The 103,012-nt window shown below is 38.7% G+C and overlaps 1 protein-coding gene across 1 annotated transcript; it reads left to right on the top strand.

Annotated features, from left to right (window-relative positions):
• The first annotated feature begins 7,531 nt into the window (after positions 1–7,531).
• On the top strand, positions 7,532–64,044 carry MIB1 (MIB E3 ubiquitin protein ligase 1). The gene is made up of 21 exons (XM_060775157.2): positions 7,532–8,098; positions 14,324–14,495; positions 14,727–14,856; positions 18,312–18,416; positions 21,117–21,183; positions 23,634–23,838; positions 25,308–25,491; positions 27,380–27,524; positions 28,822–28,955; positions 30,436–30,543; positions 31,247–31,444; positions 33,454–33,605; positions 46,664–46,796; positions 47,895–47,981; positions 50,206–50,367; positions 51,794–51,975; positions 54,453–54,645; positions 56,445–56,523; positions 57,016–57,129; positions 58,587–58,687; positions 60,985–64,044. Exons 1-21 carry the CDS (start codon positions 7,870–7,872, stop codon positions 61,123–61,125), a joined length of 3,021 nt encoding a protein of 1,006 aa, XP_060631140.1. The 5' UTR covers positions 7,532–7,869; the 3' UTR covers positions 61,126–64,044.
• Positions 64,045–103,012: the final 38,968 nt, after the last annotated feature.

The raw sequence follows: 103,012 nt of genomic DNA, 5'->3' as shown, positions 1-103,012 counted from the left end.
ATGAAAATGGAAACAGGAATTAGGAACATGTTGCACAAAGAGTGCATTTGACATTATCAGGAAATGCATTGTATGCACACAGCTGGGAAAGCTAATATATGCCATGGCACCTTTGTGTCCAGTTAGCCTTTGAAGAGCCAGAAGGTCAGCTTGGTATTAAAACAATGAAATGCCCTAATTGATACTCCACACACACATTGTACAGCACTTTTGTGGGGAATCAATGAGGCATATAACCCGAAACAGACAACAGAGGGTGCCACCTGCAGTTTCCCTCTTTGGAATGACATTTCTACCATTTTGACATGGCTATACTCTGCCATCTACCGGGTGGAATCCAAATCTTCTTCAGTATTTATTGCCAGTGGTAAAAAGGAATAGGGTTTTCCAGACAGCTACCTCGTTTCTGATATGGAATGTAAAATCATTAGCAATCCAGCATTTTAGTTATTAAAAACTGAATACTGAATCTATATAAATAAAAATGTAATGTTCGTTTGTGGGATTAACATAACTCAAAAACCACTGGGTGAATTGACACCAAATTTGGACACAATACACTTATCAGGCCAACGAATGACCATCAGTCATAAAAACACTGCAAAACACAGCAGAAGAGACTTAAAAAGCAAAAAAAAATATTAAAAATTACAAGGCATGCGCAAAACCATATATATGCACAAATATATATACATACACATACACATATATACACATATAAAACACATATATGCAGACTGGGCCACAGCAATGCTGTGACTTATGACCATCACTCATAAACCCATCCCAAAATACAACAGAAAGGTCTTTAAAATCCCAAAAAGCTAAATGACAATACAGTGCATGCACAAAAACAACAGCTCCCAGCATCCCCTAGACCAGTCCTTTAGGGGAGGTTGTTGTTGTTTATTTGTTCAGTTGCTTCTGACTTGTCATGACCTCATGGATCAGCCCACGCCAGAACTCCCTGTCAGCCATCACCACTCCCAGCTCCTTCAGTCAAGCCAGTCACTTCAAGGGTACCATCCATTCAACTTGCCCGTGGTCGGCCCCTCTTCCTTTTTCCTTCCATTTTCCCCAGCATCATTATCTTCTCCAAGCTTACCTGTCTTCTCATTATGTGGCCTTCTCTCCAGTGAGCAGTCGGGCTTTATTTCCTGAAGTAAGGACAATGCTCCAAATGCATTGCTTCCAAGCTGCAAGCTTGCTTCTCCTTGGATTTGAGAGCATCCCAATCCTAAATACTTCCTATTTCCTATTCCTGGATTGCAACTCCCAGCAATCCTCCAGATAGATAAGATATATAGATTAGATAGAGATAGACAGTAGGTAGACAGATCGACCAGGAGGATTGCTGGGAGTTACAGTCCAAGAATAGGTAGAGAAGGAAGAAAGGAGAGAAAGAAAAAGGGAGGAGAAGGAAGGAAAGAGGTAGAGAAGGACGGGTAATAGGGTTCCTAACCCTAACCCAAAACTTACCCCAAACCTTATCCTAACCCTCCCCTCCTTTCGATCCTTCCACCAAATGCAACTACGAAGTATATTCCCACCCTCAGTGTGCCATTCCCCCCTTCCCTTATTCACAACCGTCTTTGTGGAATGTGCATAACGCTCGGAGCTTCCAGACCCAGCTATCATATTATCACCGAAGGACAGAAGGAAGGAGAGAAGGAAAGAAAAAAAGGGAAGGAAGGAAAGTATGAAAGAGGGAGGGAAGCATGGAGAGAAAGTATAAAGGAGAGAAAGAAGGAGGGAAAGTTGGCCACAGAACGCGTGGCGGATACAGCTAGTGTGAAAATAAAAAGTAGGAATTTTTGCTGTAATCTGACATAAGGACATGTCAAATTGAAGTCGATAGGAACTTTAAAAGGGTCTGCCCCAGGAGGAGAGACCCTGCGGCCCCACCAAAGAGGGATGGCTACGTTGGTGAGCAAAAAGAAGCCTAATTTTAAGTAATTTTATTTCCCCTAGTTTCCCAAAAAGAATCTCACCAATGTTGAAGAAAGCGACGATATGTTTATTAGTGATTCAGCTGAAAAGGATGCAAAGCAGCAATCATTCACCAAGCTAAACATGCATGTACATTTCCTGTGACTTCATAATCCATTCAAGAATGCATTGTATTCCTTCATCCCGCCTCCTCCTCTTCTGATTCGCTGGAACGCCAAGGTGGCAGGAGTCTCCTGATTGGCTCTGGCTCACCGCAGAAGCCCTCTGATTGGCTCAGACATGTGGGAGATGGCCAAGCCTCCTCCCAGCTGTTTTTGCGCCAGCCAATCACCTCCAAGCCGGGCAGGAGGCGGGGAGTGAGATTTGAAACACACAACTCTGTATTTTCTATAAAAATGGCATTTTATAGAAAATACAGAGTTGTGTGTTTCAAATCTCACTCCCCGCCTCCTGCCCGGCTTGGAGGTGATTGGCTGGCGCAAAAACAGCTGGGAGGAGGCTTGGCCATCTCCCACATGTCTGAGCCAATCAGAGGGCTTCTGCGGTGAGCCAGAGCCAATCAGGAGACTCCTGCCACCTTGGCGTTCCAGCGAATCAGAAGAGGAGGAGGCGGGATGAAGGAATACAATGCATTCTTGAATGGATTATGAAGTCACAGGAAATGTCCAGGGTGCTTATCGAGTCCGGAACGGCCTTCAAGAGAAGCCAATCTATTGTCTTGTGATGGGTCTGAGATAAGCATTAATCACTTAATCCGAGTTTTCCTTTTGCGGTCAGATAGGGGCACAAAGGGGGAGACTTTGGTGAATGTCTTTAATGGAAAGGCTTGAAAGAAAATGGGTCAGGAGGAAAAGGACTTTCTGAAGGTCTTTTTTCCGAACTATTGTAATGCGATTAAAAGTCTGCCAAGTGATTATCCCCTTGATGGTCTGCCTCTGAGGTCAAGGAGATAATTCTTTGTTATTTTCTCATGCAATAAATGTTATAAGATAAGGGTTTCCACAATCGCTAATTGTCCCTTCAGAGGCAGGGTAACTTCCTTATACATTTTTCCTCAAGGAGATGGGAAGGGGGCAAAAGGGTCAGGGATAGGTCAAATACATGAAGGGAAATATGGAAATACAGTAATCACGATAAAAATCATATCCAGGCATCCCCCCCCCCTCCCAATAGAGCAATTGATAACGCCTTGATCATGGCACAGTATGAATTCATAGTTCATTTTGGGAAGATTCATGGATGAAAACAGTTCATGAAGGGAAAAGAAGTCCAAAAATTGTGGCAGAAAGTCCAAAAGTCACAAAAAGGAGTCTGAGGATTTCCACTGAGCCAAAATATGGAGCCCTGCAGCGCTGAGGTCGAAACTTGTCCTTGGTCCTTTGAAAACTATAGTTCCTTCCAAAAGCTGGAGCCTGGAGACTGGTCTGCTCCCTGAAAGCCCCATGGGGTAACCGCATCAAGTCTCCAGGGCAGGGGGCTCCAGAAGGACGAAGAAGCAGCGATGGTAGCGTCAGCGCAGTAGCAGCGAGGCTCGGATTTTGACAATCAGCTGTTTTCCTTTAAAATATCTATATATATAATAAAGAAGAGTGTTTGTTTGTATAGGACAGAGGGCGGACAGAGGGCGGACAGAGGGCGGAAGGTGTATGTGGCAGCGTTCTGATTGGCTGCCGCTGTGGTGCTATTTGCATATGGTCTCTGATTGGGCAGCTTCAATAGGAGCCCCTGGTGGAGAAGAGGGTTCATGGCAGAAACGGGGCATGACAGAAGGAAATTTGCATATGGTCTCTGATTGGCCAGCCTCAAATGCAAGATTCTGAGATGAGAAAGAGAGGAAAGGAAAGGCCAAAGGGGGCTAGGTCAGAACACTCCCAATAGAGACCGAAATAGGCACACAGAGCCCCCATCACCCACTCGACATCCTACTGCAGTTTGGAGGAGGATGGACCATGGATGATGGGACTTGCAGTACCACCACTCACATTCCGAGACCGCTGTTAACCTTATCCAATGACTGATCAGGACCAAACTTCGCACAGAGACCTCTCATGACCCACTTTACGTCCTGGTGTGGTTTGGCCGGGGATGGACCGTGGATTATGGGACTTGCAGTACCATTGCTTAATTCTTGAGACCACTGCAACCCTCATCCAATTACCAATAAATACCAAAGTTGGCACACTGAGTCTCCATGACACACTCTACATCCAGGTGCAGTTTGAAGGAGGATGCACCATGGACGATGGGACTTGCAATACCTGCACTCCCTTCCTAACACCATTACAACTGCCAACGATGATGGATCAGGACCACAATTTACACAGAGAGCCTGCATAACTCACTCTACATCCTGGTACGGTTTGGAAGCATTTGACAATGGATGATGGGACTTGCAGTCATTTCACTCACTTCCTGAGACCACTGAGACCCTCGCCAATGACTCATCAAGCACATGGAGCTTCAATGACCCACTCACCCACTCTACATCCTGGAGCACTTTGGAGGACGACAGACCATGGATGATGGGACTTCAAGTACCTCCACTACCCAAGACTGCTGCAAAACTCATCTAATGACCAATCAAGACCAGCGTTGGCACACAGAGCCCCCATGACCCATTCTACATCCTGCTGCAGTTATGGAGAAGGGTGGACCATGGATGATGGAACTTCCAGTACCTTCACTCACATTCTGAGACCTCTGCAAACCTCATCCAATGACGGATCAAGACCAAACTTGGCACATAGACCTCTCATGACCCACTTTACGTCCTGGTGTTGTTTGGAAAAATTTGGAGATGGATGATGGGACTTGCAGTACCTTTGCTCACTTCCTGAGACCACTGAGACCCTCGCCAATGACTCATCAAGACTAAACTTGCCACATGGAGCTCCAATGACCCACTCTACATCCTGCTGCAGTTTGGAGGAGGACAGACCATGGATGATGGGACTTCAAGTACCTCCACTCCCTTCCAAAGATTGCTGCAACCCTCTTCTAATGACCAATCAAGACCACACTTGGCACACAGAGCCCCCATGATCCACTCTACATCCTGCTGCAGTTTCAAAGGGGATGGACTTTGGATGATGGGACTTGCAGTACCTTCACTCACTTACTGACACCACTGCCACCCTCATCTAATGACTGATAAAGACCAAACTTGGCACACAGAGCCCCCATGACCCACTCTATATCCTGCTGCTGTTTGTCGGAGGACGGCCCATGGATGATGGGACTTTGAAGTACCTTCACTCACTTCCTGAAAATAATGCTGCCATTATCCAAAGACCAATAAAGACCAAACTTGGCAAACAGAACCGCCATTACCCACTTTCTCTAATAACCCGGGCAACGCCGGGTCCCCAAGCTAGTTCTTAATAAACCAAAGGTTATTCCCCGAGCATAGGAGCCCAAAATGCAAAAATGCAAAAAGCGAGATAGCAGATAGGGTTAGAATTTGGCTAGGAAAAATATGGCACCAAAATGGAGTTGATCCGTCAACTCGTGGATACGAGCCCCCAAGGGGTTTCTGTATCCGCGGTTTGAAGGAACGCAGAGTTGGCCTCCCTGGGACGCCTGGAAGGCATCCCAGGCAGGCCTGCAGTCTCCTGTGGCCTGGAAAAAGTTATTTCATGTATTGAAACAGTTGAGTCAGGAAAGGGACACAAAGTATCATCCTGGAGAGGTAGAGGTTACAATTCAATTAGTCTTTATTTAGGTATTTGTTACATTGTTTGGGCTGGGGAAAGAAGTGAAAGGAGGGAGCATAAGGCTGTAAAAAGGCTGCTGCTGGGCCACATTTAATCAGTTTTGGCCCAACTGGGCATCCAGGAACTGCGGAATTCCCTGCGGCTGGTCAATTCAGCTTGAAGGCAGAGGTCTGGGATGCCCTCGATGACAAAACCCACTGGGGATCCATGATTGAAGTTCCTGGTGGGTTTTCATGCAGGTTTAAGTAATTCCACTGTACCCTACAACAAAGGATGCATCTACACCAGGGGTCCTCAAATGTTTTAAACAGAGGGCCAGGTCACAGTCTCTCAAACTGTTGGAGGGCCGGATTATAATTTGAAAAAAGCATGAGTGAATTCCTATGCACACTGTACATATCTTATTTGTAGTTCAAAAAACACTTAAAAGCAATACAATAATTAAAATGAAGAACAATTTTAAGAAATATAAACTTATTAGTATTTCAGTGGAAAGTGTGGGCCTGCTTTTGGCCTCTTCTTTTTTTGTCGTGTCAGGAGCAACTTGAGAAACTGCAAGTCGCTTCTGGTGTGAGAGAATTGGCCGTCTGCAAGGATGTTGCCCATGGGACGCCTGGATGATTTGATGTTTTTATTATCCTTGTGGGAGGCTTCACTCATGTCCCCGCATGAGGAGCTGAAGCTGATAGAGGGAGCTCATCCGCCTCTCCCTGGATTCGAACCTGTCACCTGTCAGTCTTTAGTCCTGCTGGCACAGGAGTTTAACCCACTGCGCCACCGGGCTGATGAGATAAGATTGTTGTTGTTGTGTGCTTTCAAGTCATTTCAGATTTTGATTGACCCTGAGCAAGGGCTGGGTAAATGACCTTGGAGGGCCGTATCCGGCCCCTGGGCCTTAGTTTGAGGACCTATTTATTTGTCATGTCAGGGCAACCAGTCGATTATACTACATTTCTAACAGAACAAAGCAAACAAACAGACAAAATACAAAATTTGTGAGTTTGGTAGTTGATTAAATGTCCTTTGACCAGTATCTGGCCACTTGGGGTGCCTCTGGTGTTGCTGCAAGAAGGTCCTCCATTGTGCATGTGGCAGGGCTCAGGTTGCATTGCAGCAGGTGGTCAGTGGTTTGCTCCTCTCCACACTCACATGTCGAGGATTTCACTTTGTAGCCCCATTTCTGAAGGTTGGCTCTGCATCTCGTGGTGCCAGAGCGCAGTCTGTTCAGCGCCTTCCAAGTCGCCCAGTCCTCTGTGTGCCCAGGGGGGAGTCTCTCATTTGGTATCAGCCATTGGTTGAGTTTCTCGGTTTGAGCCTGCCACTTTTGGACTCTCGCTTGCTGAGGTGTTCCAGCGAGTGTCTCTGTAGATCTTAGAAAACTATTTCTAGATTTAAGTCGTTGACGTGCTGGCTGATACCCAAACAGGGGATGAGCTGGGGATGTCTCTGCCTTGGTCCTTGGACCAAGTTTGAGGACCTGATCTACACCATAGAATGAATGCAGTTGGACACCATGTTAACTGCTACGACTCAATGTGATGGAATCCTGGGAGTTGTAATTTTGCAAGGTGTGTTTTGTATTAAATCAGTTGTTCTCAACCTGTGGGTCCCCAGGTGTTTTGGCCTACAACTCCCAGAAATCCCATCCAGTTTACTAGCTGTTAAGATTTCTGGGAGTTGAAGGCCACAACATCTGGGACCCACAGGTTGAGAACCACTGTATTAAATGCATTAGCATTTAAGATACTTTTTGCCGTGTCAGGTGCAATACCCATCCCGGCCCCCTAGGTGTCGCTACGGAACGTCGCTCTTTGTTCTGAATAGACCGCTCCCTCCGCTCTCCCCTCTCCATTCTCGGGTGAAATGACAGAATCGGAACATGCGCAGAAAGTTCCACGGCCCTTCCTCCACTCGAAAGGCGCCTGTCGCTGCGGGGCCCGGATGTAGCAGCAGACACTCTCCCCCCTCCCCCCGCATTTGGAATTTGGACGGCTCCGAGTAAGGGTCTCCCCAAGTAGGACGAGACCACTTGGGATTGCGGGAGAGGGGTGTCTCCGTGTGTGTGGGAGAGAAAGAAGCGCCGCGGTGTGCACGCGGAGGCCCCGGTTGTTCCCCACAAGTCGAGGAGACCGGCGGGCCCGGCTCCAACTCGAGCTCCTGGCCTTTGTTGCGCCGGCGTTTCCTTTCCCCGCCCGCCGCCCAGAGGATGAGCAACTCGCGGAACAACCGGGTGATGGTGGAGGGCGTCGGGGCCCGCGTGGTGAGGGGCCCCGACTGGAAGTGGGGCAAGCAGGACGGCGGCGAGGGGCACGTCGGCACCGTCCGCAGCTTCGAGAGCCCCGAGGAGGTGGTGGTGGTCTGGGACAACGGCACGGCCGCCAACTACCGCTGCTCGGGGGCCTACGACCTCCGCATCCTCGACAGCGCGCCCACCGGTGAGGCGGGGACCGGGACAGGCCGGGGAGGGTTTAGGGCGCTCCCATCGCGCGTTAACGCTCCTAGCGCCGCCCCTTGGATCTCCTCCCACGGCAAGCTAGGATTCTGTAGACACCTTATCACACTAAGAGCAGACATGAGCCAACTTGGGCCCTCCAAGTGTTTTGGACTTCAACTCCCACCATTCCTAACAGCCTCAGGCCCCTTCCTTTCCGGCTGAGGGGGGAAAGGAAAGGGCCTGAGGCTGTTAGGAATGATGGGAGTTGAAGTCCAAAACACCTGGAGGGCCCAAGTTGGCCCATGCTTAGTTTATATGCTGTAGGTTTTGAATTGTACATCGTATTGTTTTTACTGTTTTTTGCCACTTTATCTCCCCTTTTAAAGGAGGAAAGCATCATATAAATAAATATAATAATGATCATGATAACGGTGTGAGTGTTGGACTGTGGGTGTATCTACCCCAGTGGTTCCCAACCTTTTTTTGAACAGGGACCTCATTGACCAGGGACCTCTTTGACTTAGGGACCACTTTGACCAGGGATCTCATTGACCAGGGACCTCATTGACCAGGGACCTCTTTGACTAGGGACCTCTTTGACTTAGGGACCACTTTGACCAGGGACCTCTTTGACCAGGGACCTCTTTGACCAAGGACCTCTTTGACCGTGGGCCAATTTGACCAGTGACCTCTTTGACCATGGGCCACTTTGACCAGGGACCTCTTTGACCAGGGACCTCTTTGACCAGGGACCACTTTGACCAGGAACCTATTTGACCAGGGACCACTTGACTAGGAATCACTCTCCAACATTTCTACCAAAAGGGTTACAAATCGGTTTGTGGTCAATTTTAAATTTGGTTTGGTTATTTGGGGTGCTGATTCAGAAATTTGCATTGGATAGACCACATCAGCTCTAGTTTCTGATACAGAACATATGCCACTTTGTCCAGGGCCCCCTTTGACCGGGGACCAACTTTGACCAGGGACCAGCTTTGACCAAGGACCTATTTGACCAAGGACCACTTGACCAGGGATCACTCTCCAACATTTCTACCAAAAGGGTTACAAATCAGTTTGTGGTCAATTTTAAATTTGGTTATTTAGGGCGCTGATTCAGAAATTTGCATTGGATAGATGACATCAGCCCTAGTTTCTGATACAGAACATATGCCACTTAATATTTGCCATCTGCTTGCCCATACAAAACCATATTTAATAATCTAGAGCTGATGTAGGGGGGAGGGACAGAGTAGTAATATTTCGTGGGTCATCAGCCTCTCTCCTCCCAACATCTCTGTTGCCTCAGCATCATAAGAGGGTTTTGCGAGACCAGTCGCTCTTGTTGCTGTGTGGTCAATTTTAGATTTGATTTGGTTATTTGGGGTGCTGGTTCAGAAATTTGCATTGAGTAGACCACATCAGCTCTAGTTTCTGATGCAGAACATACGCCACTTAGTAGTCGCCATCTGCTTGCCCACACAAAACCATATTTAATAATCTAGAGCTGATGTGAGAAGGAGGGAGTAGTAATATTTCATGGGTCATCAGTCTCTTCCCTCCCAACATCTCTATTGCCTCAGCATCATAAGAAGGTTTTGCGAGATCAATCGCTCTTGTTGCTGTGTGGTTTTGAGGCAACGGTGTAGTAACAGTGAGGCCATGGACCATATTTTCGTTCTTGTGGACCACTGGTGGTCCATGGAACACAGGTTGGGAACCACTGATCTAACCTGTGGAATTTCTGCCACATGACACCTTCTATAGAATCATGGGAACTGTATCTTTCGCCTTCTCTACTAAAAATGTGCAGATGCCTCACCGAAACGCAACTCCCAGGAGTCCATAATATCAGCAGTCCCAAAGTTACAAGCATCTGACTTACATCTGACACCTAGTTAAGAATGGGTGTGACATAGCAGGAAGTGAGAGAAATATACCCCTCGGAAGAGAAATTCACTCCTGAAAGAAGATGTGTCTCCACTGAAGCTTTCTCGCTAATCCTTGTTTCCACAACAAGCCAAATTTTTCAATATCCAATTCTCACAGGGACAGAGCCTATCTCATTTGTAACTTGAGGGCTGCCTGTATTGGGACATGGCAGTTCAAGTGGTGTCAAACAGCATGAATTTTACAACCTTGATGCCCCCTGTGAATCTGCTCAGCCTTGGTTGACATTGGGCAAGTCCTATTTTCTTAGCCACAGAGAAGGGCAAGTGCAAAGCCTTTCTGGAAAATAATGTTGCCAAGAAAACCCCAAGGATTTCCCCTCTGGAGCTACTTGAAGGCACACAGTAACAACAATGGGCCCACTCCTGCATGGGGCTTTTTTCCCACTCCTATGATTGGTGTGGCATCTGGCTGGGCTCCTCTCCAGACAGCCAGGCGACTACAGGGCAATCCTCCTCGCCAAGGGCTTGCCCAGTTGCCCTGGGGGCCCCGTGTTGCTGTTCAGTGTTTCCCTGAGGCAGAGGTGTGAATATGGAAGCTGGGGACAGAGACAGGCCACAGAGAGGTCAGCAGAGAGGCGGGCCCATGAGAGCTGGAAGAAAAAGGAGATGATAGGGCAATAATCCAAAACATCCCTGCATGTAGAACTCATGCTGTTTGGCCCCAGTTTCATCAGCATGGGTCCATACAATGGAATCATGGGGTTTGTAGTTTGATTTTATAACCTCTTTAACATTATCTGCCATATAGTGCTGTTGTGTCACCAAACGGGAACACATGTGATTCCATAGCATTGAGCCACAGCAGTGTCATTCTGCATGAATTCCACAGTGTAGGTGCACCCTGAGCCTCGTTGAAATCAGCTCCCAGATAAGTGAGTTTGAATAAAATTGGAGCTTTGGAGGAATTTAGAAAATATCTACACTGATTACAGTTTCTGACCGGTGTTGAAGAAAGTGGTTCACTGTGTAGATGATTACATAGATAATCTTGGAACCAGTTTGAGGCCTGGGTGGCGATTACACAATTATAGAGCATGGATGCACGTTAAGGGCTTTGTTTCACATGCTTTTGTGTGGGTTTGTTGATTGACCACCATGGTTTGAAGCTAGCTTCAAACTGCATTAAATGGTCAGTGTAGATGCGGTGTTTGGCTTTAGTAGGGATGAGGGTGCATTATGCTATAAAATTAATGCAGTTTTATATTTCTTTGACTGTCTTGTTTCAATGCTATGGCATTATGAAAGTTATGGTTTTACATGTTTTTTAGCTTTCTTAGCCAAAAAGAGCTGGTATCTCCAAATACCAGGATTTTATAGCATTGAGCCATAGTAGTTAAAGTGGTATCAAACTGCATTCATTCTACATTGTAAATTCACCCTTAGTGTTTGTATTTTTAAAGAGAAATCACCTTGATATTTAGAGAAAGGTAGATATAAAAATCTAGCATTTGTAGAACATGTTTGTGGATAAATTGTTGGGGGCAGAACACTTCTTTCCTGGTATATTGGTGAATGTATTATGTGACTCTCCAAATGTTGTATTGCAGTTCCCAGCATTCTTCTTTATTGACTATGCTGGTCAGCAGTCCAGCAGCAACTGGAGGGCTGCATAATTGGGTTAATTTCTCCCGGATGCTATGAAGTCAAATCCAACCTCATGCAAAAGAAGACCCTCTTGGTATTCTATAGGGCTTTATGAGCATTGAATTGCAGCCTTGGACTGCATAAAATGCATTAAAATAAGTTTCCTGCTGTTACATTAATCTTTCCTGTAACTGTAGGAATGCTTTGGCTTAGTAAGAATGACTTGAGCAACTTTTGGAAATGTTTTACTACTTCAGAAAAAGAGGGTAGGATTTGAGAGCCTTTTTTCATTCTGGTGACTCATTGCATTACTTATTTGTGTTATTTTTAATTTCCTGGCCGTTTTGGAAAAATTATGCTTAAAGAAGGTGCATGTTACATTGTTTAAAACACCAAGTGATACAACACCTAATGTTGTCCTTCTAAAACCACAAGGAAATTTTGATGCCAAATACTCCTATTATAACAGAGAAATAATGATTGTAATATCTTTGTACTTACAGTGTAGTAAACAATTAATAAACTATAACAAAATCCAGATTCTATAGCATGCCTTTAAGTCAAATCTTGACTTATGGCAACCTCTTGTGTAGATGACACCTTATTGAGCCGATTAAAAGTTCCAGACTATATCACACTCATTTTCAAAGCTTTGTTGATTTCTCATTGTAAAAAAAATCATGCAGGAGAGAGTGAGACTGTCTACATTTAAAGTTGTGATGTGGTGTAACTATGGCTAAATCTGAGTCGAGGACCTCTAAATGGTCTTCCAGAGCAGCAGATGAAGGGACATTGGTAAGGAAGTCAGGGATGAGCATCAGGACCACAAATAACATAATTTATTTCTTTGTTTATTTTTGACAACATAAACAAATAAATAAATAAATAAATAAATATTTTTACAGGTTGAGCATCCCTTACGCATAAATCCAAAATTGTCGATATATGGATGTCTGAGATCATTAAATATACGGTGCCTTAAGATTTTTAATATAATTTTTATGGACGGCCTCAGTGGCCTGAGGCCCAAGGATTTTTTTGCAGAATATGTTGTATTTATTAACTTTGTTGTCTATGGCATATGTAATTGTGTTATGTGTTTATCAGTTATTGCATGTCACGTAATTTCTGTCGGTTTTGATTTGTTCGCCGCTTTGAGTCCCACCCATGGAAGAAAAGCGAGAGAAAAATTAGTAAATAATAATAAACAAATAATAATGACACTCTTGTTTTTTGATGCACAAAATAATTAAATATATTGTGTATAAAATTACAGTACCTTCAGTCCATGTGTATGCATGTGAAATAAATTGATTTCATGTTTAGACTTTGGGCCCATCTCCAAGATATTTCATTATGTTTATGCAAATATTCCAAAATTCAAAGGATTGCTAGTTCTAAGCACTTTGGATAATAGAGATCCAACTTAGAAATTCCCACTGAGCTAGTAAATTTTCTAAGACAATGTTCTTATGATTGGCTTTTAACACTGAGGAATATCAGTGTCAGTATCAGAATGTCCCCTTTATGGGATATTGCTAAACTCCATGATGCTCGTGTAAAATTGGAAAAACATACATCTATGCGTTCCTTTAAGGATCTTGATCCACACATGCTACCTAACATCATCAGCACTATGAGTGATTATGGTTAGTGGCAAACAAATATTTAAACAAAAGATTTATGTGAATATTTTATTTTACTATTTTATTTTACTATGCAGTATTTCTAAAACTGTATTCTTACATGAAATTAATTAGCAGTATAATTAATATTAATACTCAATCCGTGAGATTGGAAATTAAAAAAATTCTGAATATGCATACAACAGGATATTGATATTGCATATGTTAACGACCTTTATTTTATTCATAGTTTATCTTGTAAAAATCAAGAATTCAAAGAAAATTAATCTGTTGAATTATTATGTGTCCAAGTATAAGAAATAATGTCCAGATGCAGTTCTGTATAGTTTGGTGATTTTTCAAAGCAAAAAAATTGCAACTCTATTTAGGACTAAGCCCATTCGGTTCAGTGAACAGTGCTTTCATGTAGATGTGTGATTGAAGTCTAAATGTGCTGTACCAATAAAATATTTCAGTTTGGCTATTCAAAAAAGCTTCTAAGATATTTGTGTAGAACATAACCTGTTTTAGTTTTGTTGAGAAGAAATATGTGTTAAGTCTGTTGATATTGTTATAAGACTGGAAAATTGTAGTAAAGTCCCAACAAATTTGAATAATTATGGGGACTCTCATTGAGACTAATAATTGGATCTAGGTCAACAGTATTACCATTGAATTACTGTATCAATATTAATTGAAGCTGAATGGAGAACAGTGCATGAGACACCAGCTGGTAAGCATCTGCCTGCTTTGTCCATAGCTTTACAGTGGGTAATACTGAATTCCTATACTTTTTTACTGATTAAGTTCAGATGTATGACATTTGCCAAATTACTAACATTAGTAGATCTACCTATCCTTAAAAACATTGTATAGTTTATTGACTGAACTTGTATGTAGTACAAACAATGTGTCATAGTAGGAGAATGGGCATAAAGTAGTGCAAGTATCTGCTTCTAAAATGAATAGGATATTTGAGACATCACGTTATGCACATAAGTATTCCTTTTTTGTATATACATACAAATAAATATACCAAAGTACTAATAATACTCTTTTCCACAGGAATTAAGCATGATGGGACAATGTGTGATACTTGTCGCCAACAACCAATAATTGGCATCCGGTGGAAATGTGCAGAATGCACAAATTATGACTTGTGTACAGTATGTTATCATGGGGATAAACATCACCTGAGACATCGCTTTTATAGAATAACAACCCCAGGAAGTGAAAGGTAATTTTACATGCACACTGTAACAAAAAATGCCCGTGTCATCAGTTTTGTGAGTGGGAAACAAAGTCCTACCAAGAATCAAAATGCTAAGATGGTCAATAAATTGAGATGTAAGTGGCTTTTCAAAGAACTGTTAGAACAGTCTGTCTTAATTTTTGAAAATAAAATATCATGTTAAATTTATTTTGGATGTGGCCTTTAAAAACCTAAAAACATAATATTAAATTTTAGGGTACTACTGGAATCCCGCCGCAAATCAAAGAAAATCACTGCAAGGGGAATCTTCACTGGTGCCAGGGTGGTGCGAGGAGTTGATTGGCAGTGGGAAGACCAGGATGGTGGCAATGGACGTAGGGGAAAGGTAAGAGTAGGGCACCTATGTCTTTGATAAATAATTATTTGGTTAGGCATAAACTAAAGATGCTTGGATGATGAGAAGATTGGGTACGGTTGTTTTTTGTAATAATTGTGCATTGTAATTGCTTATTGGTAATTTATGGATAATGTGTTAAGTCAATTGTTATATGTTGTATGGAACCGCTGCTCTTTCTACTGTTTCTACTGTTTGTGAACCGCTGTGAGTCGCCTTCGGGCTTGAGATACAGCGGTATATAAGCAAAGTAAATAAATAAATAAATAAATCTGTATATATAATAAAGAGTGTTTGTTTGTATAGGACAGAGGGAGGACAGAGGGAGGACAGAGGAAGGAAAGAGGGCGGACAGAGGGCGGAAGGTGTATGTGCCAGCGTTCTGATTGGCTGCCGCTGTGATGCTATTTGCATATGGTCTCTGATTGGCCAGCTTCAATAGGAGCCCCTGGTGGAGAAGAGGGTTCATGGCAGAAACGGGGCATGACAGAAGGAAATTTGCATATGGTCTCTGATTGGCCAGCCTCAAATCCAACATTCTGAGATGAGAAAGAGAGGAAAGGAAAGGCCAAAGGGGGCTGGGTCAGAACACTCCCAATACAGACCGAAATAGGCACACAGAGCCCCCATCACCCACTCTACATCCTACTGCAGTTTGGAGGAGGATGAACCATGGATGATGGGACTTGCAGTACCACCACTCACATTCTGAGACCACTGTTAACCTTATCCAATGACTGATCAGGACCAAACTTCGCACAGAGACCTCTCATGACCCACTGTACGTCCTGGTGTGGTTTGGCCGGGGATGGACCATGGATTATGGGACTTGCAGTACCATTGCTCAATTCTTCATACCACTGCAACCCTCATCCAATTACCAATAAATACCAAACTTGGCACACTGAGTCTCCATGGTGCACTCTACATCCAGGTGCAGTTTGAAGGAGGATGCACCATGGGCGATGGGACTTGCAATACCTGCACTCCCTTCCTAAGACCATTATAACTGCCAACAATGATGGATCAGGACCACAATTTACACAGAGAGCCTGCATAACTCACTCTACATCCTGGTGCGGTTTGGAAGAATTTGACAATGGATGATGGGACTTGCAGTCACTTCACTCACTTCCTGAGACCACCGAGACCCTCGCCAATGACTCATCAAGACTAAACTTGGCACATGGAGCTTCAATGACCCACTCTACATCCTGGAGCAGTTTGGAGGACGACAGACCATGGATGATGGGACTTCAAGTACCTCCACTACCCAAGACTGCTGCAAAACTCATCTAATGACCAATCAAGACCAACGTTGGCACACAGAGCCCCCATGACCCACTCTACATCCTGCTGCAGTTTTGGAGAAGGGTGGACCATGGATGATGGAACTTCCAATACCTTCACTCACATTCTGAGACCTCTGCAAACCTCATCCAATGACGGATCAAGATCAAACTTGGTACATAGACCTCTCATGACCTACTTTACGACCTGGTGTTGTTTGGAAAAATTTGGGGATGGATGATGGGACTTGCAGTACCTTTGCTCACTTCCTGAGACCACTGAGACCCTCGCCAATGACTAATCAAGACTAAATTTGGCACATGGAGCTCCAATGACCCACTCTACATCCTGCTGCAGTTTGGAGGAGGACAGACCATGGATGATGGGACTTCAAGTACCTCCACTCCCTTCCAAAGATTGCTGCAACCCTCTTCTAATGACCAATCAAGACCACACTTGGCACACAGAGCCCCCATGATCCACTCTACATCCTGCTGCAGTTTGAAAGGGGATGGACTTTGGATGATGGGACTTGCAGTACCTTCACTCACTTACTGACACCACTGCCACCCTCATCTAATGACTGATAAAGACCAAACTTGGCACACAGAGCCCCCATGACCCACTCTATATCCTGCTGCTGTTTGTAGGAGGATGGCCCATGGATGATGGGACTTTGAAGTACCTTCACTCACTTCCTGAAAATAATGCTGCCATTATCCAAAGACCAATAAAGACCAAACTTGGCATACAGAACCACCATTACCCACTTTCTCTAATAACCCGGGCAACGCCGGGTCCCCAAGCTAGTAAATAAATAAAGATGATGGGTGAAAATACAGGTTTATTTTTTTAGTCCATCTTAAGTGGCTTATAGATACAGATGAATTCTGATATATGTAAGGGATTTACATTGATCTGCCATGGTCCTTGCATACCTCTGAAAGAAGGGCCATATTGGGATCCTTTGCTTTGATATGATTCATTTTTAGTATTGACTAGCACAACTATTATTACCTATCTCTTCCAGCAGGCCTACCTAGACAGTTTTAATTGTGAATTTTAAACTCCACTGTATGCCTTGTTTTTGTTTTGTGTTTTTTAATCTGTAATTTATTGAGATATGTTTTAATGTGTGTATTTTATGGAGTGTTTTAAAATTATGTGTTTGTTTATATTTTAGTAATGCTGTAACCTGCCTCGAGCCATAAGGAGAGGCAGACAAGAAATAAAACGTATTATTATAACTGAAAAAAGAAATTGGGACTGAGTATTTGGTAGTTCGCTTTTTGTTAACTTTCAGTACATTTATTCAAATTAAACTGCTTATATCAATACCCGCTTGTGTCATGTTTAGAGCAAAACAGAAAATGAATGTAATCAGTGTTCCATTTTGTGCTCTTAATAATTAATATATTTCAGCTTCTGCAGCTTGAGGATATGGAGCTACTGCTCCATGGTTGCTGGCCTCCTTAAAGCATTCTTGATTCTTACCCCTCAAAGTCAATTTTTTTTAGTGTATTTGAGTATTTCAGTCACAGAGATAGATATCCTAGGAAAGGCGTGGTCTGTTGGAATTATTAAAATTTCCAGATATGATTGACCTGTAATTCATCTTGTTGTAAAAGTGAAACTTATTTTAAAATTGCTTTGATTATAAATCAGAATACAATTCACACCAGATTTTCCATCATGCTGTCATTGGGACTAGAGGAGAAGCCTTTTGATGACTGCACCTTTTAAGTTCCTAACTCAGAACTATTATTATTATTATTTATTAACTTTATTTGTACCCCGCTAGCATCTCCCGAAGGACTCGATGCAGCTTACTGTTAAGAACTATCTGCTTAACTGCTAGCTGCAAGTCTCCTTTCTAAGGTGGCCTCCTTAGTTTATTAAAAGTTTAATGCAGTTTGTGTTAGCTTTTACTGTGCTTTTATGATTTGTGTGTGTTTGTGTTTTCTTTTACTGTTCTTGATTAGTGGCAGTGTTTTATTGTCTGTTCTATTTCTTTTTCATGTTAATTGCCTCAAACGTTTTGGAAAGGTATGCTATACATGGTGTCAACAAACAGTACATGTTAGTGTTCTTATCAGTATGCTGTGCATTAAGGTAAATTTCTTTTTGAAAACAATCCTCCTTCTTCACTTTTCTAGGTAACTGAAATCCAGGACTGGAGTGCATCAAGTCCGCACAGTGCAGCATATGTTTTGTGGGACAATGGGGCTAAAAACCTCTACAGAGTTGGCTTTGAGGGCATGGTAAGGAGTAAAGCAGTACAAAGAGTAAAACTGCATGTGCTGTGCCATTATCTTCTTTTGTGATATCCTTCTGTCAGTTTGCATGCTATTAGAAACTTCATTGTTCATACAGCTGTGGGGATAGCTCATGCATATGCAATAGTCTGGTCTCTGTTTATTAAACATACAGACAGAGTTGGCTTCAGTCTCAGTCTTAATCACAAGTACTTTTGTAAATAGCATATTTACTTTTGTAAACAATATGGATAGAAATGGTTAGATACAAAGATGGCTGAAAAGTATCTAATTCCAAATAAATGTAAATCTGTTCATTCTGTGTTTATTTACATACCATAAGGTAATCTGATGTTTTGGGGCTGCATGGTGTGCTAGTGTTGTGAAGACTTTGATTAAGTTGCAGTAAAATTTTCACGTTAATTTCTATAATCACTCAAAGTAGAAGTGAGCCAGATAATATTTCCTTTTTTCTTGGAGGTTTTGGAATATTTATCATTAAAATAATATATAACATGTTCAAGATTCAGTAAACAGTATGGAGATGCCTGGTATAAGATATAGTTACCAGCCCAATGTACTTCTTGGCATTTGTGAAATCATTATTTCTTTCTTTGGAACTTGTATTCAGTGGAATCCATTGTCCTTGGGTGAACAACAATATATTCTAATTGACTCCTCCTGCTTGAAAACAGAATGATTTGCTAGTGCAAAAAAATCTTCATACATTCCTTGCTTTCCTTTCTTACCTCATAGAATGTTTGATTTTGTATACATGAAAATGTGCATGCTTAGTGTCAGAATTGTGGTCGAATATGCTGTTTTTGAAGTTCTATTTTAATTCCTGTAATGTCAGTGTTGTATATATTTTTCTTCCACTAAATTATACAGAAAGGAGGATTACTTGTAAAGACATTGATCTGAATGCAGGGTGACTTCATTCATACTTTAATCCCTTTTAAAGGTTATTGTCTTACATGCCTAGGCAAAGGCATATCTTTAACTACAGGAACGCAGCTTCAGTACATTGTTGTTCAGACACATACTTTTGCTACTGCATACATGTTTTCTACCTCATATCTGTAGTATATTTCTGACTCCTGTCCTCCAGGAAGTTTTTGTTGATGATCTTTTATTTTAGTTTTTCCTCCAAAAAAAATAATAGTATTTTGGTGCATTACATAACTCAGTGGTCAAATTGTTATTCTTTCATCCTGCAATCTGCCAGCACCTCATATTTGCAGCTCTTTTTTTCCTCCAAGTAATAAAGAAACAGAGCTTTGCTGTAGCACATGGTTGGCCCATACACCACCTGTCCTTTTGTTTGCTTCCTCGGTTCCAGATGATATGAATAAAAGGATTCTTCTCTTCCTGTTCGCTTCACACTTTAGTGTAATATGTGCTGAACAACCTTTGTCCAATGGGAATTACTTCAAGATAGCACCAGATGGCTGCTATTTGGATTAGGCGTCGCAAGAACAACAGTTAGAGAAGGGGCAGCATAGTGGCAGTTGTTGCTAGGTGTGCTCAATAGATGTTACTTTTCAAAAAAATAGTTTGTGTATCCTGTAAAGGCAAAATATAGAATATTGTGTTATATTACTGTGGAATATTATAAAAACATTTTTATTAAGCTGCTTAATTGTTATGCATTGAAAGTTTTATTGTGACTTTTTACAGAGCAATAATTAATAAGTTACAATTTAAGAGTATTTGGGGAAGCAGTTCTGCAATTTAGAATTGTAACTAGAGCAGCAAAGGACGAGTGTATTTCTGAATCGGAGGCTTTTGTGAACTGAATATAATGGAAAAGGAATACCATGCTTTTTGTTGAGAAAGAAATGTCACCATTTACAGACTTCTCTATGTCAACTGGGCCAGTAATTTTCTTTGTACCGGATTCACTTTTTGGATACAAAATAAAAGTTTTAGTTTGGAGTTAAGGCATATATCATAAACAATATTTAAGAAAAAAGATAAGTGGTGCCTAAACCAAGCTACCCCCCCCCCCGGCCCCCCAAGGCAGTGGTGCTTGAGAAAGCCTGCTGTAAGCTTGAGGCACAGCACAACCAGTCAGGAAGACAAATCCTGTTTTCTAGTCACAGGTTGGAGGCAAAACTGTAATGGTATTTGCATTACACACACACACACACACACACACACACACACACACATTCTTTTTAAATTATAAACACTTTGGACTTCGCATTGTATATATAAAGCTGCTGGGAATATTTTTTAATAGACATGCATAGAATTGATCTTTACTTAGCTTGTCTAAAAGCTGTTGCACTAAAATTTGAATGGATGTGCTTAGAATTGAGCAATGCTCTTCATGTTTGGTGAGAAAATGTCCAATAAGTTAGGAATGTGTGCATGCATATGTGAACACAAATATGTATACAGAATTCACTAACTAAGACTTAATACCTCCCTTTGGATTAAGATTTTTTTGCATTCTTGGAAAAGGTTATTCGCATAGGATCTATGATAAAGCATAGTTATCTATCCTCTTAGTATCCATGTAAGGAATAAGGCAAAGTAAAGCTAAATAATTGAAGATATGGTTAAAAGGAACTCCAAATATCAGGCCGTCATAGATAACTGTTTGAAAAAGTCAATACAATGCAGATAGTAGTACACTGGGCAAATCAATCTGTGTTCAGATAGCTAATGCTAATGTCTGTGTGTTTTTGTTGCTTTTAGTCAGACCTTAAATGCGTCCAGGATGCAAAAGGAGGATCCTTCTACCGTGATCACTGTCCAGTGCTTGGTAAGTTAGGAGAATCATGAACTGATATTTTTACAAAATTATTGTGTATTTTCTGAAGGTTTACAAGATTTAGTTTAGAAAAATTGGTATAAATAGAAACTTGGCATAGACATATAAAGGTCTGCAGAGAGTGGAGAAGCAAAAAGGTTTGTGGGGGTTAGAGGTGTATGATCCCAGTGAAAGTGGAAAAATACTAATACAAATAAAATTATTTTTTACCTGAGAGAACACTCCTCAAGACCTAGAGACAACATATTTTTGATCATGCATAGGTCAGTGGGGAAACTGGCTGTATCCTCAAATGCTTAACCTGCAAATGTGGCGGGATTAAACTGTGAAATTCAGTGCTACAAAATGCCAGAGGACAATGGAATAGAGGGCATGCATCTCAAATTTGACACCAAATTGACACCAAATCGAGAGGAATACCCCAGGGGACAAAATCAGAATCCAAAATGACTAACAGATTGGGTTCTCAAACTTTTAAAGCTGCAGATCCCTTTTAGAAGGAAATTTCTCGTGGAGCCCAAAAAACTTTTGGACACAAGGGCCACATTGCATTTTTAAATTTGACAGATGAGCCAGGCCAGTGGCAGATGGATGGAGAATATTTGTGTGAACTAATTGGAAAAAAATGAACAAATTCCTATGCACACTGGACATACCTTGTTTGTAGTGCAAAAGAAAGAAAGAAAGAGCTATACAGTATTTTAAATTAAGAACAATTTTAACCTTAAACTTAACAGTATTTCAGTGGAAGACCCCAGGGGTCACCCAGTCCAACCTGTTTCTGCAGTAAAAGCACAAATCAAATCACTCCCAACAGATGACCATCCAGCCTTTGAAATAATAATAGTAGCAATAATATTAATAATAGGAGCAACTCTAGAGGCTACCCAGTCCAACTTGTTTCTGCCATTCATGAAAAGCACAGTCAAAGTGGCAGCAGTGGAAAGGCCCTGCAAGCCGTGCTGGCGGCAGCAGAACTCAACAGGCTGCATCCTTCCTTGGCAAGGGGAGGGGGGGGGGTGGTGGATGCGAAGCACAGTTTGAAAATCGCCAGACAGCTGAGTCAGAACTTAAAAAAGAGATTTCAACAGGGAGACATTTTTGGTACTACACAGACAATACAAATCAAATGCACAGATATAAGGTGGGTAACTGGAAAACAGCACATGTGGAAAGGATCTAGGAGTCTTAATAGACCACAAAATGAACATGAGTTAACAGTGATGTGGCTGCTGAAAAAGACAATGCGATTCAAGGCTGCATCAACAGTAGCCTAGTGTCTAGATTGAGGAAAGTCATAGTCCTACTCCATTCTGCTTTGGTCATACCTCATCTGGAATACTGTGTCCAGTTCTTGGCACTACAATTCAAGCAGTATATTGAAAAGCTAGAATGTTTCCAGAGAAATACAACCATAATGATCAAAGGTTTGGAAACCAAGCCCTATGAGGAATGGCTTGGGGATCTGGGTATATTTAGCTTGAAGAAAAGTAGGCTGAGACTTGAGACATGATAGCCATGTTTAAATATTTGAAAGGATGTCACTTTGAGGTGAAGGCAAGATTGTGTTCCGCTGCTCTAGATACTAAGACACAATGTAGCAGTGGATTTGCATTGCAGGAAAAAAGATTCCACCTAAATATTAGAACGAATTTCCTGATAGTAGGAGCTGTTTGACAGTGGGATATGCTGCCCTGGAGTGCGGTGGGAGTCTTTTTTCTCTGGAGGCTTTTAAACAGAGACTGGACAGCCATCTCTTGGGGGTTCTTTGATTGTATGTTCCTGCATAGCATGAGTCGGACTGCGCTGCTCTTGTGGTGTTTTCCAATTCTAGAATTCTATTAAAATGGAGCGCTGAGTTCCAAGTTGGATAATTTGAAAGATGATTGGATAGCTTTATGGAAGATGGGTCAATATGTGGCAGCTAGTCAGAATCATTGTATGTCACCTTCCACATCAGGAGCATTGAGCCTTTATATATCAGGAGTTGGGGTTTGTGCAACGAAGGTACATCTTTACTCATTCGCTGGCACACCTACCTAGGCAATTTATTAGATAAGTTGTGAACAGAACGTAGGTCATGATTGTCCAATTCAGCACGTATCTTCTTAGTTTTATATATTGCAAGATATATTGAAGTCTGAGAATTCGTCTGTATGGTTTGCAAGCCATACATTAGAGTAATTGTTATATTCTCTCTAGAGATTTCCAGTCCATATGACATATGTGTGTTAGATCTAAATTAAATACTTACTGGCTGCACGTGTAGCTACATTATTCTGATAAATAACTACACTACCTCACTGAACTCATAATTTGTTTGTCTGCATAAGCAAATTTGTAGTTTCTTTTTGTTATTTGTTGAGTTTATTGTTCCTTTATTATAAGGTATATTGGGTTATTTAAAATATCATATTTTACCTCCCCTTCCCCAACCTTAGGTGAACAAAATGGTAACAGGAATCCAGGTGGCCTGCAGATTGGTGATCTGGTAAACATTGATCTTGACTTAGAAATTGTCCAGTCTTTGCAGCATGGCCATGGAGGATGGACTGATGGAATGTTTGAAACCTTAACTACTACTGGCACAGTATGTGGCATAGATGAAGATCATGACATTGTTGTACAGTACCCAAGTGGCAATAGGTATGTTAAGTTCATGTATTTTGGAGGCATTTTTTTTTCTTAGAGTTTGGTTAGTGTTCAAAACTTTTCCTTGATTGTCAAAGGCTTTCATGGCTGGAATCACAGGGTTGCTATAAGTTTTTTGGGCTGTGTGGCCATGTTCCAGAAGCATTCTCTCCTGTCCTTTTGCCTGCATCTATGGCAGGCATCCTCAGAGGACCTCACAACCTCTGAGGATGCCTGCCATAGATGCAGGCGAAATATCAGGAGAGAATGCTTCTGAAACATAGCCATACAGCCTGAAAAACTTACAGCAACCCTTTTCCTTGGTTTCCTTTTGTATTCCAAAACAAGAAAGGTACTATAAACGTAGTAAAATTGGTTCTTTTAAACTTTAAATAGAATACAAGACAAGAAATTCTTTGTTTAAGTTGTATTTTGTACCAAAGTATTTCCTTTAGCCTCAATCAGAGATTCTCAGCCTTTGATCTTCTATCTGCATTTCAACTCAAAAAATTCTCTGCCAGCATGTGAAATTCTGGCATCTGAAGACCAAAAATTGGGAACCACTGGTCTAAACAAACGAATTGGAAATAAACAATAATGTTCTGGGTTATATTCAGTAGTGTTAATTTACTAGTGCAGAGCACCAGTTCAAATCTTTGAGTGGTCATTTTCTAATGTTTCATTATAAGAACTAGCTCTTAATTTCTAACTATGTTTCTTATTCTTTCATGAATTAGTCAGATTTTTAAAATGGGGTGAGCAAGGGATAATGACCCAGATATAAGTTGCCTGCAGTTCCTTTATTCCTATTTTTTTATTGGTGGATTTATATCACACATTTCTCCCAACATAGAACCCATAGCAGCTTACAGTATCAATATCCCAGGTACAACAGACTTTACCACTGATTATGCAGGCTTGAGCCGGTGAGGCAGGGACTTTGTCCTCTTATTACTGTTATCACTCAGGAATCAATGCGGTTCTGTTTATTTGGAATTTCAGAAAACTTTTGACAATAGCTTGCTGATCTTCCTTATTTATTTACATATTAACCCTCAGAAGACTCTAAAAGATTTCTGATACAGATCTTATTTTGATGAAAGCCCTACAGATTTTTTGGCATGATTTGTCCTTTTTGGAGTAGCTGAAGAAGTAGTCCACAACTAGTATGTTATTCCATTGTGCCAGATGATTCAAGCAGGAGTACCAAAACTCCAGTTCCTTTTAATGTATTTACTATTTTTTCAGAAATTACACTGCTCCGTCTGTTATTGTCTGGATCCCTAGATCCCAATTTTAAAATTGATGTTGAACCTGAATCTTCTTACTTTTCTTATAACATTCAATGTGAAATAACATAATAGCATGCGGGGGCAGGTGGGGGGGGGGATTGCCTGTCCGTAGTTCAGTTACATAGTACATACTGTTCATTAAAATACCAAACTTTACATTTCTTCACGTTTCATGTTACTCGTCTTTTCTAGGTGGACCTTTAACCCTGCTGTTCTGACCAAAGCAAATGTTGTCCGAAGTGGAGATGCTGCTCAAGGGGCTGAAGGCGGCACTTCACAATTTCAAGTGGGTGATCTTGTCCAAGTTTGTTATGACTTGGAAAGAATCAAGTTACTTCAAAGAGGACATGGTGAATGGGCTGAAGCAATGCTTCCTGTAAGTGTATAGATATACTTCTATTTATCTGATATAAAAATACTAAAAATGCCTCAGATTAATATATGATTAAATTAACTATAAAATTTCATGGATTAGATAATTTATATTTGTGGTAAGAGGAAGAGCTGACTTGATAACTTGATACATTTCTGCTATTTTACTGTTGTATTGGTTTGTGAACCACTCACAAATTGCCTCTATATTTATGTAAATAACATATAATTATTAAAAGTTGTCCTGCCTGTGAACTCATGTTAAAATGCTTTTCTAATGGTTTTGGTCTGGGACATCCTAGGATAAAGTTTTGTTCTAATTTATGAAGCTAGAAGACTGTTTTTCCAGTAATATGTGCTCAGAGAAGCTTGATGATCAAATGTTAGACTTGTTACTTCATCACATTGGTAAATAGAGAACCATGAAAGCATTTCAGGACTATTGGTTTTGATATTTTGTTTATTTATTAGTTGAATGAAATGCTGGAGAAGAATCATATTGATCTCTTTCAAAATTCAGTTTGGCAGTGCCAGGGCATTGAAGAGATTTCTCTTTCCATATAAATACAGGGCACAGTGAGAGAAAAATGTATTTATATCTTTGGGTGAGTGGGTGGGTTTTGCAATGTTTCCCCGTCTATTGCTATTATGATGAAAGTAATAAATGTAGTGTGAAAAGTTATTGAAAAATTAGGATTTCACTTTATTGCTGCAGTTTTACACAGACATTCTGTACTCTCCCCAACCTTTTGTATTCAATGTACTAAATCCATGTCTGGTTTTGATACCTACATGGTCTTACTATTTTTATTAGTTATTTCTATAGTGCCATCATTGTATATGAGTTTTTACAAATAAAAGAACAAAACAGTTACCTCCCTCAAGCTTACAGTGTAAGACATGACACAAAAGGAAAGGGAATGGCAGTGTGAGAGGACACTATTGTAGTACAGTTGGCCCTCCATCCACTAAGGTATAAGATCCCCGCAAATATGGAAAACCTGTGAATATCTTTAGGCTTCCCCAAATCATATTTATCACTCCCCCTCAAAAATGTTCCTGTATTGCGGGGTGGCTCGGCTCAACTGTATACATGTTGCCTCACTCACTAGGGTAGGAGGAAGGAAGTACATATGCAAGAGAATGCACATGCACACCCTTCTTCCTTGGTTGTTCTTGTCCATCTCATCTCCGCCCCTCAAGCAGGTGTTCCAGAGAATCCACAAGCCCAGCCCCCCTCCCCCCGCATGTTCTCCATCACCTACCCCCTGTCTGCACGAATGAGTATGTACACATGCACCCACCATCCTTGCATTTATCCCCCTTCAAGCATGAGGAACACACATCATCACCCTCTCTATTGTGCTCCTTTGCCTCATCCCCTTCCTATCTTGACTGCCTGAGAGTGAATGTGAGGGAACATACAAAGGATCCGTTTAAGCCACCCCATCAGATTTGCTGCTGATTTAAGATTTATAAAGACTGATACAGTTCTGATTTTCTCAAAACATCCTAATGTCATTTTTGCCAGAGAAATTCAACTGTGGATGGTTCATTAAAGGAAATGATCTGGGAAGTGAATCAGAATAATTTATGTAATGTCTGATATTATCAGAAAATAAATTGTATTTCCAAACAAATGAGTAATAGAAAAGCACATTTATTATAAAATTACACACAACACAGCTTTTTAGCTTTTACCTTGCTTTTAATTGTGAGCTACTTTGAGTCTCTGTATGAAGACAAAAAAGGGATATAAATAAATATAATGAATAAATAGCTTGACCAAACTGGAGAACCTGGCCAAACTAGAGAAAAAAGTGTCAACATTAGTGCAGATTAGTGTAGTTATCCAGCTTTTCAAAATCATATGTGTTGGAATCTGTCTTTAGACTTTAGGTAAAGTTGGAAGGGTCCAGCAGATCTATTCAGACAGTGATTTAAAGGTAGAGGTTTGTGGAACTTCTTGGACATATAATCCAGCAGCTGTGTCAAAAGTAGCATCAGCAGGCTCTGCTATAAGCAATGCATCTGGTGGTAAGTTAGAATCTTATTCCCTCTTTGTGACTTGAAATTTTTAAAATGTCTTTAAGATAATAACATGCAACAAAAAGTATCTTGTTAAACTTCCAGAAACTTTTCCTTAATGCAAAAAACAAAAACAAAACCCCAACCAAAAAACAACAAAATTCATTTTAAAAATTCAGTTCTTTGAATTAGTGAAAAGGTAGTTGCGTACTTCATACGTTGAGAAATTAATTGGAAGGAATTATTAGTATACGGATATTTCTAATTAATTTTGAAAGCTGCACATTTCAACTATTTTTTGTGTTATTGCAAGCTGCTTCAAAAGGGCAAAGACAGATTGTTAGTATATAATACAGTTTCTATATGTCAACCCATATTGTCACTAAACATTTCTGTTCACTTTTTTGGATTTTTAGTCTGAGACAGATAAAAACTTCTGGATAGTTTGAATATTATATAGTAGACTCCAGATTTACTGGGTTTGGGGCACAGAACCTCTGCAAAAGTTGAAAAGCCTTAAACCCTACAAAACTATTTTGTTTTACCTTCTAGATGTCCATATCCTTGGGGTGATATGGAGAGGAAAAGTTGCATTTTTTCTGTTATTAATTTTTCTAGAATTTTTACCTCTCTGATCAAGGTTATGTTTGAAATGTATTTGCATTGAGAAGGAACATGGAGAGAATGGTGATGGGATAGGAAGCATGTAATTCAGAACTCATTGAGTAATGACTGAAAGAACTACAGTGCTTTGATAGAGAGATTACCAGTATTTTCCTATACTCTCAGATCTTGACCCCTGATTTTTCAGTCTTCATCTACTTTTCTCTTGTATCCACTTCATGCCCCCTTGTCTTGCCCCTCTAGTTTCCTTGTTACTTGTTACTGCTTCCAATAGACAAATCCCGCTTACAGTTGAAGTGTTATATAGTCCTTACATCACTTCTGACACATTCCTCTATTTTGACCTTTTGCATTTTTCACAGATTTTCATATGTCTTCATTTTATCTCATATTTGTGCTCTCTTGTATGTATGTACTGGTGAACTTTTCTCATCTGCCCAAACTGCAAATTAGCAAAATAAAATAAAATAATCGTATTGTGAGAATCCTCCCCCACATCTCTTTATGTATTCTGTTTCCACGGTAGGAAAGTATTTCTACATTTCTGAACACAGTTATTACTTACACACTAATAACAAATCACAAATGATTTTCAAAACTGTTTGGAATATTGATTTCTTCATTCAAGTGCAATAACATTGATGTACACAAGTTCTGATAATATTTGTTTTGATAATCACAGAGAGATTGTCACAATTACTGAAGAAACTGTTTGAAACTCAAGAATCTGGGGATCTTAATGAAGAACTGGTTAAAGCAGCGGCTAATGGGGATGTAGCCAAAGTGGAAGACTTGCTTAAGAGACCAGATGTGGACGTGAGTATTTTATTTTCTAACTTATAACGCAAAATGAATTTGAGAGCTTCCAGCATTACTCAAGAGTTTTTGAAGAAACGAGACACATAATTGAGATCTAAGAGAGATCAGTATTTCAGATTTTTTCCTACCAGAACTGTGGCAACAAGTGAAAGGCAATGATGTGTTGTTGTTGTTGTTTTTTTGGGGGGGGGGGGAGGAGTAGAACTGGCATTAATTTTTGTGTGTTTTTGATTGAGCACTAGGGGTTGTTGATGCTTGTCTCCTTAGAAGAATAACAAGAATTGCTTATGCTGTATTCAGGACATCAAATAAGATTGATTCTGGTATAACAATCCAGATAGGGATAAATGTAGATAGAGATATATGTGTGTATATGTGTGCGTGTATATATCGTGTTAAAAAGTTGCACAAAATGGTGGGTTTCGATGGGGAAAATATTGTTTTGGAATATTGCATTGCATTGGAAAATTTTCCCTACTTTTCTTGTGAGGGGGTAGAAAGTTAATGACACTGAGTGGGAGAATCTGGATGGTTTTGGTATTCTACAGTTTATTTTTATTTTGTTGCTTATACACGATTTCCATTAGCTTTGAACATTACTGGTATTTGGCCAATGGGTGAATATGACTTAGAATTGGTATAATTAGTTCACTGTATAAGAATGTTTATGGTGGAATCCACAGTTAAGGCATGGAAAGGAGAGTTAAGGGACTATATTTTATCGATTTTAGTCAATTTGTCTTGCTCTGGATTATATCTTTTAGTCCAAATTGTAATGAACATTTATATTACAATAATAGGATATTGCTTTACTCAGATCTAATCATGTTCCCTCTGGGGAGAGTGGGTGGGTTATAAATAAAGTGTTTAATAATACTTTAGAATACTGAAGGATTTATTATTATTATTCATTCAGGGAAATTTCCACCGCCAAATTTTTAAATTCTTCCTAGATATTTAAAAGGAGCAATTATATTACTTAGCATAGTTAGTAAAGGAATAAGATATGAGAAAAGGAATCCTAATACATTTGTGGTAGAGAAATATTTGTAAAATGTATCATCAGCGCAATACAGGTTGAGTTTCTCTTATCTAAAATACTTGGGATCAGAAGTGTTTGGGATTTCAGATTATTTTTTTGGATTTTGGAATGTCTGTATATGCATATAAATACATGAAGAGATATTTTGGAGATGGGACCCATGTCTAAATATTTCGTATGCATACATAGCCTAAAGATAGTATTATACATAATTATTTTAAATAACTTTGTGCATGAGAAAAGTTTGTGTACATCGAACAGTTAGACAGCAAATGTGTTGCTATCTTTTTGGAGTATTTTAGATTTCAGAAATCTGGAAAGGGGATTCAGTAAGACTCGGTTTAACTGAATATATCCTTTAGAATATATGACAATGCAATTCTCATGATACACGTGTGTTTAAGCTTCATTGACTTGATTAACCATGTATTACAGGTGAATGGGCAGTGTGCAGGACACACAGCTATGCAAGCTGCTAGTCAGAATGGACATGTTGACATTTTGAAATTGCTTCTGAAACAAAATGTGGACGTAGAAGCAGAGGTATCTTAATGTTTATTTTCTAAATTTAATATTAATAGAAGTAACTTATTGTGGATTCAGCATTGGTAAACACAGTCACTTAAAGCGTGTAAAACATTTATTTAAAACTTGTGGACAAGGACAATCTTACCATCTCCCTATTTATTTTCATTTTCATAAGTGATACTGTTTAATTAGAATATTGAACAATTGAATTGACCTGGTTCCCTATTTTTAATCACCAGTGGCCTGATTGTCTTAAATGCAAACTTATTTATTTTCTCTGATGTCAGAATAATAAACCAAACATTTGATGTTATACATTTTATTTATGAAAATTAGCAACAATTATTTGTAATGTCAAATACACAAAAATGGGGGAGCATGTGATTTTATTGGTTGTGCTATTCCTATGCATTGGCTTTAAATTTGAGCAGACTGTTATGTATAATTGTAGAACATTATAACAGCAAAACAACTGGTTGCAATATTTAGGTATTACAAAAAAGGCACAGTCTTTACTGCAGATAAATTTCAAGTAAATTGTATTTGATATGTTTTCCATTTTCCAACATCCACATATATACTTATGAATATAGAAGTACTAGGGTGTTAATTACACTAATAATGTCGGAATGTAAGGCATTTTCCTATTTTTTAGAAGTTAAAACTATCGCTTAGAATAAAAGTAATGTGCTTAATTCTACTGAATATTAATTTCTAGGACAAAGACGGTGACAGGGCTGTTCATCATGCAGCTTTTGGAGATGAAGGAGCTGTGATAGAGGTTTTGCACAGAGGCAGTGCAGATCTCAATGCTCGCAATAAACGTAGACAGACACCTCTTCACATTGCTGTGAATAAGGGTCATCTCCAAGTGGTAAAGACACTACTAGACTTTGGTTGCCATCCTAGCCTCCAGGTAACTCCCATTGTTGTTTGCCATTGAATGTGTAAATGTGTTAAAATTACTTGATTGGACAATATCTCCCAGAATCCCCCAATCCTCATTGGCAGTAACTTTAACAACTGATGTATTGTCGAAGGCTTTCATGGCTGGAATCACTAGGTTCTTGTGGGTTTTTTCGGGTTATAGGGCCATGTTCTAGAGGCATTTCTCCTGACGTTTCGCCTGCATCTATGGCAAGCATCCTCAGAGGTAGTGAGGTCTGTTGGAATTAGGACAATGGGTTTATATATCTGTGGAATGGCTGGGGTGGGGCAAAGAGCTCTTCTCTGCTAGAGCTAGGTGTGAATGTTTCAGCTGACCACCTTCATTAGCATTTGAAAGCCTGCCTGAGCCTGGGAAAACCTTTTGTTGAGGGGTGTTAAGATGTGCCTGGTTGTTTCCTCTCTGCTGTTTTGCTGTTGTAATTTTAGAGTTTTTTAATACAGGTAGCCAGATTTTGTTCATTTTCATGGTCTCTTCCTTTCTGTTGAAATTGTCCACATGCTTGTGGATTTCAATGGCTTCTCTGTGTAGTCTGACATGGTAGTTGTTGGTGTGGTCCAGCATTTCTGTGTTCTCAAACAATATGCTATGTCCAGGCTGGTTCATCAGGTGCTCTGCTATGGCTGACTTCTCTGGTTGAAGTAGTCTGCAATGCCTTTCATGTTCCTTGATTCGTGTTTGGGTGCTGCGTTTAACAACTGAGGTTTAATTACTGAAGAATGTTTGGAAATGTGGTATATTTTAGTATGTGTATAACAAGAAAGTAATAAATAATGTCTGCCATTAAATATACTATTTTTGTATATGTCTTCAAGTAACCTGTGCGACTTATAGCAATCTCATGACTTTCTTAGGATTCTTCCTAGGCAAGTAATACTCAGGTGGTTTTGCCAGCTTGCTCAAATTTACTGTTTAATTGATAGTTGCAAGTAACATCCTGCTATGTGCATTTATATGAAATTGTAAGCATATAAAGCCATAACGTTGATCTCTTGCCAACATTTCTTGGGTTTGTCTTGATCTTGCTATTGTGAGTTCATTTGCCCCTTTGTTCAGTTTACATCACAGATGACACATTCTTTGTAATCTTAGGGACCTGTATTTTCTTGGTGGATTCAGTAGTAATGGAACACATTGGTATAGCATTTTGTATATGCACATATGAATTTGCAAGAATGTACCCAGGGTTTAGATAGTAATGTTAGTGTAGTGTTGTGTGGTTTCCGGGCTATATGGTTGTGTTCTAACAGCAATTTCTCCTGATGTTTCACATGCATCTGTGGATGGCATCTTCAAAGGATATGAGTTTCCTTGTCCAGACTTGAACTTTTTGATCTCAAACTCTTTCTATTATGTGTATGACAAAAATGTTGATGTTTTTACAGAATATTAACAGAATTAAATTTACAAGCCTCTGCACTAGGGAATTTCAGTAGAATTTTAGAATGCTGTTCGCATGTAGAAAGGACAATATTGTGTTTGCTTGCTATGTAGCTTTAAACTTGAGGCACCTATTAGAAAAAACAGGTGGCAGCTCTAACTTAGCTGCCAGGACTTCAGAGACTTTGAAAGAACTGAACTTTCAAAACACTGTTGTGATTTCTCCCATACTTTCAGTTTCAAAATCTTGACTTTTCTCCACTATGTTAATTGGTAATTTTGCACATTTTAAATGAGTCACATCAAAAGGAGAACCAGAGTAGACCTTCACCCATATCTGTTTCATTTCAGCAGGCACTTTCTGTGAAGACACAGTAGTTCACTATTTCGAATATACGTGCATTACAGTATTCTGTCAAAAGTCAAAATTTGTCTTGCTTTGATTGAATGAAACATGTGCTTTATGTTTTATAATAACGCTTACCCAAGGGTTTATCCAAGGGAATATATTTAACTTGAATGAAGAAACTTAGCCTTAAAAACGCAAATTGTTTTTCTGAGAATAAGTTTTAAAAATAATTAATTAATGCCTATTTCAGGACTCTGAGGGTGATACACCTCTTCATGATGCAATAAGCAAAAAGCGTGATGACATCTTGGCAGTACTTCTAGAAGCTGGAGCAGATGTTACTATTACAAACAACAATGGATTTAACGCTCTCCACCATGCAGCCCTGAGAGGGAATCCAAGGTATTGTACACATTTCTTCTTCCTGAGATTTGGTAAACGAAGTAGCTACTAGGAACAAAAACAATTATGGAGAAGACAACTCAAATATTGTAGTTTTTCTGTTCCTTGGTGTGTATTTAATATTAGCATCAAAGAATGTTGCATGTGGTGAATACTTTGGTTTAGAATTAGATAAATAATTGTAATAGGTAATGGCTTTTCATGCCATTATCATCCTTTCTCGGTGGGCTGTGTAGTGATGGCTATTATATGGCGCAATATTGGTATATCTTTCTTTGGCTGTAACATTTGTAAATTGTTTTGATAACAAATTTCTGTGTCTTAAGCTTCATATTTCTTTTCTTATTGATGCATTTCTTATTACTAGATTAAATAGTGAAAGATTATAGAGAGAATTACTATAATATGGTGAAAGATCTTCCATATGTAATTTTTTTTTTTTTGCAAAACAATGGCTACAATTATTACACAGCTGCACAAAGTGGCATTTCCTTGTAATGGTTAAGATATTGGGCTGTTGTTCAAGAGACCAGTGACATAACAAAGGCCATCCATAACATGGGGACCACTGAGATGTGTCAGACTATCTATCCCTCTCAGTGGGAATATAGATATAGAACCTAATCCACATAATACAGGTTGAGTATCCCTTATGCAGAAATCCAAAATACTCCACAATCCAAAATTGTCCATGTGAGTGTCTGAGATAGTGATACTGTTGCTTTCTGATATTTCAGTGTGCACAAACTTGACTGCATTTACAAAATTATTAAAAAATATTTTATAAAATTGCCATCAGGCTATATGTTTAAGATGTATATGAAACATAAATTAATTTCATATTTCAACTTGGTCTCATCTCCAAATATCTCATTATGTACATACTGTTTATGCAAATACGGGGATTCCAAAATCCAAAATAATTCTGAAGCCCAACACAGTTCTGGTCCCAAGTATTTTGGATAAAAGATGCTTAACTTGTACAGCTATTCTAATGTACTCCAATGCTACTGTTTGTTTTTTGTACGCTGTTGATTGACCAGAGCACTTAAGTGTGCCACTTACCAGTGTCCCTAGCTTATCATTCTTCTAGTGTTAACATGAAAGATTCATATTTCATATAGGCATTTTTGCATTACCAGTGCAGAAAGTCAGCTGTAGATGACTACTTCTGCTACACAACCAATTGCAGAGTCGGGACTGAATCTGAATCATACTGAATTTAGAGTATTGCTAAGAATGTGTCATTTATAGTTCGTTGGTAGACAGACAGAACCTTTTCGCCTGAAACGAATATACTGTTATCCCTGGAGCTGAACAAGCTGTATGCAGAATATGTATTTGAAATTTGGCCATAATTGGGGACAGTCAGTTTAAACATGGCAGCCAATTGATTAAAAAAATCAGTTATTATGTGATGTGATGCTGGATTGACAAACCAGATATTGCACTCAGCTGATGAATTATGAATCGCGCTTTCAGCTGAGATTGGATACCGCAGTCTGTCTGTGATTTGGTTGGTTCTCAAAATTAGCAAAAAAACAAAAACAAAACCCCAAAACCAAAAAAAACAAACCCCAAAACAAAACCAAAAAAACAAATGCCTTTTGTTTGTTATGTGTTTTAAAGTTATTTTTTATTTATAGTGGCCCTAAGGTGAACATCTCATGGGGTTTTCTTGGCAACCTTTGTTCAGAAGAAGTTGCCTTTGCCTTCTCCTGAGGCTAAAAGAGTATGACTTGCTCAAGGTTATTCAAGGGGGTTCCCTGACAGAGCAGGGATTTGAATCCTGTTCCTTGGAGCCATAGGCCAATGCTCACACCACTGCAAATACTGCACCATTTGTATTTGCACAAACCTCACAACCTCTAAGGATGCTTGCCACAGATGCAGACGAAACGTCTAGAGAGAATGCTTCTAGAACATGGCCATACAACCCGAAAACCTACAACAACCCACTGCACCATTTGTTCATTTACTCACTTATTTAATATATTTAGATCTACCCCCATCAGTTGAGGTCAGTAAATAAAAATAGTATAACAGCCCAATAAAAACAGTGGTAATAAAGGGTCAGTAAAAGCTGAAAAACTGAGTAAGAGCCAGGACTTAACTAGGCACCAAAATGATACCTAGTTAAAACTCAAGTATTCTTCATCTTTCTGGCAAGATCACACATTAACTCCTGAACTGTTTGATCATTCTTAACTCCCCCAAACCTTACTCAGCTCTTTTCCCTGTCTGATTGTCCTCTCTGTTACAATTTTTCCCTATCTCTATCTCTATGCCTCCTATCTGTCTAAAAATCTTTTCCTAGTCATCATAAACGCATTACTTGGTTTATCTTTTCTCACATCTGCACGAGAGCAATAGCATTGACTGGTGATTAATATCTAAGGATTCTATTTGATACTATTGATTTGCAATGAAGTCCTTATTCTCTTCAGACTGCCAGGTGTACTTTAGATAGTTGAGGAATGCTCTGGAACGGATTTAGGGTTGCATGAGAAGTATGTGTTAATAAATGCAGGTGCAAACTGGTCTGGTGGAGCCCAATATGCATATAGGTGTTGTTGTTTTTTTTACACAATTACCTTAAATGAGCAGTAACATCATGATGGCCTAAATATCCTGAAGGCTCACGAGATCCCATCTGATCTCAGAGGCAAGGTAGGATCCTAGTTAATACTTGGATGGGAGACTACCAGTGAATACCAAGTGCTGTAGGCTATATTTCAGAATAAAGAATTAGAAAAACCTCTGAGTATTCTTTACCTAAGTAAACCCAATGAGATTCATGGGGTACCACAGGTTTATAGGCAGATTGAAGGGCTGTTTGCCCACAATTATTATGGTAGTGATCCTACCAAAGTACCACTATCATTTTAACCTAATTCGGTGTAGTACTTTTTGCTGCTGGATGTTCTTCACAGTGATCTTCTGAAGAACTAGCACAATAATGGAATTATCCCATTTTGAACATTTATTTAATGTCACCAAATACTGTGTGAAATAATCTCGCATTTGTGGTGATGAAAACAATTTTGAGTTCAATACCTTGGTTGGCCAAAAAAGATTTTAGTGAATGCATGCTAATTTTAATCTTAATATGAGACAAGAAAAATATCATTGAAATAGCAGGATCAAACAGCATTTTAAGTACTTTGACTTTATTTCATGAAAGCTTTGATACAGTTAACTCCTTAAGCAAAAATAGCAACAACAACCCCAAACATGTTCAAGAAAGTGATAGAAAATAAACATAACCATTCTTTTTCAAATTCATATTTGCTGTACAACAATGGGAGAGGTGGAACAATTGTTAATATATTACTTTAGAAGTGAAATAACCACTCCTGGCTTGCCCAGAATAGGTCCTCATTTTTTTTAGTTTGTTCATAATTATGTTAACAGGTTTTAAAGAGCAGAGGGACTCCTTGGTCTTTTTTCATAACTTCTTTTTTTAAAAGAGAATCTTGCTGGTAAAAGTATTTGTCCAGTAGTGATCAATACATAGCTACAGCTGGTTGAAGGGGACCAAATCCATTTAACAGGTGATTTGGTTCCATTTTACCAGCTTTAGCAAAGCATTGGCGTTAAGGAAGCATAGAGCTGCGTACAAATGGTATTAATAACAGTTTATTATGTAAATAAATATTTGTTTACAAATTTTAATTTTTTGAGGGAAAGAAATTGTATAACTAAAATTGTTAGTTATCATCACTTCTTACAAAATACACAGTTTTGAATTTGAAATGGTTTCCCATAATGAGAGAATAGAACTTCAAATACTATCATACACCAAACATATAAGATGCAATATTTATTTATCCTTCACTTTCTATTTTTTATTCATAGATTTTAATGATACATTAATGCAACAATGTTCAATTAAGTTCCTTCCTTGACTTTTGAGTTTTACAATTGCAATCCTTTGTTTTGACTGAGCAATGTATTTATCACTCAGTGGGAACAGATTAGTGCAGCAATATATATATTTAATATATATTTAAACAGCTATTGCTCCTGATTATAATTCCTGCTGATAGAAAGATGATTATGGAAAGCTGGAGGAGCAAGGTTTGGCTTTTTAAAAAAGCTTACAATTTGTAATGTTTTCCTAGTTTACAGGTATAAGTTGCTTAATATTTCCATGTAGCAGTGTACATGTTGTATGCAGTTGTTTTTTTATAAATGAGAGTATATCAAATAGCTTTTAAAATCAGATAATGTGTGCATTTTGATTAATGAAAGATTGGTTCAAAATGACTGTAGATGTCATAAAACAGTATTATATTTGGAGGCCTTTCAATGTTGAGCAGTATTAAGAGGGGGCAGTATTAATTTAGGATATATATTAATAATGCATACATTAAATTTGTACCTTGCTTTGTTGCAAAATCTACTGCTGGTGGTAATGATGAGATTTCTCTAAGAATACTTTTATCATTTGTTTTTAATAGATACTGTGTGTGGTGTGTACTTGAGCACTTAAGGCAGCTATAAAACTGGTGTCTATTTTTATCAGTTATATGGAAACTGTTGTACTGGTCCAGCTGCTCAGACGTTCTCTTGGATGGCATTGGTTTTATGTACTGGCCATATCAGGGCAAAAAGTGACTGTGGAAAGACCATGGTAGCATTTGATAATGTCAGCATCTGTTATCCTTGTCAGTCAGATGGTTGAGATGTTTGAGTTACAACTCTGTCAGCAGATGTCCAGAGTTCAGCTTGTACTTAGCCAGACTTCAACAGCTGACCTCAGTAGCAGAGGTGATATTTTAGTGTCACTGACAATGTTTTGAGGCTATGAATTCTGACTCACTTTATGCAATATTTGATTTTTTAAAAATAGGATTCTTTAAAATTAGTCATTTTTAATTGTATGTTTTTGCTTAATATGTGCTGTTTCATAGAAATAGCCGGATTTCTAATACTACTTGTGAATTGTTAGTCTTCATAAATCTCCTCATTGTGGATCAAAATTAATTTTAGACACAATATAACAGATACTCTATGACCCATCCTCAAGTGTTTCTCAAAGGTTCAGTATAGTGTACTTTCAAGATAAAATTGAAAAGTACCTTTTTGAGTTTTGCTTTGTTTAGAAATATTCAAGTTTTAAATTTTGTCTGAAATTTAAAAAGTAAAATTTAACATAGATCCATTTCATCCATGTCAGATAATTACCATCATTTACAATGTGTCTTTATTTTAGGATACATTTAAGTATTGAAATATCCCATCTATATTTTGAGTGTTTGTTTAATGTTACTAGTCAGTATTTTGATTTTTCACATTATTTTTGCATTTCACAGTTAATAAGATGAATGCCTTATATTTATTATCCACCCCACAAAAAAAACAAAAACAAAACCTTGATTAAGCACTACCAATGCTTTACATTTTGAAACTACTTGAAAATGTCTTGTCCCTTATAATAATAAAGTTATTTAGGATATTTTACATGGTATTTAATTTTTTCCTTCCATTTTAGAAGCACATTTTAAAGACACGGTCACTGATTTATTTGATGCATTTTATGTTGTGGATAACACATTGTTTTCCCTCTTTTATGATCTTTGGAAGGAGGCAGCAGAATAAAGCTTTTCACACTCACTGAATAAGAACTTAAGAAATGCCTTCCTGTAATAAAGTGCTGTACATAATTTAGTGTGACCCAGAACCCATTCTGCCATAAATTGCTAATTCGTCTACCTACTTTGAATTTTCAGTTAGTACCCACTTGTAAACTTATTCACATATTTATATCATCTATATAGTTAGCAATATTTCATGGATGAATAAAAGTTTAAAATTGTTTTAAAATTATATTTTCTCTATTTTAAAGAATTTATACATTTTTTTCTTAAATAATAATTACATTAATCCCACTTTCCAAAGCAAGTGATTGTTCCAGCAGTTCTCCAGCTCCATCATTACGAAAAATATTTCAAGTTCTTTAGCAGTGCATGGCTTTTGGGTTTGGAGAGAGCCTGTACATGGGAATATTGTAATGATATTTCCTATACAGGCAGTCTGCATGTTGCAAATGACTCATGGTTACAAATGGGGATGAGACAACAGGAAGTGAGAAACATCTTCCCCTAGGAAGGGAAATTCACTCCTGTAAGAATTGTCATGGGGAAAGGTGTCTCCACTGAAGCTTTATCACTAATCCTTGTTTCTACAAGCCAGATTTTTCAAAATCCAACTGTCACAGGGACCAAAAGTGAGGTGAAACCTTCTGAAAGTGAGGGACACTGACAACAGAAAAATATAGTGGTGTTAACCCTTCCCTATACTATTCAACGCACACACACACACATATTGTTTGTAACTCAGCAAAAATGTACTGGTTGCAAAGGTGACACTTTCTAAATAATACTTTGGTTGTAAATTAACATGCTTTACTCTTCAGATCTGCATCTTTGTTGAGGAATATTTGATATGTCAATGAAAATTTATTTGACTGTTATATGTTGTATGTTGGTTTGTATCATATTAGATCAATCCAACACACAGCAAACACCAGCACTGTATTTTATTTTAGCAAGTGAACTGATTTAATATTGTTTTAGATCTTCTTCTGGACTAAGCCAATTGATCTGTTAACATTTTTGTCCAACTGGATAAATTAAACGTACTATTTGTTGTGCTTCAGCACTAATAGTGTATGCATGTATAGATTTTTGTGCATAGGCATATCTTGAAAACACAAAAGTGATCTACGGAAAGCAAGAACAATGAGTGGACCACATACATGGGATTCAGAGTACACGAGCAACATTCACATTACGTCATAAATAGATACAGGGCAAATGCAGGACGAGTGCCATTTGAGAAACTGCTAATCACAGTAAGGGTGCTAGTAAGTGGATAACTGCTTATAAGATTTCCGACTTGAAAAGTAAATGGAGATTAGGCAGGTAGAAGTTCAATTTTGCTAGTATGTTGAATTTATCACACACCAAATGTTCAAAAGACTATATTAAATTTGAATTCAATATTAAATATGAATCCTTTTAATGTACACAACATTTAGTGACCAGGAAAAGGCTTTTTTAATTGTCAAGGGAAATTATGTAGTAGTTCTAATCATCTGGCAAATAAATTACTATTGTTGCTTTAATCCTCTTAGAGATTGACCTGAAATAAAACGTGTGCATATATAGTATTGGCAGTACAAATATTGTACTGCAAAAGAATAGTGTAGTCAGCAAATTTTAAACAAATGCTACTGTCTCACAAATTGTAAAACGAAAAACAAATGTACCGTTTTCTATTATTGTACATGTTAATTTACATGTTAAAATATCAACATTTTTTCATTAGGAGTTTCTTTTCCTGGTAGTTTGTGCCTGTCAAAAATACATACTTCTTTACATTCCATAACATTGTATCTTCATATGGGTACATAAAGAAGTATGTGCTCTCAACAGGTTTAATAGCTGCAATCTGCTGAACAAAGCTGGAAATCGTTTTCCTCAATCTAAGGTGCAAGATATGTTTTATCAGTAAGTTAGAATAGCAGGATTTGGGTAAATACCATATATACTTGAGTATAAGCTGACCTGAATATAAGCTGAGGCACCTAATTTTACCACAAAAAAACTGGTAAAATGTATTGACTCGAGTATTAGCTGATGGTGGGAAATGCAGCAGCTACTGGTAAATTTCAAAATAAAAATAGATATCAATGAAATTACATTAATTGAAGCATCAGTAGGTTAAAATGTTTTTTTTAATATTTATATAAAACTGTAATTTAATATAAGACTGTCCAACTCTGATTAAACCATTATTCTAATCTTCTTCAATGTAAATGTGCTTATGTATCCTTCCAATAATAAGAGAGCAAAATAATAAATGTAATAAAAATAATAGTAGAATAAAATAATGGAAATGTAATAATAACAGTAATAATAAAATAAAATAATAAATGTAATAATAATAATAAATAGAGTAAAATAATAAATGTAATAAAATAATAATAACATAATAAAATAATAAATAATTTTGACTTGACTATAAGCCGAGGAGGGTTTTTTCAACCTAAAAAGGGCTGAAAAACTCAGCTTATACCCTCAAGTGTATACAGTAAGTCCTGTTGTTGGTAAAGCTGAATTCCACAATGCCATTTATGTGCATAGTAGTTAAAACATATTAAAACCATTATTTTTTCATGAAGATTTCAAGTAGTTAGCCACAATTTTGTTGCTTGTTACTATTTCTTAACTAACATATAAAGAACAGTATGAATTCATGGAAAGCCAGCCATACAAATGCTATCATGAAATTGTACATTATACTCCACCTTGTGCTTCTGTTTCCATTTGTCTTCATCAATACTTTATTATACTATTCTTTGTGAATTGTCCCAGCTCCAGGACTTTGCTGTAGTTTTCATTATGCCTTTTTAAATCTTGTTACTGGGTATATGTTGATTAAAATGCTGACACACTTCAAAGGGAGAAAAACCCTTATAATGCAAAGATTTGGCCTTTAAGATGTCCCACTTTTCACAATTTACACACTGATTCTCATTTCTGTAATAATTAACTTTGTGAAATAATTCATTTGTTCCATAGCAGTATTATTTGTAGACTTGCACACTATTTCAGATATATTACGATTTTTGACAGTCTTATCACTTCTCTCTCTGGCTGCTGAATCCATTAGCAGGGCAACAAAAGCATAATATGAGTTTGGAAGAGACAATTCAATTTTGTCGGATTAATTTTCTTTCAAAAATTGAACGATGTAGATTATAGTTTGCCAAGATTCCTACTTGTGTTTGCAAAATCAATTGATAATCCAAACAAGGAAATAGGTTTACATTTGATTATCAGTTAAGAAAAAAAAAACCTCAAGTGTAACAAGGGTCCTGTGAGAAGACGAAAACCATAAATGTCCTATTTCTGCAGCCCATGACAAAAAGGTAGTGCAGCTGGTGGAGAGCAAATCAGAGCCTAGCAAGTAGCTAAGTACAGTACTACAAGGAGAAACAGCAATGCAGCATACGAATTACAAGTTGCTTGTTTCAGACAAACTAGATTACAAGCAAAATAAAATACCTTTTGGTAATTTCTCTTTATAAAAGTACATTATAGTTACACAATGCATTTCAATCTGTTAATGGGATTTCTGCAAAATGTTAGCTAGATGTGATCCAAAAGGAAGAACAAGGCAGTGCATTCCTTAATACTTTTAGAAATGCTTAAACATCAATGGATGCAGTCAGAAAAATGCAAATAAAACAATATTGCTTGTCAAACAAGTAATTAGCTATGTTATTTCAGTTAAAGAGGATTTATCCAAATCTTCTATTTGCTGTAGAAATGCTTGATACTTAAGCACACTGGTTATAGATATTACTTGCACTAGAAATTACTGTACTGTAACAAAAATACAATCTAGTCAATGATACATGCAATGAAAATCTTTTGAACATGTGGAATAATTTAAGACTTTTAGGTATATTACCTGCAGCTTACCATGCAGCATTTGTGGTTGGAAGAAAGGTAATGACCTAGAGAGAGACATCAGCAGCAGCCATCTCTTCTTGGGTGTTCACTCTATTCGCTGATTCAGCTCTTCATTATGGAGGAGGGGGAGCGGTGTGGGGGGGGGGTGTGTGAAACTGAACATATATTTCACTTTCTAAAATAATTTAGCCCAAGCACATTGAATTGTATTAATAAGTCTTTTCTACTTTTTATCCAGATATTAAGGTGCAAATGTGAGAAAGTTTAGTTTTTTTGTACCTGCAAAGGCAACGTATCCAGGATGGCTGCTAGGAAACCGAAAGAAGGATAAACTCAATTTTGCCTTTCTGTTAAAGATGACCTTTTAAAAAGTTCACAAGACCTTAGAAATTCAGCATGCTTCCCCCCCCCTTCCCCCACCCTCACCCAGCAAGTATTCCTTCTTTCTCCTTCGAAGTTGTATATTCTTCCTGTTTCCAGACATCCATTGTCTGTCTTCTCTCTTCAGAGGTCAAACTGTTGTTCAAGTCAGGGCTCATACATGCATATTCCTTCTGCTGGATCCATTTGCCACTCAGAACACAAGCAAACCGGTTTCAGCTTTATAGGCTGCTAAGCAGTTTGGAGCTCCACTCCCAGGCTCTCTCGCCTCTCTCTTTCTCTTCCCTGACCATATTTAGTCAACCATTGCAAAAAATAGTCTCTCGGTTCTTAGTTGCTGTTCAAGTGCAGAGGGTGGCTCTATCTTTCTCTCTGCATATTGATTTCTAATCCTGCAGTCCCAAAAGTGTTCTGCTATTTGCGCTGGTTTGTTTTTAGCAGTCAAATAAAGTGAAGTCTTGTGTTTCAATTTTTCTAACCCTCCCCCTCCTAAAATTCAGAAGACTAGTGAAATCTCAGATACTGCAAGTATCTGTCATTGTTCTTGGAGACACTAAGATCAAAGTAAGGAGAAGGTAACAACCTCTAAAATCACTTCTGCTAGACATTATTTTGGTTTTAGAAATACTAAAAATAGATCCAGACTGCAGTGGGGAATCACAGCTAATTCTGTTAGTAATTAGGACGAAAGAAACCTATATTCTGCATTTTATATCAGACCCTTCTGCAACTGAAGGACAGTATGCTGTGTATTTTTTACTAATTTTTCTGTGTACTTTACAAATAGTAAGCTTGGTATTTAAAAAGCTATTATATATAAAAGCATTTTATTCATTGTAGTCTGTGCATCACATACATGGTTCTGTGACTTTCTGTGAACTTTCTGGATAGCTGAGATTTTTAAATTTCAACTTAAAGAAAAAGCCATAAATTACAGTTGAATTCCCATCAGATTAAAGTCTTCTTAGGATCACACCTCTCTGTTTCTGGGATACCTGATGACTGGAGGAAGTGTGTGGTCAGTAACAAGATCAATTCAGGGGGTGCTGTGGGTTTTAACTTTCAATTTGCATTAATGATTTTTAATTGGTATTTTTTATATTGAATCCTGTTTTAATGTTTGTGTATTTGTATATTTTAAATGGTTATGCTGATGCTTTTATGTTAAACCATTTTGAGTTTCCTTCCGGGGAGAGAAAACGGGGTATAAATAAATTATTAATAACTAGCTGTCCTCTGCCACGCGTTGCTGTGGCACAGTCTGTTGATCTGGAAAATAAAGTAATGAGAAAGTGTTGCTTTCTAATATATGTAATTTCTTTATGCTTCTGGGTAAACAGTATTTCTTGCTGTTTCTTTGTCAGTGTTGATGTGGAGAGTGTCTGGTTTGTCCACCCTGGAACATGCAACATGTCATTGTCCTTCTTTAAGGGTCCCTTTCAAATCTATGATACTATATCTGTGTGTGAATCATATCTATCTATATCTATGGCTGGATGGCTCTTTGTCAGGAGGGCTTTGATTACGTTTTCTTGCCCTGGTGAAGGGAGTTGGACTGCATGGCCTTGAGTATTTTCTGTTGGTCATGGGGGTTCAGTGTGGGAAGTCTGGCCCAATTCTGTCGTTGATGTGGTTCAGAACACTCTTTGATTGTAGGTAAACTATAAATCCGAGTAACTACAACTCCCAAATGCCAAGGTCTATTTCCCCCAAACTCCATCTGTGTTCATATTTGGGCATATAGAGTGCTTGTACCAAGTTTGGTCCAGATCCATCATTGTTTAAGTCCACAGTGCTCTCTGGATGTAGGTGAACTACAACTCCCACACTCAAGGTCAGTGCCCACCAAACCCTTCCAGTATTTTCTGTTGGTCATGGCAGTTCTGTGTGCCAAGTTTAGTTCAATTCCATCGTTGATGGAGTTCAGAATGCTCTTTGATTGTAGGTGAACTATAAATTCCAGCAACTACAACTCCCAAATGACAAAATCATAATTTTTTGAGTGATGGTCACTCCTTGTGTTGTGAGACGTTATGTTGCCAAATTTGATGTGATTTCGTTCATTGGTTCTTTCGTTTTTAAGGTACTCAATATGCATAGAGCATTTATATATATAGATAGCAAGGGATTCCCATATGCAGGCTATTGTTCATGAGAGATGGTGAAGAAAATTTGGTTGAACCTCCTGTTAAATATTTTAAAGTATTCTTTTAGTGAATTTGATTAATTTCTGAATGTTTTTGGATATCTCTTTTCCTCTTCCTTTCATATTTTTTATCATCTATAAACTGCCTTGGGAAAGCATGCTGTAGTATAAGTGTATTTAATCAAGTAATTTAATTAATGCAAACCACCCCCAGCCCTTGCTGCTGTTAAACTCAAATAGTATCTTGTGTTATAACCAAAGCATTGGACTACATGGCAAGATCTTGAAGAGGGCAAGGAAGCAGGGAAAGTTGCCGTTTAAAAGCGCTGTGACCACTTTAGATTTGTTTTAACTGGAGAAAACTGAGAATGTTGATATATTTTTCCAGTTAAATATCTCCATGTTTTTGCCATTGAACCTTGTACAATATTCCCTTCACATACAGTATATAGGAAGCAGGTATGCAATGTCAGTCTAGCAGATTGAAGTACACCAGGTGGTACATATACTGCATGAATGTCATTCCTGAACATGAAGTCATGATATTATGGACAAGACAGAATGAAGAGAATTAGAAATTGAAAGTGAGAACAATATTTAAATTAGAAACACTTTTTGTAATCATGATGTAATAATCCAAAATAATGTTGCTGCACGTGTACTTTAAAATTTATACTTAATTGTGATTGTTAAAAAAATTTCTAGCACTAAAAGTACCACATGAAAAGACACTAAAACAGTAGTTTGATTAGCAAATTATATGTAGAGAATTTCTGAAAACTGGCCCTGGCTTGTTAATTTCGGCAGTGAATTGTGGCTCTTTTTAGGCAATTCTTATAAAGTTAAAATGATGAAAGTTAATAAATCAATTTGGCATGTTTGGTTTAAAGTAAGTTTGGGACTGTTTCTACCATCATAAATATGAAAAAAAGATTTTTGGATACCTTAAAATCAGTGAGCTTGGTGTTTTGTACTTTGCTATTTGGTTTTGACTCTGTTGCAGAATAATATGAGACAGTAACACAACATATTATGTTTTTCAGTGCGATGCGAGTGTTACTTTCCAAGCTCCCAAGACCATGGATTGTGGATGAGAAAAAAGATGATGGCTATACTGCCTTACATTTGGCAGCACTTAATAATCATGTAGAAGTAGCAGAACTCTTGGTGCATCAGGTAAAAAGTTCTTGCTGATGTTTTCACATGTAAACAATTATTAGTTGTCTATTTGTTGTTCTAAACTGTTTTCACTAGCCATATGAACACAAACAGCTGTATTTATTTAGTATATCTAGCACAGTGGTTTCCCAAACTTTTGTTCCCCAGGGGGGAACAAAACTGCTCCCCTTCTGTCAAGACTGCTTTTCTGGGAATAGAAGTCCAAAACACCTTGAGGACTAAAGTTTGGGAACCACTGATCTAGCCCATTTTATCTAGTTTTGCAGTCACGCTTTAAAGAAGTCTGTGGTGTGTCTTTCTCCTTTCATACTCCCTGGTTTGTTTAGTTAAAGACTGCAGAGAGATTAGTGTATATTATTTGGTTTGTTAAGATTTGAATTCTGAATTTTCTTTGCTTTGTATACCCAGCAATTCTGAGATGATAGATTTTAATTTTGTGCATCATATTAGCATAATTAACACTAGCGCTGATTTAGAATTAGAAACCTCCCTTATATAATTATAAAATGATTTCAACGGTTACATCCATTATCACATGACTGAAATTGTAAAACAAATAAAAATTTGTTACAAGCACACATCCTCAGTCACTCCTTTTGAGCTGCTCTGTTGATTAGTTTTGCAAACATTTTTTTTAATTGTCAAGGTAGACAGAGGTCTAAATACCATTGCTATTTCCAAATTCAGTAGACACATTAAATCAGTGGAACATATTTACATGTTGACTTAGCAAGATCCTATTTCATTGATAGTTCTGTTTTATTTCCAAATGATAGTTGGATTTAGGTCTTAATCCTGTTTCTGAGTTTTTAAAAATTGAATTTTTTAGGAATTGAAGTTTGGTAGCATTCAGGCATTTCATGATTGCCCATTGCAATGTAAAATATGCAGTTGTAAATTTTTTGATTGTGTTAGTTTAGTTCAGTAAATTAAATTAAACTGCTTTCAGATAGTTTGGAGAAACATAGACAAATTGATCTCTTCTTTGTTTGTGTCTGCTACCTTTCCCCCATGGACACAGTGTTATATAGCTTGCTTTTGCAATAATGATAATGATGATGAAGACAACAGTAATAATAATGGTCTCTCTCTCAGGGAAATGCTAATCTGGATATTCAGAATGTAAACCAACAGACTGCGCTGCACCTTGCTGTTGAACGGCAGCATACCCAAATAGTGCGGGTAAGATGCCTATAATATAGAAGATGCTCGTTTTCGATTTTAGTTTGTAGCATATTCCTGAATGGATCATTAAATAAAAACATTTTTCCTTCATTTCCAAAAGCATGCCATTGTATATTATGGCCTTTTAAAGAAATAGGCATAGTCTTTTACCCAATATCATGCTTAAAATGTGTTCAATATACAGGGTTAGTCAAAATGAATAGGCCAATAAGAAAATTAATTGTACCCGAAGGCCTATTCATTTTGACTAACCCTGTATTCTCTTCATCTAGGTGTATATATGTATGTGTATGTGATTTTAAAGCAAATGCAAAAAGCATGCAGCACTTCTCACAGCTCTGATCTAGATGACCAAATGATAGTTAATTATTAATTATTATTTAAATGATTAATGAATAAAAATAGTTGTGTTAATTTTGTTTTAAACAGTTAAGAAAGGCAGAAGCAAAAATGTTTTGTTTATTAATGAACCATTACAGTCTGTTCATTAATCATTCTAATATATATATTGCATGTAGTATGATGTACTATTAAGAATGAAAGCCCATCTGTTTCATACCTTGGTCAGTTCTCTGATGCACAGTGGGGCAGGGGAGAGTAATAATTTGTAGATCTGTAGCAACCATATCATTTGCAGTAGTATAGTAACATTAAAAGGGAATTGTTCTGTGAAGTTACTGGATAGGGTACAGACTGGAGATTACAAAATGCTGGTTCTTTGGGAAAGTATGCAAAGAATGCGGAAGAAAGAATTATTAGTGGGAGCAATAAAAGAGGAAGAAAGATATAGTTAACAAAAGATTAGAGAGAACCAGCTATTTGGGGTGTTGTGTAGTTTCCAGGCTATATGGCTGTGTTCTAGCAGCATTTTCTCCTGACATTTCACCTGCATCTGTAGCTGGCAACTTCTGAGGATCTGACGGTAGTAAAACAAATGGAGCGTGTATATACCTGTGGACTGTCTAGGGTGGGAGAAAAGAACCACTGTCTGTTGAAGTGTAAAGGGTGCAGTTAGCAAACTAGATTTGTATGTGTTGAGTGGGATCTACTCAACTGTATGTGAGTAGTCATGAAAATAGCATAGTCAGTTAGTGAGGGCATCTGCATAGAAGTAGCCTGGCCTTTGTTCCATTTGTATTGTTTATTGCCTGGAGCCCTCCTGTGTCTGGGTGGTGTTCATTAGTCATTGTCTTGATTCTAGTATTTTTCAGTACTGGTAGCCAAATTTTGTTCATGTTCATGGTTTCTTCCTTTCTGTTGAAGTTGTCCATGTGCTTGTGAATTTTTATGGCTTTTTGTGTAGTGTGACATACTGGTTGTCAGAGTGGTCCAGAATTTCTGTGTTCTCAAATGATATTATGTACCCAGCTTGATTTTTGTCTGGATGGGCTTTCTGATGCATAGTGAGAAGCTAGTTTTCAATGTCCCCTAGAGGACTGTGAGCTATGTATATAATCAGTTGAGATATTCAGTATTCTGAAAGCGGGGGGGGGGGGGGGGGGGGGTCGATATGGTACAAGTATGGCTGCTACACTCAATCAAAATCTAGAAGGAGCAATCAGCCCAGCAAAGTTTGAGGATATTCAGTGAATACTGAAAACTTTCTTTACAGAGAGCTGGAAAGAGAGTTTGGTGAGTCCAAACTTAAAATGGCTAAAACTTTGAATAGACACTATCCAAACATTTCCTTTGCATCTTTGCTCCCTTCTACACTGCCATATAAAATCCAAATTATCTGCTTTGAACTGGATTATATGGCAGTGTGGACTCAGATAATCCAGTTCAAAGCAGACAATGTGGATTATCTGATTTGATAATTTGGATTATATGGCAGTACAGAATAGGCCTTTAGCTGTCTTTATACAATTTACTACTTAGCATATGGCTCACTTATCTACATCGTGTTTTAAACATTGTGACAGATCAGAGCGAAATCAGTCATGTGTGAAACTTTTGCATGTATTTAAACAGTTTCATAGAGTTGAGGCAGCTGCCGTTAGAACCCGTCAATATAATCTTGATAATTAATATATTAAAATGGTTCAAGTTCAAGGTGAAAAAGCTTGTACAACTTCTAAGATGAAAATAAGTGCAGTCATATAGTGGTCCTGTCTTGCAAAGCTTTGTGCTGTTTTTAAGTTTTAAAGTTTGGTTGTAACTTAATTATGACTTATGCAAAAAAGGAAATATTAAAACTGTTGGAATATTTATTTCTCCTCAGCTCTTGGTCCGTGCAGGTGCTAAACTGGATATTCAGGATAAAGATGGGGATACTCCCCTGCATGAAGCTCTCAGACATCACACTTTGTCACAACTTCGCCAGCTCCAAGATATGCAAGATGTGGGAAAAGTCGATACAGCTTGGGAGCCATCAAAGAACACGGTAAATAGATTAAATTTACTTATTTGTTTTCTACTGTTTGTCCATTTTGCAATGTTTCATTCTGAATTGGTTTCTATTTTCTGAAATTTAAAGTTAAAAAGATATACTTATCCAGCATAAATGCCTTTTGATTACTAACAGGGATATACAATCTAACAAAATCTTTAAAAGGCCCAAATGTTTCACTTGTAATTGATATTGTTAATGGTCATACATACGTTTAAAATGTATATTAAAAGTGTCAAAATGTACACAAAAGTATCACAAAAGTAGTACAGAACAAAGAGCAGCTACAACACTTATAATTTGCATAGCTAGTAGTGTTTTCATATAATGCTTTCTGTGAAACTGTACAAACCAGTAGTCCTGTGCATTGGTATAGAATCACAATCTGTTTCTGTTAGTTTCATTTGTAAGGCCCTGTTTTAGGTTTCAAGTGTCTCTCCCGAAAATGGGCGCCTTTCTGAATGAGCTTTTTTTGACTAAGGTAAAAAAAAAATTAGGCCCTGTGGCAGCAGTGGGCATGCTTCCCATGCTCCCCTTCCCCCCAGTTTTAGGGTTAGTGCTCAGTTCTTGGCTGCAGGTCCTGGCAGGCTCTGGCACTTTGGACCTGCTTGCCACACACTCTCTCTCCTTGGAAAGAGAGTGTGTTTGGTGAGCGGGGTCAGGGCCTGCACCTGCCAAGGACTACAGCCGAGCGCCAAAAAATCAGCTGACCTAATGGTTACCATTCCCACTTTCCTTTCGTTTCACTGATATTTTTGTACTGGAGGGGGTGTACCATTTCATGCCTTCCAAATGAACACAATGGCATGAAAACATGAATTAAACAGATGAAATGGTAACCGTCCAATGACTACAAACCAGTAAACTGTGCATATATACTCACATATTCTTGAGGAAGAGGCACAGAAGTACTTATTTTCTGTGGATAGTTTTATTTACCTTAGATGGCATTGCTTTGTCTTATTTAGTTTCAGGTAGAATAATTGGAAAAAATAATTGCAAAGAACATTTGCAGTATGACTGGGCTAGTAGTAACAGGAAAGAAGGTTAGATTTAGGATGCTGCTGAACTTTCAAATAGGAGTAATTCCAGAATTATTGCTTGATGAAAGTTATCCATGAAGTGTTGGTATATGGGGACAGAGCATGCGACTTTCAGCATGGTGAGTCATGTACTCCAAAACGACTTTCAGCATAATGAGTCATGTACTCCAAAGAGAAATAATGGTTTGCCCTGTTATATTTATTCTTTGAATGAAAGGAATTAACAGCATCATCTTTTTCAGTAGTATTTGCTATGATCTATTTACAACATTTCTATCTGTTCAGTTATATATGATCTGTTTCGTTGGTTCTTGAAGACATTATTTCTTGAGTTCATCAAGAAAAATTCAAGAGGTTGCATAATTACTCTCTTTCAGCTGATAATGGGACTGGGTACTCAGGGAGCAGAGAAGAAGAGTGCAGCATCTATCGCCTGCTTCCTGGCAGCCAATGGAGCTGATCTCGGTATTCGTAATAAGAAGGGTCAGTCACCGCTTGACCTGTGCCCTGACCCTAGCCTCTGTAAAGCATTGGCTAAGTGTCACAAAGAGAAAGCGAGGTTAGTATTGTAACAAAACACGTATTCGTGTTATTCTCTCCCCCCCCCCCCCCCATCTTATTAAAATAAAGTGAAACCATTTAGTTTAACATGAGCTAAAACAAATGTTGGTCCTCTTGCTTCACTTTTTTTAAATGTATGAAACCTTTGTCATTCATTGTTGCCACATTGGGTCACTAAGTTATAATGCATGTTTATATGTTGGGTTGTTTAAATTTTGTTAGTATGGATGTATTGTTGTATTCGGGCATTGAATGTTTGCTTTTTATGTTTGGAATACATCCTGAGTCCCTTCAGGGTGATAGAGCGAAATATATATATATATATATATATATATATATATATATATATATATATATATATATTCCTAGGTTTTGACAGTTTTTATGGCATGACTTTAGCTGTCTTGAGTAAGTAGCATTCAGAAATCTTTATAGTCATGTTAATTGATTGGGAAAGAATATGCTATAATACCTTTTTAGGGCTAGTTAAACAGCAACAGAAAGAAGTGCTTTAGTGAATTCAAAGTTTTGATCATCTAGAAGATTGGGCAGTATAGGATGAATGCTATGCTGGGTTAAGATGAATGGTCCCAATAGGTGCATTTATATGCCATCCTCTTGACAGCCATACCCTTATGCAGTCTACATTGGACAAACAGGATAGTTTCTACACAAAAGAAAAAATGAAAATTTGCTATTAAACATGACAACACTCCAAAACCAGTGGTAGGACACACTTTCATCTTCTGGTAGATAGAATCAGTGACTTTCAAGTAGGTATTCTGAAAAGAAAAAAAAGAATAAAAGAAGATTAGAAAGAAAAACTGCTAAATTGGGATATATTAACAAACTTCTATCTATTAGCATGAACAGAGATAATGATTTCTTGTCACAGTACATTTTTAACATACAGGCCCATGCAACTTCACATGTAGCCAAAGAATTGTTTTACTTTCAGTAACAACAAGATATTGCTTTAACAACTCAAACTTAAAAGCCCGGCTTGTTGACCAGTTTCTGTCATTGTGCTCTGCTCTTCAAAGTTTTATGAGCAGTTTCAGTTTGCGTATTTTGATATCCTGTAGTATTCTGATCTACATCCCCACATCCACATAGCTGCTAATATACCTGTAGCTTTCATACAGAGTTCATTGATTCATCCAAGGATGTAGATTGACATTCAAAAAGGTTATGCTAAAATAAATCAGTCTTACAAATGTTGCCTTATTCCCAGTGTCTCTTTCCCCACTTTTTCCTTTCTTTGCTGAAGTAGACTGATACATTTGTCTTTGAAAACTTGCATATTATGTGGTCTTTTATGTAATATTAATGAAGCTTTTGTTCTGGTATCGATTCTGACTTTTTACTACATGTCAACGCTAATAATAATAATAATAATAATAATAATAATAATAATAATAATAACAACAACAACAACAACAACAACAACTTTATTTTTGCACCCTGCCTCCATCTCCTCAAAGGGACTTGGTGCGACTTACATGGGGCTAAGCCCGAAAAACACAGTTAAAATATAACACTCTGAAATACAAAACAGCAATATAAAGCATAATAAAAACCAACAACATTATAATCATATATAAAATCAAGCATCAAAACCAACAACAGTAAACAATAAAATGAATTTCTCTGATGGGTGGGCAAACTGGTGCAAAAAAAAATGTAGAGGATAGGGTAGTGAATAAAGTACATAGGCCATATGGCAGTAGTAAGATAGAGAAGAGTGGAAAGTAGGTCATTATAGCTTTGGGTAAATTTAGAATTCCTGCGGAAAGATTGTGCCAATAGTAAAGTGCGGGGACGAGGTTTTGGGTCCTAGCTGGGGCCCGCTATCTAAGGAATTGTTTAATGAAAAGAACAGCGGAACATTCACGTCTTTAGATCTTTGCGAAAAGTGGATAGGGAGAGTGCTAGCCTAATATTCCTGTGGAGGGTGTTCCAGAGCTGGGCGGCCATGACTGAGAAGGCTCCCTACCAACCATGCCTGTGACAGAGGTGGAAGCCAGAGAAGAGCCTCCCTAGATGATACCTTAGAGATTGTGTGGGTTCGTAAGGGGAGATGCGGTCTCGAAGATAGGCAGGTCCCGAACCGTTTAGGCATTTATAGGTGATAATCTGCACCTTGAATTGGGACTGGAAACTTAATGGCAGAGTTTTGATTTTCAAAGAATACTGTCTGCTTTTGTTTTTCTTGCACTCGTCCAATATTAAGTTCTGTTAAGGCTCTGTAATGGTTTGATAGGATAGTAGCCATAGCTTCCCACTTGTCAAGGGCTTTCTGTTAGTTGACTGTGAAGGACTGTTTGGTTATTTCTATGACTTTGCAATACAAATGAATTAATGTTCACGCAACAGAATGAACTTTTATATTGCAGAGTGAGGTTATAAATAGCATTTTCTATGTATTTGAAATATATATTATAATTTAATGCCTGGATGGATGTTTGTTTTTAGTGGCCAGGTTGGCTCCCGAAGTCCTTCAATGATCAGCAATGATTCAGAAACTTTAGAAGAATGTATGGTATGTTCCGATATGAAGAGAGATACTTTATTTGGCCCATGCGGGCATATTGCTACCTGTTCGCTCTGTTCACCAAGAGTCAAGAAATGCCTCATCTGCAAAGAGCAAGTTCAGTCAAGAACAAAGGTTTGTATGCTTATATTTGGAATTCATTTCCATATGCAATCTCTTAAATCAGTTCATCTCAGGATGTCTGATCTAGGGAAGCCCCCCCTCCCCCAATATGTGTGTCCATGGGCTACATTTCTTCCTCCCTCCCTGCCTGCCTGCTTACCAAAGATCAACACTGGTCCACAAGCCATCATTTTGGTTAGCATAGTCATAAATGATGCTCCACATAGCATCAGCAGAGCAACTGTCCAGGGTCTGCACATACCTGTCACTAGATTTCTGAAGGTTGCCTATCACCATGTGCTTCCCCTCTAGTATTCATTCAGTCATTAATCTTTTGGATTATATAGAGGAGAAATGTACTAACCTATGGGTTTTCCTTACACCAACATTCCTCGGCAAGTGCTCAATATTCCTTTTCAGTTAAACTGAAGATTCATGTTTCCCTTGTTGTCTCTTGTGCCTTCTCAAGTATATGAGTATTATTGTGCTTCCATTTTTGTTTGTTTTAAACTTTGGTGAAGCCTTGTACCAAAAGTCTAAAACAAAGAAGTGAATTGGGAATCACTTGTAGTTTTCAAAAAGATCCTCCTGGAGCTGCAACCGCCCAAGGGGACACAGTGCATATGTTGAGTGGACAAAAGATGAAAAAATTGAGGTGGACTGTGGGGCCGCACCTTCCACACCTCTAAACATAAGCAGATAAAGATTTGATGTTCTGATTCTGCCTCTTATCTGTTTCTTAAAATATTAAGGTTTCCTTTTTTGGTCTTTGGTGAATATTTTCAAGCTGTGGTTGGTGGAATCCATGGATACAGAGAGCCACCTCTGTGTCCTCTCTAGGCATTTTCTAGGTCCTACCATGCCACTCGTATGGTATTCTTGGACCAGAAATCCATCATTTCAATAGGGTTCCCTATTATCTACAGTTTTTCATATTTTTACAAAGTCCAGGAATGTAATCCCCAGGGATCATACTGTAATTAACAGTCTGTAAAATCATATTTCTTTATTGTTTAATCCGTTTGAACAAGATATCTACCAAACCTTTGCTGCATTTAAGTCCTAATTACCACTTCTTCTTTTTTTTAGTACAGAGGGAAAATAGTATAAGCGTAATCCAGATAATATTTTTTTAGGATTGAACAAAAATGCTTGCAAAGTCCATTCCAAAGATATGATTTTGCAATTCTTCGTTTGTGGCTTACTTAAAGGTAGAAATTAAATCAGTATCTTTGTAAGATACTGATCTTTTGCAGAAAAAATACAATTGCTCCATCTTGAATGGATTTTATGTTAATCCTCATTAGGGTTTCTTCTGCTCTTCCTCCTCCTCCTCCTCCTCTTGTTTACATTTATACCCCACATTTCTTCAAAGGAGATCAAAGCAGCATTCACAAATTTCCTTCTTTCCACTTTATCCTCATAAGCAGTTTGTAACTAGTCAAAGACAAAGTCGATGAAGTCACAGCAAAGTAGGGAGAACCAGATGTAATTATTTCAGATTTTAACACATCTCAGGATTAATCTCTGATGAAATTAGAGTTACACTCAGTTCCATGCAATAACCCCTTGCTCTGGAATGCAGAGCTCAGTTACGTGCAGCATATTTAAATACTTTTGATTTTTTTTCTGATTGCAAGTCAGAGATAACAGCCAGGGAAGAATTTGCCAGAAGAATTTGCTTCATGATTTTTATCTTTATTCATTGTTTGTCAGTTTACCCTGAAAAAGGTTTATCCTAATTGAACTGTGATTGAGGAACTATATATTAATTTATGAAAAGTTGAAGGGTGATCATTATATCTTTGTAGATTGAAGAATGTGTGGTGTGCTCAGACAAAAAAGCTGCAGTATTGTTCCAGCCTTGTGGACACATGTGTGCTTGTGAAAGTAAGTGCTTTTGGTGGGTTACAGTTATTTCATGGGTTTGAAATTATTTATTTAATTTGACTGACTTTATGAATATTATTTGTAAGAAAAAAGTCTGGGTATTGCTTGTTTAAATTCATATGTCAGAGGTTTCCTCTTCAGTTTGGAAATTGGAGGATCTCGGTTGTGTATGGGTCTTGTTTCTGATTCTGATGGATCAGAATCCACTGATGGAGACCATATGCAAGGAATATGATATATTTTTAAGACCTATTGTTTTCCTTTCTTAAAGTGAAATTTTATTAAAGAGATTATTAAATTTGTTTAAGCCTCTGATGTCAAATTTTTGTGTCTCCAGATGTTTTGGACTTCAGCTTCCGGAATTCCTGACCATTGGACAAGCTAGCTAGGGCTTCTGGAAGTTGGAGGGCCAAACAAGTTGGAGGATCACAGATTTGACACCTCTGGTTTAAACCATAGCAGCAGTTATGATATCTTACATCTTTCTTGCAGATTGTGCCAGCCTAATGAAAAAATGTGTGCAGTGTCGGGCAGTGGTAGAGCGAAGAGTGCCTTTTATTATGTGCTGTGGTGGGAAAGGTCAAGAAGATGCTACAGATGATATCTGTGAGTTTTTTCTTTTGTTTAGCTCTGCCTTGCCTATGACTCATGACATTTCCCCATCTAAACCCTTTTCTTTTCTCTGCTACTCCAATTTTCCAATGACCTTATAGTTCACTTCATACTGGAGAAGGTGTAGAGATTACTATATTTCTTCCTAGTATAGTAGAGTCTCGCTTATCCAACCTTCATTCATCCAACATTCTGTATTATCCAACAGACTCTTTCTCCTGCCTAGATCCACAACTGTTTCAATACATTGTGATGTTTTGGTGCTAAATTTATAAATACAGTAATGACTACATAGCGTTACCGTGTACTGAACTGCTTTTTCTGTCCATTTGTTGTAAAACATGGTGTTTTGGTGCTTAATTAGTAAAAGCATAATATAATTTGATGTTTAATAGGCTTTTCCTTAATCTCTCCTTATTATCTAACATTTTTGCTTATCCAACTTTCTGCCAGCTTGTTTATGTTGGATAAGTGAGACTCTACTGTACTTCATGATCTGGGAAAGAGTAGTACTCTAGGGGCATCTCAAAGTATAACAGAGCTAGGAACCACAGCTGGAATGGTCCCACATCACTGCTAGGAACCACTGCTGGAATGGTCCCACACCAGTTTCCCAAATTATGCAATTATCAGGGATTTGTCTCCATGTCTTAAGGGGAAAGCTAGAGATGTGTTTGTTTTGTAGTGGGCAGTCAGGTTCTGTGAGAGTATAGTTAGAGCATTTAATGTTGGAAAGGTTAAAATACTATTCTCAGTTTTCTAGAAGAATGCTGTTGCCTGGCATCTTGAACTGCTTCTAAATGTGGCTGTAGAATCCTAGAAAATGCTGTAGTTCATTGTTCAGATATTAGAGGTCGAAGAGTACAAAATTATAAACACTTTTCAGTAGGATTCACTATTATCCGGGAATGTATCCATTGCGGATATGGGGGTCGTTCTGTATTATAAACTTTGTTGACTTGACCATATTTGTTTAGAGGGAGGTTACTATTGCTTTTCTAGGAGGCTGAGAGAGTGTCTCTTGCCCAAGGCCACCCACGGGCCAAATTCTGTGGCCAAGTAGGGATTATTTTAACTGGTCTCCCAGAGTCCCAAGTAAACCCTCAAACTACTGCACCACATTGGCTCTCTCCTGTATTTGAAAATAACATCTTATTAACAATAAAACTGTTTGCAATATTATTAATGAATAATTCCCAAGTTGTTTTCAGCAAGTGAAATCCTATATAGAAAAACAGTTTACAAGATTCATAGTCATGGCTGGAGTATCCTTATAAAACATATCATATTTGATAAGATTTTGTAGGGTTTTCAAGCAGACTTTAAAACTGTAATTGTGACATGGTTATGCATTTGATAGCTAGAAAGAACTTTGTATGTATGTTTCATTTTGTTGTTGTTTTTCTTCCCTGCAACCATTTCATGTCATCATTTTTCTCTGCATTGTGTAGCAAGTGGAAACATCCCTGTTCTGCAGAAAGACAAGGACAATACCAATGTCAATGCTGATGTACAGAAATTGCAGCAGCAATTGCAGGACATAAAAGAACAGGTAAAACAAATACACTTCTGAGATAAATACCAAAGGAATTCTGAAGCCATTGTATGAACATTCTCAAAATAAGTTTTATATGTATTAAAAAATAGGTGTATTTTCCACTGCATTTTTGTCATCAGCTGTAGAATACCTTAAAGGGTTATTTTACTTAAGATTGTACAATAAATTTGAAATTATGTAGTTAAAGCATGGAGAAAGATTCAGCTTACAATGTTATCTTTATATCTGTTTTCACATAAAAATCATGAATATAGACTACATTTCAGAAGAACAAGAGCTGGGCTACATCTCTTAAGAGAAAATCTTGCTTGCATTAAACAAATGAAAATGAGCAATAAAACAAATATGTTTTTCTTAACTATTTACTGTATTTATTTGTGATGTCAAAACACTTATTGATAGTGAAATCTTCAAATATAATTTTTTTAGAAACTTCAACTGGCTCAAAATGCTGACACTGTTTACTGAGGCTGGCTACAGGAAGCATATGACTTGGTACCAGAATTTTACTGGCTGCCAGCCTGTTTTCAGACACACCTTGAATTGTTAGCTTTAACCTACAAATCCGTGTATAACTTGGATATTGTCTATGAATAATCACACATTTTCCCATATGAGAAACAAGGAGATTCTTCCCTTAAAGTTCCAAATGAGAAGAGGCCACCTTCAACTCCTAAACACTCTCATAAGACATCAGGGAGGCCTTTTCTCTGGCTTCCCTGATATCCAGAGTGATTATGCTGTGGGCTCAGTATATTTTCACTAAGATTTAAATGCAAGTCCCTTCATAGATCACTTCTAAAAATCTATAAATCCTTAGCCTTCATAGCAAATACTACTAGAGACTCATTTCTCATCTTGCTCCATCTCTGCCTCTATAATAGCAAGTAGATCTGTTTGGCAGAAGCACTGAAATGCATACATACAATCTTGAGCAAATCTAGGCTCAATCTGCTGCACTAGTGCTTTGTGGGTTTTTGGGGAAGATGCTCTTAAAAACACCCTCATAGGAACCTAAGTTAAGGAGAAACTTTCTCTTCAAAAGAAGGAAGCAAAATGAAATTTTCAGCAACTTTTTCAGTCCTTTAATCTCTTTTGCCTTTCTCCTGCCCTAAAGATTTTAGCCTGCAAGATCTCCCATTCTCACACCATTCACAAGGGATAGTCCAGCTGACCTCCTCAACCTGGAGGTCCCCCACCAAGAAATGAAAACTCCTTGTGACTACCCAGCCCTTCAGATAAAAATAAGGCTATTCACTTTCATCAGTGCCCGGGTAGCCTGTGCTTCAGAACTGTGGGTGTTGTGGACTATAAGCAAAGTCTACTCCATACTGTTTTACCATACCCCTGAGTTCCCACTTTTTACAGCTTCCAACATCAAAATCTCACACAAAGGACCAAGCATTCAGCAGGTCATATCCCACCTCTTAGACTTTGGAAATGGTATTTCTCAAATATTATTCTACCCTTTTTGGCATATCCAAAAAGAGGAATGGAGTCTGTCCAGTTCCACATCTCAGATACATAAACTAGTAAAATACAGAAAACTCTGGATTGCAAGCTTCCATACCATTTAGGAGTTTCTCTTCCCATGGGATTTCCCTCTATCTGTTGCCCTTTCAGAATCTTACTGTCATGTGCCCATGCATGTTTTCTCAAAGTATTTTTGTTTCTGTTACTGCAGCACTCACTCTCAATTCAAAGCACTTTCCTTCAGGCTGAATATTGCCAAAATGTATGATAGCTCTTTAAGAAGTGTTGAGACTGCAGTACTTCTACTGTCTCCCTCTGAAATCAACCTCTCTTCAAAACGCCTCATCTGTGTTGTGCTAAAACAACACGGTTTTGCAGTCAAGAAGAGAAACCGTTATTTTCTTCCACCTTAGTGACTCATTCACCCCAGATTCCTCAGAGACACCAAGAAAGGACGCCTCTCCCTTTCTCCAGACAGAATCCAAAAGGTTTGCTTGCAGTATGGACAAGATTACATTCTCAACTACTTTGGTGGCTACTCAGACCTTTCAAAATATTAATCATCATACACAACAACACACACAGTTACATCTTTCCTAGGAGGTCAGGTGTTGCCTCCTATAATGGATGCACATACTGGGTGAAGTGCTTAGGATGTTCTAAAGCGTTGTAGCAAATAGAAGTTAAGCTATTCTAAACAGTACTCCAACCTGACATTTTTTTCTTAGAACGTATTTATATGGAATTTAACAAGATAATGAACTATTGTAATTGATCATTTTCTTCCAGTGCTCCATGTCTTTATTATTATTTTACAGACCATGTGCCCTGTGTGTTTGGATCGTCTGAAGAATATGATCTTTCTCTGCGGTCATGGAACATGTCAGCTTTGTGGTGACAGAATGAGCGAGTGTCCCATCTGCCGGAAGGCTATTGAACGAAGGATCTTGCTGTATTAAACTATAAAGTGTCTTCCTTTAGTCTGTCACATTTTTACTATATTTTGCTATTTGAATCTCCATTAGCTTTAGTGGTAGGTAAATATTTCATGAAAATGTAATACTATGGAGTTTGCTGCATTTTAAGTTTTGATAACCACAACACAAACCAGTATTTGAGTGGTCAGCCACTCTTTCCATCAAGGAAGCTAGCCCGGTTTAGGTTAACTAACAGCATACTTTGTTTTATATTGTTTGCCTTTCTCCTTTTCCCTGCCCCCTTTATGTTAAAGGGACAATCTTGATTTCCCCTATTGATATTTTATTTTATATATATGTATATGAACTCTTTATTTCAGCAGTGTCGATTTTTATACCGTTGGTTGTTTTTCATGTATAAATATTTTTAATTCTCTATAAATTGTATCCATTGTAAAGTTTTTTTTCCACAGTAGTATCATATTGAATTGCAGCAGCAAGCTAAGCCTTGAAGCTAATTGGAGGAATAAAAACAATGATATTTCAGTATTACATGTTGCCTCTAAAATCTGAAAGCCTGTAATTTTGTGTAGTCTTTTTTGTGCTCCAAGATAACTTGAAGGAGAACAAGAGTACAAATAATTCTGCTCCTAAGCAAAGGAGCTGTGAGGTCAATCACACATAATAGCCATTCCTTCTAGAACAGGTGGGCAACTGTGGCTATCCAGATGCTTTTGGGCTACATATTCTCCCAATAATGCCTGTGAAGGGCAGGACTGCTGGAAGGTGTAGTAAGAACATCTGGAAATTCACTGCCTACCCTTGTCTAGAATAAGACAGCTGATAAACTTCTAAAGCAGGGAGACTCGTAACATGAGGCTGAATGCAACACATACTGCCTCTGATAATAAAAAGCAACAGTATGCCAGGCAAATACTTCTGTATGCCCATAGAGCTTTTCGGATCTCAGCTATATGTCTTTCAAATGATAAATAAATCTAAATGAAGACACATAATGGACATATAATATTATTTAGATACTTAGAATCATTCTAGTTTAGGATTGGATCTATACTTAGTGGAGCCATTGCAGTCAGTGGAGTTGTCTTAGAACGGACTCTAGATCCACTGATGTAAATAGACATACTCTAAGTATGACTAAATATGTGTCCAATCCATGGGTCAGAATTACATTTGAGTGCTGTTCTGCAATAAGAGAATATATAGCAAGAGTTTTAAGAACTTGAACAATAGGCTTTCCTATAAGAGTATTCCTGTTTCTTGCAGACCGCACTTTATCCTTGAATTTTTTGGTCAATACTCTTGAAGTTCACTGGGACCATTTTGTTCATAATAGCTAAGACAGTCATTGACAAGTTGCTGAGATTTCTTTAAATTGTGCAAAATGAGATAAGAGTTGACTTCAAAGCTTAATGTAAGTGGACATGGGAGAGCAGTTTGCTCTAACAGTTCCATGGTAGATTGTAGATAGATTTTCATAAGTTAAAGCAGCTATTAGAAATGAATGCATGGCTGAAAAAAACTATTTTAATTTTTATATTTTCAATTGGCAGATACACCAGTTTTATATTTATTTCCTATTAAGTTCTTCTAAGCATTGTGACGGAACACACTACAATAGATAAATGAATTGCCTTTCCTCTAACTAATGGTTTATCCCTGTTTAAATTGACTTAATCAAGGGAATTGCTTGCAGGAACATTCTGTATTTGGTGTGTGTGATCTGTACCATAGAGAGTTGAGCTTTTTATTTTTATTAACTTTTTAATTTACAAATATCTGCAGATCTGGGACACATGTATTAGGAATATTACTTATAGATAGAAACAGGTGTAGAAGTATATGGTATTATAACGTAAATTGGCAGTATTTTTCAATATTGCAAATCTAGAATCTTGATTTCCTGGAGTGTCCAGATACTATCCAGTTGCTATAGCTAAATGACGAAGGTTGCAGTCCTATGCATACCTGGGAATAAATCACACTGTTCTTACTATGATTTTGTTCTGACAGGTTTGAACTATGATACCAAAGCACATTTTTCTATAATTTACGTCAAACATTATGGTTCTTAGAGTTAAGTTTTTTTTAATGATACAAGTGGTAAATGTGTATGAATGAAATATAAATATGTCAAATGAGTACGAACTCATTTATTCTTAGTCCAGTTTATAAAATGATAAAATGTGTAAAACAAGTCTTGTAATGATTCTGAAATTGCATACTGAATTGTATAGTTCCCTTTCAAAAGCAAACTAGCTGATTCCAATTTGATAAACTTTTTCCGCAGGTGTTTTCCTGGGGGGAAAGCCTTACATGCATAGGGTCAGAAATAACACTAGCATTTACAGTCAATCTGATTTTAAACACATAAGTTTTTTTTAGATAAGGAATCACACAGAAAAGTTAATGTTGTATATAATTGATGGAAATCTCCCTTGATAAAGGAGTGTGTGGTATACTGTGATAAACCACACAGACAAGAAAGCTGAGTGACAAACTTATTAAAATGTTTTGTATCCTCTGTCCCCTTCAATTTCTGCAATACTTTTTAAAGCATGTAGTTGTGTGAACAAATGACTAGGACTACACACTTACCTCAAAGTAATGCCCATTCAATTCAACGGAGATTATTTTTGCATAGGCATGTGTAGGTAACTTAATGTCTGAAAAGATGGATGAGAGGCGCCACTCTCAACCAGTATAAGAAAGTAGGACACTTGTTATATTAATCCCTATTAATTTTTTTTGTTCTGATAATATTTTATGCCATTTTGTTCACCATGTTTTTGTAACTTCTGTTAGCCAACATAAAATGCTACATTGGTTTTAATTTTTCTTAATTTATTTGATATGTATCTTGTTAAACTTTTATAGTATATGAAGTCAGATATGGAGACTTGAATTTATACCTTTATTAAAGTGTAAATACAAACCTGAGGTGGATGGCTTTGTCAAACTATGTTACAATACATCTCAGAAAGCTGTAATTGCAGTCCTTCTCCAGGAATCGTGTGAGATTCACCCTTATTGGAAACAGTAGTGTTATGGGCAGAGCAATTTGTCTGTCAAGGGCTGTTCAGCTGCCCAGGTAGCATTGCATTCCCTTCATGCTGTCTCTCCAGCATCTCAACTTTGGTTCCTTGCATTTTACTTGTGTTGCCTAAAAGCTGTAAGAACCAACAAAGGAAGAAGCTGTGGCTATAAGAAATTGAGTGGAATTGTTGGCACCAATTCACAGCTAATAGACCGGGCATCCTCAAACTGCAGCCCTCCAGCTGTTTTGGCCTTCAGCTCCCAGAATTCCAGAGCTTTGAACAAACTGGCTAGGGCTTCTGGGAGTTGGAAGCCCTAATAGCTGGAGGGCCGCAGTTTGAGGATGCCTGTTAGATGATAAGAAAAGCTGTGAAATGTAATGGCTAGATCCTTTATTTTGGTTCTTTTGATGCACAGCGGAAAGGATCAATTTTCGAAAATGATTGAGATATACACACTAGTGAGGAGAGAATGAGCTACAGTTACTGCTGGGTCTATGGACTATGCAGATCTTGGACAATAATGCCAGTGAGCTTTTTCTAAGTTCTGGGAGCCTGCTATTCCTTCATCTGGGTGGAGAACTGGACCTTTTTTTTTTTTTTTTTTTTTTGCAAAGCCCTGAAATTTAGCAAGTAGATCTTTCCCCCCTCTCTCTTTTAAAACTTGGGCTGGGTGTGGCACTGATATGCAAAGACTTCATGATTGTGTTAACTATTCCATGAAGTCAATATGACTACATTTTGAAAGATATATCCTCAGAAAAGAGGTTTAAAATCTTTTACAGTTTGATTGATGTAGACTCAGCTCTAGAACTGGAAAGATACCTTTTGCCTCCTTAAAACTTATAGGGAAAACTCTCCTCAACTTTGCACAGTTTAATAATGTACTTAAAACCAATCCTTTATGAACATATGCTCATATATTACTGAGAACTTTATTTTAGAATACATAGTCATAAATAACTATTAGAAATGTATTTTTAAATGTTTATATATAAAATGCAAATTTCCCCTCATACTGTGGCCCCCAAAACATAGATTCCAAATCCCATTTCCCCATTGGTGTTTGCATTGTAGTACTAAGTTCAAAACTGATGTGACAAGAAATGTGTAAACATATTTCTTTTTGGGTTGGGACCATAGTGCAAGCAAAATGAAAATCATCTTTTCCTCTTCCCTTCCTGTAAAAAATACTCTTTGCTTTGAGATTAAAACAGGTGCTTGTCATTTATATAGTTGTGCTTCCTTCTTGAACAAATGTAACCAGGTAAATGGCAAAGTGGAGGTATTGATTTCCTGATGTAGATTCTTGGAATGCTGAATTTTATAGAAGCTCAAAAACTGAAAATGGAATAATAGATTTTTGTTGCTTCTTCAGACAATGAATATAGTCTGGGTATGCAAGCAAAAACATCAATATGCGTAGTTACAGAATTATTTTTAATAATGTATTTGCTCTGTGCTAGTTTACAACATCTGGTTTTGAAACATGAGTGCACAGGCATAGGCTAGAAAAAACACATCAATTTATTAATTGTCAAAAAAGCTAAATTAATTCTAACTTGGTCCCAAATTGGAATCAAGTAAGATGTCAACAAAGTGTGCCTTCTCAATATAATCTCAGTGTGCATTATTGTTGGATGCTTGTCCAAATCTTAATAGGGATTTTGCTTGGAAAGATGTGGGTTATTTCGTAGAGTTGGTATGTGGATCAATGAGTGGATGGATGTATAACAATATTAATAATATTGGACAACTTGCATATTGTACTATTTCAGCAGTTTATAATAGGCATCCATATCATTCAGGGGCTTCCCTAGGCAGCTGATTGGAGAGACCTACTTGCCTCCTTTTTTCACATGTGGAGTGAAAGCACCCAATGAAATGAGGAACACTCAGATGGCTTTAAGCTCCATGTTCATATCAATCTGTTTGCAAATGTCAGAGTGGAGTCCAGCAAGGAGCCCTACTGTGCAGCCTCCATTTGCTTGATCTGCATTTGGAGATTGATACAAGCAGATTGAAATAGATGAGGATTATGCAGAAACATCAGTGGATAGGTTCTATCCTTTTTTAAAGAAGCCATTTCATTTTGATAGTAGTGTATTGCTTTATCTTTATAAAAAGATAAAGTGGCATGCTAACAGTCTATCCTTCTAGAGTATGATTGATCTCCTAGACATGTTTTAGGGGTCTAAAACTCTTATGCTAGGATTCTATGCTTAGTTTATTTTAGTTTTTAATTGGATATAGATTTCAATTTCTTTGTGTCCACCCTGTGGGTTAGACTGGTTTTTAACTCAAATTATTTTTTATCAATCCCTTATCCTTCATCAAAATACAAATCATACATATTACTACCTCCTGTATGGAACTATTGCATCTTGATCAAATTGTTAACTTTACAGTGAACGATGTTGGCCACATTTTACCATTTTTTGTTGTTGTTGTTGTTGTGTGTGTTATTTGGCAAGGAGAGGAGTAAAAGAAACAATAAATAATATGGCTAAAGTAACCTTACTTTGGGGGATGAGCACAATGATAGTAGTGAGAGCCATAATGCTCATATCTGCTACATTAGCAAATGATTTGCTGCCCTATGTATAGGTAATTCTCTCAGTTCTTCTCCAGTGCCTCAGTGCTATTGGACTGTTTGTGTCTTTTAGCTTAGCACTTATTACAAGATATTTTGGACCAAAACTTGCTTTTTAAATTTTCCTTTCTCTAAACTTTTCCTCCCTTCATTTTGCTAAGCTCTCTGCTTTCACACAGTCAAACTGCCTGCTCTGCAATTCAAGGTAGACACTGTCTGTGACTAAATTGCATAAAAGGCCCACCTCTGCACTATACCGAAACTTGATAAGGGAAAATGTCAGGTGCTGTAGCTTTCAGGTACCCCTCACGTCACCTTTTGACTATCCCAGTACATGGGGGTGATGTTAACTTTTCAATACTGTACACTCATGTTCTTTCCTTGAAATATATTTTTTAAAATATGTATTTTATTATTCCAAGATTCTAGTAGAGTTGTATTACAATCTTCATAGTTGTAAAATGGTTTGAAAGCTTTTCAGACATCTTGACTTTTACTCAAAAGGATCTTAAGATCGAAGCTCTGTCATCAGCATGGTTACTTGGAAGTAAGGCCTCCTGTATTCATTGGGGGCTCATCACCAATTGAGCATGCCCAGAGTTGCAGCCTTAATTCTTTGACAAAACTGTTTGTCAGCAGTCATACATTACATTCTTACAAAGAGCTTCCCATTGGCTTCTATTGGTAATGGCAATAATGAAACCTAGGCCAAGAAAGAGGTGATGTTCCTAGACTTTTCCCCACAGATACCAATGGCTGATGGCATGGCCAAATGGTCAACAGGCTGTCATGAGCCTGCTTATATGAAAAAGGGAAATCACCTGCCCTATAATAAGCAGTGAACCAAACATCTCAGCCCTACATAAGAATAATGGTGCATTGTGGAGCTTCACCTTGCTTAACTCTTTAACAGTGGTCTGTGTTGAGCAAGCCATCGTCAAGATGTAATTTCTGTTCCAGTCTAATATATCAGGCACGCAGGGATCCTTTAGTATAGGCAGGTCCTTGGTGACCAGAAGGCTCTGAGGAGCAGTGTGCACCTCAAGGCTCCTCTTCCACCATAGTGTTCCCTTCTTGTTAACTTATGGTGGTGTGCATTGGTCTCTGCTGCTACACTAAGGAAATGTTCCAGATTGACTCACACTTGATGTTGTACAGCAAACTGGTGCTGAACCACAGCAGCATGTGTGCAAAATAACTTGTACTTGGATAACTGCAAAAGGGACTGCAGCTTCAGGATAATTTCAACAAGGTTCACCATACAGCAAGGCTGTTTGATTTGGCATTTCCTGTATTCCAAAATGCACATCTGCCAAGGATTTCCCAAATGTTTCTATAGTTTGGTTAATGTAATCTATTTCATAGCACAATATGGGTTGTGTTCATACAACGTATCTTTGTTGTCCTTAAAAAGAGTGTTTCAGTTAATGTTACTTTGTCCGATTCATTTTGATTTATGTGGGTGCCATTAATTTTATGATAAAAAATGATTCTTCCATAATTATTTTGATAGGATGCATTATAAAGCTTATACATACCAATTAATGTACTGCATTAATAAAACATGAATGATCATTTTAGTGTGATTTCTTCCCTCAAATCTCAGAATGAATGAGCTTTTGGTTATGTGAATGTGACTCTCCTTCTTATAGAATGAATAAATGTGTTATTTGAATGTTTCATGTATCATATATGTTAAATACTTTTATTCTTCATGTTCTTCTCTATTAGTACCTACAACTACCAGTAGCTCTAGCCATCATAGCTAATGGAAAGGAATGCTTGGAGGAATTCACCTTACCCATTCCCCCATGCCCTGTTTTTGCACAAGTCTCAATCCGGCCCTTTTAATTTACCTAGGCCCATGAACAAGCTGGCTAAGGCTTCTGGAAGTTGGAGTCCCAAACACCAGGGGGGGCCAAGGGTTGTGCAGGCCAGCTTTAGACGATGTGTTGTCCTTGCAGTACCCTTTGAAATAAGTTAAATTGAAATATGCTATTGGGCCCGCAAACACCCAGTGGAGCTCGGTTTTGAACCTACATTTTTTGAGATTGTTCAGCAGTTTTTAACTGGCATCATTCTAGGTTTCTTAGAATAACATCAATATAGTCAGAGGTTCAGATACATATTTCCTCTCTTTTTTTCTTCACTTCAAATGACAAAAGTAGTGAACATTTATGGTATGGTTGAATATTGGACAGAGAACTGGGATATCAGGGTTTGGACCCCTGCTCAACTGTAGAAACACACTGGATGATCTTGAGCAAATCACACTTACTTTCTCAGTCTCAGAGGAAAACAAGGGCAAGAAATTCTTGCACAAAAGCTCAGTGATAGCTTCACCTTAGGGCAGGCATGGGCAAACTTTCTAATGTGGGGGCTGCATGGCAGGCTGGAGCAGGGTGGTGGGCCAGGAAGAAGGGTTTAACCCCAAGTCCCTTCCTTGCCCTTTCCTCCCCTACCTCTTCTCTTTCAGAAGCAGAAAGTGAAGGAAAGACGGGAAACATTTGGAACCCAAAAGGGTTGGACTTGGTCAGGATGAGATGGTGGACGGGAGAGGAAAAGTGTATCCATGAGACCCCGTATTGCCTACTCCTGATATAGAATCCTAGAACCTTAGAGCCGGAAGAGACCCCCAAGGGCCATCCAGTCCAACATGGTTCTCATGTTCACTCTCAACCATCTCTTCTCCCAACTAAACATTCCCCAGGAGAAAAGGAGGAAGGAAAAAGGGGAGGGAGGAAGAGAAGGATGGAAGAGTGGAAGGGAATGGGGGGAAGGAAGGGAGAAAAGGTTCTCTCTCTACCTTCTCTACTCCCAGCTAAACATACCACATGAGGAAAGGATGAAGGAAAAAAAAGAAGGGAGGAGGAGGATTGGAGGGAATGGAGGGAGGGATAGAGGAAAGAGATAGAAGAAAGGACAAAAGGGAAAGAAGGAAGAAACAAGAAAGAAAAAAGGAAGGTCGAAAGAGGGAAGGAAGGACGAAAGGGTGGAAGAGAGGAGGAAGGGAGAGAGGAGGGAATGAAGGGAGAGAAGGAGGAAGGAAACAGAGAAGGAAGGAGGGATAGGATAGTGAGAAAGAGGAGGGCCTTAGAAAAGAGCCCAAGGGGCTGCATCCGACCAGGGCCTGGGTTTGCCCATACCTGCCTTAGGGTCTCCCTAAGTCACAAATGACTTGAAAGCATGCAAAGACCACTGTTTGCTTCTCAAGGTTCTTTTCCTTTTTAAAAATAATCTGTAGGGGTTTTTAAAAACTTGTTCGAAGAGAGGCCAAAAGCTTTATTTTCTATGCTACCATTTTTTCAAAGCCGCTTCAAAATGTCAAAAAGTGAATTGAGGTGTTCTTTCTTAGTGATGATGTTGGCATGTGTTTAGAAGAGTAATTTAATGATGTCTAGGATAGTTGAAAATAAATGTATATACTTCAGCCCAAATGTTGTTAAGCTTTATTTTAAACCACTGTAAATTTTGACAGTGCAAGTACAGTTAAGCATAGCAGAGTGTTGTTTTCCCAAAAGATACTAATACCTGAATCTGTTCAATTAGACATGCATGACTACATCATATGATTGTTTCCTGAATCATCCACTAGGGGCCAGTCATGCATTACAATTGTAAAGAAGTTGGAGCAAAGCCAAGTATTTGGCTAAACTTTAAACCTTTTAAAAATCACCTTGTGTGAATTGAGACCTAGATAAGGTGGGAGTAATTATTTTCTGCTGGGTAATGTTTCAAAGATCATATTAAAAATCAATATGTTTCAAACATACAGGTCCATAACAGTTCTATTAGTAAAGGTAAAGGTTTCCTCTTGACATTAAGTCTAGTCTGACTCAGGGAGGTAGTACTTATCTCCATTTCTAAACCGAAGATCAACCTGAAGCCTTCAAGGTCATGTGGCCAGCATGACTGCATGAAGCGCCATTATCTTCCCTCCGGTACCTATTGATCTACTCACATTTGCATGTTTTCAAACTGCTAAGTTGGCAGAAGCTGGGCCTAACAGCAGGAGCTCACGCTGCTCCCTGGATTCGAACTGCCAATCTTTCAGTCAGCAAGTTCAGCAGCTCAGTGGTTTAACCTGCTGCTCCCAGGGATTCCCAGGTCTATTAGCATAGCAGAAATGTCAAAGGCTATGCCAGTGGTTCCCAACCCTTTTTTGCCCAAGGACCACTTGACCAAAGACCACTCTCCAACATTAGTATCAAATGCACAAATCAGTTTCTGGTCAACTTTAGATTTGGTTTGATTATTTGGAGTGCTGATTGACAAATTGCATTGGATAGACCATATCAGCTCTAGTTTCTGATACAGAACATATGCCACCCAGAAGTTGCCATCTGCTCGCCCACATAAAACCATATTTAATAATCTAGAGCTGATGTAGTAGTAGTCATCTTTTGTGGGTAGTCAGCCTCTCCCCATTGACTCGGCACTATAAGATGGTTTGGTGTAGTAATGGTGAGACCACAGACCATCTTTTCATTCTCGCGGACCACTGGTGGTCCTTCACACAGGATTTTCAAAATCACTTTTGCAGCACTCTCCCACCAGGAGCTGTGAAACTTGGTCAGGATGTGTCGTGCTCAGTTTTTTCTTTTCAGTCTACATATTTCAATATTATTTAAGTCAGAAATCAGGGTTAGGATCTTTTAATTCAGCATTTCTTAATCTGGGGGTTGGGACCCCTGGAGGGGGTGTCAGAGTGGTTGAAAACACTGTATTTTTTGTTGGTCATGGGGGTTCTCTGTAAAAGTTTGGCCCAATTCTTTCATTGGTGTGGTTCAGAATGCTCTTTGATTGCAGGTAAACTATAAATCCCAGCAACTACAATTCCCAAATGTCAAGGCCTGTTTTCCCCAAACTCAACCAGTTTTCACATTTGGGCACATTGGGTATTCATGCCAAGTTTGGTATAGATCCATCATTGTTTGAGTCCACAGTGCTCTCTAGATGTAGGTGAACTACAACTCCAAAACCCAAGATCAATTCCCACCAAACCCTTCCAGTATTTTCTGCTGGTCATGAGAGTTTTGTGTGCCAAGTTTGGTTCATTTCCATTGTTGGTGGAGCTCTGAATGTTCTTTAATTGTAGGCAATTAAACAACTCCCTAATGACAAAATCAATTACCCCAACCCCACCAGTGTTCAGATTTGGGCATATTGGGTATTTGTGTCAGGTTTAGTCCAGTGAATGAAAATAATCCTGCATATCAGATATTTATATGACGATTCATAACAGTAGCAAAATTACAGTTATGAATTAGCAACAAAAATAATGTTATGGTTGGGGGTCACCACAACACGAGGAACTGTATTAAGGGGTTGTGGCATTAGGAAGGTTGAGAAGCACTGTCTTAAAATTATCATTACAACTATTCACTTTTCTACCATTGGGTGTCATGGTGGGAACTTTGTTTAGGAAAACAGGAAAGCTGAACTATGTACACAGAGATATGTGTAGTGGGATATTGTTTTTTGAAGCCACTCACCAGCTCTAGATTCAGCAGGAGGAACTGTCAAATATTTTATAGAAAATTTGAAGTTTCATGGCTCTTTAATTCTGCCACAGCTTCCCATGGGTGAAGTGAACTGAAATATTGTGCCTGACAAATTCAGTTATCTCTGCCGCCTTTGTGTGAACAGTCATGGTGATGGTTAAGATGAGCTCTTTCGGCTTTTGCACGAGCCCTCCTGTGAAATTGTCTATATTTGCAGATCTAAGTGCTGAAGGTCATTCTGGCTCAATGCACCCTTCGCTCTCAGGTTATTCCCCTTTCCCAAAGCCAGACACGTGAAGAAAATGCCCTTTAAAACTGGTGCCACCAATATATACACACACACACACACACACACACATACCTCACATAAATGCGTGGACATCTTTCAGCTGCCCATAACCCTGCACAAAAAACATCCATGGAGGCTTTGAGCTGTTTATATGAGATACATTACACAATTGGATCTGCACTTTTCAAAGAGGCCTCTTCCACACAGGTCATTGCTAAGGCCCAAGCTGGCTCTGTGTGTGTTATCAGGAAGACGACAAGTTTAAACAGACCTTATCACTGTGTGTTCAATTGAAGTTTATGAGGGCTGATAACATTGCTTTGTGTGTTCATTAAAATGCTATTCCTTGGTAGACGCAATAGTGATGTTAATATTCACGACTTCCAGCTTGTCTCTGCTCACAGAGCAGAGAAGCAAGATATTGTGTTTGTTTTCATTTGCCTTACTCAGTACCTTCGCTCAGTCAACAGTCGTATTATCTTTTAATATCACAGCATATCATAACCGCTTATTCAGTGATTCAGTTACTTTCAAGTAGGTTTTCATGCAGCAATCAAATTATATTTGCTTTTCCAAGATGGTGTGCTGTAATAAGCACTGACATTAGTTGGAAGGAGTTCCACATATATTTGTGTTTGCTTGCTCTACGTGCTGTAAAGACACCAACATTCACAGAAATGTCTCTTTCCTTATTCTAAGCAAATGAGCACCACTTTAATCTGTAATTTTTATACATTACTGCTGCAGTGTATAAAAATTACATAAACCTTAGGGACAGAGCACATATTTTGCTTGTATACAGTTTCAGCTTTTGTCTCTAGCTTCTCCAGATAAGACTGGGAAAGACTCCTGAACTATTAAGAGCTGCTGCCAATATAGATGATAGTGTGATGCAGTCAGCCTTCCATATACACAGATTCTGCACCCATGAATTCCACCATGCATGACTGCTCAACTCTTCGTTTTAAACTTTTTTATTTTATTTCATGCCCTGTCTTTACCCTATTGTATTATTTCTTATTGTTTGTATTTTTGAGTTATTACCTGCTGTATGTATTTTATCTTGTTTTATTGTAATTGTTGGGCTTGGCTTCATGTTAGCTGCTCCAAGTCCCTGTGAGGAGATGGTGGCAGGGTATAAATAAAGATTATTATTATTATTATTATTATTATTATTATTATTATTATTTCAGTCCAAAAAGCACACTTTGATTTTGCCATTTTATATAAAGGACAAAATGTTATCGCAACAATATATATATGTGAATTGATTTTGGTATCCACTAAGGGTCCTGGAACCAAATCCCAGTTGATACTAAGGGCCCACTGCAGATGCATATGTGTGCATATATTATTTTTAATCTGTGATTAACATCATTCTGGCCATGATTCCACCCTTCTCTAACAGGCAGATAAGTGTAACCAATCCAAGCCAGTGCTGAATTGTGGAACAGGTATATCTCAGGTACATTTGAGTCCAGGAACAAATATACATGGTCCCAAATGTAATTAGATATTGAAAGAAAATATTAAAAATTATATTGAACATTCATGAAATTACATGTATTGTTGAAGGCTTTCATGGCCAGAATCACTGGGTTGTTGTAGGTTTTTCAGGCTGTATGGCTATGCTCTAGAAGCATTATTTCCTAATGTTTTGGTTGCTTCTGTGGCAGGAGTCCTCAGAGGTTGTGAGGTCTGTTGGAAACTAGGAAAACTGGGTTTATATATCTGTGGAAAGTCCAGGCTGAAAGAAAGAGCTCTTGTCTGTTGGAGGTAGGTGTGAAAGTTTCAATTGGTCACCTTGATTAGCATTTGATGGCCTGACAGTTTTTCGGTGTGGCTTGTTACTGCCTGGGGGAATCCTTTGTTGAGAGATGATTAGGTGTTCCTGGTTGTTTCTTGTCTGGAGTTTCTTGTTTGAGTTTTCTTCTTTATTTACTGTTATAATTTTAGAGTTTTTTTTTTTAATACTGGAAGCTAGATTTTGTTCATTTTCATGTTTTTTTTTCCTTTTTGTTGAAATTGTCCACCTGTTTGTGGATTTCAATTGCTTCTCTGTGTCGTATGACATGGTAGTTGTTAATCTAGCATTTCTGTGTTCTCAAATACTATGCTGTGTCCAGATTGGTTCATCAGGTGCTCTGCTATGGCTGACTTCTCTGGTTGAAGTAGTCTGCAGTGACTTTCATGTTCCTTGATTCGTGCTTAGGCAATGCTGCATTTGGTTGTCCCTATGTAGACTTGTCCACAGCTGTATGGTATTCCACAGATATATAAACCCAATTTCCTAGTTTCCAACAGACCACAAAACTTCTGAGGATGCTTACCACAGAAGCAGGTGAAACGTCAGGAGAGAATGCTTCTACAACATGGCCATACAGCCTGAAAAACCTACAACAACCCATGCAATTACAGTTTATCTCCATTAGTTCCAGCATTGCTACCACCCTGCATCACAGGGAGGGAGTCTTCACTTGAGTTGCTGTTCAAAGCCCTTGTCGCCATTGCCTGTACATTTTCAACTGTCCCAAAATAATGTCCTTTGAGGTTGGAGAGAGAAATCTCAAGGAGTCACATGAGGACTGCGTGGTAGGTGCAGAAATGTTCAGAACAGCCTTCACATGAACCACATTGCTGTCCATTCTTAAAACTGCTCCAGACTCCTCTGCATTTTTGCCAAGGCAAGACACAAAAATGACAGATCTGACTTCTACAAAGGCACAGACTCAACCAAGGAAGGCCAAATGGTGTGCCTGGGATCCTCCTCCCCCTGCCTCAACCCCCCCCCCCCAACCCTATCTTTTACTGGCCCTTTTGCACTGCACAAAATAAATCATACTCATTACTTTTCCTCTCCCACTCTCTTCCTTCTTCCTAGTTATATGGGTACCTCTATTACTGTCAAAATGGGACATTCATGATAGCCTGGAGCTTGGATGGAGCTCTGTGACTGATTGACAACACTGTCACAGAAGGTGAGGTGACAGTCCAGTGGGCTGATGGGGTCTTTGGACCATGTAGATGATTTGGTTTTGACATAGCTGGACCCTTAACACATCCCAGGTGGACTGAATAATATTCCCCAGTCCCTAGTTTTGTTACCTCTTGCTCTACTGTCACAGCCAAAGGTATTAACTGATTTTGTAACCAGTTGTGACATACTCACCAATATATGAAAGCACTAGACAAGAAATACACATCTTGATAACAAGCCATTTAGTGTAGAGCTATTAAATTCTTTTTTCTTTTTCTTTTTTTGGCAGAAGGAGGACTAAAAAAAAACCAAAGCAGAGAGACTTCAATATTATGGTAAACGTGTATTTCCCACAAACAACAAGCAGCCTAGCCTTATCTTTTTTTCTTCTGTCAGGAGCAACTTGAGAAACTGCAAGTTGCTTCTGGTGTGAGAGAATTGGCTGTCTGCAAGAACATTGCCCAAGAAATGCTTGGATGTTTTGATGTTTTACCATCCTTGTGGGAGGCTTCCCTCATGTCCTCACATGGGGGGCTAGAGCTGACAGAGGGAGCTCATCTGGGCTCTCCTCAGATTTGAACCTCTGACCTGTCGGTCTTCAGTCCTGCCAGCACAAGGGTTTAACCCATTGTGCCACCAGGGGTTCCTACTACATAAAATGAAAGCAGAAAACTAGTTAGATTCAGACTTTGACATGCTTGCAGTACACCTAAAATAATTTTATATCTATATAAAATTAAATTAAATAATTTTATTACTAATGTACCTTATTAATTTCAGCAGATCAGCTGAAAGCATAAAGACATCTGCATTTAATCAGCAATTAATCTTGTCTTTGATGTGGCTGGAACAAGAACTGACAATAAGAAGCTATGGAAAGAGTGATTAACAAGCTATTAATTTGTATAGTGAACTGGAAGGGTAGAATTTCCAAGAAGGAAACTTACAAATAAAGCTGCAGGAGCTTTTGGGGGGAAGGTTTTCCCAGAACTCTGCCTAGAACCTCAACCACGGTTTATTTTCAATCAACAAAGATCAGGTTTTGGGGAAGATAACATGTACAGAAGGCTTTGAAATTCAACCATTTGCCTATGCCTGGAGGAAAGTTCATGAAAGATGACAACTATAGCCTAAACTAAAGAAGCAATGAGAGCTTCGGGTTAGAAGGCAGGATCATCAAGTTTGCAGACGACACCAAATTGGGAGGGATAGCCAATACTCCAGAGGACAGGAGCAGGATTCAAAACGATCTTGACAGATTAGAGAGATGGGCCAAAACTAACAAAATGAAGTTCAACAGTGACAAATGCAAGATACTCCACTTTGGCAGGAAAAACGAAATGCAAAGATACAAAATGGGGGATGCCTGGCTCGAGAGCAGTACGTGTGAAAAAGATCTTGGAGTCCTCGTGGACAACAAGTTAAACATGAGCCAACAATGTGATGTGGCAGCAAAAAAAAGCCAATGGGATTTTGGCCTGCATCAATAGGAGCATAGTGTCTAGATCTAGGGAAGTAATGCTACCTCTTTATTCTGTTTTGGTTAGACCACACCTGGAATATTGTGTCCAATTCTGGGCACCACAATTCAAGAGAGATATTGACAAGCTGGAATGTGTCCAGAGGAGAGCGACAAAAATGATAAAAGGTCTGGAGAACAAGCCCTATGAGGAGCGGCTTAAGAAGCGGGACCTGTTTAGCCTGAAGAAGAGAAGGCCGAGAGAGGATATGATAGCCATGTATAAATATGTGAGAGGAAGCCACAGGGAGGAGGGAGCAAGCTTGTTTTCTGCTTCCTTGCAGACTAGGACGCGGAACAATGGCTTCAAACTGCAAGAGAGGAGATTCCATCTGAACATAAGAAAGAACTTCCTGACTGTGAGAGCCGTTCAGCAATGGAACTCTCTGCCCCGGAGTGTGGTGGAGGATCCTTCTTTGGAAGCTTTTAAACAGAGATTGGATGGCCATCTGTCAGGGGTGATTTGAATGCAATATTCCTGTTTCTTGGCAGGGGGTTGGACTGGATGGCCCATGAGGTCTCTTCCAACTCTTTGATTCTATGATTCTATGATTCTATGGATGGTCAAAAATTGTCCAACCTTATGTACAGTGGGAGGAACTCTGTCAATTATGAGTAATGAGTAGATCTCTGGCAACTTTGGGTAAACAGAGAACCCCCAATTATATCATCCTTCAAGAGCCCGCTTAAAAAACAGCAACACAAAAACACATTAATGGGTAAATGACAAGACAATGGAGGTCACCTAATTCATTTCATAAGTTTCGTCTTTTTTCGTAACTTTATATGGCAGCCACAATGGCTGCTTTGGGCTCACAATAGCTCCATTTATATATAATGTTTTACTTGTAAGCTGACATATAAGGGAGTGTAATGGGCTCAGGTGACCTGCCCACGCGGGAGTGGTTTTATTCTTTTCCTTTTTAATCCTCTCATTCTCCTGGATGCACACTGGGCAGCAGTTGTATTTGATCGCATGTGGAAAGTAGCACCATGGTGTTCTGCCAAATATTGGCCATGGTAGAGTTACTAGAAGGGGTGCAAGAACAATGAAACCAGTGTGTCTTCAGTTAGGAGTGTGTGTGTGTTGGGAGAGAGTTCAATATTTTAACCTAACTGTCTGCTACTAGAAACTACTCGGGGAAAGGAAGCAGGCAGAGATTCTGTACAACTACAAGGTGGAATCTGTCCTTTAGCAGTGATTCTTCCTTATGGGATCTTTAGTAGTAGAAAACAGTAGCATATCCTCCAACATTTCACATATGGCTGAGCTCCATTAGAGTGTATCCAAGCAGCAAGACCGAAAATTGTATGAATAAAGAAAACACAATACTAGAAAAACCAGAGGAACTATGACATTTATGTACAGAGTTTAGGAAGGTCGCTTCTCTCCCTTCTGAGTACAAAGTAAATCTGCACTTGGAACTCAGTTTGCAGCTATTAAAGTAAACTGAAGCGGGAGGAGAGGATAAGATCCTGGGACATTGTTAAAGTAGCTTAAGAAGTGGGACAGCAGAGTATTAATTAGGACTATCACTACCAAATTGGAACAATTAGAGGTCATGCTGTAAAAATAGTATCACTGTGTGTTTTAGATGTAAGAAAACTAAAATACAAGTGGATTAATGATGATGTTTCTAATTTAGCTATGTTATTAGTCACAGTGAAGAAGCCACCTCAGGTATTTTTATATAAGTATTTTCATATTCTCATTCAGTTACAATTATTTTTTAAAAAAAGTTTTAGCAAGTTTCATTTGATAATAGTTTCAAATAGATTACACACTTTCCTAGGATAGTTTACATACATTGTTCCTAAAAGAGCGAATCTTTTCTCCAGTTATGTCTCATTCATAAAGGTAAGGTAAAGGTTTTCCCCTGACATTAAGTCCAGTCATGTCCGACTTTGGGGGTTGGTGCTCATCTCCATTTCTAAGCCAAAGAGCCAGTAACAAATACACGGAACACCGTTACCTTCCTGACTGAGCGGTACTTCTTGATCTATTCACATTTGGATGTTTTTGAACTGCTAGGTTGGCAGAAGCTGGGGCTTATAGCAGGAGCTCATGCCACTCCCTGGAATCGAACCTGCGACCTTTTGGTTAGCAAGTTCAGCAGCTCAGCGGTTTGTTCCACTGCGCCACCGGGGACTCCCCTTTTAAAATAACCTGTTTCATCCGTAGTTTTATTTAATACACTTAAGTGCAAGGCTGGTCTAGGAGTCAATTGGAAAAAAATCCTGAAGTATCATTAAAAATAAGAAATATATAGTATATGCATTGCCTACCCATTAAAATAAGAATTTAAAAACAAAAGAATGAATTGTTGTAGGTTTTCTGGGCTATAAAAACCTACAACAACCCAGTGATTCCAGCCATGAAAGCCTTTGACAATACAAAAGAATGAATATATAGAAAAAAATATGCAACCCCCTGATGGCGCAGTGGGTTAAACTGCTGAGCTGCTGAACTTGCTGACTGAAAGGTTGGCAGTTTGAATCCGGGGAGTGGGGTGAGCTCCCACTGTTAGGCCCAACTTCTGACAACCTAGCAGTTCGAAAACATGCAAATATGAGTAGATCAATAGGTACTGCCTTGGTGGGAAGGTAATGGTGCTCCATTCAGTCATACCGGCCACATGACCTTGGAGGTGTCTCTGGACAACGCCGGCTCTTCAGCTTAGCAATGGAGATGAGTACAACCCCCTAGAGTCGGACATGACTAGACTTAATGTCAGGGGAAACCTTTACCCTTTTTATGTAACCCCATCATTTTGGATTATTAAGGTTCTTTTCATGAAGGCGTGTAATCTTGAATGAGATAACAATAATTATGTCTGGAAAAGGATCTGGCCGAGAAAATGATATGAGAGACAACAAGCTTAAATGAGATGCATTCATTGTCTACCTGCTGTCCTCATGTGCTGCTGGAAGGTGTCTGACTGAAGGAAAACTCATATCATTTTCTTCACACTGGGTACAAGGCAGCTCAGAATACACACACACACACACACACACACGGATCAAAACAGTATTAAATAGTAGAAATAAAGTCCATAAAGCTTAGAAAAAAAGTAGCCCAGTACTCCAAAACAGGGCTTCTTAAACTTTTTCCACTCGTGTCCCCTTTGCGCCTGATAATTTTTTACATGATATCTGGTATATAAGTATAAAAAATAGGTATAGAAATCAAACATTTGCTGATTTTAAACCAGCATTGGCAAGGCTTGCAAAACAGTCTGATTTTCCTTTTTGTGGGGTACAACTGAAGCATTTTCTACAGAGTCCACTGTAAACACTCCACATTGTTGCTAACTGATTTGTGTAAATGGATGGCATTCATAGAATCATAGACTCATAGACTCATTGAGTTGGAAGAGACTTCATGGGCCATCCAGTCCAACCCCCTGTCAAGAAGCTGGGAAATCACATTCAAAGTACCCCCCTCGTTACTGTTGTTACTGTAGACTGTTTGTTTTTTTGTGATCCCAACATTGCGTAAAGAGAACCCTATTTTGGGTCTGGACCCATACTTTAAGAAGCAAAAAGTTGTTTACATATAAAACAATTTGTATTCGAACATGTGCTGGAATTGAAAGATCTTCACTTGCTGGAGAAAGGAGAGCCAGAATCAAAGAATCATAGAATCATAGAATTGAAGATTTGGAAGAGACCTCATGGGCCATCCAGTCCAACCCCCTGCCAAGAAGCAGGAATTCAAATCACCCCTGACAGATGGCCATCCAGCCTCTTTTTAAAAGCTTCCAAAGAAGGAGCCTCCACCATGCTCCGGGGCAGAGAGTTCCACTGCTGAACGGCTCTCACAGTCAGGAAGTTCTTCCTCATGTTCAGATGGAATCTCCTCTTTTGTAGTTTGAAGCTATTGCTCCCTCCTCCCTGTGGCTTCCTCTCACATATTTATACATGGCTAGCATATCTCCTCTCAGCCTTCTTCAGGCTAAACATGCCCAGTTCCTTCAGCCATTCCTCATAGGGCTTGTTCTCCAGACCCTTGATCATTTTAGTCGCCCTCCTCTGGACACATTCCAGCTTGTCAATATCTCTCTTGAATTGTGGTGCCCAGAATTGGATACAATATTCCAGGTGTGGTCTAACCAAAGCGGAATGGAGGGGTAGCATTACTTCCCTAGATCTAGACACTATACTCCTATTGATGCAGGGGGTTTTTTTGCCACAGTGAGGGAAGGGAGTTCCAAAGTCTTGAAGCAACCGCAGATAAGGCCATCTCCCACTTTCCCACCAAATATACTTGCAAAGTGGGAAATTTCACTCTTGGCCCAACTTATCTGTCCGAATGAATCTCCTCTTATAAACCTGCAAGGACTTTAAGATAATCTGGAGAGGCCCTGTTCTCGGTCCCGCCATCATCACAAGTACGGTTGGAGGGAACAAGAGACAGGGCCTTCTCAGTGGTGGCCCCTCGGCTATGGAACGCCCTTCCTAGGGAGATTAGATCAGCTTCCTCGCTCCTGTCATTCCGGAAGAATCTTAAGACATGGCTGTTTGAGTGGGCATTTGAAAATACAGAGCAACAGATATATTAATGGAATAACTATGGCGGAACTGGACATTGTTTTATTTATTTGTTGTGTCAGGGCAACCAGTCAATTATATAACATTTCTAATAGAACAAAGCAAACAAACATACAAAATACAAAATTTGTGAGTTTGGTAGTTGATTAAACATTGTTTTAATGTTTATCGATTGAAGTATGTTTGATTTTATTGTTGCTGATGTTTTTATATTGTATATTGTAATCTGTGTCCTTGGTGGCATTGAATTCTTGCCTTGTAAACCGCCTCAAGTCGCTGGAAGGCTGAGAGGGGCGGTATAGAAATGTACTAAATAAAATAAAATAAATCTGCACATCGCAAACTGGGGAAGGGGCAATCTTATCTTCTCACTCAGGGAATTAAACATTTTAGCTAATATTTTCCTTACCTGCCCTTCAGTAAGGTTGGGATGTGGGCTCCCTAGTTATTCTTCAAAGAGAGTACCTGGGTGACACCAGAAGGATGTGTTTGCGAATTCCTCTGATTTTCAAGGGTCCTGGTGGTCCCATTAAACAGGTAACCAGGTAGCAGCAGCAGCAGCTTTGCTTTGAAGGCTTAGCAAAGCTGTTAAGAAGTCTGGAAATCAGTGGCCATGAATAATTACCCTGAGACTAGGCTGTATGTTAAACAGTCCTCACAGAGGTGAAGGACTGCTGGCAGCGATTTAATTGATCTGTCTGCCACGGCTGCAGACTTTTTGATTTGTTGGGTAGAGCTGTCCCACTTGGAATATTTGTCACAGCTCCTACAGCTGCTGCTTAATCCCTTCCTATTTTTCAAAAGATTCTGGGAATTGTCTTGGTTGTCTTGCAGAATCCTCATTAGAGCTTTTAATTAGTGCCATGGAATAGAATCAGGGAATTCCCAATTAAGACTGGATGCAGCACATTCATATAAGAATGCACTTGCAAATTTTGCTGAGTGTACAGCATACATTTTAGTTTTAAACAGCTCAAAACCTAAAAGATTGATAGATTTTAAAAACTGATTCTGGGAGTGAAGTATTGTTTTATACCTACAAGTCATTTTCAATCTATGGCAACCTTGAAGTGAACTTATCACAGGATTTTATTCATTTATTTCCCCTTATTTGTGTCCCTCCCTTCTCAGCCTAAAAGGGGGTCAGGGCAAGTTTTCATGGCCAAGCAGGGATTTGAACCCTAGTTTCCAAAGTCATAGTCAAACGCTCAATCCACTGCACGACACTGGCTTTCAACAACCTCTTTAAAAGACTCATTTTACTGGCTGGAGAACTTCAGATTTCTTCTCTGAGCTTTTCTGATGCTTTATTTTTTGCTGCGTGGGTGACAATTTGTGAGTTTTCATAACATGTGGCATCGTCACTACTGAACTCTCTCTATAATTGATGGGATGCAATTAGCTATGATCTAAAACTGGTAGGAACAGAAATCATTATGATGTGCACTGAAACTTTTTTGTGCAAGGAAGTGATTGTGTTGCCTCCATTTCCTCCAGCAGGTTTGCGTATCCTATACAAAGTCTTCTTTCTTTTCTTTCTCTGTTTCCATTACAACATGTACAATTCAATAGATTTGAGGAGAGAGAACGGAATATAAATAAAGGTATTATTATTATTATTATTATTATTATTATTATTATTATTATTATTTTACTAGATGCGCCTTGGAACTGATCCAGAAACATAGATAATACCAAGCATGTGTAATTGTTGGCCATGAAGAATGTTCTGGAAAGAAATGTAAATAGTATGCAGTAAACTTCTTACAGGTTATGGATATATTTTAGACACTTACTTTATATATTAGTTACATGTATGTCTTGTGTTTTCTTCCAAATGAGTTGAAGTCAGCATACATGACTCTATCACAGCATCATGACAACCAGGACATATCTATACTGTATTACTATAGCTGGTTGATCTTACTTTAACTGCCTCAGATCCCTCCTATTGGGGTTTGTAGTTTGGTTGGATATGCAGAGATCCCCACTATAATCTCCTGATGTCTAAGTTAAGCTACAGATCCCAGGATGCATAGGACAGAGCCATGGATAGAGCTATGGCAGCTAAAGTGGTATTAAAATGGTACAGTTGTGCAGTGAAGAAAATTCCTAGTCACCCATGCTTTTTATTAATGCTTATTATAATGTATTTGAACCAGCTCATCATTCTATTCATTACATCACGTTGGTTTTCTGTGCTAGACAGCAATCTACCAGATACAAGGGCAATATAAGCAATACTGAGGAAACCATGGGACTCAGCTAAAGTGTTCATGTTTCCTACAGACCCAGTGACAGAAAAAGATATGCAAATTGCCCTCTAAGGCTCAAGCAGTGTTTCTGGAACGTTTCCCTTCCAGTAGAAGAAGCAAACTGATTTAATACTCAGGATGGAAGCGTGTAAGAAAGAAGCCATTACTTCCAGAATAACTCAGCCAGAATGGTCACTAGTAAAAAAAACAAAACTTTTCTAAGTTCTGGAATAATAATATAGGTGACATTTCAAATCACATTTAGTAGTAGTTCTCGGTCTTTATTAAGGGTATGGATTCCTTTTTTGTCTATTATTTATTGAAATCTCAGAACCCTCCTTGATTTTTGAGAGAGGAATTTTGGAAAAAGCTGAGCCAAGCCCAGTGAAGCTGAAACCAGCCTTGAACTGTGGGAATGCTTTGGGTTGAAGAGGAAGGAAGAGGGCTTCCTGGGGAATAAAGAACTGTATTGATCTTAAAGCCTAACCTAAACAGCCAGGGTTGGCTCTATTGTCCAAGGAAGGCTTAATCCAGTGGAAGCTGAGAAGGGAAAATGAAATAAATATCAAGGAGAACTGTAATACAAACAACAAACAAACCACCACTCTTCATTGTAGCTTCTCCCCTGCTGAGAACAGACCCCCTATTGTGGAAGACTGATGAAGTAATACATTTAATCCTTATGGGTTCACATTCTAGTTGTTGCTGTGTGTGCCCAATTTGGTGGCTCATAGGTAAGTTCCTTCAAGGACATTAAGGACAGTTGTGTCCAATTCTGGGGGTTGGTGCTCATCTACATTTCTAAGCCAAAGAGCTGGTGTTGTCAGTAGATACTTCCAAGGTCATGTGGCCAGCATGAAAGCATGGAGTGCCATTACCTTCCCACCGGAGCAGTACCTATTGATCTCACATTTGCAAGTTTTCAAACTACTAGGTTGGCAGAAGCTGGGGCTAACAGTGGGAGCTCACCCCATTCCCTGGATTCGAACTGGCAACATTTTGGTCAGTAAGTTCAGCAGCTCAGCAGTTTAACCCACTGTGCCACTGGGGCTCCAGTAAGTCCCTTAAGGCTGCAGTTATTGGCTGAGAGTGCATCTCCTTGGATCTTATAGGTCTGACACCTGACATACAAAAGAGTCAAATATAAACGGTTGTGTTCCTTTTCTTGTCCAAAAACTTGTATATATTATATGATAATGTTTTAAACTATTTAGAAAATATCAATTTGATGTAAGAAGTTAGAGAATAATTTGAAACTCAAATCAAAATAGGGGGAGTTGTCAAGCTCTTTTCTTAAATCAAGCAACAGAAATGGGACTGGGGAATTATGGAGGCACACAATGCTTCCTCTATGGCAGCCATTATGTTTTCTCAATATTACATTCTTATATAGTATACTGGACACCCCACACTTGTTTATGTTTTTTTATCTTTACTAAAGAATGTATATATATATTGAACCAACTCCCAGAGCTCCCAGTCAAGTTGTCTATTGACTGGGAATTCTAGGAGCTAAAGTCCAAAACACTTAGAGGACCAAAGGTTCTGGCTAGTACTTGGATGGGAGACCAGCAGTAAAGCAATCTCTAAGTATTCCTTGTCAAAGAAAACCCTATGAAATGCATGGGGTCTCCATAAGTTGGCAGGTGACTTGAAGGTGCATACACAAACAGCATGGGCTTCTACTTATGGTTCAGCCCACTGAACCGTAATAGCTGCTCAAGCCATGGCTGAAGAACTGAAGGCTTTAATGTACTCTGAGGGCTACAAGTCAGAGTAAATCATGAAAGCCACTGCATACATGTCTAGTAGAGCTCTACAAATGGGCATGAAGTTCTCCAGGTTTCAAATTATATGTCAGATGGAAATAATCCAGGAATGGATCTATGATTTTCCATTTATTCATTTACCTCCTGGTTTCAGCAATGCAACCTTGGTGTACCGCCTTAAGAGGTCTATCATAGCAATTGTCATATAATTTGGTTACATAACGAATGGTTGCAACTCTTGGTTTTTCACTCCAGGTTTTATTTTCACCATCTGTATGTGGTTAGCTTGAGAATGTCTGTTCTGTCCTATGGGTACCAATTGAATGGGAAAGGGCATGTTGTTTGATGTATCTTCACTTTAATGTAAGGCACGCCATTACTAGGTTAATGATCACGGGTCATCATTCCAGTCACTTTGAAAAGGTGGCAGTGATGAATGGAGCCAGCAACTCTGAGGTAGGTTGATCACTGAGAGTGCACAGTGAAGTTTATTTAAGCTGAGCTTGATAATGGGCCTGTATTGAAGATTATTTGAGATGGGATGTTTCTACTCTCTATTTGGATAGCAGACATTCCCTGGCATGGTGTTTGCCCTCTTGCCTCCCCCCCCCCCCTAAACTCCCCAGGTATTTCACTGACAGAGGAAGAGTTGATATTGCTAGTCTCAACTTCAGCAGATCCATTGAATTCCTTGTTGTTGTTGCATGCCTTCAAGTCATATTGAATTTATGTGACACTACAGCAAACCTATCATCAGGTTTTATGGAGCTGAGAGTGTGTGACCCAATGGGTTTCCATGGCTGAGCGGGGAATTCAACTTTGGACTCCAGGATCCTAGTAAAACACTCAAACCACTACATCATGTTGGCTCTCATAGAATCCCTAGTGTTTATTTAACTGTTAGTTTAACGTACAGGAATGGATTTGGCGAGTGTAGTTTACTTGGTACTAGCAATTGGTTTTAGGATATGATCTCCAAGTGTGCGCAGTTTCATAGAGGGCTATGTATTTAATTTATTGAGTGAGAGAGAAAAGACTCCTAATCGGAGGTAGAGATAACAGAGAGATAGCAGTGTGGTTGTAAGAGGAGGGGTGTGTAGTTGAAAGGTTTTAGGAGGTCTCTGGAAACTTTATGTCACTGACCAATGTGACTATCGGGCAAGAGTAGAAGCTAAAAGCGACTTTCTTTGTGCAGCCGGCTGCCAGTATTTAAGATGTTATTGGCAAGTGGCTGCCCATGGGACCCTGGGAGTTTATAGACTGGGAATGTTGGTGCTTTTGGGTTCAGAGCACTGAGGACCCAAGATAAACAAAGCTGTCGGTGAGAGTGACTAGTGTTAGGTCAGGCTATGGGTCACTGAAAGGTCAAGCTGCCTCCAATCTGGATAGTTTGGTTGCCTATTTACCTACAGGAAAAAGGTAGGGGGTGCTGAAACACTCTCTGATCCCAAGATTCCCGGTTGCAAAAACAGTCCTGTCATGCAGGAGATCTCTGGGAGATCTTGTTTCTTGGGAAATCTCCCCAAAAGTAGAGTCAGGATTCCTAGTGTTCTGCAATAGGTTATCAACATTGCTGGATCTATGGGCCCCTTTCCAGCCAAAAAGGACTGTATGGAAAGCCAACCCTCCCTCCCCAAATCATCATAAACTGCCATCAAGTTGACTTCAATTTATGGTGACCCTATGAGTAAGAGATCCCCAAGTCACCCTGTCGTCAACATCCCTGCTCAGGTTTTGTTGAGCTTCCTTGACCGAATCTGTCTACCTGTCATAGGGTCTTACACTTTACCTACTGTCTTCAACCTTATCAACCTTTTCTAGTGAGTTCTGGTTTCTATGATATGTCCAAAAATTGACAGTCTCAGGTTAGTCATCCTGGCTTCTAGGGAGAGAAGCTGGATTTGCCCATTTTAGCAACACACAGTATTTTTAGTTGTTCGTTTGTTTTGTTTTTTGGTCTTTTTAGCAGCACACATTATCCACAGTCCTCTTCTCCAGCACCACATTTCAAATGAGTTGATTCTCTTTCAATCAGCCTTCTTTGCTGTCCATTTTAACCACAAATAGAAACTGAAAATACGATGGCATGGACATTCTCATCTTTGATATTCAATGATGTGTCTGTCAACTTTAGCATCTTGTCTAGTTTATTCATATTTGCACCTCCAAGTACTAGTATTTTGATTTCTTGACTGCAGTCTCCAGAATCAGAGTATAGGAAATCTTTTATGATCCCAATGTCTTCACTGTCTGCTTTCAAGTGATGGAATCTGTGCTCAATTTTGTTTTCTTAATGATCAATAGTAAACTCACCATGGCATTTTTTTCTAAACTTTTTTCAGTAATTCTTCGATGTCTGCTATTTCCTGCTAGTAATATGGTGTCATTTGCATTTCTTAAATTGTTGATGTTCCTTCCTTCAATTTTCACACCTCCTTCCTGAGTCTAGTCCAGTTTTACACATGAAATGTTCACTATATGCTGTAAATTAAGAGATAGGGTAATAAAATGCAGGCTTGCCTGACACTCTTGCCATTTGGAAACCACTCTGTTTCTCCATATTCTGTCCTAATGATGACCTCTTGTCCGGAGTATAGGCTACTTATTAGAATAGTTCCATGTTGTGGTACACCCATTTCTTTAAATGTTATCAAACTTTTTTTCCATAATGTACACAATCAAAGCCTTTTGTATAGTCTGATCCCCCCCCCCCCCCCCCACCTTTAATTCTTTGGTGCATATACCATAATGCTAAAGCCATTTAACTGTTTCTCTTGAAGACTCTAACATTCAAGAACAGTTTTTCTTTCAACCTCAGAGATTAACACCTTAAACAAATGCAGTCAGCAAAAGAAATCATCTGCTTAGAGTACTTTGCCAAGTACCTGTAAACATTTAGAAACATCAAACTACAGCTGTAAGCTTCAAAAACCACTGTCTCCTTAGTGACATTTTTTTCCTTAAAGGTTTGTTTCCAGAGGACAATGTTGACCAAGCAGATAAATTCCACAGAAGTTGGAGCTGGCCTCCTCCTCCTCCTCTGCATTGTGAAAGGTCTGCTATCGTTTATTTAAAGCCATTCAAATATAATTTCAATTACAGGCAGACCCCAAGTTACGAGCAAGATAGGCTCTGTAGGTTTGTTCTTAAGTTGAATTTGTATGTAAGTCAGAACAAATGCTTTTAAAATACTTTTAACACAGGGAAGAGTGAACACCCATGTGGTGTTTGTTTTACTGTCTGTGCCCCTGTTCAGAAGATTTAATCTCACTTTCTATCCCTATGATAATGGATTTTGAAAAATTTGGCTTGTTGTGGAAACAAAGATTGGTGATAACGCTTCAGCGGAGACACATTTTTTCCCATGGTAACTCTTTCAGGATTGAATCTCTCTTACAAGAGGTAGATTTCTCTCCCTTCCTTTCGTGTCATCCCCGTTCTTAACTATGTATCGTCCGTAAGTTGGATGTTTAGAAGTTAGGGACTGCCTGTATTTAAGTTTGGAGTTAGGAGAAACCTGACATCTACACAACTAGAAGAGTAGCATGTTTGAATTTCTTGAAACCATCCAGAGCAGAAATAATAAAAAAAGAGTAAACACAGATATTGGTATCTTTCCTCATGTCAAAGAAAATAGTGTGTACCAACTCTTTTATTGTTTATACCAGTGAAACAGTGATCCTCTAGATATGAGTTAGTTACTACTTCCATAATATCCCATTATTGTGTGTGGTGGAGACTCCTTCTTTGAAGGCTTTTAAGCAGAGGCTGGATGGCCATCTGTCGCTTTGAATGCGATTTTCCTACTTCTTGGCAGGGGATTGGACTGGATGGCCCACGAGGTCTTTTCCAACTCTATGATTCTATGACAGGCCTTGATGGTTGGGGCTAATGGGAACTGGAGTCTCAAAAAAGCCCTGCCATGCATTATTCTAGTATACATTTCATGTACCCCTTCACTTTGCACCTTTATTGTGCTATGATTCCAATTTAACTATCATGGTTCCTTTCTGTGGACTCCTGGGATTTTCCATTTAGAGAAAAAGCTTGGAATTTTTTTTGCTGCAGAGCCTCACCAAATTAAAAGCCCCAGGATTATCTGGGACAAATAGTAAAATGAAACATGTCATCCCACTTATTGCAATAAAATGAAGGAAGACAGACTCTCTGATAGAACAATCTCTGTGTGTGTGTGTGTGTATACACACACACACCTCCACCGATCATCTCACATCTCCACCAATCATGCTTGCAATGGTGATGAACAGGTACATTTTTAAGTGTCACATCAACTACACACACACACAGTAGAGTCTCGCTTATCCAACATAAACAGGCCAGCAGAATGTTGGATAAACGAGTGTTGGATAATAAGGAGGGATTAAGGAAAAATCTATGTCAAATTAAGTTATGATTTTACAAATTAAACACCTGAACATCATGTTTTACAACAAATTGAAAGAAAGAGCAGTTTGATACACAGTAACATTATGTAGTAATTACTGTATTTACGAATTTAGCACCAAAACATTGCAATGTATTGAAAGAGTTGTGGATCCGGGTGGAAGTCAGACTGTGTTGGGTAATACAGAATGTTAGATGAATGAAGGTTGGATAAGCAAGATTCTACTGTGTGTGTGTGTGTGTGTGTGTGTATCTCACATACCTGCACACGTACACACACACACACACACATGATAACCTCTTGGGTTTGATGTGAATGTACGGGACTAGGTCCCCATGTTGTGATCTGGTCATTGACCATAATAAACTTTACTTACTTACTTACTTACACACACATATGTGTGTATATAGGCCCTCTGGTGGTGCAGTGGGTTTAACCGATCAGCTGCTAAACTTGCTGACCAAAAGGTTGATGGTTCGAATCCGGGGAGTGGGGTGAACTCCTGCTGTTAGCCCCAGCTTCTGCCAACCTATCAGTTTGAAAACATGCAAATGTGAGTAGATCAATAGGTACTGCTTGTGCAGGTAGGTAATATCACTCCATGCAGTCATGCTAGCCACATGACCTTGGAGGTGTCTATCGACGCTGGCTCTTCAGTTTAGAAATGGAGATGAGCAGCAACTCCCAGAGTTGGACACGATTAGACTTAATGCCAGGGGGAACCTTTACCCATATATACGTGTGAAGTGACACTTAAAAATGTACCTGTCCATCACCATTGTAAGCATGATTGGTGGAGATGTAAGAGCAAGCTTTCTTGGTAGCTGACTCTGAGCTCTAGACCTTTCTTCCCAGGGAAACAGGGACAGCCCTTTCCTTTTATTCTTTTGGCAGCAGGCTAACACCTTTTTATGCAGACAGGGCTTTCCAACAGAAGGTTTTTAAAGAATGGGCCAGGAGGTACAGCATGGTTTTAGTTAATTGTTTTTAACAGTTGTTCATTTATTTGTATGTTAGTTTTAATCATTGTTGCATGTTTAATTCTATTTTAATATTTACCTTTCAATCTAATCCTGAGGGGAAAATGGTAAACAAATAAATGTAAATATAATAATAATAATAATAATAATAATAATAATAATAATAATAATATGCAGCAGCAGAAGTAGTAGTAATAATACTATTATTGCATGTTCTTCAGCATTCATAGACTAGGTTGAAAATTGTTTCATCAAAAGAAAGAGACAGGAACTGAAAGTGAAGGGACATGCATTTTGCATGTTCTCAGAAGTCAAGTGAACTCTTGAATGGACAATTTTTGGATTGATAGTTGGAGAAATAGATATGTAAAGAAGTAGTCTATTGATTATGATCAAACCTTTTTTTATTTCCTCTGCTCTATTTTGAAGTTCTTTTAAGCATTCTACTGCTACCTAGCACCGAGAAGAAAAAAAGCCCAGTAATACCGTTTTGATTTATGACAATCAGAAACTGTGGTAGGAAGCTGCCTCCATCACAATAACCCCAAACCCCACCTTATATCAACAAACTATTGAAACAGAAGGCTACAAGGCCTTGGCACAGCCTGGTATTGTACACTCTGACCAGCTCATGTTTTACGTAGAAAGGAAAACACAGTGACAACTTTTTTCCAACTGCAAAAATATACTCTTTTGAGGAGTTCTTTTAAAAAACAAACAAACAAACAAAACTTTATGGCCACAATTCTGAGCTGAGGTGTAGGTACACTTCTGGTATTCCCAATATTGCATTTAAGAAAATATTAGTCTTTTTTTTAAAAAAGTAGATGGGACAATTTTAATCATATATTCTGTGTCTCTTTACAATATCAGGATTAAAAATGCAACTGATGGAGTTGGCAATAAAAATTAAAACAGGGATTTAATATATGATACTAACAACTGGATTTCAACAGGATAAAATGCCTTCTTTGAGCTCCTTTAAAATATGGTAATTTGCCCTAGAACCAAATGTAATTCCAAGCCTTTCTGAGAGTACTTCAAAGCCAAATTGGAACATACATTATTGCTACAGCATACGTTTTATTGTTAGTAAATGTTGCAGGACTTCCAGTGTGTATAGTAGTTTGAATGTTGGAGTAAGACTCTGAGAGACTAGGGTTTGACTGTGGAAACTCACTGGGTGGCTTTGGGCAAGTAATTCCCTGTCCATTTCAGAAGAAGGCAAATGCAAACCCAGGGTTACTGTTAGTTGGAAGGAAATTGAAGGCATTCAACAGCAGCAATATTAAACCAATGCAAGTATGAATAATTCACAAATCCACAGGCTAAGAGCAGATAAATGCTGCATATTCTTCTACAGAAGTAGCAGTAGGTGACTTTGACTTCATTTTGTTTTGTTTTAGCTAAGTAATCCAGTACAAAATAGCTCAATAATCTACAGCAGTGTATCTCAACCTGGGGGTTGGGTCACCAAAGACCATCAGAAAACACAGTATTTTCTGTTGGTCATGGGGGTTCTGTGTGGAAAGTTTGACCCAATTCTATTGTTGTTGGGTTCGGAATGCTCTTTGATTGTAAGTGAACTATAAATCCCAGCAACTACAACTCTCAAAGGTCTATTTCCCCCAAACTCCATCAGTGTTCATATGCGGGCATATTGAGTATTCATGCCAAGTTTGGTCAAGATTAATCATTGTTTGAGTCCACAGTATTTTCTGGATATAGGTGAACTACAAGTCCAAAACCCAAGATCAATGCCCATCAGACCCTTCCAGTATTTTCTGTTGGTCATGGGAGTTCTGTGTGCCAAGTTTGGTTCGATTTCATCATTGGTGGAGCTCTGAATGCTCTTTGATTGCAGGTTAACTGTAAATCTCAGCAACTACAACTTCCAAATGACAAAATAAACCCCTCCCCGGAACCCTACCAGTATTCAAATATGGGCATATTGGATATTTGTGCCCAATTTGGTGCAGTGAATGAAAATACATCCTGCATAACAGATATTTACATTACAATTCATTACAGTAAGAAAGTTACAGTTATGAAGTAGCAAAAAGAATAATGTTATGGTGGGGGGGGGGGGTCACCTCAACATGAGGATCTGTATTAAGAGGTCACGGCATTAGGAAGGTTGAGAAACACCCATCTACAGTTAGAATATCTAAACCAATAAAAATAAAACAATATGCAGTATATGAGATATTCTGCTAACTCAATCTGTTGCTATCTTTTCTTGCCGCTATGTTTGAATAGTGTACAGGCTTATGAGTCACATTTGTCTCATTCTTTAATTCATGGGGAAAGACAGTAAAGAGAATCATACTGGCCAAAATCCAATTGTTAGTCTCAACTAGAGCAGAGCTATTGAATCCTTCTTGTTGATGTTGATGATCTTTATACATGTTGAGCATCCCTTATCAAGAATTCAAAAATCTGAAATACTCCAAAAACCAAGATTGATCACAAAGGTAGCTGAGATAGTGATGCCTCTCCTTTCTGGTAATTCAGTGCACACACAACTTGTTTAATGCACAAAATTGTTAAAATATTGTATAAATGTATATGAGGTGTAAATGAAACATACATTACTTTTGTGTTTCAACTTGCATCCCATATCCATCCCATTTCTTTAAAAGATAATATAGCTTATCCTTCCTTCCAAGGTTACAAAAGAATGGGAAGGAGAGAAAGTTACCATGTCTTTCTTCCCCCTTCACTGGGTGTTATCTCCTCATGGAAATAGGTCACTGGAAAAACTTTGCTCATCTGCCCTGGCTTCCTAAAGTCTTTCAGTCAAACCAAGAAGCCCTAACTCAGCTTTCCCCAAGTCATCACTTTCCAGTTGTGTTGAATTAAAGTGCCTTACCGTCCTTAGTCAGCTCATGTTTTACATGAGGGCACTTCCAGAAAGCACTTAATCACGGGTTTTAGTGATGGGCAAAAAATCCTAGGACTTCAGGAGAAGTCCACATACAGACCTGTTGGTCCCAGGATTGCTGCCTTCGTTGCTCAGGCTTCATGCTTTGTTCTGAAATTTAGAGGCTCCTAAGATGGCTGCTGCAGGACTTCCACTGGAAACTGGCAGTTTAAAAAAAAATACTCGTGGGATGCAATATGTGGATATGGGGAGATTCAGATATGTGGTTAACCACAAAAGTTTCATTCTTTTGCCCTCCAGACATTTCATGAACTATTTCCCACACAAACAAATCTCATTGGGTATGACCACTACTGCCTAAGTCAGCATTACGCAAACAGGAACATACGCTTTTAAGGCAGGAACAGAACTATGTTATTGTTTATTGCTTGTTGTTTTGTTGTTTTAATATTGCTTTAACTGTCTTTAATTTTGCTTTAGGTGTATTGTTATGTTGTGTATTGAGGCCTTGGCCTTTGTAAGCTGCATCAAGTCCTTCGGGAGATGCTAGCGGGGTACAAATAAAGTTTAATAATAATAATAATAATAATAATAATAATAATCTACTATTATTACAGCCCGAATACCTGTCCACCTGTCCAGATGGGTTTAATAGTGTACTAGTGGCATAGAACAACAGGGTGATGTTCCTGGGTTAGACATGGGTCTCCTTGATTGCTCTTCTTGTGAAAAGATGTACACATACAACATTGACTAAGGGGCCACAACTTTGTCCTGGCCAGAGAAAATGCACCCTCCACACGTTTCATGAAGTTTCTAAAACTTCTACTCAAGTGTCACCTTCTTTTTAGGAACTGATCAATCAGCAACAAGCATCTAAAACCTGGGATAAAAAAATCCTGTGACTTCCAATCGCAGGGACATACAGACATGCAAAGATCTGCATATTCAGCTAAAACCGCAATATTCCCACACCTAAAAATCTCTTGGTTTTTGCCTTTTGTTGCAATTACTTCCATCTGGCCACCCTCTTGTTTGCTGGAGAAGCTCCTGGGATAAAAGTACTGTCTGGATGGGCCTTGAGAGTTGCAATTGAACAGTATCTGTAGAGTCTCACAATTCCCATCGGTGTGTTAGACCAGCAAGAGCATGCATTAAGATTTCCTCTTTATTACAGCATCATCCAGGTTACTGCAGAACTGTTGAGAGGGTAGAGTCTCATGTTTAATGAGCAAAATAACCATTACCAATGCAGTTGATCTTAAGTATGAGTCTTTCAAGTATTAAACACTTTATGTGTATATATATTTGAATAAGATTTTCTTTTTATACGGAAAATCTAGTGCTCAGCCTCTGTGGACAGGCTAGGTCATAAATCCAAAACAAATAAATAGGAACACTGAGCTACTTTCCGCATTTGCGCACAGGTTTTAACTCGAGTATTTGTGTCCTTGAGCCAGTTACTGAACAAAGGTGCAAGCCATGCACTTTACTTTGAAATAAACATCAGGAGTTCCCACTGGTTGTAGTGGAAATGAAATTGCTTTCTTCCTCTTTGAACAAGCAGGCCTCTATTATGACTAAAACAGAAGGCCAAAAATCTAGTCACTTTGTATCTTCTGCCAGGATTTGATGGTGTTAATGAGCAGAAAGACCTTGATGCTTGTGATGTCATGGATAAGAAAGTGGAGGAAAGCAGCAGATGTCTGACCTTGCCTATTTTGTTACTACCCTTTTGCTACTGCAGAGAATAATATCTTTCCAAGGTTTCTGTACTAAAAACAAGAAGAGACAATAAGCTTAAAATCAAGGTGACATATTGAAGCTCCATTACTGAAGGAAGTGACCAAAAAAAATCTGGCAGTGAAAGATGGAATTACTGAATTGTTGTGTGCCTTCAAGTTGTTTCTGACTTATGGCTATTGGCAAACCTAAGGAGAACATATTACAGGGTTTTCTTGGCATGATGTCTTCACAAATAAAACTATTATTAATAATAATATTAATATTATTCAGAGGGTTTGTTTTTCCTTTCCTCTGAGGCTAAGAGAGTGTAACTTGCTTAATGCCATCCAATGGGTTTCCAAGGCTAGGGACATTTTGAACCCTAATTTTCAGAGACATTGTCCAGTACTGAAACCACTATACTACATTTGAATACAAACCATGAAATCATAGAGCAATGTCACAAACAGATTAAACTCAACAATGAATCTGGATGAAATCAGAAAATTTTTTGTTTATAGATTTTTTTGCATGTGTCAGGAGCGACTTGAGAAACTGCAAGTTGCTTCTGGTGTGAGAAAATGGACATTGCCCAGGGGACACCCAGATGTTTGATATTTTACCACCCTTGTGGGAGGCTTCTTTCATGTCCCTGCATGGGGAGCTGGAGCTGACAGTGGGAGTTCAACCCGCTCTCCCTGGATTTGAACTGCTGACCTATTGGTCAGCAATCTGGCCGGCACAAGGGTTTAACCCATTGCGCCACCAGTGGCTCCTTGTTTATGGGATAATCACTCTAGAATTTCCCTTATGGTCAGCTGGTTCATTTTAGTTTCCATCTGTATAATAAGAAGGATTGTTCAACAGAATAAACAGTAAATTCAAGTTATTTAATTTCATTTTGTTTATTAGTTATGTTTTTATCATACTTTTCCTCCAATGAGACCAAGGTGGGTCTCATAAATCCTGTGAGGTAGATTAGACTACTGAGAAATATCATACAGTGAGTTTCACATAAACACAATATATGAAGAAACCCTTTTCATGAAAGTTTCAAAATTATTTCATATTGTCACTGTATGTGGATTACATTCAGATATCTCTCTCTACTCCAAATATCTCTTCATCCTTCACCTAAAGCTGTACCTTTAATGGCTTTATACTTTGACATCTTACTGCCATCTCAAACTCTACATATATAGGACTGAACTAAGAATCTTCCTTTCTTAGATCGCATTTTACCTCAGTGGACAATTCAACTTCTTGACTGGGTCTTGACTTCACATTTGACTACCATTGAGACTTTCAATACATTTTACTGCTTTTCTGGCATTGGGTATTTGGATGGAATACACTTGATGGTGTTAAAAAAATATTTTTATATAGGTATGTAAGGTGTTTTATATAATACTCTAACCATCATTTTGTAGTATGATCTTTTTTGTGTCAGGCGCGACTTGAGAAACTGCAAGTTGCTACTGGTGTGAGAGAATTGGCTGTCTGCAAGGACATTGCCTGGGGGATACCCATATGTTTTTGATGTTTTTCACCATCCTGTGGGAGGCTTATCTCATGTCCCTATATGAGAAGCTAAAGCTGAGACAGGAGCTCACCCTGCTCCCCAGATTTGAACCACCAACCTGTTGGTCAGTATTCCTGCCGATCCAAGGGTTTAACCCATGTGCCACTAGGGGCTCCTGTAATCTGATGTGAAATGAACTGGAAGCCAATGCAAACAGTAACAAAAATGATGAGATGTATTCTGAAAAACACTTGTCACTGAATTTTACAATGGCTGCAGTTTTCAAATAACCTTTGAGGGCAAACAGACATTAGAACCATTGATGTACAGAAGTGAGATCTTTATGGATGGCATCCTATTCCAAACATTCTTGTTAATTTCTGCAGATGATGATTCATGTAGGTATCGAACATGGAGTGTGGAAAATAGGTCCCTCTCTAATGAAATGATGGCAGAAAAGTGAGATGTCTTCAGCAGCATCAGCCACAAAGTTATAAAATGCACATGAGCAAACCTCCATTCCCAAAGCCTGCATTAAACAATAGATCATGAGTTGAGACTAGGATAAAATCTCATTCCTTTCTTCCCATATTCCCCTTTCCTTTCCTTTCCTTTCCTTTCCTTTCCTTTCCTTTCCTTTCCTTTCCTTTCCTTTCCTTTCCTTTCCTTTCCTTTCCTTTCTTTCTTTCTTTCTTTCTTTCTTTTTTTGTCCCACAGCATTAAGAATGCTTTAGGTAGTATGGCAACATAGTTTCAAGCTCTGACTTAGGCCAAGAGTATGGCAATTTTCCCTTCTTTGGTCCCATAGACTCAGTCTTACCAGGATTATGCACATTTCATTTACTTCAAATGTAACTGTGGCACAACTCCCAGTATATTTTGCTTTGTCGAACTAATTTTTTTAAAAAATTTAAAAATTAAACATTTCATACACACACTGAGAGGGATGCATATTAAAGATAAGAGGTCAACTCTCTTGGGAGCAGAAAGGAGTAGAGAAAAATTGAAACTACAATTAAACCAAACTAAACAGTAAAATAAACAGAGAAAAAGAAGAACAGAATGGAAGAAGGCTATCAGGGACATATAGGGATACTTACCCCGGCTCAGCTGGAGCCCTTGGCTCTACTCTGTGTCTTCACTTGTGTCCAAAGAGCCAAGAACAAAGTGAACTGTAGGGAATGTTCCTGTACTTCACTACTTGGCCAGCATATATCTTCTGTGTCTGTCATCCCAGTAACACTTGACCCTCCTGCTGACATTGCTCATGTGACTAAAGACAGCTCTGGGCTCTGCCTTATTATATTCATATTACATTCTCACTTGGCTCTTCATAGACAGTTTGGTGGAAAAAAATATGGAGCTGATGGATGGATGGATAGATGGATGGATGGATGGATGGATGGATGGATGGATGGATGAAGGTGGAATGCTTGATCTAGTAGTAATAATTTATTTATTTGACCAGTCATGTGGCCATTTCAAACAACACAAGTAAAAGACAAGGCAAGAAAGGTGAGGACAGCAGTTGACCTTCTATTTACAGTCAGAGTCTAGAATGCTTGATCTATATCAGAGTAAAGTGACTTAGGCTGAATCTCTCCATCCTGTGGCCCCAATCTGGCTTTTAGCATTTTCTAAATGGCCATACCTCTCTTCCCTATGATATCTTTTGATGGTGTCATAGCACCACCAAAATTTACCTGCTGGAAGAGTTTGAAGTTGGGATTTTTTGGTGTCACCCTTTTGCCTTTGCCCCCAACTGGAATGTGATCCTCTCTCGTGTAAGTTTGCTAAACATGAAAGAGGTTCTGTATTGCTGATCTGCAGTTTGGTTGCCATCATCCCTTATAGTTTAATGCGTTCCTTCACAGGGTTTATTCAACAATTACTTGAAATATTTTAAATAAGAAAATAATGGACTGTAATTACCAATGTTCTATGACTAGCCAATGACATTGAAGTCACTTAGATGCCTCTTATACTACTTTCACATTGTAATTAAATTCAGACATGTAAGTGCCCATGTGTCAGCTCAGCTCAGCTCAGCTCAGCGCAAAACAACCTCAAAGTAATTTGCAAAGCAACTTTTTGCTACTTTTGTTTTCCAACATTGATGGGAATGTCCAGTATGGTGCTTGGAATAGCCAATCACCTAGAGAGCAATACATTTTATGTAAAGGAAGGAGCATTATCAATCTGGCTTGAATTAGAGAAGCAATGGGATGTGGAAATTACTAGCCAGTTCTTGTTTATTTGTTTGTTTGTTTGTTTGTTTTATATACCATTTTTCCTTACCCCAAGGGGTCTCAAAGTGGTTCACAACAAAATAAATGGCAAAATTAAATGCCTCACAAAGTATAAAACACAGCACATAACTAAATTAGCATATAATAATAGATTAAAATCAGTGAACTTTAAAACATTGGTCATAAACAACATAGCATAAAACATTCTTTCAAAATGCCAATTTGTGTGTAATATTCACAGATGTTTAATGACAGAACTACCATGTCATTACCGCTGTGCTTTTAACAGCCAAAAGGCAAAGTGTCTCCATCCAAGGAAAATCTTGCCGATTCTCCACCCCGCTCCCTTCCATTTACCATTTAAAGCCATGGAAAGTCTTCTGGAACACAAGTAATGGCCATTGACTTCTTTTTGAATAGAATTAAACAAAACATTGAACACGAGGAAGAACTTCCTGACCATAAGAGCTATTCAAAAGTGGAACTCACTGCCTTGGAGTGTGGTGAAAGCTCTTTCTTTGGAGGCTTTTAAACAGAGGCTGGGTGACCATCTGTTGGGGGTACTTTGCGCTTTTTGTGCATGGCAGGGGTTGGACTGGATGGTCCATGTGGTCTATTCCAACTTTATGATTCTATGGTTCTATGAAAAGAACATTTGCCATGCTACCTACCATCCAGCTGAAGATTGTGTATAGGTAAAGGTTTCCTCTGACATTAAGTCTAGTCACATCCGACTCTGGGTGGTGCTTGTCTCCATTTCTAAGCCAAAGAGCTGGCGTTGTCCATAGACACCTCCAAGGTCATGTGGCCGGCATGACTGCGTGGAGCATTGTTACCTTCCTGCCAAAGCGGCACCTATTGATCTACCCACATTTGCATGTTTTCAAAGTTAGCAGAAGCTAAGGCTAACAGCGGGAGCTCACCTGCTACCTGGATTCAACCACCAATCTTTCAGTCAGCAAGTTCAGCAGCTCAGCAGTTTAGCCTGCTGCGCCACCAGTGTATAGGAGACATAAATTATTTGCCTCTTCTCCATGCTCTTTTCCTGCTTCTAATTTCTTTAAGAAATCTTTTGCCAGAGAAATATGATTCCTGAGCAAATAAACATTCCGAGGTGGGAAGCAAACAGAATGAAATCAAGGTACTTGGAGCCCAGATTTGTTCCCTTTGCATTTTTTTACCTTGAAAAACTGGCGGCCCCAACGTGCTGAGAAAATACCTGGACAGAGTCTTTATTGCCCATTATTTGCTTAGCAATAATCTCTCTGCATCATATGCCTGTTGGTGATAACTCTACTTTAGAGTGCAAATAAAAGGCCTCTGGACAGTGACCCTCAAAAGGCTGAGTTTGCTAAAGCCATTGTGCTTAGATACAGGGTAGTCTCAGCAATTTAACTGGATGCTAGGAATAATTGTCAAAGGTGCACATGACACAAGGGGTGACCATGTGTATCTAACATGGCTGTGGGAGCTGGATATGTTTAACTTGGAGAAAAGAAGGCTGAGATACTTAGACAAGATAGTCATGTTTAAATATCTGAAAGGTTGTTACTTTGATTCTATGGATAGGGGACAAATCACAAAAGGTGATCATTTTACTGTGTACAGTTTACTATGCCCGTATTACGATGTCCAGTTCTAGGTACTACATTATAAGAAGAACATTTGGCAAGCTAGAATGTATTCAGAGAAGGAATACAAGGACCATGAAGGACCAAGAAACCAAGTCATAACAGCAGGAAATGTTGACCCTGGAAAAAAGAAGTCCAACTATAGATGAAGGTACTGTCTTCAAATTTCTGATGGTATGCCCAGAAAAAGATGTAGTGGAGGTGCTTTGGCTCTCTCTCTCTCTCCATTGCTCCAGAAGGTAGGACTACAACTAAAACACGGAAAGGGCAAAGAAGCAGATTTGATCTGAATGCTAGCAAAATCTTCCCCATGTTGATTTCATGTTAGTGACGTTGTGGCTCTTGTATGTGTTTTGATACGGCACTTTAAAAAAGCTATTCAAAATTTAGCTATCCTAAATTTCAAATAGGAGCAGCACATTGGATAACATCTTTAAAGTTTGAACTAAACATCTGGAGTGGATTATTTATGTATTTATTTCCTATATTTTTACCCCGCCCTTCTCACCCCCGAGTGGGGACTCAGGGTGGCCTCACAAAAGCATCATAGGATGCCAACATCATAAAAACAATCAACAATCAGCAATACATTAAAATATTAAAAACAGTAATTAAACAATTGATTAAAAACACGCCTGTTAAAATCAGAATCCAAAATCCAGAGTCCAAGGTCCAGTCTGGGTCAATTCATTGTCTTAAAACTTCTTTTACTTGCTGTTATTACTGGTCTAACGCTTGGTTCCATAGCCAGGTCTTAAGTTTCCTTCTGAAAGACAGGAAGGAGGTGGCCAATCTGATGTCCCTGGGGAGGGAGTTCCACAGATGGGGGGGGGGGGAACTGCAGAGAAGGCCCTGTTCTTCGTCTCCACCAGTCGCATTTGCAATGGCGGTGGGATCGAGAGCAGGGCCTCTCCAGATGATCTTAAATTTCGTGCTGGTAAGTAACAGGAGATACGTTTGGACAGGTAGTCTGGGCCAGAACCGTTTAAGGTTTTAAAGATAAAAACCAGCACTTTGAATTGTGCTTGTAAGCTGATTGGCAGCCAGTGGAGCTGGCTTAACAGAGGAGTTGTGTGCTTCCTGTACACCGCTCTGGTGAGAAACCTGGCTGCCGACCATTGGACTAATTGAAGCTTCCAGGCAGTCTTCAGAGGCAGCCCCACGTAGAGTGTGTTGCAGTAGTCTATTTGGGATGTAACAAGAGCATGGACCACCGTGGTCAAGTCAGACTTCTCAAAGTATGGGCACAGCTGGTGCACAAGTTTTAATTGTGCAAAAGTTCTCCCGGCCACTGTCGAAACCTGAGGTTCCAGGCTCAGCAATGAATCAAGGATCACTCCCAAGCACAAACCTGCATCTTCAGGGGGAGTGTAACCCTATCCAACACAGGCTGTAACCCTATGCCCTGTTCGGCCTTTCGACTGATTACACCAATAGAATGGAACCCACCAGCCACTGTTGTGGTAGAAAATTCCCCTTCACTTAAGATACTACTCAAACACATGCTGAGTGTCCTTCTATTAGGGATTACATAGTTACAAGATTCTTGCACCAGTCAGAGATTGGAACAAGATTTAAGAGTCTACCTCCTCCACATAATAGTCATTTGCCTCCCAGTCCTGCAATGTTCCTGTGTCCTACAGTTGGTGTAATGGGTCCTTTCAACTTCTGCCTAGCATGCAGAAATATGCAAGTGCTATGCAAAACCACTAATAGTCATATTAGTGCAATTGCATGATTGAAGAGAGATGCAATTTCAAAGGTGTTCATCCTAGTATGTATCTGCTGTCAATGGTAGTGCAACTGCTGTGGGAAAGCAGGTTCATTCAATAAAGTCCCTAGTCTCTAAAGCGCTACATTAGCATGGCTACATCTTTAAACACAAGGAATATGCATATTGTAAAGAATATAGTAGTATTGCTGGAAATCAATGTACTGCTGTCGTTGAGATCCACTGATGTATTTTGGTCTTAAACATCAGAATTCCTTCCTTTGTTCTCTGGAAATACCAACCTACTGT

Source organism: Anolis sagrei, chromosome 4, assembly GCF_037176765.1.
Source record: "Anolis sagrei isolate rAnoSag1 chromosome 4, rAnoSag1.mat, whole genome shotgun sequence".
NCBI lineage: Eukaryota > Metazoa > Chordata > Lepidosauria > Squamata > Dactyloidae > Anolis > Anolis sagrei.
The sequence above is the reverse complement of the archived record's forward strand: the minus strand, read 5'-3'. Positions and strand labels throughout refer to the sequence as shown.

Bases quoted from the DNA above. Each gene is read 5' to 3' on its own strand.
- MIB1 (XM_060775157.2), top strand. From the start codon at position 7,870: ATGAGCAACTCGCGGAACAACCGGGTGATGGTGGAGGGCGTCGGGGCC. The intron at 8,099-14,323 runs GTGAGGCGGGGA...TCTTTTCCACAG, and splicing joins CCTCGACAGCGCGCCCACCG to GAATTAAGCATGATGGGACA. The intron at 27,525-28,821 runs GTAAGTTAGAAT...TGATAATCACAG, and splicing joins TATAAGCAATGCATCTGGTG to AGAGATTGTCACAATTACTG.